The 106,841-nt window shown below is 49.9% G+C and overlaps 1 protein-coding gene and 1 pseudogene across 2 annotated transcripts; one reads left to right on the top strand and one right to left on the bottom strand.

Moving 5' to 3' along the window:
• Positions 1–32,331: 32,331 nt before the first annotated feature.
• On the bottom strand, positions 32,332–88,413 carry SLCO2B1 (solute carrier organic anion transporter family member 2B1). 2 transcript variants are annotated; one of them, XM_012469656.2, is made up of 14 exons: positions 88,111–88,413; positions 76,042–76,172; positions 74,754–74,891; positions 72,954–73,116; positions 69,882–70,115; positions 69,524–69,622; positions 66,383–66,573; positions 50,363–50,465; positions 45,060–45,417; positions 41,979–42,144; positions 38,346–38,509; positions 35,774–35,838; positions 35,301–35,421; positions 32,332–34,294 (listed from the first exon to the last, which is right to left on the bottom strand). In XM_012469656.2, exons 1-14 carry the CDS (start codon positions 88,124–88,126, stop codon positions 34,114–34,116), a joined length of 2,130 nt encoding a protein of 709 aa, XP_012325079.2. In that variant the 5' UTR covers positions 88,127–88,413; the 3' UTR covers positions 32,332–34,113. The 2 variants fall into 2 exon arrangements, with proteins under 2 accessions (XP_012325079.2, XP_012325080.2); XM_012469657.3 differs by lacking the exon at positions 88,111–88,413 and adding an exon at positions 78,887–78,976.
• A 17,127-nt stretch (positions 88,414–105,540) lies between these two features.
• On the top strand, positions 105,541–106,243 carry LOC110568454 (olfactory receptor 2AT4-like; annotated as a pseudogene).
• Positions 106,244–106,841: the final 598 nt, after the last annotated feature.

The raw sequence follows: 106,841 nt of genomic DNA, 5'->3' as shown, positions 1-106,841 counted from the left end.
CTCCACCGAGCTGGACTCCTCTGCCAAGCACTGTCCTAGGCACAGGGACCAGGGATGTAATGATTCTGCTCTTTGCTTTCATTCTCTGCCCCCAAACCTCTTAGACCCTTGGGGTTCCGTTGGGCACCATCAACCAGTCCCTCCAGGCTTCACCTGTGAGTGGGGTTTGGGGCACCGGAGATTAGGAGAGCAGGAGCAGATTTTGCAGCTTGGAGTTGGAGGTCTCAGAAGGGGCAGGGCTGTGGTGGGTGTTGAGCTGTTTACAGATTTGTTTTGTTCTGGGTTTTTTTTTTTTCCAAGAACTGGGAAGCTCCAAAACTGGTTTAAAGAGACAGCTCCTGAGAAGGGAGCATTCCTGGCCTTGGCATGAATTATTCAGGCTAGAGAGGCTGACACTTGATCTGTAGGCCATTTGGGTATCAGCAGAGCTGGTTAGGATAGAGGTTCCCCCCTCCTCCCAAGAATCAGTCTCTTTCTCCTGAATTGGGAACGGTTATTGCGTTGACTCCTTCCCTGAGGTTATATTTAACAGATCGACCAAAGGATCAATACCACTTAAGGAGAAGAGGCAGACCCTGCAGTGGCCCGGGTCTTGGGCAAGGACCAACATTAAGGAGCAGGGCTGGTGATGGTGGGGGTTCCCCAGCTCTCCCCTTCTCCCAGCCCTCTCTCTTCACTACCCTTGTCATAACTCTCCCAGGTATGAGAGCTCAGATGCGCCTCATGCAAGTCCATGCAGACTCATTTATACATGTGCACATAGGATCATAGCTTTGAGTACATCCTGGCATGTGTCCACAGATTCATAAACACATACATGTTTGAATATGCACACTTTTGAGCCCATGCACGTTCCTGGGTACATTCTCAGAGGGCAAGCTTACAGGCCCATGCATAAGCCATGCCAAGCATAGGCACTCAGAGATTGGCTAGCAGAGTCAGACCCTACTCCTCCGGCCCTGCACCATACCCTTGATCTGTGGAGGTAACGGGCTGGTGATGTCTTTTCTCACATGGGCACACATGCTCAAGTAGATGCTATTGGGGCTGGGCCCCCAGCTATAGCACTCCCTTAAACCCTAGCCCACACAGCAGCATGCCCCAGCTCCGACATCTCCCCAGTGGGAGGCACTGGGTCTTCTTCACTTTTGTGTTTCCAGCACAGGGACGAGCACAAGAGAGTAAAGTAGTGAATATTTGTGAACAAATGACAGAGCGAATGAACAGAACAATCTCTTTCCTTGTCTGCTTCCAGCCCCTGAGGAATCGCAGACCACTGCCAAGGCCAGAGCTCCTTTCCTAGGCCCCCATGGTGGCTGGCTTCAGATTGGCTGATGCCCTCCCAGGAAAGGAGCTGCAGGGCCACAGGCAGCCTTGATTGATGAATGCTTGACACTTCATTTGGGGAAATGAGGCCTGGAGAGAATTTAGCATCATTAGGTGCCAGAGAATAAGGCAGATGGCCTCTGAATTGCACAAATGGGGAAATAGGCCAGAGGGGCCCCAAGGCCCCTGTCAAGGTTTCAAGGTTTAGCCTAGAAAACTGGTCCCAGGGTCCTTGCCCAGGACTCTGTTCAAGATGGTGGGCTGCATCTGAAAGAATCCTGCACCGCAGGGAAGTCTCGTCCTGACCCCAGGAAGCTGAGGCTGGGAACGGATGCCAAGGTTGGTCTGGTGTGACTCAGGCCTCTCTCAGTCTTGGTCTGTCACCTTCCTGTCCTATAAGGTAGATAGGCTTTGAATTCCTGTTCTTATGCCTCTCAGGGCTGTTACGATAAAGTGAATTGAAAGTGCTTCCAAACAAGAAAAACCCTTTCACCTGGGTGTCGGGGCCTAGCACCCATCCTGCTGGACCCTGGATAAGGCATTTCCCATCTCTGGGACTGATCAGCTCCCGTGCTGTTTTTCCCTGTTCCATGTTCTTTGCTTCCCCAACACAGCAAATGCATGGTGGATGTTAATTAAATGAGTCTCTGCTTGTCTCTCTGTGGCCTCTACCCAGCCTCCTCTCCTCTCTTTCCACTTTGTATAGGTGTTTCCCTTCTAAATTCTCCTGAAACCAATTTCTCTCTCTCCTTGTTCCCCAAGGAACCAAGTCTGTGAGCCGTTTGGGGCCGAGGGATCTCTGTTCTTGGGAGGAACAGTACTCTCTATCTTGGATTTGCCAGTGTTCAGTATGCATTAAGTGTACAATAAATGTGTGTTCACTTGAGTCTGAGGCTGTGTGTTTATTCTCTGATGCATCTGGTGGAAGTCTGTTTTCTTGGACTGTTTGCTCCAGCTGGGATGCTCTTCTCTTGATTCTGTTTCTCCAGTCCAGGCCACTGTCCCTCAGGACTTGTGAGTTTTGTCCCCTTCAGGAAGCCCTCATGGCTTCCTTCTCCATCCTTTGAACTTAATTTATCAATCAGAGGGCTAAGACTCCCCTGATCCTCTTGACTGTCAGCAACTGGGGCTCAGAACTTGTCTAATTTTTCAAGGCTCAGTACAGAAAAGGCACCAGAAAACATTTGCTGAATGAAATAATGATTTAAAAATCTGTGGCTCAAGCCTCCCAGCCCTGTGAGGCAAGCTCGGTGAGGATCCTCATCTACACCTCAGACCAGGAGATAGGCACCCAGAAGGTTAAGTGCTTTCCCCAAGCTGGCACAGCTGACTGGGACCTGAGCCCAATAGAAGCTCAGGTTTCTTTCTCATCTCCTTTGCTGCAGCCCCCCCACCCACCCCCCACCCATCCTAGGATCCCTCTCTCCTGGGAGTGTGGCTGGGTCAGATCCCAGGGGAGCCTGTGGACAAAGCTCACACCCTCAGGGGTTCCTTAGGTCTCAGAAGAAGCGAGGCACCCCTCCACACCCCAGCAGAGTGATCATCTGCCCTGTGCCCAGATGAGGATCACCCAGCAGGTAGCCCCTTCTCCAGCTCCGTTTTGTCATCAGAGGTGTCTCAATATTATTAAAGTCCTTGAACACACCTCAGTTTCCTTGTCTGCAAAAAAGTGTGTAGATGGGATGGTCTTGGGAGGACTAGTAATCTTGTCCCCCTTGGCTTTTTAGGGATGGGGATCAAGGAGGGGAAAGTCATACTGGGATCGGACCAAGTTGGTGCCCCCACCTTCTCAGTATACGACCTTCAATTGGCACCACCCCAATTAAGGCCTTGGTTACCTGACTAGAAAGTGGTAGGGGTGGCCTGGGGTCCTTCTGGGGTGGGTGCTGTAGCATCCTGAGATCCAGGCTCCCTTTGTCCTCTGTCCTGGCACCCCTCCTGCTGCCTCCCCAACCCTCTCTACCCCCCTCCTCTGAGACAAATGGAGGAGCAGCAGGCAGCCTGACATGATGAACTCAGCCACGAGATAGTCGGGGAGGCCCCAGCTTCTCTCCTCTTGCTTGGCTTCCTTGCCAGCAGGGACAGGAAACTTCACTGTGGGCCTTGCCATTTCCATTTCTCACTCCCCTTCCCCTCCCCCCACTGCCGTGAGACACAGGAAAATCCATAGGCCCAAGATTCATTTACTCTGTTGAGTCAGCAGAGGCCAGTGCTGCTTCTGAGGGGCAGGCAACTGGCTTTTAAATAACTCTTTGAAATTTAATACCCTCCTTCTCTGCTCTGTGGCCTGGGCCTCTGGGGAAAGGCTAGAATAAATGAACTGGCTGCGTCCTCCGAAAGTCCTCAGTGTTCTTGCCCCCACCTCGGTCTTCCCCCAACCCCCAACTCTCAAACCATTGGAAACGATGACTCCATTCTACATCTATACCTTACTTTACAGTTTCTAAGTGGTGTCCAGGCTGGGTTTGTTATCCCAGTTTAGAATGGGAAATGGAAGTTTAGAAAAGGAGAGAGACCCCACTTCTTGACTTTTGGTCTTTGTCTGCTGTTGGCTGGCTGTGTGGCTGTGGGCAGGTGGGTCCCTGTCCCTCCCTGGGGTTCTGTTTCCTCACCTGTGCCACAAGGTGCTTCGACCAGTGGGTTGTTGTTGGTCCCCTTAGTGTGTAATGTTATGATTTTGCTCTGCTGGTCTAGGTCTCCTTCTCTAATGAAGCCTCTGTTTCTGCACTCCTCTTCAAGAAGAGGCTAAAGGGCAGAGCAGACTGAGGCTAAAGGCCAGCTAGGGTGTGGTCCCTAGGATTCCACACTGTTGTCAGGGACAGGAGTGGGTGGGGGAGAAGGGGAAGGGAAAGGAGCAGAGTTGGGTGCCTTCCCTCCCCTCCTCTACCCTCCCCTCCCCTTTAGTTATTTTTGCTTTTGCAAGTGGAGGTTGGGACAGACCAAGAGCAATAATAACCTGTCTTGGTTCTCTTAAAACCCAAGGTCTCTACAGCTGCGGATGCAGTTTAATGAGGTAGGAACAAACCCTCTTCCTCAACTGTGCCCAGGCCCAGGCTCTTGATAATGGAAGTTAGGGGGCCTAGTTCTCCTGGCTTTGCCACTGTTCTGCATTATTCAGAAGACAGGGATTGATATCTCTGTTGGCTATATGAGAACGTTGGGAGGTTAAGAGCTGTGCTTGGGGTCATCCAGATTAATGAAGGAACACGGCCTATAATCTAGATTTTCTGATTCCCAGCTCGATGTTCATGCCACTTCCCTGATCCAGGGAGGAAGTTGGGGGTTGAGGGATGAGCATAGGAGAGGCAGCTGGTTCTTTGGGGGTGACCTTAGTTTGCCCAGCTTCTTTAGCCTCCTCGTGGGTCCTCATGCTCTTCTTCTATTGTACTGAGCCTTCTGCTTATAGAATCACAGGATCTTGGAATCAAAACATTGACTGCTAAGAACCACAGACTCAGAGAGCCATAGAACTGTGGTCTCTTTGACTCAGAACGAAGACTCTTAACGGTGTTGGTAGTATGAGTGGTGGTGAATGAGACACTTAGAGCTTGTGGTAGGTGGTTGTTGTATTGATGGTCCCAAATGAATCATGCCTATCTGAGCCCATACTTTTATGTTGTCCCTTCCCACACTGACTTTGGCTTGGCCATGTGACTTCCTCTGGTTAATGAGACATCAACAAATGTGATGCAAGCAGAGTCTTAAAATGTGCCTGTGCATTGGGACTGGCCTCTTCTTGCTCCCCTGAAACTGCCATGTGTAGAAACACAGCATGCCTCTTAGGGGAAGAGACCAGAAATAAACCATCCCAGCTGAAGACTAACCAGCTCCCTGATGGTCTTCCACATGCCTCCAGCTCCCTGAGTGACCCCAGATGAGACCAAAAGAACTACTCAGCTTACCTGAGCCCAAATTTCTGACTCACAGAATTGTGAACAAATAAAGTGGTAGTTGTTTTAAGCCACTAAGTTTTGGGGTTTACACATCAGTAGATAACAGATGCAGGACCTCATCATTGTAGAATCTTGGTCATAGATTCAGTATGCCCTGACAATCACAGCATCATGGAACCCTAGGACCAGAAACTGGAACCACTGGTGTAGAATCTGAGGGATAGAAGAGTCCTGAAAACACCTGAACTCCCACCCAATGCTACACTCTCCTTTCCCTGTCAGACCAGGTGACCACCCACCATCTTTCAACATTGAGCCCTCTCCCCACCCACAGGTGTCCCTTATTCTTTTGTGTTCTGCCCATTTTGTCACAGTCTTCTTGTTCCACCCCTCAGCTGGCGTCCCAATCCCTTTCTACCCTAAGAAGCCTTCCCATATCGATCTGCTTGCTCTGGTCCCAGGAGCCAAATGTGGACTTTGTGAAAATTTATCCTCATTCCTAGCACAGTGTCTGGCCCAGAACGTATCTTGAGGACAATAGCCAGCACCACCAACCAAACTTCTCACCTCTTCCTGCCCTGTGGCTTCACAACTGGCAGTCCTGGATCTGTCTGTGGTGCTGAACGTCTTTTTCCTTCTTGCCACTGTCTGCATCAGACTGGCCACTTCCCAAGGTTAGAATTCTTCCCACATTCCAGTGTTTCGCCCTCCTTGGTACACAGATCATTAGCGTGGTGGGCTATTTAATGCAAAATAATATGTGGTGATGATGATGTGCATTAATTAGGATTAGTTTCAACTATATGTATCAGAATGCCCAAATGAATTTCTCAAATGGTAGAGAAATAGAAGTTTGGTTTTTTTTTCTCTCATAAAAGAAAGTGCAGATGTAATAGTCCAGAGTCTGAATGGCCTGGACTATTCAGACCATGGTGATGAGGACCCCACATACCTGTAGCCCACCACTCTGCCTTCCTTATAGTCCTCATTGCCATGGTCCAGATGGCTGCTAGAGCACCAGCCATCACATCAGACAGCAGATGGAAGAAAGCTATAATTAAGGGTACCCCCCTGCCTTCATTGGTACTCTCTATACTTTCATTCAACACTTTCACTTACATAAGCCCACCTAACTAGCCTCAAAAGAACAAGTAAGATAATGTGTCCAGCAAAAAGTTATAGCCCTTATTACTGAGGAGGAAGAAGAAATAGCTATTGGAAAGCAACTACAAATCTCTGATATTAGAATGGAACAGAGATGTTGATGGTGACAGAGATTGTGGTTTAATAGTTGTAGTGTTAGTAATGGTGATGGTGATAGTGGTGGTGTTGGGGGTGGAAAGGTGGGGGTGATAATGGTGATGATAGCAGGGATGGTGATGATTGAAGCTGGTGGTTGGTAAAATTCAGATCCAGGAGCACACACTCCGTTACACATTAGCCTGGACCAGGAGAATACTGGGAGATGGACCCAGTGACTACAAAGTGTCTGAGCCTTGGGGCCTGCTCCAAGCCATGAGGGAGTGATTTCTGGCACCCCTGCTGCTTTGCAGTTCATCAGTTACAAGCCTTCCGCCTTCTTGGGTACAAGTCATCCCCAGCAGAACATGAATCAGATGCCCCCTATCTAGGCTGGAAATAACTCTGGAATGAAAATTTTAGGCCTTAGGGATGTGAAGCAGGAAGGGCAATATTGGACTTCCATTTATTAGACAATAAGCACTGATGGAATTTGTGGTTATAGTCAAGGAAAGCTTTGCTGTGAAATACACAGAGAAACACATGGACATATAGCTTCAGAAACAGAATCAAGTTATTACAAAAACAAAGCAGAGAGAGAGTTACAGAGATGCAGAAGGAAACAGGTCCACAATCAGAAACCAATGGGCACAGACACACTAGTCTCACAAGGATGGCCAACCTGTCTCCCCAAAGAGATATGGGCACCTCACCATCTTTTTTGTTTGTTTGTTGCTTGTTTGAGACAGGGTCTTGCTCTGTCATCAAGGCTTGAGTGCCGTGGTGCAATCATAGTTCACTGCAGGCTTGAACTCCTGGGCTCAAGCAACCCTCCTGCTTCAGCCTCCCAAGTAGCTGGGACTACAGGCACAAGTCACTATACCAACTAATATTAAGAAATTCTTTGCAGAGACAGAGTCTCACCATGTTGCCCAGGCTGGTCCTGAACTCCCGGTTTCAAGCAGTCTTTCCACTTGGGCCTCCCAAAGTGCTGGGATGACAGGTGTGAACCACTGCCCCTGGCCCACTCAGCCATTGTACTCTGATGGACAACTTTCATGTTACCAGCTGGGTCCTATGCACTGAAGATACCTAAGAGGCAGAAATAACAGTGATGAGGGGCTCAGAGGTCAGTAGCCAATCACAGAAGCAGGCAGTCTGACCTTCCACACCCCTGTCATCTAGACTGTGATATTGCACTAGTGCACCATGGCCTGCACCAGGCTCTGTGACTCAAGGTGACCAGAGGGGTGAGGCTTGGGTAGGAGGGGGTGTGTCCTCCAGGAAGTTTCCCTCCAGGGGTCCAAGGACACATCTGGAAGCCATTAACAGAGGGACCATCAGGCAGCAGGCTCTGGCTCCAGGTGAGAAGGCGTGATGAGAACATGTGGCAGCCTCCTGCTTGCTGGAGCTGGCACATGGAGGACACCTTGGCACTAATTCCAGAATCACCCCCTGCCCAGCACCCGCCTAGAATGTAGAGCTATCCACAGTGTGGGCCCTGGAGCTCACCTCCAGAACCTTTGGTGAGCTTGCCTCCAGTTCACCTCCCGAATCTTTGACACCAAAGTTTTTCTGACCTTCGTAGTGACACTCTTTTTCCAGGAAGCCGTCCTGATGCCTCCTTTACCCCCTCCCCCTTAGTCTTTCCTTTTCTGCTTCTGCTCAGAGCTCCTATGAGACATTGCCCTGACAGGCCTCTCATTTCCATTGATCTGTACTTCTTTGGAAGTGACAGCCCTGCCTAGCTTCAGCTGCCGCAGTTCTCCTCTCTGTCCTGCTGGAGCATCTCCATTTCATGACACTTGCAGTCCTTTCCTAGTGATTGAAGATGTCTGAGTCCCATCTTGGGTCTCAATCCCCTTGCTGCTAACCCTTGGTCCTGGGACTCATATGAATAACTGTCAATTAATTTCCCACCACTGCAGCACTGGAGCCCTGGGTTCATGATTGAGCCCCCAGAGATTCCGCTGTTTGCAGACAGATCATCTGTTGTCACCAGCCGATACCTCAAGAACTGGAGGCTTCTGCAACCCCAGAACTTCTCCCTTCCCAGCCTCATGTTGGCTATTTATCAGAATGATCTATTCCTGGCTTCCCCCAGTGGGTCTGGTTCTAGGTTGCTGGATTTCCCTGACTGTGTTTCAGAATGATAGAAAAAGCATTTAGCCCCAGGTGGGTTTGGGATAGCTTCCCCCAACCCCATACAGGTATAATACCCCTAGGGATCTCTATGAGCTCATCACTCAAAGGCTGTGAGTGGGCAGGAAGACCTTGAAGGCTGGCCAGTACATTGATTATTGGCTGTCCCACATATTCCTGGACATAGGACAGGAGGAACCTCAGAACAGTTGGATGAAAAGCAGATTGTGTAGGCAAGAAGTTCCCTGTTGGGGCAACCCAAAACTCTGGGTCTCAGCAGCCCCCACAGCTCAGCCAGGATAAGCAGCTCTTACTCTGTCCTTAGCACAGATACCGGCTGTGGTCGGGGCCTTAGCTTTGCCCTGCCAGTGTGTCCCCATCCCTGCCCTGGGGAAGGGAAAAAGAAGCCAGTTGGAAGTTCAGAAAAGGAAAGGCTAAAAAGGAGCCCACAATCGGCACTAATTAGCCACTGGGAGAGAGAAAAGGAGGTCACAGGACTGAGTCTCCTTCTGAAAGAAAGCATCTGGCAGGCAGAGCCCTGGCTGGTCATCACCCCCGACTGCCCAGCATGGGCTTGGCCCCCACACAGACCCACCTGACACTGTCCTAGCCCTGCTAGGGGCAGGGTTCCACCTCTGCCCATATACCCTGTCCAGACCTTCTCCTCTGGAAGAGGCAGCTGGCTAAAAGGAAAGAGGGAGGGAGGGAGGGAAGGCAGGCAGATGCGATTGAGCACCCACTGTATGCAGCGCACTGAGCTGAGAGCTTTGCATACAGGATTATGTGTAATTCTCAAAATGGCCCTGAAATGTAGGTACCTTGGACCTCAGCCTCCCAGGTAGCTGGGACTGCAAGTTTTAAATACAGTGGTGGACACTCAGGTGAAGTAGTTGATCCAGGATTACTGAGGAGAGTCTGGCTCAGGCTGTGAATGCTGCAGTCTATATTCTCAGTGCTGTGTACAATGAGCAGTTGGAAGGCAGAGCCCTTGCCCACATCATCTCTGTGCTCCCAGTGCTCCACCCAGGGAGTGTCAGGCACGTGGCAAGTGCTGAGAAGAGCTGTTGAACTTGACAGGCAGGAGAGGCTGAGCCAGGAAAGGACACAAAAAGAGGGAGACAAATAGAGGAATGGTCGAAGTGCAGTAGATGACTCCCATCCCATGGGACATCATGGAGGGGACCCCTTGAGGGGAGCTTTCCTGGGGCCCAAGACAATGGCTGACTGAACACAGCCTTGTACCCAGCCATGGGGGGAGGCAGGGAAGGCAGAAATGAGGGAACACTGTATTTCTTCTTCCCATTCTTCCAGTTCCCAGATGGTTACACTGAAGCAGAAAACACAATGAAGAATGTTTAGCTCTTTCTGGAGCCAAGCCACCTGTGCTGGAGCCTAAGCAGATCACCAGCAGGCCAGCTGGCTCAGAACCAGCTTATGGTCCAGGGTTGGGGTACCAAGGCATCTTGAGGAGAAGAGGGCCTCAGAGCATGGCCACTGTGGGCATGGTGCCCTTCTACGTGGGCTGGACCTTCTGGCAGGGCCAAGTGTCCCTAACACGGAGGACAGGCAGTGGCATGGGGGCAGGGAAGTGGATGGTCCTGTGTCCCTGAGCACCTCAGTGGCAACTGGGGAGTGGGAGAGACACACCATGGGTCTGGCCGACTTCACACACTGGCTGAATCAGTTCCACAACCAGCACCCTGAAAAGTGATGATTCTCAGCCTTGATTTTTTTTTTTCTTTGAGACGGAGTCTCACTCTGTCACCCAGGCTAGAGTGAAGTGGTGTGATCTCGGCTCACGGCAACCTCCGCCTCCCAAGATTCAAGTGATTCTCCTGCCTCAGCCTCCTGAGTAGCTGGGATCACAGGTTTGGGCCACCGCGCCTGGCTAATTTTTGTATTTTTAGTAGAGACAGGGTTTCGCCATGTTGGTCAGGCTAATCTTGAACTCCTGATCTCAGATGATCCTCCTGCCTCAGTCTCCCAAGTGCTGGGATTACAGGCATGAGCCACCGCACCCAGTCATTCCTGATTTTAAAGATGAGGCATGGTGGCTCACCCCTATAATCCTAACACTTTGGGAGGCCAAGGCAGGAGGATCACTTGAGGCTAGGGGTTTCAGACCAGCCTGGGAAACTTTGAGAGACCTCATCTCCACAAAAAAAAATAAAAATTAAAAATAGGTAACTGGGCGTGTTGGCACACATCTGCAGTCCCAGCTACTCAAGAGGCTGAGGTGGGAGGATCGCTTGAGCCTGGGGGTTGAGGCTTCAATAAGCTGTGATTGCACCACCGCACTCCAGCCTGGATGACAGAGCAAGACCCTGTCTCCGAAAAAAAAAAAAAAAAAGAATGAGGAAACTGAGGCACAGAGGGGGTAAGTAACTTGCCTAAAGTCACAGTTGAGTTGGAGGAGGGCTGGGATGCCTTCCCTGGCTGTTTGGCTCCAGGCCTGCTCTTAATCATTATGATCTCCTGAGAGGAACAGCGAGAAGCTTGCCTGCCTGCACCAACCAGCAATTAAGGACCCCTTAGTATTGTGAAAAATGTCAGTGGAGTGTGTCTGATTAGGCTCATCACTGCCCAGCATGGGACACATGTGTTTTTAAGATGGATCACCATTATCCCTGGCTGAAGAATTGCATGGGGTTTTCTAATTACAAATTATTCCTGCTGGATTTCATTATGCTTCCTCTTGTGCTGGCTTTTTGTATTTTCAGTAATCTTATAAAACTTTGAAAATCATGATCAGCTAAGCTTACTTTCTAGGTCTTAAAAATATACAGCTAAACTTTTATTAAGACACAGTGTTGTTATGTTTTTTAAAGTGAATGTTTGACTCAATATTACAAAACAATTACTTGAATTTTACCATTCTACAATTACAGTGAGTCAGAAGAGAAGTTCAAACATATCTTCCTATAGAAAACCTTCATTCACTCAGAAAGCAAATTTCCTGTGGTAGAGAAGTTTTCACTCAAGTGTTTTAAACTGTTTTCAGCCAACAGCCAAGTAGGCAAGAAGCCTGTGTTAATTTGATAATTTCCAAGCTAGACTCTTCATTGACTGCTGAAAATTCTTCCAATTTAACAGCATTAACAAAGACAGCAGAAAATGAATGATATATATTATTTTAAAAAGAAGAATATAGTTCAAATCCTAGCTAGGAAAAAAAAATTAAAGTAGAATAAAACGTACTGATCACCAGGACCCAGCCTAAGTTTACTTAAGTCAGGCTAATCTCTCATCTCTCTTGCTTTGAGAGAATCCAAATTGCAATAGATGTGGATCTGTTGGAGTCTTGAGAATCTGGATTTCAAAAAGGCAATTGGGCCATCTCCCAAGGTACTTTCATGACAAGCTATGGTCAGGATCAAATCGTGATACAGTAGGGGAATCCCTAGCTGCCTGGACAGCGGGTGGTGAACAGATAAGTGGATCAATGGCAGCTTAGAGGGAAGACTAGTGCCCTGCTCTGGGCTTGGTCCTCCCTGCTGTCTTGCTCAGTCTGATGTATTTTTTCAAAGACTTAGGCCAAATAAAGCATGCTTATCAAATCTGGGTGGGAGAGTGATTATGTCAGACAGCAGAACTGGGTTTCAAAATGATCTGAATTAACTTGGCCCATAGGTGATGATCATAGATAGGTTCAAGTTCATGGAGGTAAATGTCAAGTCTTCACTGGGGCTCAAAGTCCGGGGAAAGGGAGAGGAAAAGGAATTACTGAGCATATACTTTGTGTCATACCCTAAAATAAGGTATCTCACTTAATAGTGAAACTCTGAAGAGGAGGATCTTGTTCTCATTTTATTTTTTTAAATTATAGATTCAGGAAGTACACGTGCATATTTATTAAACAGGTAATTTGTGTAATGGTGAGGTTTGGGCTTCTAGTGTATCCATTACCCAAATAGCATTGTACCCAATAGGTAATTTTTCTTTTTTTTCTTTTCTTTGAGACAGAGGTTCACTCTTGTTGCCAAGGCTGGAGTGCAATGGCACAATCTCGCCTCACTGCAACCTCCACTTCCCAGGTTCAAGCGATTCTCCTGCCTCAGCTTCCCAAGTAGCTGGGATTACAGGAGCCTGCAACGACACCTGGATAATTTTGTATTTTTAGTGGAGACGGGGTTTCTCCACGTTGGTCAGGCTGGTCTCGAACTCTTGACCTCAGGTGATCCACCCACCTCAGCCTCCCAAAGTGCTGCAATTACAGGCATGAGCCACCACACCCGGCCCCCAATAGGTAATTTTTCAATCCTCATTTACGTTCTACCCTGTTCTCATTTTATACTGGAAGAAACTAAAGCCAGAGAAGCTAAGCATTTTCTCAGGTCACATAGTAAGAGATGGAGCTTAGATCAAAGTCAAGGCCCATCACACTCCTGGGTTCCATTCTTCATAAAAAGTTGAGGATAAAGGAATCAGAGCTTAATAGCAGTTTATGTGGAAAGAAAGCAAAACCACACATTTATGTGCTATGAGTCCTAAATTCATATGCTGAGCCTTTTCTGATCCTTCTTCTGGGACTGTCCTTGAGCTAGGCTCGGGGTGTGGAGATGAGAACTCACAGCCCCTGAGCAAGCTGGGCTCCTGGTCTGGGGGAAGAGCAACCAATACTAGAACAGATAGATTTGGCAGTGCTGGGTGTACAGGATACTGTGGGAGCCCAGAGAAAACCTGAGCCCTCCAGCAAACTGTAGAAGAGGCAGTGCCTGGCCTGAGGCCGGAGGCTGGATGGCTTGTCTTGGAGCCCAGGGAGGACATGGATTATAGATCCCTGCAGGGTGAACCAGGCTCTGCCCCTCAGTGGTGAGGGGCACTGAAGCCCCAGAAGGGGTAGGGCTGAGGGAAGAAGGTTTGCCAACTTTCCACCAGAAATGGAAAAAGAGAGCAGGAGGGGGCAGGGCGACCAGCCTGGCCAACATGGCGAAACCCCATTTCTATTAAAAATACAAAAATTAGCCAGGCGTGGTGGCGGGTGCCTGTAATTCAGCTACTTGGGAGGCTGAGGCACAAGAATCGCTTGAACCTGGAAGCAGAGGTTGCAGTGAGCTGAGATTGTGCCACTGCACTCCAGTCTGAGCAACAGAACGAGACTCTGTCTCAAACAAACAAACACCAGAGAGAGAGAGAGAGAGAGAGAGAGGAGGAGGGGAGTGGGAGCTCTGGAAGGCATCTGACAGCCAGGCAGGGAAACGCCTCTGGGGATGCTGGGAGGTTCTGGGACCTTGGCTCCAGACAGGCCCATTACTTTGTAACCCCCCTACTGTGTCCTGCAGCTGACCCTTCAAGTGAGAAGGGCTAGAGACTGGTGTTCAGGGGCAGTGAGCACATAAACAGATGTCCTGGAAGTCATTTGAAGAGAAAAAGAGGGCAACCTAAGTCTTTGTGCCCACGAGAAAGACAATGTGAATAACACGTACAGAAGTTTCTAAGGTGGGGAATGAGGCCAGGCGGGCTGGAGACGGGAGGTCAGGAGACAGGGAAGGGAGTTGTTGAGATACACCTGGCACTGTCAGCAAAGGCCAGCCCATGCTGGGCCTTGCAGGCCTTGAAGATTTTAACCTTTGTCTCAAAGGCAAGGAGAAGCCGTTGAAGACTTTTAAGCAGAAAGGTGACATAATTTTATTTGCATTTTTTAAAGATCACTCTCACCACATGATTGAAGGAGCCAAGTGTGAGAAGACAGATGAGATGCTTGGAGAAGTGCAGGTGAAAGATGATGGTGTTGGGCTGGGTGGTGGTGAGGAGGTGGGGAGTGGTGCGTGGGTTTCAGATACTCAGGGCCTGGTGACAGACTGGATACGGGGTGAAGGGAGGAATGGGCCCTGGGTTTCTGGCCTGTGGACGGTAGAACGTTCACTGACAGAGGGAAGATCAGCGGGCAGAGAGGGTGAACTCAGCCTTGGTCCTGATGAGTTAGGGTTGCCAAGACATCCAAGTGGAGACATTGACTGGGCAATGGGATATTGAAGCCTAGAGTTCAGGAGCCGTGTCAAGGCTGGGGATGCATAGCTGGAATTTGCTGGCACTTAGAGGATAATTGGAGCTACAGACTCACCATCCTTGTATATTCAAGGCCCTCCTCGGTCTCCTACCTGCTCTGGGAAGCCATTCCTGACTCCTGCTCCACCTCAAGGCTGGCTCAGGGTCCCCTCCAACTCCCTCTGCTTTCCAGTGGTAGTGTGTGGTCAGTTTCTGCCACCTGCCCCCTGTCTGCCCCAGATGGAGAGCTCCTGAGGGCAGGGACCACATTCACCTCTGCTTCCCCAGAGCCCAGCACAGGCCCTGGCTCAGAGAGGTATTTCAGCAGCTTGAGTGGAGTGAGCTGCCAGAGGGGAATGAGCTTCTTGTCCCAGAAGGCATGAGAGCTGGGACTCTACAGCCAGGGGGTCAGAGACAGCCCTCCATTCAGCAGGTGCCCTCTAGAGTCTAGTTTTCTAGGATCTGAGTCAATTCCCCAAGGGAGGAGGAAGTGTTTTCACCTCTCCCCAAGTCCAGGGTCACTCTGTGGCCTCTTCCTTCTCCAGAGTTTTTGGAGGCTGTGCTGAGCTCAGCAGAATGCCCTTCTGCCACCAGCCTCTCCGGCCCTGGGGCTGCCACCCAAGCGTAGATGCCTTGCTAGAGTTTAGCAGAAGCTGCTGAGGTGGCTCTAGCCTGGGCTGCTAGGGTTGGCTGCATGCCCTGCCCAGCCTCCTAGACCTCAGCATTGGCCGGGCCCTCCTCCAGCCCAGTCGCCTCTACTTTACCCACTGCATCTCTTACTGCAGCGGTTTAGCTACGGGAGCCTAAGTGGACCTCAGCCTGGAGATTCTAGGGGCTCAGCAGGGAGTGTACTGGGAAGGAGAGGGAGGAGCTTGGTGAAGAAGCTGGGAGGGCAGAGGGAAGGGAAGAGGTTTGAAGACGGGGAGAAAGAGACACAGAATATCAGCACTGGACTGGGTGGACACCAGGTTATCCAGCTCCTCCCTAGCTTTGCCTAGAAAAAAAATGAGACGAGAGGGGCCCTGACGTGCTAGAGGATGCACAAGGCACCAAGAAACCTTCTTGCACTTGGAAGGGCGAGAAAGGCCGAGCAAGGCAGAGGACCCTGGATGCCATGGGAGGTCATGACACTGGAGGGAGGAAAAGGGGTTGGGAGCTTGCCACCCAGACAAGACAGATATAGAAGGCACCTGGGAGGGGCCCACAACTCACACAGCTGAGCAGCCCTGCCCCATTTGCAGAGGAAGGTGAACCTTGGAGCCTGGAAAATGAGAGATGAAACCAGCAGAGGGGAGGATTCCAGCCACCGGAGCTGAAGTCCTTAGTGTAGAAGGGCTTGATAATATACACATTGTTACAAGATGTGGGCACACTGGGCCATTCCCACCCTGGCTCCGAGTGGTTGGCCAGAGATAACCGTGGTCACTGTGCCTTCATGCCGGCCACACAAACTCTGATAGCAAATGCTGCAGGAACTGCCAGGCGGTCCCAGAAAACGCAGAACTACCTGTGCTTCCAGCCACTATGGGATATGACTATGAGAACTTGAAAGGACCAGGCACATCAATGCCATCACTAGGCTAATATCTTATTTATGCTTGTCTTTTTTTTTTCTTCTTTTTTTTTTTGAGGCAGAATCTGGCTCTGTCGCCCAGGCTGGAGTGCATCTCGGCTCACTGCAACTTCTGCCTCCCTGGCTCGAGCCATCCTCCCACTTCAGCCTCCCTAGTAGCTGGGATTACAGGCTCTCTTTGCCATATCTGGCTGATTTTTGTATTTTTTGTAGCGATGAAGTTTCACCATGTTGGTCAGGCTGGTCTTGAACTCCTGGGCTCAGGCAGTCCATCCACCTCGGCCTCCGAAAGTGCTGGGATACAGGTGCCAATCACCATGCCCAACCTATGCTTGTTTTTAAAATAAAATTTATTTTACTTTACTTTTTTTTTGGTGTGTTTTTACTATAGACATATTGAGAAACAGAAGTTGAAAGAAATACAATTATGCTCATAGTCCCACCATCTAGAGACTTTTTTCGACAGACATCTTTCCAGTCTTTTTTCTATGCATATTTTCTTCGTAATTATGATAACACTGCTGTAATTAAAACGGTTTTATGGCTGAGTACAGTGGCTCACGCCTGAATATCAGCACTTTGGGAAGCCACAGCTGGAGGATTGCTTGAGCCCAGAAGTTCAAGATCAGCCTGGGCAACATAGTGAGACCTTATTTCCACAAGAAATAAATAAAAATTAGCCGGATGTAGTGGCATGTTCCTGTAGTCCCCCCTACTTGGGAGGCTATGGTGGGAGGGTCACTTGAGCCTGGGAGGTTAAGGCTGCAGTGAGTCATGATCGCACCATTGCACTCCAGCCTGGGTGACAGAGTAAGACTCTGTCTCAAAAGAACCCAACCAACTAAACAAAAAATTGTTGTTTTAGCTGGGATGTGGTGGTATGCACCTGCACTCCTAGGGGAGGCTGAGATATGAGGATCACTTGAGCACAGGGGTTTAAGGCTACAGGGAGCCATGATTGCACCACTGAACTCCAGCTTGGGTGACAGAGTGAGATCCTGTCTCAAAAAAAAAAAAATGTTTTACTTTATTTTGATTTATGAAAGTGTGCTCTCACTCTTTTTTTTTTTAAACAGGAAAGTACAAAAAAAATTAGAAAGCTGCAGAAAGCATTACTCATGATCCCATCATTCCATCAATCATTGTGTGAAGACATTGGAATATTTATTTCCAGTCTTTTTGTGTGCCCCACACTTTTAAAAATATGTACAAATGCTTTGTGTTTACAATTTGGGAAGCAGCATACTGTATTTATGAATAACAACAACAAAACCCACCAGTTTTTGCATCCTGGTCCCATCACCTACTAGCTGAGTAACTTCGGGAAACTTATTTCGCCTTTATTAACCTCAGTTTCCTCAGCTGTAAAATGGGACCAACCATTATCTAACTTATAGAGTAGCCTTGAAAATTTATGTATATACTGTGCAGCCATAAAAAAGAACAAGATCGTGTCCTTTGCAGGAACATGGATGGAGCTGAAGGCCATTATTCTTAACAAACTAACACAAGAACAGAAAACCAAATACCACATGTTCTCGCTTATAAGTGGGAGCGAAATGAGGAGAACACATGGGCACATAGAGGGGAACAACACGCACTGCAGCCCATTGGAGGGTGAAGGGTGGGAGGAGGGGGAGGATCAGGAAAAATACCTAATGTATACTAGGCTCAATGCCTGGGTGATTAAATCATCTGTACAACAAACTCCCATGACAGGAGTTGACCTGTGTAACAAACCTACACATGTACCCCTGAACTTAAAAGTGGAAAAAAAATTGTGGATATAAAACTCCTGGCAAGGCAGAGGCCTTGGAGCCCTACACAGCACTGGGCCTTTGCTGTAAAAAACAAAACAAGAAACCTCCTGGCAATGCATTCAGCGCTTAGTAGGTCCTCAATAAAGGTGCATTTGTCACTTTTTTTTTTTTTTTTTTTTTTTTTCTGTGTAGGACTAAACCATTGCTTTGTATTTTCAGTAAATCTCCCACTAGGCGAGTCTTTATGGAAACTAAGATCCCATCTCCCCTTTCAAAGACAAAGGTGGACAGATACTCTTTTTATTTCCACTCCTCGGCAATTTGGCCAACAGGGTGCCTGGTTCAGTATTTGATGTGAGAATTGGTGAGGCTGAGAGGAAGCTTTATTAGAACTCATTGTGATTCTGTCATGCCACGGTCTGGGTTTGCAGTGGGGTGATGTTCAGAGGCCAAGATCATGCTGGTGGAGACATTGGAATCAGCTGTTCCCACATTATGAACTTGACTCTGAAGTCAGCTGTTCATTCATCTCCAGCTTCCTCATCCATTCTGAGCTGCCTGGTGGAACTTTCAATAGGTTTTTTTCTGTTTTGTTTAACCTGAGTCAGTTTCTATTGCTTACACCACAAGGGTTAGTTCTTATCTCTATACTTATTTTGTAGAGACAGGGTCTCACTGTGTTGCACAGATTGGTCTCAAATTCCTGGGCTCAAGCAACTCTCCTGCCTTGGCCTCCCAAACTGTTGGGGTTACAGGCATGAATCTCCATGCCCAGCCAAGGTTAGTTCTTAAATCTTTCCAATAATAAAGTAAATTTGAAGCAGTAGCTTCAATTTACAGCCCAAGTTTTTATGCAGAAAGGTCCTAGGGGATATGCTAGAAGTGCTATGCTCCTTGCTGGCCTTCTGGACAAAGAACAGGGTAACCCTCAGATCTTTGCCTCCCTGCTTGACCCAGAGCCAACCTGGAAAGGGGAGGTTCTCAGAGAGGGCTGCTGATGGAAAGAGTAAAGGAGGGAAGGGAGAAAATACAAGGAAGATTTCCATGTGATGAAGAAAGCTCCCGAAGGCATCTTATGTGTGGTCCATTTGAATTCCTAAGGCTCTTGGGCCTCTACCCAACGAATCCTGATTCCAGCAGCCTGAAAGAGTTCCAACTCATTTTCCCTTTCTGACCTCACATCCTCCCATGTTTCCCAAGGATAGCACTGCCCGAGATAGAAATCCTGAGTGCCACCCAGGATACTTCCCATGCTCTCTCTTTCCCGGTATCTAGCAGTCCTGGCGAGTCCACCCCCTACAAACACCTCTTAATCCATGTCTTGCCACCATCCCCAGGGTTCCAGTTTATCCTCTCATCTGTCTGCATTTGTTCACAAGGCTCTGGCTCACCATAAGATGCATCCTTAGGAGGCCAGGTAGATGTCAGGGGCAGGGTACCAGAGGTCAGCTCCTCTCTGAGCAGCAAGACTGCTTGTCTGGTTGTCTGGATATCTCAGTTCTTAGGCAAGGGGCTATAGACAGGTCTAGCCAACAAGTGAAGCCCCAGAAATACCAAGTCTGGCCTGAATCCCAGTTGGGACTAACCAGCTTAAAAAGGAATATTTGTGTGCCCTTCTAGAGCCCCTGGGGGTGCAGGGCCTGAGTCAGGTTCATCCCTGCTCCCCCCCGGCCCCCACCCCAATTCCAGCATGGGGCATGACCTGCAATCAGTGCTCAGAAAGTGTGGATTGAGAGTCTGGGATCATTGCCTCAGTCCTTTCTTGGCATGCCATCAAAAGTGAGACCTAAGCCCACCTACCTCTCCTACCTTGCACCCTGCCCCATCCCCGCCTCACTCTCTAGGCTCCATCTACAAGACTCGTTCGTAGTTCTCTGAATGTGTGCCACCCCATCTCACCCACCATGCCGTTGTACATACTGCTTCCTCTGCCAAAAGCCCTCCCTCAACCAGGTCAGCCTGATGAACTCCCACGAATCCATCCTTCCTTTGAGACTCAGGGAGTGCAAGTGCTGCCTACTCTGGGAAGTCTTCTGGAACTGGCCTTGGGGGGGTCTCCCTCCCTTATGCTGTCTCCGTGCCTGCCCATGCAGAGCTCTGTTTGCCACTTGGCATGGAGTGCTGTGAGTATGTGTCCCCCCACGAAGCAGCACTCCTGAAGGAACCGGCTTTCTTTCTCTCTGTACCTCTGGGGCCTAGCTGGTACCTGACCCAGAGGGAATGCCAGGACATGGTAGTTCCTTTTCACTCACACTCACTTTTTGGAGGCAGGTGTTGCAGCTAGAGAGGTTGTAGGGCCTTGAATGCCAGGCTAAGGAGAGAGGCTTGGCTAGATTTGCGTTGTTCAATGATATTGGCGGCTGGGACACCCTCATTTGGGGACTGGACAGTGATTTTTCAATTTTGGACCTCTTCCAGCCAAGGACAGAGCTTAGTTCCTTAGCAGGAAGATAAAAGATGAGCCTGGGCTCATGACTCCCTCCTCTCCTGGACTCCCTTTCCCCTTCTGCATTCACTCTCAAGTCCTAGAGTCCCTCTCTAAAGGCCTGGGGTCTGGAATCCACCCCCACTACTCAAGGGCCAAGTCCAAACCTCAATCCCCTGTTATGTAAGTGAATTATCTGCTGTCCCCAACCAGCGCCAGCCAGATCTCCTCCTCCTCCTAATTGATTTAATCTTCTCATACCAGAGAGTGGGGCTGGGTTTGGGGAAATGGTGTTGATCAGAAGCCAACACATCAGTGACGTAGACTCATTAATTACAGAGAATCTGGGTCATGGATTGGCTCCGAGTGGCTCTGATCCTCCTCCTCCCTAGTCATTTGGGTCTATGGAAGGACATTTTCAGCAATTCCTCATTCCTCAAGCCCCGGCCCTACATGTAGAGAAAGACAAGGGTCCTTAAGACCCTGTCTGTCTCTTAGATCCCCCTAACCCTTAGCTATGAACAGAAATTCCCTGCATTCCAGTTCTGAGCACAGGACATAGATAAACCTGATTTGTTGAAAAATGAAGAGATGAATAAATTATTTGACTTTAGGCTGGGAAGAGACCTTAATTCACTTTTCACTCCAAGCACGCCTCTACTCTGCAGCTTCCTTGATAGAGGATGCCCAGACCCTATTTGTACACCCTCAGGAATAGGGAGCTCACTGTTCTGGGATAGTCTTTCCCTTGTGTGATGACTCCACCTAGGAGGAAGTTCCCTTTCACATGGACACCAGCCTGGTGACTTCCCCTGGGACCCACCTCTGCTGCTGAGGACATAGGGCATGCTCCAGAACAGTCAGCCAGATCCTGAGACATAGTAGTTGCCACTACTGAGTTTGCTCTTCTCCAGGCTGAACACTTAGGGTTCTTCCACTGGCCCTCATTTGGTGGACTTTGTAGATTACTCCCTACTGTATCTCCTATGTGCACATCTTAGTTCATTTTTGTGCTACTATAACAGAATAGTCAAGACTGGGCAATTTATAAGGAATAGAGATTAATTTCTTACACTTCTGGAAGTCTAAGATGAGGGGCCCACATCTGGTGAGAGCCTTCGTGCAGCGTGATTCCACGGCAGAGAGTAGGAGGACAAGAGAGGGCATGTGTGAGAGAGGGAAAGAAAGAGAGAGTGTCAGCAACAGAGGGCTTGCTTTTATAACAAACCCACTCTTACAATAATAAGCCCATTTCTGTGATAGCCATATTCAATCATTCATGAGGGCAGAGCCCTTATGAACTAATGTCCTCTTAAAGGCCCCACCTCTCAACACTATTGCATTGGAAATTCAGTTTCTAACACATGAACTTTGGGGGACACTATAGCAGTGGACAAGCCATGGATGGCATGATCTCTTCAGAGGAGAGCACAGACTCCACGGAAGTGTGAACAGCTCAGGGTAGGGCAGAACCATCACTTTTTTTGGTCTTGTTATTAGATTTCCATTGATACAGCCTGAAATTGCCTGATATCTTTGTGGGTGTTAACACACTGACTCAGCTTAAGCACAGAGTCAACTAACGCCTGTAGAATTTTTCTGGCACCAACAATGGAAAGTTTCTGTGAAAGATATTAGGATATCTTTGTGGCATTGGGAACATCTCCATGTCCCCCCACAAATAAGTCTTCTCTTTCCCTACTCTGACATTTGTCTTTCCATACAATGATGCAATTATTATACCATCTACTTGTTTGCCCACACAGCTACCCAACCATATATATATGCGGGTTTGTTACATAGATAAACATGTGCCAGGGTGGTTTGTTGCAATATATCAACCCATCACCTAAGTATTGTGTGCCATATGCATTAGTTATTTATCTTGATGCTCTCCATCCCCCACCCTCCAACAGGTCCCAGTGTGTGTTGCTCGCCTCCCAGTGTCCATGTGTTCTCATTGTCCAGCTCCCACTTATGAGTGAGAACATGCATTAACCAACTATATATTAACTCATACATTTACCAGCCCAACTAGCCACCCACATTCCCTTCCATTCATCTGTCCATAGAGCACTCATTCACCTGTCCAACTACCCACTTATCCACAAATCCACTTACATTTAATCCATTTTCTACCCTCTTATCCAATGTTGTACTTCCCTATCTGTTCATCCATCCATTCACCTATCCACTCACTCATCCACATATTCATTCCTTCATCTATCATCTCTCCCAGTCACTCATACATCTGTATTCATCATCCATCCATCCATCCACCCATTCTTTTACTGAGATTCTATGGCATGTCAAATATTGTGTTGAGTATTTTGTGTTCTCTCTCTCTCTGTCTCTCTCTCTCCCTCTCCCTCCTTCCTTTTCTTGGGGAAGGAATAGGAGCAGATAAGGCAAATGGTATGAAATACTATAAAATAGGAACAAAGAAAATGCGTTGGAGATTTGGAGGAGGACGTGACTTCTGGATGAGGTTATGGATGCCTTCCTGTCAGGGGAGACATTTGGTTTGGGCCTTGATAGAACATCAGTATTTGGATAGACACAGGTATATTGGAAACCATTCCGAGTAGAAGCAGCAGCACATCAAAGGCATGGTGCCTAGAGAGCAGCATTCATATTTTATTCTTTATATCCCAGTAAAGTGCCTGATAGAGAGTTGGGCACACTTCAGCAACCTAATACATACTTGATGATTTATATTGTTTCTCTCTCCTTCTCTGACAGGGGCACCCCCAACACTTAATTAGGATAAAAGTCCACTCTTTCTGTTTAAAAGATTCAAGAATTGCCTTACTAGATGGCCTTGGGCAGGTCACAAAACCTTTCTTGGATTCTCTGAGTTTGGGGTTGATTTTCTGTCTCTATCAGGTGATCCTTTCCACATAATCATAATTATTTATGCCATGCTTTTTGTTCCCTTCAGAGAGATAAGGATTTACACATGTTAAATGTTATTTTCTTTTGCTAACATCAATTAATGCAGTCCCATCGGTTTTTAACTTAGCCTCTATCCTCAGGCAACAAAGTCTGTGATATGAATGAAGGGGTAAGTTTGTGGAAATAGCACTGGGGTAGAAGCCAGGAGCTATGAATTCAAGCCAGCTTTTTTGCCATAAGCTTGCTGTGTGACCTTGGGCAAGTCCCTTTTCCTCTCTGTTTTAAAGGTTTCCACCATAGCGTATTAGCACTGAACTCGGCATCTGATATTGTCTAGTCCAATATACATCTTGCAGATGGAAAAACGGGCTCAGAAAGAAAGGGCACATGACCTGCTCTAGATCGTATCTAGATTAGTGGCAAAACTAGGACTAAACTGAATTTCCTGACTTCAGTTTAGGGGTTTCTCTACCCAGTCACCACATTTAAGCCTTCATTCACAGCCGCTGTATATCTTAAGAGAGAGCTTCCTCTCCCACCTTCATTTCCTAGGAAGAAAAGTGTGAATCTTCCAAGTGTTCTGTCTGTTTTACTGATTCATGCCTGGGTGGGGGCTGGGCAGGCAGTATTTAAGAGCAAGCATTCCCAGCCTGACGGAGTTAATTATGTTCATCAGGAAGGGAGAGGAGAAAGGAACAAAGCGCTCTGGTTATCTATTGGGCTTTAATCAAATTGAGAAGAGAGGAAATCCATCACCCAGAGGCTGAGGGAGGTGGAGAGCTTGGCTTCCGCTCGCTCCGCGTCCTGTAATGGGTTGGGCGCTGTCCAAGGTGCTGACATCTTCACTTACTGCTCAGAGATGCTGGGAGGAGGTGGGAGAGACCCCCTCCTGGCCAAGGGACAGTTGCTTTTAGAAGAGGGTCCAGGAGAGACCAAGAGAAGGTCTGGGCATCTTGAGAGAGGCTCGAATTCTTACTCTGCCTCCTGAACCTTTCCTTTTCCATTTATTTGTCTGTCTGCTTTAAGAGAAATATTTCTTCTTACCGCCAGAGTCCTAAGCTGGGCTGCAGGGAGGGAATACACAGAGAAGGGAGAGCCCTAGACTCCTTGCTGTGAGGGAGAGGGCCCCCAGCCTGAGGGTGGAGGCACACTCCTTGACCTTGAGGACTTCCATATCTTTTTACTTTTTCTTCTTTTTTTGAGACAGAGTCTTGCTCTGTTGCCAGGCTGGAATGCAGTGGTGTGATCTCAGCCCACTGCAACCTCTGCCTCACCGGTTCAAGCGATTCTCCTGCCTCAGCCTCCCGAGTAGCTGGAATTACAGGCATGCGCCACCACACCCGGTTAATTTTTTTTTATTTTAGTAGAGACGGGATTTCACCATGTTGGCTAGGAGGTTCTCAATCTCCTGACCTCGTGATCCGCCCACTTCGGTCTCCCAAAATGCTGGGATTACTGGCATGAGCCACCGAGCCAGGCTGAGGACTTCCATATCTTACAGGGGAGGTGTGGCTTCTGCTTTTGTGAAATCGTTAGTCCAATGGCAGGAACATATACTCAACTTGGGAATTTGTTGATCTGATAGGGGAACATCACTGTACCTGTAATTCTATTCAAATATGATTCAAGGGCACATTGGCCCATGTCTGCATGGAGCCTCCAGTCTGATGGAGAAGACACAGTCTTTCTTTGTAAAATTCCCAGGCTGGTTGAGGAGACAAACTCTTGATTCAGGGGGAAATCTCACAAATAATCAGGGAGACAGGATAGACAGATAAGTTACAGGTCTGTACAGTAACCAACCAAGGAATTCAGATCATCACGTTTCACACTCAAATGGAAGTTATTGGTGTTAGATATTTAGTGTCAACCATGGAAGACTTCCTGGAAGAGGCACATTTGAGTTGGGTTAACAGGAAAGCAAGGCTCATGTATCTCTAGACCTCAGGCCACATGAGAGCCATAGCTATGTCTTCCCATTTTTTTATATCCCCTTTGAAATAAGTATAAGCCTGGACACAATGGAAACTCTTGTTTAATAAGCAATAAACAGCAGGTAGAGAGTATTGTATCTGTTTGGTAGACTGGGAGACAGCAGAATGTGGATGGGACTGGATTTAGGAAGGAGGGTTGGTTGGAATGGAGAGCCTGAGGCTGGGGTGGGAGGATGATGGTGGAATGACAGGGTGGGCAGCAGGAACAACCCAGTGTGTATCCAGGTCACTGAACAACAGCATTTGGAACAACTCCCCTGTATTTCTGGAGCTGGTGAGAGACACTTCATTGAATCTTGAGTTGTTAAAGCTAGAGACTATTAAATTATAAAATCATAGGCTTCTCAGCTTCTAGAGCCATACAATTATGGGAAGTTCTAGTATTAAAATCATAGCATCTTAGCAGGGAAGAATTACAGAAATTAAGAACTGTAAAATATTAGAGACAAAGAGCCAAAACTTCATATTAGACAGTTTTAAAATCCAAGAGTGTCAGTGTTAAAAAGAAAAAAAAAAACGATTGATCCTCTCTATTTGCTCTAGTCATCATGTTAGGAGAACTCTCATATGGTATCCCATTTAATTCCTACCACTAGTCTTAAGCCATTCAGTCCCATTCCTGCTCAAACCTTTGTCAGTAGTACTGCATTATCAAACACAAGCTTGTGTAACCTTCATGACACGGGAGTCATCACATCTGGGCATAGCTCTGCCCCTGCCAAATAGTGCTAGAAAGTTCTCCCTTATATAAGTCGCACTCTGTCTTCTTGTCATGTCCCCAAACTGGTCCAGTTCATGTCCTCTGAGCTACACTGAGTAAGTCTAATCTCCTGCTCACATGACAGCTTTTCAGATGGCTAAAGGCAGCCCTTATTTCTTTCTTCTCTAGGCTAAGCTGGTTTGTTGATCATGCAGCTAGAAATGGGACAGCAAATGAAAAATATTTGAGCTTAAGAGGCCCTTAGAGGTCACCTTGTCTAGATACTTCCTTTTACTGCTAGGCAATATGGCTTTATAGTCAGGATCCCGGACCTCATGTCTCTGGTCCTCAGTCTCCTTATCCCTAAAATAAAGATAATAGTAATACTGGCATAACAGAGGTGTTCTGAAGATTGAATGAGAATATGCAAAGGAAGCTCTTAGAAGAGCACTTGGCACACAGTAAACAGCCAATAAATATTAACTGTAATCATTGGAGGCCCAGAGGGGGAAGGGACTTGCTCAAGATCACACAGCAACTCAGAGGCAAAGCTGAAGTTAGACCAAGGACGCCTGCCTCCCAGCCTGGGCCCTTTCCCATTCCACTCTTCTCTCTATCTACCTCAGAAAAAGGAAATAGCCCCAGAGGGAACCAGGTTACTTTACTCACTGAATCATTTAGGATGCAAGGAATAGGTCACCTGCTTTAGAGTGGCTTAAACTTTTTGTTTCTTAGTGAAGCCAGAAGAAGGTGGTATCAGGACTGGTCTGCTGATTCAACAATGTCTTTGATGACCCAGGCATTTCCCATTCTGAGCCTCAAAGGTGACTACCTCAATTTTATAATTTAATACTCTCTAGCTTTAACAATTCAAGATTCAATACAGTGTCTCTCACCAAGCAGGGAGAAATGGCATGGTAGCAAAAGGATATTCTCCTTTTACATCATTCTCTTATCCAGGAGAGAAGCTTTCTCAGCAGACTATCTCCAAACATGTCATTGACGAAAACGAGGTCACATGTCTACTCTTGGACCACTCTCTGGCAAAGGGGAAGGCATTTCCATTGCTGGCTTGGATCATCCCTGTGGCTGAGCACCTTGCTACTGGAATGAAGAAGAGAGCATTTGCCATGGGAAGGCAACCAATACCGCCTGCCATACTCACCTTCTGTTTTCTCCCTGGATTTTCCTCCTACCTCCTCTCCATCTCTGCCAGGAAGTCTTCCCTGGTTGCCAGGCCCTTGTCCAGCACACCCTCTTCTAATATAATTGAGCATTGTTTAATTCAACTTACATTTCACTTTGCCAAAGATCTCTCACCTTACCATGTCCAGATCTTGTCTTCTCAACCAGACCGTGATAGGTCATTGCAAGAGTTATAGCAGTGACTAATGAATAAGTACCTACTGTGTATCAGGCACTGGTCTTGGTGCCATTGTAGCCAGCTTCCAAATGGCTCCCCATGATCCATACGCCCTGGTATTCATGCCCATTTATATTCCCCTCCCACATTATAACAGGGCTTGTCTATGTGGTCAAAAGAATATGGCAAAAATTATGGTATGTTACTTCCAAGATTAGATCATAAAAGACACCATGGAACCAAAGCTTTTGGTCAACTGCCAACAAAGTACAGAGGCCCAACCACAACCTTCGAATGAACTTGGAAGTGGATCCTTTCACCCCAGTTGAGCCTTCTGATGACTGCAGCCCTGCCTGACACTTGACTACAGAAATTCTAAAGAAGATCCAGGACCTTCCAGTTAGCTCATCTGTGGGTTCTTGACCGTCAGAAATTCTATGAGATAATAAATACTTGTGTTTTAAGTTACTAAACTTTGGGGAAATTTGTTTCTTGGTGTGTTTTATTTGTTTGTTTGTTTGTTTGTTTTTGGCAGGGCTTGCTCTGTTACCCAGACTGCAGTGCAGTGGTACAATCACCGCTCACTGCAGTGGGCTCAAGCAATCATCCCACCTAAACCTCCCAAGTAGCTGAGACTACAGGTGTGGGTGCTACCACACCTGGCTAAGTTTCTTTTATTTTTTTATTTTTTGGAGAGATGGGGTCTCACTACGTTGCCTCAGGGGCTCAAGTGATCCTCTTGCCTCAGCCTCCCAAATGGCTGGGATCAAAGGTGTGAGCCACTGTGCCAGCCAGGAAATTTGTTACTCAGCAGTAGATTACTATATCGCTACTTTATCACATTAAATCCTCTCAATGATCCTGATGGGTGAAGCTTATTTCTCCCTTTTACAGATGAGAAAACCAAGGCTCAGATGAGTGCATAGACTTCCCATGCCTGGTAAGTGGCAGAGCTGGGATTGTCCCTCCTGTCTATTGAATTCCAAAGCAGAGGGACCCGGGTTCTGTTTTCCCAGCTGGAATGTCCACAGTTGCAGGATGAAGGTTGAGGAAATGGGGACATAAAAAGGAAGCCTCTTTCTCTGATGCACTTTCTCTCCCCGCTTTTTTCATCCCAACCACAGTAGTCAGTCCCTACTACGTCTATTGTGTATATGTGACTCAGTGACAAAGAGGCTTATTAGCAACAACATGGGAGTCTTAGGAGGGGGATACCTGGGCTCTTGGGTGACCTTGGGCAAGTTTCTGCGCTTTCATGGGCCTCAGTTTTTTTACCTACAATGTGGCAATAATAATCCCTTTCCTGCCTTCTTCCCCAGGAAACCACGAGGACTGGCTGTAAAGGGACTGTGTAAAATGTGAAATGTAATGAACAGGAAAAGGTTTGTTTGGACTAAGGAGCACCCCTGTCCTAGGGCTCAGACCTGTACAGCCACCTCTGTACAGAGGTGAGGCCTCCCTCTCCTCTCACCTGGGGCTAGGTTTAGGAGATGGACAGCACTGAGTGGTATTGAGGGCGTCACCCACTTTTTTAGCCTCACCCTCCCCATGTCTTCTCTCTCAGGCCATGCTGCAGCCCTGCTAAACTAGTGGAATATCCCATGCCTGCCAGGAGCTTTCTGTTGACTGAGTCTTTGTGCAGCTTCTTCTGCCTTGACACCCTTCCCAACTTCTCCCCTTGGTGCATTCCCACTCGTCTTTCCAGACTCACCTTAGATGTCTCACTTCTAGGATGCCTCTCCTGACCTGGCTCCAGCTCTCCTACTTCTCTTGATTGTGGCACCCACCCCCTGCCTGAGCTCTTGGCCTTCAGCTCCTCTTTTCCACTCAAAGCCCCCATGGTGCAACCAGTGGCCTTTCCAAAATACAAATCTTGTCGTGTCACTCCCTGCTTAAAATAACTAGCCAATGGAATAATCCATCAGTCAATGCTTCAGGGGTTCCTCCTTGTCCTCGGGAAGGCATCCAAACCTTCAGCTGGAACTCCACAGTTGGTCCCTGCTGGTCTTCCCAGCCTCCATTCTCTTCTCTTTCCTGATTGCCCTGCACATGCAGTGCCCTCTAGCCACATTGCTCTTGTCACCATCTCTCTCTCTCTCTATCTTTGCTCATCCTGTTGTTTCTCCTGCCCATTCCCACCTTCTCCACTTGAGGAAGTCCATCTAATTCCTAAGGCCAGCTCTGATATAGCATCTTGGAAGCCTTCCCTATTGGCCCCAGGAAGAGTCCTTGGCTTCCTCTTCTTCCCTCTCCTGTATGACTAATCATGCTTTTGTTACTGTTTTTCAGCTTGTCTGTTTACACTGAGAGTTTCCTGAGTAGAGATTGTACCTGACACATGGCTGTGTCCCCAGCAGTGCCAGGAGAGAGGCACAGAGCAGACATGCAGTACATGTTGCTTGCATGAGTGGTTGAATGAATGAATGAAGGAAGGAATGGTGAATGAATCAAACCTTAAACCATCACTTCTTGGCCAGCCCCAGAACTGCTATTTCCCAGGGTAAGCCCATTTGATAGCCAAAGGGGAAGCAGAAGGGAGGGACTGCTCTGGGAGGGAGAAAGAAAATCAATAAAAATGTAAATCTGGTTGAGAAAAGCCGTCCCAAGCTGGCTGTGGGGAAAGATAAGGCTGGGCTGGCTGAGCCCTGGCTGACAGTGGAGGAGAGATTAGGGGACAATGGAGCTGTGGCCAGGGTAGGGAAAGGAGGTGTGCTCCCCCGTCTGTCATCACTGCCCCCTCCCAGCCTGATGCTTTATGTGTGCATTAAGTTTTTCAGGGACAGAAGGGAAAGGGAGCTTACAATCTTGACTGTCAGGTGTGGTGCCTGTGAGCAGGTACATTTTCTTACCCAGTCATCACAGCTTCTAGGAGACAGGAGCTAGGCATCCTCAACCTCAGGAAACTGAGGGGCAGAGATGTTAAATTGTTTGTTCATAGTCACACTGTAATAATAAGTGGCAGAGTCAAGATTCGATCCCAAGTCTGACTCTCTCCACAGCTCTAATATTTTCGCTCCATTAAGGGCTTTTGATTGGGGATCTGGGATTCTTAGGAGGTCTACACCCAGGCATCAGATGGTCTTCAACCTCTGAAATAAAACGGTGCACAATTGTGTAAATGTCTGTGTGTTTTATGTTTAATCGACAGTCTTTGTCTTTGATCAGATCCTCAGAGGTGGTTGTCACCTGCCCCCTCCATTGCCTGTACCATGTTACCTTCCTGGAGCTGGTGGCCTTTGAGCCGGGCCTGGGAGATTGGGTAGGACTTTATGAAGTAGGGATGGAGAGACAAGCAGTGGGGTGGGGATGAAGAAGGTAATCCAGGTCAGAGGGAACAGCATAAGCAAAGGTATGTGAAGGGGAAAGAATTCAACACCTCCAGGCAATGGTGAGGATGCCATGAGTTCCCTCTCACTTATCTGCATGCCAGTCATGACATCACTCCTGGATGCCAGGTCCTGATGGGTCATCTGCCTGCCCTGGAACTTCCCAGCATTTAGCATCCCAAACATTACCAGGGTCTACAAGAAAAGAAACCTCAGGCCTAGGCATCAGGATGTCGGTTCTGGTCTGAGTCCTGTCCTCTGCTGACTTTACACCAGGAGAATCTTATCAGGGAGACTTAATATCTTCTCCCAGCTTCATGGTACAGGGTAAGAAAGTAAGCTCACCGATGCAAATGCTTGTGGCTCTTCGTTGACAAGAGGCTATGTTAGGGGAGAGGACTTCCCCAGGTTCCCCACAGGGCCTGGAAACCCCTCTGGCCCTGATCTGCTCCACCCCTTGGCTCCCAACCCATTTCTCTCTTGGGTAACTACTGAGTCTCCTTACCATGGCCAGTTTGGAAGGCCTTAGGCACAAGGACCTCATCTCTTCCTTCAGATCTTGACTCAACCAAGAGACGGACTCACCGTGATGTGAATGCTGCTTAAGCACCCAGAACTCTCCTCAGATCCAGGGAGGGCCTCAGCGATGTGTTCATGTTGTCATAGTTTTATAAAATTGGCAAAGGTAAGATACTTTAAACACAATCAAGATTATTATTTCCTTTCCATTCCAACTTCCCTTGTGTTTCAATTTTCTTTTATATGAGGTCCTTGGAGTGGCCATGGGCACTTCTGGGATCTGACCAAGGGGAAGCCGAGTGGGGGCTGATTTGATTTGGGTTCATTGGGATATATTTATGGGGTTCTCTGAAACAGAGGATATATTAATATCTATGTGGTTCTCTATGTATAGATAAATCATTTCTAGTCATCTCTGTGTAGAGAATAGCTTCTAGGAATTCTACCCACTGCCCAACTCACTTGGCATTGTGATATTAAGGTGCCATATGCAGAGGTCATATCGTGATACAAATGTGTTTCATGGCACCCAGCCCAGGAAGTATATGGGCAGTAGAGGAGAAACAGGAGAAACCAGGTTTGAAATGTACAGAGCCAGAAGCTAGTCTGTGGAAAAGTCTTCTAATCATCAGGGAAGAAAATGTGTTTTATAGGTTATGTAGGCCAGTCAATGAAAGTATTATGCATTTTTTTGGGATTGTGTGATGTATCTGTTTTGATTTCTTTTCTCATTATATTATAGGTAAATATAGGTACTTTTGAACCTAATTTTACATTCACAGTTTTGTATGTTTTTCTTAAAGAGGGCTCCACAAATTATAAAACCTTCAGTTCCCACAAGGTCTCCATCCAACCTTGGCTCCATCATTTATTTTCTGTGTGATCTTGGGGAAGCCACTTGTGCATTCTGAGCCCGTTTCCTCTTCTGTAAAATGTGAATGACAATTTGAACAGGTGAGGATTCAGAAATCCTCGTGATCTTATTCCAGTTTTGAAACCATTAGTAGAAGTCACTCAGTCAAACAAAAATTAGACCAGAATATAAAGACAGGAAAAGATGTAATATACAAGCAATAATGGTGAGCAATGAATCCGGTAAAACTTAAATCTAAGTAAATGGAGATGATGTGGTCGTTGCAAACCTCTAATGCAGTTTATAAAGAAAGAATTTTTGTAATAGAAGAGACATTATGCAAGAACAAATTTAATAATAAGCCATATCTGTAATTCCAGATGTTTTTTCCCTTGTAAAACCTGGGAAAATGCTCTATGTGTTCATAGAGGAAGAAGGAATATAAACATCCTAAAAGCCTCATATTGTTGGAGGAGACTGAAATTCTTGGCATTGATACATACAGAATCAGATTTTTTTAAACAGTTTCAGATGCCAACCAGCAAAATAAAAAGGGAATTGGAACTTCTGTACCTTTCCTTTTTATTATTTTTTTTTTTAACTCATTATGGAACCTTAATTGTTCATGTGATTTCTGTGCAGAAGGAGTATGAGAGTAACCCTTTTACAAATGGAACTAATTCAGCCTTTTAATTTTATCACACGGGAAAGTCTCAAAGTCCAAGCACTGAGAGCTTCTCAGAAGGCAAGAGCCGCATGTGACCCCAGCTTCCCCCCAGCCTCCAGCACAGGGCCAGGAAGCCACACTGCTGGTGGCTCCCTGTCTGCTGCTCCCAAGCAGCAGGTCCCAGCCAGGTGGGGTGTATAGTGACAATAGGTTGGGCTGGGAGCAGATCAGCAAACTCTCTCCTCCCCGCAGGGAAATAACCAGGCCAGATACGACTAGCCATAAAACAAAACAAGGCCTGATGTAGAAAAGGATTGGATGATCAGATCCAAGCAAGCCATAGCATCACTTATTACACAGAGCCGAGCTTTACTGCTCCCAGCACTACAGTCCTGGGCACGACGCCAGCCCAGGCATCTGGAGAACCAGGTGCCACCCCCGAAAAAACAGTGTCACAGAACTAGACATTATTCATGCAGCCCCAGGTGACACAGACCCAGGCATGCAGGAGGAAACAGAGAAATTAGGATCCTATTCACAAAGGTCGCAGAGACTTTGGTGGCCCCTGGTCACATATATGAAGTCTTGGCAATGTGTAGGGATCAGTGAGTGCACACTGAGTGTGTGTTTTTCTGAAATTAGAAAATACCCAAGTGTGAGCCTGAGTCTCCCTCCCTACCCCAGGGCCCAGACTTGCCCACCCAGGGCCCCTAAGACGGTGCTGGGCCTCACACCTCAACCGTGGCTTCTCGAAGGCAAGGGCTAGAACTTCCTTAGATGGAGAGTGAGTCTTCCCGCTTCAGCTAAGGCTTCCTGGGGCCCCACCACAAGCCTCCTGAAGGCCCTGCCAAGTCTGGGTGTTTGGACCTAAGGCCAGCTCCTTCCTCCCTGTGGGGGTCTATCCAGAGTCCAGCTCAGTGCTCTGCCTCCAGGGGGCGCCAAAGGGACACTTCTTAAAGGCTGCTGGAGTTGGGAAGGAGAATGTACCCTGCCGCACAGATGGTCACAGCTGAATGAGCCTGAAGGCTGGCAAGTCCATTCCCACTGAGGCTGAGGCTCAGAGAGGGTGATCCAGGCGAGTGTAGACCTGGGCTAGGGCCCAGCATGTAGGACAGCCTGGCCTACTACGGCCCACTTTGCTATCCTAGGCCCCAGGGAAAGGTATGCAGTCCTTCCACCCAGGAAAGCCTGGACCTGGCTGGCTAGGGGAAGAAAGAGGAAGACCCTCTTGCTTCAAAGATGGCCAACACAGCAAACCCCAAACAACTCTTTGGTTCAGACTAGCAAGCAAAGGCTCAGAGAGGATCAATGCCTTGCCCATAATCACACAGCAATTTAGTGGAGGAGCCAGAATGGAACACAGGGCTCTTGACACCCAATCTTTGGCAAAGGGCCCAGAGGAGGTACTGCTGTGGCTGCCACTCTTGACCAGGTGGGGCTCCAGGACAGCTCACACTCGGGAGTCCTCCGACTTCTTCCCTGGCTCTGATACTAGCAGTTGCTGCTCCGGGCAAGGGCTGGATCTACTCTCCTTGGTCCTTGCCTCCTTGGTCTGCTGCCTCAGGACAGCCAAAACTAAGGCAAAGCAGATCATGGAACCTATTTTGTAGAAGAACTGGAGGCCGATGAACCTGGGGAAAGAATGGGGACCCTTGAACTCAAGAGCTGTCAGGCCACGGTATGGACGTCAGCAGCCATCCCTCATTGTGAAATCAGAGACATTGAGGCCTCAGGGAGACAGTGACCTTTGCTGGGGCTCTTCCCTGGAGGAGTGGGAGAGGCTCTGCCGAGGATCCCTGGATGGGAGCAGAGGCCTGGGCATCTTCATCGCCCTGTCCTGGACTCTGCTATGTGGCCTGGGCTGGCCCTGCCTCTCTCCGAGCCTGTCTAAGGGTTCAGAGGGGCTGACAAGTACAATTTTGTATGCCCCACCTGTCACAAGAACAAAAGGATTCCCTCTCCCCTGTTTAACTATCAAGGCCCTTGTTTGACTTTTCCTCTTCTAGGAAGCATCCCCTCCCAGCCCCCGCTGTGGACAGTCCCAGCCCACAGGAACTATGCTCTCCTCACCCCCTCAGAGCTGAAAGTGATCAGCTCCCTGCACCTAGCCCTAGCAAGACCTCTCCACATCCATCCCAGGCCAGCCGCCTCTGTACAGAGTTCCCCATTGTACAGATGGGAAGTTCCTTTGAGTTCCCCATTGCACAGGTGGGAAAGACTGAGCCCCAGAGAAGATAAGTCCCATGATGAGGGAGACAGAGCTGGGCCTGAAACACAGGCCTCCTGTGTCCTAGACAGGCCTTTCTCCCCAGCCTTTCACCCCGAGTCCCTCTTACATCATGGCTGCTCCTCTGTTTCTCCCCACGTTCCTGCATAGACTCTGTGGTCAAGGCCCAGCTCTGCCAGTTATTAGCTGTGTGACCTTGAGCTACTTGCTTTCACTCTCACTTTCCTCACCTACAAAAGGGGGAGGCAGTGTCTAGCCTGAAGGGCTGGTGAGCTCAGCACTGAATGTATAATAGTGCATGTCAGCTAGCAGGTAGACTTAAATGAAACCTCCCCTCCCTGCTGGTATCCTGCCTGGGACTCTGAGAGTATTTCCAGCACCATTCCCACAGCCGTCACCCCAGGTCTCACCGGTTTCGGAGCAGGTCATTATTGTAGTAGCGACAGACAGCTCGATGCCCACAGCTCAGGGCCCAGTGCACACAGGTGGTGTCGATGGCACTGCCATGGATCACAGGACTGGGCATCCAGGCTGAGGGAGGCAGTGCTCAGGGGCAACGAAGGCCAATCATCCTGCCCTACCCCCTCCCTGGCATGTACAACCCCTCAGGGGCTCTGGGATCTCTTGGCTCTTACTGGGATCTCTTGGCTCTCTGGCCCTCAAGCCCACCCCACCCCTGCATCTGAGGTGGCTTCCTGATGGGCTGGCTAGCTTCTGCCTGCACACCCTGCTCTAAGAGAGCTGGGCCAGGTCTGTCACCCCATGGGTTTATGAGCCCTTAGATCAGGGATTGAGTTCCGCTTATGCCTGTGCCCCAGGCCTGGCACACAGTGGGCCTCTGGACCCCATCACCACCACCAATGGTCCCAAGCAAGACCTTTACCCAAAATTCTCAGGAACATGAACTGGATGCCCACGGCCAAAGTCTTGTCTTCTTTCTTCACTCCCCTAACGAGCAGAGACATGGGCAACATGAGGTTAGAAGGGTTCCACCCCCAAGGGCCATGCATCAACGTTGAAGGGATATCATCATGCCCTTCTCTCTCACCACCCAGTGCCAGCCTCCTTCCCATCTGAAGATCTAGCCTGGGGGGCTCAGGGCCGTATTCCGTCCCTTTTCAACATGTGGAGCCTGGTCCCGTGTGCAACACAACACACCCACTAACCATCAGGGTCCTGTGCTGACCTCCATATGTTTCTGGTCACAGGCATCACTCCTCTTCCTCCACTCACTGGTCCCATCAAATTCTCCCCTTCCTCCTACAGTTGGCAAGACCTGGAGCTTGGACAGCCAGACACTTCCCCAGCATCCCTAACCACTCTAATGCCACAGCCTGCAATCCTCTGGCTCCTATCAGATAACACCCGTGGCCGGCATTTATGGAGTGCTTACTACAGGCTCAGTAATTCTGCCCTGCAACCCCACATCACTCCTATGAGCTAGGTATACATTAGCCCCATTTTACAGATAAGGAGACTGACACTTAGACAGATTAATAACTTGGCCAAGATCCCATGGCTGAAGGGGGTCAGGGCCAGTATCCATGCAGCCCAGAGCCTGTGTTCTCAACTCCTTTTAGCCAGACTGCCTGTTGGGCATATGATTCCTCTACTTCCCTCCCAGGCCAGCTCGTGTTATAGATCTACACGTCTTCTGGTATTTGCGAGGAGCTCCATTTCCCTTCTAATTTCCTAGAAAGTAGATAGTGAATAAAATAATCCCAGGAGAAGGAAAATGGAAATTATCTTGCTCTGAGGTCCCTGTGATATTGTGAGATATGTATTTGGTCTCTGGCGTACACTCCTAAAATTCCTGGACTCTTCAAAGCAGGAAGTGTCTTTTTGTCTGCTAATGTGTCGACTGATGGTGGGCAGCCCCTAGGTAGCTTCAGGTTGGGGCTTGGTCACCAGAGGGACCAAGGCAGGATTAGAGGGTTGGGACTTTCAGCCCCAACCTCCAGGAAAGGGGGAGGGGCTGAAGGTTAAGGTGATGCCAAAGTCCAGTGATTTCATCAATCATGCCTATATAATGAAGCTTTGGAGAGCTTCCAGATAGCTGAACACATGGAGGTTCCTGCAGGGTGCAGCCAGGGAGGGCATGAAAGCTCCTCCCCCATACCTCGCCCTGTGCATCACTTCATCTGTATCATTTGTATTATCTTTTATATAAACTGATAAACATTAAGTAGATGTTTTCCCGAGCTCTGTGAGCCACTCTAGCAAATAAAGCAAACTCAAAGATGGGGCTGTGGAAATCCCAGTGTCGGCTGGTGGGTCAGAAGCACTGGAAAACAACCTGGGGCTTGTGGTTGGCATGGGGAGAGGAAGGACAGTCTTGTGGGACTGAGCGCTCAGCCTGTGGGATCTAACGCTGTCTCCAGGTAGGTCGTGTCAGAGTAGAATTGGAGGACACTGGCTGGGGTCCCCTGCACAATTGATCACATGCTTGGTGTGTGGGAAAATACCCTCACACTTCTGGTCACAGAAGTCTTCTGTGTTGATTATTGAGTGTCAGAAATAGAAAAACTGTTTTACCTAGCCAGGCATGGTGGCTCACGCCTGTAATCCCAGTACTTTGGGAGACTGAGGTGGGTGGATTACTGAGGTCAGGAGTTCGAGACCAGCCTGGCCAACATGGTGAAACCCCATCTCTATTAAAAATACAATTAACTGGGCATGATAGTGGGTACCTGTGATCCCAGCTATTAGAGAGGCTGAGGCAGGAGAAACGCTTGAACCCAGAAGGAGGAGGTTGCAGTAGGCCAAGATTATGCCATTGCGCTCCAGCCTGGGTGACAGAACAAAACTCCATTTCAAAAAATGAAAGAAAAACTGTTTTTTCTTACTCAATCCTCTTATCCCAGCCCCCACCTTAGGAGACCCTGACTTTGAACTCAGGTGACAATTTTTCAGGGCCAGCGGGCACCCTTAGGACGAGGGCCACAAAGATCTTGGCCCAAAAGGCAGTGCTCAGCATGGGCTGTGTCCACAGCAGGCACTTAATAAGCACTTGTAGCCTTGAAGCAGCATTCAGAGTCATGCACCAGACTGGCATAGTTTGGTTTCCGAGACACACCTCCTGCAGCTCATCCATTGCAGGTATGATGCCCCCACCTCCAGAGGCCAGGACAGGGCCCTAGGTGTGTTCTCCTCTCCCCTGGGCAAGTAGGAGCCTGGGCTCTGGGCCAGGGAACCAGTACTATTCCACCCAACACTTGCTATGTGACAGAGGCTGGCTCCTGAACGTCTCTGAGCCTCAGTTTGCTTAGCTGCAAGATGGGGAGAAAACCTCGCCTCAGTGGGTTGCCGTGGGATGAACACAGTTAAGGCCATGTTGTCGGGGCCGGGACACCTAAGTGGCCTCCTTCCTTGAACTACCGCTTGGAATTCCTTGTCCTGCCTGTGGTTAAGGACCTCTTGATATCCACCTGCCCCTGCCCTGCCCCCGGCCTCACCTTAGGATGAGCAGGAAAGAGGGTGTGTGGGTCAAACAGGCCAGGGCCGAGCCCAGGCTGACCAGGAGCAGGAAGGGCACCACCAGGTGGCTGCAGGTTGAGTCGCAGGATCCCGCCAGCACAGGGTTGTCCCCCGCCACGCAGCTGCAGTTGGTGTAGAAAACCTGGAATGGGAAGACGGGGAAGAGACTTCAAGAGCCTCCAAGGGCAGGCAGCTGGCCAAGGGCTTGCAGCGGGGAAGGCTTGTGAGAGGCCCAAGCCCCACAGCCAGCTGGGGTAGAGCTGGCTGGAGCCCGAGATCCTGACTCGTTGGCTGAGCAGAGCCAGCTTGAGGAGCAGGCACCTCAAGGGCTATCTATGCACAAGTCGAGCTGAGCCTGGGCTGAGGCGATGGGCAGGGAGAGGAAAGCAGAAAATAGAGAAGAGGGAGGGACCCAGAAGAGCATCATTCTCCCACACTCTACACACCAACTGCAAGAAAACATCCCCAGGCTGGCCATGCCCCTGGGCTGGCCCCCTGGAGTGTTTGATCCCAGCCTGCACTATCTCCCTAGGTAGCCAGGAAAACCTCCAGCCAAGGACTCTGAGAAGTGATCTGGACTGCCAGGGCCCACAAGCACCCGATAGAAGCCAGGCCAAGCCATGAAGCCTGAGCTTTTCTTTACTTTCCCATAGATCAGAGCTTCTAGAGTCATGCCTCAGCCATGCAGGGCTTCAGATGGGAGACAGGTGTGCAGGGATTGGTCGCATCAGCTCTGGAGGTGGCTGGCTGGCCTGGGCAGCTGGAGCCCTCTGGGCCTCTCACCTCCAGCCCTGGCAGCTGCAGACACTTCCTAGTGTGAAAAGGGTTGGGAAGCCCTGAGGTCGATGCTGGGGGCCTGGGGAGAGTTTTAAGCAAGAGAGAGATGAGACTGGATGGTACAAAGTCTGTCCTGGGGGCTGCACGGAGGAGGGACCAGATGGGTGAGGAAGGCCAAGGGGCCCATCACAGACAGTGGGCTTGTGGGTGGTTGGGTAAAAGGGTTTGGATTTGAAGTTACTTAGCAGGTGGAATCAGAGAAAGGCAGGAGAAAGACAGCACGTGAGCACTTAGGTTTGAGTGACCAGATGGTCTCCAATGGCCGGCAGAGCCAGTGTGCAGGATGAGGCTGTGCTGACCCTTGTGCATGACCCCTAAGTGCATATCATCTTACACCACAGGAAAAGTGGCCCTTGAACCTCCACCTACAGACTGGAGATACAGTGGAGGGACAAGAAATGGTAAATGCTAAGGCAAGCTTCCTGGAAGGGAGACATCCTGCCCCTGCTCCTTTTCCCAGAAGCAGAGGGTTGCTGGGATGAACACAAAGCCTGGAGTCTTCACTTGGGTTTTTCCTGACCCTTCAGTCACGTTCATCTAATTCTATGGCAGGAAGTTTTTCTTATGAATGACTTCAATCCCTTTGCTGCCTCAGAGCCTCATTCCGGAACCCAGAGCGTTCAGCCACACGCCTGTGCAGTCGTCCACCTGCCCCATCTTACCTCATTTGCTCCCGCACTCATAAGCTGTTACCAAGAAGCTGTGCTGGGCGCTGAGCCACCCATCCCTGAGCCAAGCTGCTCACAATCCGAGGAGGCACACATGTCAAGACACAATTCCAGGCCAGTGTGATGACAGATCCTGAGTGCTGGCCTGGTCTCAGCTACACCCTCCTCCAAATACTGCACTTAAATCCAAGCCTCCATGAAGCTCCAAAAAGGGGGCTGGCTGGGAGGCCAGGGCCTTGCTGTCTAGTCCCAGCCCTGGTATTGAGACTCTGGGCAATGCCTGGTCCTTTCCTGGACCTCCATTTCTCATCTGTACAATGGCATAATAGGAATGCGTATTACTGAGTGTTTAAAATTTCCTAGGCACTGTGCTGTGTGCTTTCATGAATAACGTCATGTGGCTCTTCTCTTACTATTTAATGAATTCATCCATGCAAAGCATTTATTCAGCACATTGCCTGCTCTGTAGTAGGCAATCAATAATATCACCCCTATTTTACAGACCAAGAAACTGAGGCACTGGTTAAATAATTTGCCTAAGGTAACAGTCAGTTAGAGGCAGAACAGAGGTTTGAACTGGGACCCATATCCACAGGAGTTCACTGCTCCACCTGCTAAGGTCTGAGGGCCTCTGGAAGGGCTCTCAGGCCCAGGTGGTGTCTGGCTGGCATCAACAGGTTCTTCTGCACCAGCTGGTGCAGCCCAGGTCTCTCCCTGGAGGAGCCTCGGGCTTAAATGCTGATGCCCAGCAGGAGAGTGAGAGGTGGGAAGACTCTGGAGAGAGGGAGATGTTGTCATAACAACCAGCCTGATGCTGCTGTCTCTCTCCCTGTCTCCCAGGTTGACTACAGCCTTGGAGGGCTGAGAAGGCAGACATTGTTCCCCTTTGTCATTTTGGGGGACTGAGGAAAAAGGGGAGGAGGAACCAGCTGGTCTTCGCCTTCCTAAGATTCAGAATGCACTGCTACTGATTACACTGCCCTCATTTCCCCACTGGGCCTCCTGGCTCTGAGTCATCAGCTCCCAGCACAGGGCCTGGCACATAGGAAGAGACGGGTGAAAGTTTGTTGACTGACTGACTGAATGCTCACTGGCCTTCTGTGTCCTATCCTGTACTCTGCTCACCTGCCCCACATTATGGCCTCAAGTGTGATTAAACACGGATCTGACCTTGTTACTCCCTTGCTGAAAACCCATTCATGGCTCCCCACTGCTCTCCAGAAAGTCCCCACTCTTGGCCTGGCATTCAAGGCCCCTCTTTGGGCCCTACCTTCCCTTCATGAATCCTTATGCTTCTGCTCTAACAGAAACACTGTGTGTGCATGCTTGCACTTGCACGTGTGTTCCTCCAGACCTCCGCTTATGCCATTCCCCCTGTCTGAAAGCTCTTCCCTCCCAAGCTCTAGTTTCCCCATTCATTCTTGAAGGTCTGGCAAAAACACTACTTCCATGAAGGCTTCTGGGACCCACCCTCACCCAGGTGGGGTGTGTCTTTCCATCTTTGTATGTAGTTGTAGGGACCAGTTGTTTGGCCTATCAGCACGTCTGGAATTCCTGGAGTTCTTCCTTTTGCATCTCCCCTGCACAGAGATCTGGAAGTCAGAATGGATCACCTCTGTGCCCTGGGCCCAGGCTGGCAATGAAAGCTTTATTTTTATTTTTTGAGATGGAGTTTCACTTTGTTGCCCAGGTTGGAGTGCTGTGGCACGATCTCGGCTCACTGCAACCTCCGTCTCCCAGATTCAAGTGATTCTCCTGCTTCAACCTCCTGATTAGCTGGGATTGCAGGCATGGACCACCATGCCTGGCTAATTTTTTTTATTTTTAATAGAGATGGGGTCTCACCATATTGGTCAGGCTGGTCTGGAACTCCTGACCTCAAGTCATTCACCTGCCTCGGCCTCCCAAAGTGCTGGGATTACAGATGTGGACCACCGCACCCAGCCAATGAAAGCTTATTGAGAGAATAATGTTCTACATCTGCCAACAGAGAGAGACAGAGAGAAGAGAGTGACAGCATGCCGAGGTGGAGCGTATGGCAGGCCCACAGAGACAGGGCAGACAGAGCCCTGAGGGGCAGAGGTTGCCACCAGAGGCCTGACTCACCTGGCTTTTGTCCAGAGCATCCTGGACCACCCGGCTTGAGCAGCCTGCGTGGCAGGGTGTGATGTATTCCACACGAGCGCTGGGGTCGCAGACAGGGTTAAAGCCGTCCGATTGGCAGGAGCAGGCCTCCATGCAGCCTGGAAACAGCTCCAGCCCAGGCTGGGCACTGGTGGGAGAGAAGGCCTGTAGGGTTGGCCTGGCTTCCCCTGCTTAGCCCACTAGCTGGGGCCTCCTCAGCCCTGTAGCCAAGAGCAATGGCCAGAGATTTTAGCTCCACACAGAGGCTTTCACCATCAGGGCTGCCCCATGATGGTACAATAGTGAGCTCCTTGCAATGAAGGTGTGTAAGCACAGAGACAGGCCCCCTAGATCCTACAAGTCTTTAAGCTTCTTCAAACATCTCTGCACCTCAGTGACCTTTCTTCAGGGTATACAAGATAAATTCCTCCCAGGATTTAGTGTCAGATGAAAAGTATCTTTCCCTCAATGAGCTTCCTTTCCCTGAAAATCAACGTTGCTTCCTTTCTCAGAAAATCAGAGCTGTAAGTGTGGGACCTGATCAGGAGACCTGACCACCTGTGCCCTGCCTCTCTGGGCCTCAGTTTCTCTGCCTATCATGGCCATCCTGCAGTCTCACTCCCACCACCCTTTTCACTGTGTTAGGGCACACTTTAGTCCCACCTGCCTCACTCCTGAGAGTCTGCTCCCAAATCCCCAGGGTGTCCCAGTTCCAGGTGGCCAGGGCAAGGTGAAGGTGGGCAGGGGCAGGAGGTCGGAGGGAGGCTGAGTCTGAAAGGGAGATCACCCTGGGAGGAGGGCAGGGAGGTGTCCCCTGGGACTGAGAGTGTCACCTGGCTTCACGCTAGAGGGGAGCACAGCAAACCTGCCAGGAAGACAGAGGCCCAGAGAGGCTGTGCCTCATTTAGGGTCACACAGGAGTCTGGTGGCCAGGTTACGGAGGAGACCAGAGGCAGAAGCTGGAGGTTTCTGTCTTGGGCGTGGGGCAGGTGTCGGGCAGAGGCTCAGACTGGATCTTAGTGAAATCTCAGTTCCATGGAAAAGAAGGTGAGCAAGAGCTAGAGATGGTCTCTAGCCAGGGTGTGGGGCGGGGAAGTGGGGCACGGGGCAAAGTGAGCTTCTCTCCCTCCCTGGGGTGAGGGGGTGCTCCATCTGAGTGGGAAGGAGAATCATCAGCCACAGAACCTTTCCTCTTCCTCCTCTGCCAGACAGTGCTCGTGTGTGTCTGACAACATCTTGGCACATCTCCCTTGGGGTGGGGGTGGGAGTGGGAAGGCTGGCACTGTCTGAGCTGAGGGCCCATCGGGAGGCAGCACCGGGGATTCTGCCAAGGGAGAGGCACTTCCCAGAACCTTCTGCCAGCAGCTAGAAGGCTGAGCAGGTGAGAGCTAGGGGACCCTTCCTCCACCCCTCGCTCTCGTTGACCACCTGGAGCTGATTGCTTCTGTGGAAAGAGTCCTGGACCCAGGCTCTACTCTGTTCCAGCTGTGGGGGTGACTTCACCCCTCTAAGCCTCACTGTACTCATCTGTGAAATGGGGCTAATAACAGGGCCCATTACAGAGATCCCGTGGAGCTTTGAGACGCCATATGGGAAGACGCTCAGCGTGTGGGAGACCTTCGCTTCTTGCAGCTGTTGGTACCTGTGGTTGTGCAGGGATATGGAGAGTTCTTCCTGCCTAGCTCAGCTGGTCCCAAATGGCCTCCTCAGTGAATCAGAACCCAGAGCTTAGTGAATAAACTGCGAGAGTTTCAATGAGAACACAGGTGACATGAGATGTCAAAGCTAAGGTGTAAAAGGGAGAAGAAAAGAGAGATGGGCCTATGGGATGAGTTGACTTTTTCTCCCACATACTGTTTAAAAAATTGTGGTAAAATATCCATTTACGTTTTACTCTCAAAATCATTTGATTGAGGACCTGGCTCCCTCCTCACATCAGGGGCTTCCTGAGGACGTGGCTAAAGCCCCCACTGCCATGCCTAGAACAGGGCTCTGCACACAGGAGGCCCCAGTCTAGAAAGTGGAGTTGCCTCCCTATTTGGGAAAAGAGAGGCAGAGAATGAAACGGGGAGGAGGAGGGAGGGGAGACAGGGGAGAGGCCAGCGAAGGTGGGACCTGGGACAGACAGGGAGGGGCTGGGTGCTCCCTGGCCCTGAGCTGAACCCCTGACAGCCATGCAGGAGGAACCAACCCCTCCCACCCCGTGAGGAAAGCCAGCGCCTGGGTGGAGGCAGAAGATGCCAAGAAGGAGAGGTGGAGACAGAGAAAGTTGGGAAATTCTAGCGGAGTTTTGGGCCAACCTAAGCCTGGAGCAGTTTCCAGGAAAAATGAAATCATTCTGGAGAAGAGGCAGGAATGTAACTTCCAATCTCCTCTCCAAGAAGGCTCCCAAGGGTAAAGGGGTGAGGAAGAATGAGAGGTAGGCGTCAAGAGCCCTCCCCCGGAAGGCGGAGGCAGGTGCTGCCTCGCAGATGTGGAAAAAGAACTCTGCAATTTTAGAGCCATGGAGAAACAGAATTTCAGCTCCCAAGCTCTAAAACACAGAATGTCAGAGGTCTGCAGCCCAATCTTTTCCCTGCCTGAGTCCCTAATGCAGCCTCCCGGATAGGAGTCATCCAGCCCCTTGCTCACCCTCTCACCCCTTCTCGTCCTGGGATGGAGAGCATGCTTCCTCCTGGGCAGGCCATTCCTCCGGCTGAGCTGGTCCTGCCTCCTGTAATGAGGCCTCTGCCCCACCTCTGCTGCACCCACAGGGCTTGGTCACTCTGGAGATGCCTTCCCATGGGGACTCTGCCCTGTCTCAGCCTCCACGCCTCCCCAGGCTTGAAAGTTTCTGCCCCTAAAGTCCCATGAATGCCCCTTCCAGTGGTGCCTGACACCTTCCCTAGAGCCTTCTGGAGCACCCCACTGTTTGACTGGAATCTCTAAAAGGCTGTTAAGTAGAGGTGGGGGGGCGAGATTGGAGGCGGGGAGCACCCCTCTGGCCTGGCCTCTGCCCAGGGCCCCCCTCCTCCCTGTCCCACCCTCCCAGGCTCGCCTTCACGTGTCCACACACACACTCACCTGGGCTGGTGGGTGATGCCTGCAATCTGGTGGCTGGGGCAGCCAATGAAGAAGAGCGGCAGGCTGAAGAAGAGACACAGCAGCATCCCCAGCAGGCAAAGGACACTGCAGCCCACGGGGCCCAGGTGGAGGCGCTTGACCAGGACACCACCCACCACAATGCCCACGATGATCGAAGGGAAGGAGAGGCAGCCAATGAGCAGGTTGGCGTAGGAGGCTGTGATAAAAAACTGGCGCTCCAGGAACTTAGGCAGGAAGGTGCCCATGCCCGCAGCCATAGATGACAAGCACACTTGGGACAGGACCACCAGCAGGAAAGTGGGGTGGCGTAGGGTCTGCAGCAGCACCTTGGGAAAGACTGGGGGGGTGAGTGCAGAGGAGGTCAGAGCAGGCAGGGCAGCCAGGCCGTCCAGCGGAGACTGCCCTCCTGCCCTGCTTGGTTCAAGCGGTTCCATTCCTTCCAACCCATCCCATTCCTCTTAATTCTATTGCAATCAATTTTATCCCACTTGACTCCATTCCATTTATTCTAGTCCTTTTTTTTCTTTTTTTTGAAACAGAATGTCACTCTGTTGTCCAGGCTGGAGTGCAGGTGCAATCTCAGTTCACTACAACCGCCGCCTCCTGGATTCAAGCAATTCTTGTGCCTCAACCTCCTGAGTAGCTGGGACTACAGGCATGCACCACCACGCCTGGCTAATTTTTGTTTTTTCAGTAGAGTTGGGTTTTAGTAGAGATGGGTGTTGCCATGTTGGCCAAGCTGATCTTGAATCCTAGGCCTCAAGTGATCTTCCCACCTCGGCCCCCCAAAGTGCTGGGATTACAGATGTGAGCCACGATGCCTGGCCCTTATTCTAGTTTATTTTTGAAATTCTGTTTCAATCTATTCCATTGAGTTAGACTGTATCTTATTCTATGTGTGTGTTTTTTTCCATTCAGTTCTATTTCATTCCGTATAGTTTGGGTCCATGCCATCCTATTTGATTCTATTTCATCCATTCCATCCCATGTCATTTCATTTTTGCTATTCTACATATTCATTCCTCTCCCCCGTCCAGCCCAGTTCCTTCCATCCTGTCCTGCTACAGCTTTTTCCAAGCCACCCAGGCCTTCATCCTCTCTTGCATCCCCAACGCAGGCCCCAATCCCCTGCCCTGATCTCCCCATCCCTAGCTTGTGTTTCTCCATAGCCCTCTACCCAATGTACTATACCTTTCACTCATCTAGCTGTTTTATTGTCACCCTACCAGAATGTAAGCCGCCTTTAAAAGATCAGGGGGTTGTGTTTGTTGTGTTCATTGCTGAATCTCCAGAGCCTGGGACATAGGAGGCACTTGAATTCGTGAATTCGTGGAATGAAGGAAGTAATGAAGGGACATATGGACTAATATGTGATTAAATTGCCAGTATGTCTGGGGCAGAATCAAAGACCTCCAGAGATTTGATACAAATCAAAGACCTCCCTCAAGCTTGGTGCTGGGAGGCTTCCTGGAGGTGGGACAGAGCTAGGGCCTAAAGAATGGGGAGATCTGGTGAGGTGAAGCGAGGAGGAAAAGGAATTGAGTAGGGGCACAGGAGGGGCAAATCCTTGGAGATAGGGAAAAAAGTGACTGTTCTGGCAATAATGACATCCCCAGTCTCCTGCTAGCTCCTAAAATGGTGCCTCATTCACGGGTTGCAAGCCTGCTAAATTGAAGGGCACGAAAGGGTGGGTAAGTCCTTTCCTCTCTGGGCTCTAGCAGCCAGGTGATGCCCATTGGTAGGGGCGGCCCAGGTGAAAGTGTCAAGGGCACTTTCTGTTCTGACACGTGAAATCCTCTTTCCACTAACACGTGTCTCTGCTGGTAGGCAAGACTGAAGTCAAATATAAGGTATGGAAGAAGAGGAGCAAACCACCTCCCAGACCAGGCTGGTGGGGCCAGGTCGGGGGTTCCTTCTGTTCCTGCAGCAGCAGGACCAGGGCGTCTGTCAGGGGAAGATTTCTGTCTGTCCTCAGAGCATGGCCAAACCAGCTGCTTCCCTAGCCCACTGGGCCAGGCTAAGATCTGTTTCCTTGGAAGCCAGAAAATAAAGACAAACAGTTCAGGCAGGGTGGGTGGGGGCTGTGGAATTCCCCCTCTTTTATATGCCAGGCCTGCCTCCTGGTCCCTGGTTCCTTGCTGCATACTATGCATTCAACCAACCTGAGTGAGGAGGTGCAAGGCTCACCCTGACCCCAGGTAGCTCCTTAGCCTTCTTGCCGTGAGCTGCTCTGGGCAGGGCATCTGAGGCCCAGTATTGAGCCATGAATTTCAATCTGGCATGGCCCAGGTTGTACAGGTGCCCTTACTGCATGGTAGAGTCCAGAGACGGGCAGGGACTCACCCAAGTTCATCCAGAGAGGCCAATGTAAGGCCAGGAGTTTCCTGGGGTCTCCAGACTCCTAGAACAAGGTCCATCCTCCCCCATTCCTGTGCCTCTTTGGCTGCCTGACTCCAGAGGGCCCCATCTCACGGATTGCTTCCAGCCCATTCTCCTGCACTGACCACTGCAGTGTGTTTTATACCCATCCCCCATCTCTCCCCAGCATCCGCAGCCTGGCTCCGGAATAGATGGAAAATTCCTGGAGGGCAGAGACTATGCCTTTCACTTAGATAGGGTTAGCTGCAGGGGAATTCCAGGGCCCATCTCCAGCTCTGAGGCAGATGTTTCCCAGGAGACAGGGATTCCCTTAGCACAGCACAGTGTCTCCCCCAGCAGACAAGCCAGGGCCCCCCTCAGGTCAGTGACTCTGTCTTCCTCATCAGCCAGGAGCCTCGCCCAGCTAGAGGTCAGGCATCCTCTCTCAAATAGGACAGGTTCTCCCTCAGTCTAGGGACTATGCTTCTTCCAGTTAGTTAGGGGCTTCCCTTAACTCAAGGGCAATGTCTCCCCCATTAGACAGGAACCTCCTCTAGTTCAAGGACTACGTCTCCATCATCAGACAGGGGCCTTCTCCATCAGGTCTCTTCCATCAGACAAGGCAGGGTCTCGCTCCATTCAGGGACTATGTATCCTCCATCAGAGAGACTATATCTCTCCCATTTGATAGGGGCCTCCCCCAGCTCAGAGACTATGTCTCCCCCATCTGACAGGGGCCTTTCCTAGCTCAGGGATTATCTTTCCCCAAGAGTGTAGGGCTCCTCCATCTGAAGGACCATGCCTCCTCCTCCCTTGGCCTTCCCCATGTCCCAGGTGGTCAAGACCAGGCCCTAGAGTCAGACTGGCCCCTGGAGCTCAGCAGAAGCCAGCTTGGCTCACTGGCCACAGGGTCTCCCAGATCATGTAGAAGCTGAAACCACCAGAGACAATCTGGCCTAGAACACTCACTCTAGGTTCCAATTTCAGCAACTGGCCCCAGCTTCCCTCCTGGCAGAAGCCAAAACAATGATTAATAAGCAATTCAGCAGCTCAGTGCACTGGGGCCTAATAGCATCTGGGAGTGGCCTGAAGCTAAGGAGTCCCAGCCCTTGCCTCTGGGCCCAGCCCCGTGCAAAGAAAACTGGGGGCTAGATTACTGATATCCCAATACCAAGTCTTTTTTTTTTTAATTTCAGAAAGGGTTTCTCTCAGTCACCCAGACTGGAGCACAGTGGTGAGATCAGACCTCATTGTAGCCTCAAACTCCCAGGCTCAAGCAATCCTCCCACCTCAGCCTCCCTAGTAGCTGGGACCACAGGCGTGCACCACCAACCCTGCTAATTCTTTAATTTTTTTTTTTTTTTGAAGAGGCAGGGTCTCCCTATGTTGTCCAGGTTGGTCTCAAACTCCTGGGCTCAAGAGGTCCTCCTGCCTTGGTCTCCCACAGTGTTGGGATTACAGGTGTGAGCCACCATGTCCTGCCCCAACATCAAATCTTAGGAAGCTCTTCCCAAGAACAGCTTAATTCCTTCCTGTTGCAGAAATCCTCAGTAAGGAATGAAGCAACCCCTATGGGTATTACTCTCCTAAACCACAGGCACCTCAATTTACTATCCTAAATCGTGGTCAGAATAACAGTAGACCAAGAGCAATAACTGAAATAATTGTACCTTATATATGAGTACAGTTTTTTTTTAATAGCATAAAGAGGCTTTCCATTCTTCATCTCATTTGATTCTCATAATAGCCCTTGAGAGAGGCAGAGCAAGGATTATTGACCCAATCTTCCAGATGAGGAAACTCAATTTAGAAAAGGAAACTAACTTCTTTAAGATTGTACACTGGTCACTGTTAGGGGCAGGACTCAAATCCAAGTCCTCTGACATGCCCTCCAGGGCTCTGTAAGAGCTGAGCACACGGCTGGCACTCAATCAATACTTATGGGATCATAATCTTGAGAAAGAATGGCCTGGTCATGTGTACTCTGGTTACTGAAAGACTGAGTTCATAGTCTCAGGATCATAGCCTCACAGACCTTAGATCACTGAGTCTACTCCTCACTGTGCAGATGGGGAAACTGAGGCTCAGAAAAGAGTAGGATCAAGGACAAAAGCCCAAGTTCTGGATTTTAGCCCAGAGCTCTCTCCGCCCATGCCACACTGCCTGGGGATTTGACAGTTTCCTGTTGGTCTCCCATTTGCAGGCTCAGTGGCAGGTGGGAGGAGAGAAAGGGTCATAGATGAGCCAGCACGGGCCTGACCTTCAGGAGCACAGGCTCAGATCTGAACTGATCTAGAACCCGTGAGGGTTCTGAGAGCCAAAGAGGGAGAGAAACAGCCTTGCTGGGTGGGAGACCTGGACATGTGGAGAAAGTAGTGGCTTTTGAGCTGGTCCTAGAGGGATAGGGGAGGTTTTTGTTGTTGTTGTTTGTTTTGTTTTGTTTTGTTTGAGACAGTCTCACTCTGCTGCCAGGCTGGAGTGCAGTGGCGCCACCTCGGCTCACTGCAACCTCTGTCTCCCGGGTTCACGTGATTCTTCTGCCTCAGCCTCCCAAGTAGCTGGGCCTACAGGCGCCCACCACCAAGCCTGGCTAATTTTTGTATTTTTAGTAGAGATGGGATTTAATTATGTTGGCCAGTCTGGTCTCAAACTCCTGACCTCAAATGATCTGGCCTCCCAAAGTGCTGGGATTACAGGCATGAGTCGCCACACCTGGCCCATAGGGAAGGTTTTGACAGCAATAAAAAATGATGGTCCAGGCAGAGAGAATCACATGTGCAAAGACTCACATGGAGTAGATGGTGCTCATGAGGGGTCTGCAGTTGGAGAAGATGAATCAAAAAAGACAGGAAGGACTGGATCCTGTATAGCCTCGAAGGCCGCTCTGGCCCTGGCTCCCTGTATCCTGGTCTGAGCTGACTTACCTTTGATGAACTGGATCACAGTCAGGTTTCGTGCAATCTGAACTGGGCCATCCTGCTTCTTCGTGGACTCCCCAGGCCTCTGCTCAGTGGGAGAGTCCTTGCCCTAAAGGAGACACAAAACCAAGGACAGTCCATTGGAGGCCAGTGACTCCACTCAGAGATGGCTGTGGGCTGGGGAGGAGAGGTCTTGGAAAGGAGAGGATGACAGCCCTGTCATCTCATCAGAAGCAACTGAGGCCTACAGTGTTCCACTTGTTCTTGGCCCTATAGGTACCCCACAAATGGTTTTGAAAGAATGAATAAAATTCTTGTGGTTAAACTTTGTCATCACTATTACCAGCGTCCACATGGATTAGCTGTCATGACCATAATTAACATCATAATAATCACCAATATTTTCATGAAAATCACCACCATAATCGTCATCATTTCTACCCCATCACCTTAAATATCACCCTCACTCACATGACCCATATCACTGAGATTAAATGACAAATTTAGTCATGACATTACCATCACGATATGAGGATTGTTATTATTGCCTCTGTCATGATCACGACCAGCAGTAAAATCATCATTATCACTGTCACTCGAACCTTCAGAATCACCACCACCATGATGACAATCAGAATCACCAATATCATTATCACTGCCTCTAACATCATCACCACTACCGCTGTCTTCACCAGGATCAATATCACCAACCTCATCTTCATTATCATCACCACCAACGTTACTCAAAACACCAACACACCAGTCCAATCAGTCTTCACTCCCACTGTCACTGCTCCTCTTGGATGAATCAGGCCACACCCAGAGGACAGGATCAGCTTTGGGTCCAAGCTGTGAAGATGCCCATGGACGCTGTAAGGCCGGTGCCTCCTTGGGAGCCGAATGGACATGCCCTTCTCTCTCTGTGCCTAAAAACTACATCATCATACTGAGCACATTGCTCAGCATTTGCCCTCTCCACGCAGGCTCCCCTTGCCCATGTCCGCATTCCAATCTCAGCCCTGCACCTGCCATAAATTTTGAAAAGGCCTGCCAAGAGCCTGCCCTATGGTAGCTCCCCTGTACATCCTCGGCCAGCCCCTCGTCCGTGCTCACTCCCTTCATACCCAATGGAAATGCCCCCGCTTTGTTCACCTCGCCCGTCCCCAGTCTTTTAACACCCAATAGAACTACCTTGTCTTTGTTTCCCCCATAGTCAATCAGCCACTTCTACTCCCTATAAAACCCCACGCCCCAAGAAGAGAAGCGCGACTTCTCTGGCCCCTCCCGGACCATAGAACCTCGCCCGGGAGCCGAATAAATTGGCTTTTAATTTCCTCACTCCGGTCTCTGTTTCCTCATTAAACTCGGAGAAAAGTCTAACAGACGCCCTGGAGTGTATCCCTCCACCTGGGTGGGGACAGCCTATGTACAACTCTTGAAAAAGGGAGGAAGAGAATATCGTGCGTGTTGGGGGAGGGGGCACAATCACTGTCTTCTGATTGTCAGAAAGAAGAAAGGAAGCAGTGATAAATAACGGTAATGCCTACTAAGGACTTACTATATGCTGGGCACTCTTCTAATGACTAATGTATAACTTGCTGAAACCTCACAACCTCCTGAAGTAGATATGTCTATACCAACAACTTGGAGAAGGAAATGAATCAAAAATAATTTTTAAAAAATGAAGTACACACCATAATAATCCCTTTCTGTCAGATGATAAAATGGAGACACAGGGAGAAAATAACTTGTTTCAAGCCACACAGTGGTGCAGCTGGGATTTGAACCCAGACAGCTTGGCTCCAGAGACTGAGCACTTCACTGGTACACCCTGAAGGAAGCGGGCAACCAAGGCCAAGTGTCCAGAGTGTTCTACCTACATTTCTCTAACGTGAAACTCTGTGAGGCAGGTACTATTACTGCGCACATTTTTCAGATGAGGAAACTAAATCTTGGAGAAGTTGCTATGGGCACGGGGTCATTTGAATACAAGTGAGCAAGTGGAGTCTAATTTAGTTACATTTTTCTATGTAGGCTGAGGCTAGAATTAGAAGGAAAAAATTCCCTGAAAGAAGACTTATGCCCAGGCTGGGTGCGATGGTTCATGGCTATAGTCCCAGCACTTTGGGAGCCTGAGGTGGGTGGATCATTTGAGCCCAGGACTTCAAGACCAACCTGGGCAACATGGAGAAACCTCATCTCTACTAAAAATTGAAAAAGAAAAAAGCTGGGCATGGTGGCTCACGCCTGTAATCCCAGGACTTTGGGAGGCTGAGGTGGGTGGATCATCTGAGGTCGGGAGTTTGAGACCAGCCTGACCGACATGGAGAAACTCTGTCTGTACTAAAAATAAAAAAAATTGCTGGGCGTGGTGGTGCATGCCTGTAATCCCAGCTAGTCAGGAGGCTGAGGCAGAGAATTGCTTGAACCCAGGAGGCGGAGGTTGCGGTGAGCCGAGATCGTGCCATTGCACTCCAGCCTGGGCAAAAAAGAGCAAAACTCCGTCTCAAAAAAAAAAAAAAAAATCGACCAGGCACCGTGGCTCATGCCTGTAATCCCAGCGCTTTGGGAGACTGAAGCGGGCAAATCACCTGAGGTCAGGAGTTTTAGACCAGCCTGGCCAACATGATGAAACCCTGTATCTTACTAAAAATACAAAAATTAGCCAGACATGGTGGCAGGCACCTGTAATCCCAGCTACTCGGGAGGCTGAGGCAAGAGAATTGCTTGAACTCAAGAGGCAGAGGAGTGAGCCGAGATTTTTGTCACTGCACTCCAGCCTGGGCAACAGAGCAAGACTCCCTCTAAAAAAAAAATTATCCTGGCATGGTGGCACATGCCTGTAATCCTAGCTCCTAGCGGGGCTGAGGCAGGAGGATGGCTTGAACCTGGGTGGCAGAGGTTGCAGTGAGCCAAGATCATGCCGCTGCACTCCAGCCTAGGCAACAGAGTGAGATTCTGTCTTTAAAAAAAAAAAAATCAGCCAGGCATGGGGGCACACGCCTGTAGTCCCAGCTACTCAGGAGGCTGAGGAAGGAGGATCACTTGAGCCAGGGAGATGGAGATTGTGTCAGAGGCATTAGAATCAGAGCGACTCCATCTTGATCGAGGGCTAAGAAAATGAGGCTGGGACTTGCTGGGCTGCATTCCCAGAAAGTGAGGCATTCCTAGTCTCTGGATGTTTATGTTAAAGGAACAGATTGATAATGTTTACTAACCAGACCCAGGCTTAGCAGTGTCCTGATATCCCAATGTCTTGAGAAGAGAAGCATTCCTAAATTTGCTTTAAAGGTAATAATATTGTTAGATATAGTGAACTCCAAGTTTCTCTTCAAAGAATCAGTATGTCAGTATGTTCAGCTCTCTTACTCTTTAATTCTCTGTTTTAAGGTTTAATATCCTTGTAGTTTCAGTAAACAACCTTTTCCACCATTTCTAATCAGTTCACATCTGTTTTCCCCAGTCCCCTACTCTGTCCTGACTCATCCCGTCTCCCGCTCCGGTCACCTGTCCTGGTCACCTGCTTTGACCTGAGTCACCTCTGGTCATTTGCTCTGACCTGTCCTGTAACTGTCCTTCCCGCCAAACTACCCACCCTGAATTTCCGGCTTGTATCCCTGCTCTCTTTAAAATAGCCAATCGGAATTAGCTTAGACTGTGTGGTCTAACCCTAGCCAACAGGGGAACAACACAGCCGTAAGGGCTAGCCCTCCCTTGTCCAGGTGTACGCTCACCGTTGTTCCATCTGTGAGCCGCACCCTTCTATAGAAGTAAATTGCCTTGCTGAGGTAATTTATATTCAAGTGCTACTTCTTTTGCGGCACTGAAAATTTACATATAACAATATCGGTTCTCACACAGTATAGTAATTAAGAAAATCTTTTATCACAAACCCTCGTGGCAGAGCACATCTCCCCATTGTTGGGTCTCCATATGCAAGCCTGGATCCTGAAAGTCTGAAGTCCTGCTTGCCTCGGCTGATGTCTCTTACCCTCTGCCTGCAGTCGCCATTGTCCCCGATCGCTTCCCCGGACAAGCCCCTCACCCAACCCTGCCATCTTAACTGTACTTATGATAATGTAAACACCTCTCGCCCAACCCTCCCATGGTAACTGAACTTGTGGTCATGTATACTCCTTGCCCCCTACCCCCCACCACTGTAACTGATCTTACTCTGCAACACCCCCGCCCCCCCAAAAAACTACCCAAAACTGCACCCAGGTGAATAAATAGCCATGTTGCTCATACAAAGCCTATTTGGAAGGTCTTCTCATTCAAAGCGTGCATTTTTCAACACCCATGATCTTTTTTTTATCCTATATATAAACGTGTATTGTACCTAGGGTGGAGGCATTCCTCCTCTTACTTTCGGAAACACCCGGCTCTGCCTATGGAATAGCCATTCTTTATTCCTTTACTTTCTTAATAAACTTGCTCTCACTTCACTATACAGACTCGCCCTGAATTCTTTTTCAGTGAAGGTCAAGAACCCTCTCTTGGGGTCCAAATCTGGACCCCTTTCTGGTAATAGTTGCAGTGAGCTGAGATCGTGCCACTGCACTCCAGCCTGAGTGATAGAGTGAGACCCTGTAACAGAAGACTTACACCCAGTGTGGACAACAGTTTGGAAGAGGCTGTCCTGGGAGGCAGCAAGCTCCCTGTAGCTAGGAGTGTGCAGGCCAAGTCCAGGGCCAGGATGCCATGGGCCATAGGGAAGGCCTATGGGGTTGAGTGCTCCTCTGGGCTCCCTGGTTCTGCCTCCCCTTCCCATGTTGACTGTGAGGTTCCTGCAGGACTTACCCTCTGGTTGGGGTCTGACACTTTCTCTTTCTTCTCCCATCTTGTTTGTCCCACGAGATCATCATGAGGCAAATACTGGATTTCCCCACATTTCAGAACTTTCATGTCAACCACCACTTTGGGGGGATCCTGTTCCATGCCTCCCCCACCTGGCTTCCTGAGGCTGGCTGGCTCAAGGCTGGCCTGTCCCAGCAGGACAATTCATTCAACTATTAATTCATGTGTTTGTTCCCTAGGGCTTTTGTCCCTTTCTTCGCTCTTCTTTCATTCCAGCAGGGAGCAGGCTCTGGGTTTCCTGTCCTCAGGGGAAAGCAGTAATGGGTTGCCAGATCTCCCTTCCTGTCGTTTGTTTCCAGAGCTTGAGTCTTGAGAAGACTCTGCTGAGTGTGGTGGTGGGTGCGAGGAGAGAGGGAGGCTCTGAGGACGAGGGGAAAAGAATACCATCTTCCCTAAAATAAAGCCTAGAAAAGAGGATGGGGCAGAGACAGCGCAGTCTGTGGGTTCCATGAGCAGGGAGGAGCCGTGTACCCTCTGAGATAGGGCTCACAGAAACAATTCACCCCCAAGGGGCCAAATGCAGGCTGACCTAGGGAGGCTGGGCTCCCACGTTCCCAGCCTCACCAAGACTCTGCTCCAAACTGCATGGGCCATGATGGCAAGTGGGCATCACCATGACCACAGTGGGCTGGTGCTGATGTCTGCTGGGGTGGGGGTGGGGGGCTCCCTGGTGCTTGGGCACTGTGTAAGACCACAGGACCTTTGCTTCACCTTGGTCAGAGAACTCTAAGAAAGGCTGCGACTGAATTTCCTGATGATCTGGCAGGATGGGCATTCAGAGTAGAAATGAAGTTGATTTTTAAAGAAAATAAAGAATGTCTATTTTATACATGCTTAGGTCTGAGGCCATCCTCATTCGACGCCTTTCTCCCCTGGTGGACCCGGAGCTCTGCAAGAGCAGGATTCGTGTTTATCTTGTTTTCTGTTGAAACCCTCATGCCTAGCAAGGGCCTGGAGCGAAATAGTGGTTATCTAGTAAATAGCTATTGAAAGAGGAGTGCAAGAGATGGTTCTAACCAGCAGTGGGTATAGCCAATGCCAGGTTTTTGGGGGAAAAAATGAAAGCAAGGGGAGATGCCATCAAGCCTTAAGGAAGCTCTTGAATGGCTAATGGTTCCAAGACAGGCAAAGCGTTCACAGAGCACACCAGGGCTAGCGGATCTGCGATTCCAGGACCTGCCAGGCCACTGGTATACAAGCCGGTAGCTACGCATACATGAGCCTGCTCCATCTTCACTGAGACCTGCCAGGAAGCCCTACACTCCTTCACACGTGAGCAAGCAAGTTCTGAAGGTAGGCAACTCGTTCAGCGTCACACAACTAGAGAGTGGCAGAACTCAGATCCAAGTTCAAGCTTGCCTGGGTAGAAAACTCATGCTTTGACTGGGCTCCTACCTGTAATCCCAGTGCTTTGGGAGGCCAAGGCAGGAGGATTGCTTGAGGCCAGGAGCTTGAGGCTGGCCCAGGCAACACAGTAAGACTCCATTTCTACAAAAATTTAAAAATTAGCTGGGCATGGTGGCATGTACCTGTGGTCTCAGCTATTCAAGAGGCTGAGGTGGAAGCATCGCTTGAGCCCAGGAGTCCAAGGCTACAATAAGCTATGATGGCACCACTGCACTCTCGCCTAGGTGACAGAGCAACAGCTTGCTCAAAACAACAACAGCTCATACTTTATCCACTAAGCCCCCTGAGTCAGACAGCCCTGATGCAGGACTAGAAGAATTTGGAGGCATCTTTGTGGTGTGATTTGAAGGAACCTGAAATCCTACCATGTCTTATTTTTTTGGGTAAGGCAGCCTGAATGGATTATTCATTTATACCTTAGAGCTGCACTGTCTAATACAGCAGCTACCTGTCACATATGCCTCTAAGCAATTGAAATATGGCCAGTTCAAACTGCGATGTGCTGTAGGCATAAAATGCACATTGCATTTTGAAGACTTAGTATGACCGAAAGGAAACTATTTCATCATTAATGTTTAATATTTATTATATGTTAAAATGAGAATATTTTAGATAAGATGGATTAGATAAAATATATTATTAAAATTAATTTCTTGTACTTTGGCATGTGGACAAAAAAAATAGAATTACATATGTGGTTCATATAACATTTCTTTTGAACATGCTGCCTTAAAGAGAATTAGTGCATCTCCTTGTTCCTGAGTCCTGTCTGAGCTCTGGAAGAGTGGTCTGAGAGGGGCGCCACAGTGGTGGGAGGGTCCTGGACGGCTGAGAGAGAGCGCTGGAGTGAGCACTGCCCCAGAGAGCAGGAGGAGAGCCCAGAAGCAGACTGATCACTTTCCAACATTTCTTATCACAAAGGGGCAGGGTAAGCAGAATCTTCTGAGTTCCTTGCCTGGGCTCCTTGTTCTCATAAAGAGTAAAAGCAATCACAGTGTCATCTGCTCCCATGTGTACATTCCTATTTAGCCTACACTGCACTTTTTTTTTTGAGACAGAGCCTTGCTATGTCCCCCAGGCTGGAGTGCAGTGGCGCAATCTCAGCTCACTGCAACCTCCACCTCCCAGGTTCAGGCAATTCTCCTGCCTCAGCCTCCTGAGTAGCTGAGACTACAATCACACGCCACCATGCCCAGCTAACCCAGGTTCTCTAGTCTCCCCGTCTCAGTCCTGTTTCCTGCTGTGAAAGAGCATGGAGTTTGGTACAGGAGGGGAGGGACAGACCTTCAGGGGCAGGGTGGTCAGGGGCGGCATCCAGGGAGAAGTGAAGTTTGGGTTTGGGTAGATAGAAAGGGAGAGCAGATTTGAAGCGGAGGCACGGTGGTAGAAGGAGACCGTCATAAGCAGTACATAGTGGGGACACCAACCTGACTACAGCAGTGCTTGTCTGGAACAGGGGCTGGGGCCAAAAGAGGGGCTGGAGCCAGACTTTGGTGGTTTGGAAGGCCGGGCTAAGAGATTTCAGCTATATTCTGTGGCTACTGGGAGCCCTAACTGTCCTTAGCTCCCGACCCTGTTTTCACCACAGATTTCTGCTGTTGCCCCTCATCTGTTTTGAGGACAGCTGAGTAATAGCGGGCTCAGAAACAGGAAACATTGTGCCTCTGCTCAGCACAGAGACGAGTGTGATCCATCTGGGCTGTGTTTGCCTGGGTCAGCAGCCCTGGGTGGAGAGGGCTCCTGGAACTTCCCCTCTGGAGGCTCTTTGCTGATTGCTGCAAGCCTGCGGGACACCGTGTGCTGTGTGTGGCTCAGCCCGTGGAAGGCCCTCCTGTCTGCTGGGCCTCCAGTGATCCAGGCACTATCCTTGGTGAGAGCTGATTTCCTATTAAGAGAGGGCTTTGTCCAGGTGCTAGGTTCCCTGACCCACAGAGCTCATGTGGACTCTGGGGTAATATGGAACCCTCGGCCAGCCTCGGGTCCCTTCACGTATCACCAAGGGAAGCAGCCACGGGGATGGGAGATCTGCTGAACTTCCTCCCACCCCATGAAAGTGAGTGTTTTTCAGCAAGAGCTGGGTTTGCATGAAGAATGAGACACACTCCTAGCTTTCTTTTTTCTTTTTTTGAGGCAGAGTCTTGCTCTGTTACCCAGGCTGGAGTGGGGCAATGACGTGATCTAGACCTCCTGCAACCTCCACCTCCCAGGTTCAAGCGAGTCTCCTGCCTCAGCCTCCCAAGTAGCTGGTATTACAGGTTTGCGCCACCATGCCTGGCTTTTTTTTTTTTTCTTGTATTTTTAGTAGAGACAGGGTTTCACCATGTTGGCCAGGCTGGTCTTGAACTCCTAGTCTTAGGTGATCCACCTGCCTCAGCCTCCCAAAGTGCTGGGATTACAGGCGTGAACCACCACGCCCAGGCCATGGCTTTCCTTTAATGAGATCCATGCCATTAGCCGTGCTTCTTTTCCCTTTGGCTACCAGAAACCTCAGAACCAAATAAATGGCTCAACTGTATCAACGGAATTAATCTTTATGGGTCCATCCATTTATGTTTTTCTCTCTCATTCTGAAAACGTTTTTCTCTTATTTATATTGTTCCTGCTCTTTAGCCTGGATTGATTGGTTTCACCATTTACTAGCCATGTGACCAGGTTACTTAATCGCTGTTACCCAAGTCCCTCCCATACAAAATGGGGATAATAACTATATCTACTTCACAGGTGGGTGATGGGGACTAAATGAGATAATCCATACAAAGGTCTTAGAACATTGCATGGTGCAAAGCAAGTAATAACTGTTAGCCTAATTCCTACTGTTTTGGTAGCACTGTACCTGTGTGTGGTGTGAGCTGTCTCAAACCTTTTATAAGCTATAGTGCAAGTAGGATATAGAAAAGCATATGGAAACACAGTGGGATATCATCTCACACCTGAATGTGTATAGAGATGATATATTATAATAGAATGGCTATTATAAAAAAGATGACCGATAACAAGTGCTGGTGAGGCTGTGGAGAAGAGGGCACGCTTGCACACTGTTGGTAGGGGTGTGTAAATTAGCACAGCCGTCGTGGAAAACAGTGTGGAGGCTCCTCAGAAAGTTAAAAATAGAAACTTGTGATCTAACCATCCACTACTGGGTGTATATCCAAAGGAAATGAAATCAATATATTAAAGAGAGAGACAGCGGAATTTATTATACATTTAAAAATAACTAAGACACTTTGGGAGGCTGAGGTGGGTGGATCCTCTGAGGTCAGGAGTTTGAGGCCAGCCTGGCCGACATGGCAAAACCCCATCTCTACTAAAAATACAAAAATTAGCCAGGCGTGGTAGTGAATCCCATAATCACAGCTACTCAGGCAGCTGAGACAGGAGAATTGCTTGAGTCCAAGAGACGGAGGTTGCAGTGAGCCGAAATCGCGCCACTGCACTCCAGCCTGGGTGACAGAGTGAGACTCCGTCTCAAAGAATAAATAAATAAATAAAAATAACTAAGAGAGGAACCAGAGCCAGGCATGGTGGCTCATGCCTATAATCCCAGCACTTTGGGGGCTGAGGCAGGAGAACTGAAACCAGGAGGTGGAAGTTGCAGTGGCAGAGACTGCGCCACTGCACTCCAGCCTGGGTGGCAGAGTGAGACTCTGTCTTAAAAGAAAAAAAAACCCAAAACAAAAAACTAAGAGGGTATGATTGGAACATTTGTAACACAAAGAAATGATACATTCTATTGATTGGTTGGTTATACACAGAAAAATAAATTTAAAAAATAAGAAATGATAAATTCTTTGTTATTTCTTGAGGTGTTGGATACCCTATTTACCCTGATATAATTATTACCCATTGCATGCCAGTTCAAAGTATCTCACGTAGGCTGGGCACAGTGGCTCATAGCTGTAATCCCAGCACTTTGGGAGGCCGAGGCAGGTGGATGACTTGAAGTCAGGAGTTCAATGGCTTGGCCAACATGGTGAAACCCCATCTCTACTAAAAATCCAAAAGTTAGCCGGGCATTGTGGTGTGTGCCTGTAATCCCAGCTACTCGGGAGGCTAAGGCAGGAGAACTGCTTGAACCCAGAAGGCAGAGGTTGCAGTGAGCCGAGATTGTGCCACTGCACTCCAGCCTGGGCAACAGAGCAAGATTCCATCTCAAAAAAAATAACAATTTTAAAAAGAAAATGAAAAAACACAAATTTTCAAATAAAAGAATATATTTAAATCAAAGAAAGGAGAGAGATCTGCGCTCCCACGCTTATTGCCGCACTATTCACATTAGCCAAGATATGGATTCAACCTGAGAGTCCATCGATGGATGAATAAATAAAGAAAATGTAGCATGCTGGGTGCAGTGGCTCACACCTGTAATTCCAGCACTTTGGGAGGCTGAGGTGGGCGGATCACCTAAGGTCAGAAGTTCGAGACCAGCCTGACTAATATGGTGAAACCCCATCTTTAAAAAATTAAAATTATAAAAATAAAAAGAAAAAGAAAATGTAGTATGTATAAACAATGGAATACTATTTGGCCTTAAAAAAGAAGGAAATCTTGTCATTGTGAAAACATGGATGATCCTGAGGACACCATGTTAAGTGAAATAAGCCAGGCACAGAAAAACAAAGACTGCATGACCTCACTTAGGCGTGGAATCTAAAAAAGCCAAACTCATAGAAGCAAAAAGTAGAAGGGCAGTTACCAGAGGCTGGACAAGTTGTTAGTCACCGGATACCAAATTTCAGTTAGACAGGAGAAATAAGTTCAGGCAATCTATTGTACATCATAAAGAGTATAGTTAATAACAATACGTTACATACTTGAAAATTGCCGAGGAAGTAGGTTTTAAGTGTTCTCACCACACACACACAAAGATAAGTAAGTGAGGTAAGGCACGTGTTAAACAGCTTGATTTATCCACTCCCCAATGCATACACAGATCAAAACATCATGTTCCACCATAAATACATACAATTTTTACTTGTCAATTGAAAAATGAAATTTAAAAAATGAAAAAGTTAAAAAACATGTAAAAAGGGAACACATGTAAGAAGGTTAGAAAAAAGGCACTTTTTCTATTACTTTTCCCCTGAAGAGTGGGTCTGCTTGGAGAGAGATGTCAAGAACCAGCACTTCTGTTTACTGCACCTGCGCTCTGGCACTGAACAGCCCACCTCACCACTTTGCCTCACTTCATTCCTACAAAGGCCCTGAGATGTAGATGTCATGGTTATACCCATCTTACAGATTTCAGCATTTGTAAGTATCAGAGCCAGGCTGGTATGGTGCGGCCACCACATTGCGTGGCAGACGTACCTGACAGTACTAGCTTCTTAAGCATACCCTGAGAATGACCCTATGATCTAAACAGAACCTGCATTTGGAGTTCTTTTTTTTTGAGACAGAGTCTTGCTTTGTCATTCAGGCTGTAGTGCAGTGGCGCCACCTTGGCTCACTGCAACCTCTGCCTCCCAGGTTCAAGCGATTCTCCTGTCTCAGCCTCCCTGTAGCTGGGATTACAGGTGCCCACCACCACGCTCAGCTAATTTTTATATTTTTAGTAGAGACAGGGTTTCAGCATTTGGCCAGGCTAGTCTCGAACTCCTGACCTCAAGTTATCTGCCTGCCTCGGCCTCCCAAACTGCTGAGATTACTGGTGTGAGCCACCGTTCCCAGCCTTGTTTGTAGTTTTGAGCTAAGAAATCTGGGAGTGGCCAATCCAGAGATTCATTCCTTGTTTATGAAGAACATCTGAACCCCTAGCTCATCCCGTGGAACACACGCTGTATAGAGGATCCAGGCCCTTTGTTTCGGGTTAAGTGAAAGTTGCCAGGTGGAGAGTGCCAAGTAAACATGCCATATAACTTGTATGCTTTTTCAAATGGTAGTGATTCCCTGTCCAGCCCACCACCACTGGACCACCTTGTATGTAAGTTCCCTCAATGAATTCCATGTCTTGTTTGCTGACTCCGGGTCTTTTCTTCAGCCCCTCGAGCATGGTGCCATCCCTACTGAAGTCAGCGGGGGTCCAGTATGGCGTGTGTCTAACCCCTGCCATGTCTAGCCCTGTCCGCAGGATGCCTCAGACACCAGGGAAGCTGCATGGTGCCTCTTGAGCCTGATCAGCACCTTTCATCTCCTCTTTAGCTTCAGTCTCCTCTCTGACAATGGCAGTACTGGACTAGCTCAGCTGGTGTTTAGGAACAGAACGCTTTTCCTAATTGAATCTTATTCTTTAGATTTAGTCTTTAGACAGGTATAAAAACAAAATAGTAGAACTATTCTGACTGAAGAGTGTGTGTGTGTGTGTGTGTGTGTGTGTGTGTGTGTGTGTGTGTGTGTAGGGGTGGAAGGCCCTTAGCCCTGCTCGGTGACACCCCTCCTCCTCCTTTCTATGGTGGTACCCTTGGTGTTCTGTGAGATTAAATTTGAAAAACCACTCAAGCAAATTGCCCCAGTGGGGCGGGGCCTCACGTCCTGATTTTTTTTTTTTTTTTTTTTTTGAGATGGAGTCTTGTTCTGTTGCCCAGGCTGGAGTACAATGGCATGATCTCGCCTCATTGCAACTTCCAATTCCTGGGTTCAAGCCTCAGCCTCCTGGGTAGCTTGGATTACAGGCACCTGCCACCATGCCTGGCTAATTTTTGTATTTTTAGTAGAGATAGGGTTTCTCCATGTTGGTCAAGTTGGTCTCGAACTCCCAACCTCAGGTGATCCGCGTGCCTCGGCCTCCCAAAGTGCTGGGATTACAGGTGTAAGCCACCATGCCCAGCCGAAGCCCTGATTTAAAGGAAGTTCTATGTGCACCAGGTCTGGGGCAGCCTTTCCTTGGCCCTCTGGGGCCAGGACCTGGCCATATACAAACAGGTACAAGGGCCTGTGGTGCTGCCCAACCTCTGGACATGTCTTTGACCCTCTATGGGCCAATCCCTCCATCTGTGAGATGCAGCGGGGTCTAGAGGCAGTGCCTGCAAGGAGGAGGCGCAGGGGGCCAGGAGGTCTGCAGCACCTCAGAACTCACAGAGGCTGCCATGGAGACACAAGTCCCAGGGGAATGGGGCCCTCCTGACTAGGCAATCCTGGTAGACCAGCCCGAAGTCCTGGGTTTTAATGACCATCACCACCTCACACTCCTGTCCCCCATCCCTGACCATTCTCCCAAAGAAGTACATGGAAGTTAATGACGGAGACAGTGGACATCACAGGCTTACAGACTCTTAGCCAAAATTGCAGCCATTTAGAAATGTGGATTTGGGGAGTCATGGAGCATTCGAGGCATAGACTTTTAGAATAATATAAGTAAGTATTTGAGAAGCTCTATTAGGAACACAGAATTTTAAAACCATGTAATTTTAAAATCCCAAACTCTCAGACACCCCATCAGTGGCCCTCGTGGGCCAGGCCAGCCAGCGTTAGTGCAAGCAGACCCGGCCAAGGCAGCCTCAGGGAGGCGGAGGAACAATTCATCCCACATCAATATTTATTGCCTGAGAGCTGCTGGAAGCAGATCATCATGTTCTCAGCCCTTGTTTCTTTTTAAAGAACCTCTCACCCCCTTCCTTCCCCACTCCCCATCCCCAATGTGCTGACAGAATGAATCCAGACAGCCAGACAGGTTCACAGCTGGGGAGCCAGGGTTTCAAAGCATCATAGAGACACAGCTCTTAAAATTCGAGTCTCTGAATCATAGCAGCTCTGACTCAAGGAATAGTGCATTCTCAGAATCTGAGGTACACAGGATATTGCTCCGGTAACCTGACCTCGGCATCTTAGACAGCAGCACAGAATGGGGAAGTGGCTTGCTGCTCAAGGTCACATGGCTGACATGTGACGGAGCGTGGCACAGTCTCCCACCCCTAAACTTTGCTTTTGTCACCTATTCCACCCATGGCTCAACTGGCATTCTTCTCTGTTCAAATTTAGGACCCAATTTGGAGATTACCTGTAACCAGCAATATAGCCTCTCTCTCTTTCCTCTAAGTTCATCACCCCCACTTCTAAGTTCTAGGAATTTCATCTTAACCAAACTTTGGCCTGAGCTAGGCAGAATCAGAAAGGCCCATCTGTGGTTCCAAACTGTCTTCTTCCCTTGAAACTGCTCATTCCCCGGCAGCTGCCTCCCCTTGCCTCTGAGCCAGCTGTACCCAATCCCAGCATCAGCCCAAATTATCACTGTCTTGGGGACATCTTATAGCAGGGCAGCTATGTGCAGTCCCCCGCCTGGGTAGCTCCCAGATGCACCCCTGTCCCCTCACTGCCAATGCACGGCGTCCACCTGGCCTGGAGCACCGTCACAGCTGTCTGATTTCTCTCCCCTTCCCACCCTCTCCAAACATATTCAAATGCATCAACCTGCCACAGAAATGCTCTTGCGGCAAAAATATGCAACAGGATTTTTATAAACTGTCCCTTTGAAATTAGAATTACTTAGCAACAAGTTACTTAATTTACGATTGTCTGTGATTTCTCAACAGCCACCTCCCATACTTGAGAAAAAGGAAATCTAATGCACATATTTTCAGAATGTAATGAAATGTGTTTGAGTATTAAAGAAAACTTAGTGAACCTGACATTACTTGCATGTAGTTAAACTTTTAGGCCTGGCGCAGTGGCTCACACCTATAATCCCAGCACTTTGGGAAGCCGAGGAAGGCAGGTCACCTGAGGTCAGGGGTTCAAGACCAGCTTGGCCAACATGGTAAAATGCTGTCTCTACTAAAAATACAAAATTAGCCAGGCCTGGTGGCTCATGCCCGTGATCCCAGCTTCTTGGGAGGCTGAGGCAGGAGAATCACCTGCACCTGGGAGTTGGAGATTGCGGTGAGCCGAGACGGTGCCGCTGTACTCAAGCCTGGGCAACGGAATGAGACTCCAGCTCAAAAAACAAACGTAAAAATAAATAAATAAATAAATTTAAAAAATTGTTTCTATGTTGTCATTTTCTTTTTGATTTAAAGCCAGTTTGTTGTTTTTCAGGCCTCGTGTTTTTGTGGATACCTGGAAAACTTGGAGGTCCAGGGCCTGGAATGGCCTGTGCTGCCCAGTGGCTCACATGATCCTGTCCTCTCCTACCAGCTTTGTGACCCTGGGCAAATCGCTCCCCTGGAGCATCAGACCAGTCGTGACTTGTCCGTGAGTCTGTGTCCTCCCCAGATTGTGCCTGCTGGAAGGGTGTAGGCCATGGACTGATCTTCAGGTCCAGGCTGGGGCCTGCACTCCGTGCATGTGTGTCCCCTTCACTGTCCCCGAAAGGGCCAGGTTTATTTCTACAGCTAAATCCTTCACCCAGGGTGTTTCTGTGCCTAGAATCTCTGTTCCTCTCTTCTTTCTGTGCTTCCACACATCCTTCAAAGTCCAGCTGAAATCCTTCCTCTTCAGGGAAGTCTTCCCAGATTGTCCCACCCCACCCACCCTTCTAATTCTTAACATTCCTATGGAAGATTCAGAATACAAAAACTTTAAGTGGTAAGCACAGAGGCCATATTGTAACGGTTAGCGTGACGGGCATGGGCTGAGAAAGGTGCGGGTTCTTATCCCAGCACTGCCCTTGCTGGCTCTGTGATCTTGGGTAAGTCACTTTCCAACACTGGCTCTGGGTCTCCTCAGCTGTGGAGAGGGCAGGTGATATCACTGTGCAAGGCTGTTGGTAAGATGCGATGGAGCCCAGGCAGGAAATACGATGCGCAGTGGGGATGAAGTGTAATGTTACAAAGGAGAATAAGTGGGTGAGACTGGAGCCTGCACCAGACAGGTGACGTGGAGGGGACTTACCTTTCCGGCAGGTGAGTCTGTGACTGCTAAGACCTTTCGCCGGAACTGAAGCTCATGCTTTTCCTTCGGCATTTCCTTGGGGAAGAAGAAGTAGGGGATGGCAGCCAGGGCCACTGTGCCGGCAGCGATGAGGAAGCCCAGCCACCAGGCACCCACCCATCGGGGGTCCTTTATGGTCAGGCTGATACCACCTGGAAGAGAAGAGCATAGTGATGTTAGGGTCAGGATGATGGGCTGTCACTTCTAAGCCACCATCCTGGGACTGGCCTCTGAGACATTAGGTGGCCCAGGCTGGGAGTCAGGAGACCTGAGTTCCAATCTCTGCTCTGCCAGGTGTGTCCTGTGTGACCCTGGGCAAGTCACTGGCCCTTTCAGAGCCTTGGTTTCTTCAACTACTAAGGCAGTGTAGTGCAGTGGTCAAGGCCATGGACACTGGTGGTGGACTGCTGGGTCTGAATTCCATTACTAACTCATAACCTTGGGCAAGCTACTTAACCTCTTGGTGCCTCAGTTTTTGTCCTTGATGAAATACAGATATTAGTAGCTTCCAAATCATAGGGCTGTTGTGAACATTATAGAAATTCACAGATGTGGCCGGGCGCACTGGCCCATGCCTGTAGTCCCAGCTACTCAAGAGGCTGAGGCTGGAGGATCGCTTGAGTCCAGGAGTTCTGGGCTGTAGTGTGCTATGCCGATCGGGTGTCCGCACTAAGTTCGGCATCAATATGGTGACCTCCCAGGAGCAAGGGACCATTAGGTTGCCTAAGGAGGGGTGAACTGGCCCAGGTCAAAAACGGAGCAGGTCAAAACTCCCGTGCTGATCAGTAGTGGGATCTCGCCTGTGAATAGCCACTGCACTCCAGCCTGGGCAACATAGCGAGGCACCGACTCTTAAAAAAAAAGAAATTTAAAAAGTAAATAAATAAAAATTAAAAAAAAATAAATTCATAGATGTGAAGCACTTAAAAGAGTATGTGCCACATGGGTACCTGCTCCTCCTCCTCCTCCTCTTCCTCTTTCTTATTACTATTGTGATTATTATTCTTAAATGATTGGTTAGGATTACAATTGTGTTTCTCAGACCTGCATGATGATTAATGTCCCCAGGGATGTTTGTCAAAAATACCTGGCCTTACCAAAGACCCACTTAGAATGACCACATAGTGGGGTGGGAAGGTGACCAAGGAATCTGTACCTTTAACAAGTTCCTCGGATGCTTTTGAGCCCCAACTAGGTTTAATTAGGACTAGATTATCCCTGATGTACCTCCTGGCTAGAACATGCAAAGCTCCCGTCATACTTCTTAACCCCAAGGCTGAGTTGCGTACATTCTCCTTCAATCTCCACAGCATCCGAAAATGCTTCATAAAAATACAAATGAGCTGGGTGCAGTGGCTCAAGCCTGTAATCCCAGTACTTTGGGAGGCTGAGGTGGAAGGATCATTTGAGGCCAGGAGTTCGAGACCACTCTGAGCAATATAGTGAGGCCCTGTCTCTACAAATAAATTAAAAAGTTAGCCAGGCGTGATGGTGTACACCTGTAGTCTCAGCTACTCGGGGGGCTGAGGCGGGAAGATTGCTTGAGCCCAGGCATCCAAGGCTGCACTGAGCTAGGACTGTGCCACTGCGTGAGGGGCAGAGTGAGACCCTGTCTCAAAACAAAAACAAGAAAAACCAAGTGCTCCTTGATACGCCAATCCCACATGCAGAGCTGGTTCCTCCCAGGCGGGGACGAGAGGACACAGTTGGCACTTAGCAAATGTACCTGTGAAGCCAGGGTTGGGTTTGGCTTTTGCACTGATTAGACTTGATTGTCTCCTTACTTGTTATCTTCCCTGCCTCCATGTCAGGCTGGTGAGAGCTCACACCTGCCCCTCTCCAACTCCTCCGCTTCTCTCATATCAGTCTGTGCCTGCAGCTGGCATGATCTGCCCACCCTGTGAAATCCCCCATGGAGAAGGGAGTTTCGAGGTGGCAGGCTGGTCCACAGAAATGTCACATCTGCCTGTGGAGACGCCCTGTTTGCCAGGACAATGTCAACAGAGTCAGAAAACACACCCCCTTGCAGGGAGCTGAGGTGTGTCTGGGAAATCTAGGGAACTCCTGATTCCCAGGGCTTTTCTTTCAGGGGAGGACGGGGTTGCAGCCACAACCCACACTCTGGACCCAGCCTTCCAAAAAAAAAAAAAAAAGGGCAGGGCTATCCCTAGTGGCTGCTGTCCAGAGCCACCCAGACCTGTTCTGGCTGGAGGCGCTCATGGGCATAAGCGGGGTAACAAGAAGCAGCATCTGCCTGTTCATTCAGCCACACACATGTCACCTGAGGCTCCCAGGATTGGCAGAAAGTCTGCAGGTGAGAATGACAGGAGGCAGGAGGTACATCTGGAGCTGCTTGGTGTGACAAGCTGGGAGCTCAGATGCCTCAGTGACACGCTCTAACAGGCATACCCTCTGGCTCTCCAACGGCTCCAGAGCCCCGGAAACCCCAACACCCCTCCCTCCTGGCCATCTTCAGACCTAGCGTGAGTTCCACTCCTTGGCCCACTCTGACCACTGCCTGAACCAGAGACCACTGTTTCCCAAATGGTGCCCCTGGCAGTTTCCTAGATTCTGAGCTGGTCAGAACTAGAAGGGTTCTTAGAGGTCACAGTAAATGTCCCACCTGAGAGAGGCCCAGGGTAAGACACTGAGTCCCCAAGGCCTGCTCCAAAGTTCTCTCCAGGGTGCACTGTCCTCTCTGCTTAACTCAAGTCTTATTTCCCACTAAAGATGGGGGCTCCCTACAGGTCAAGAGAGTACGCTCTTCCACCTGCCACAGAGGGCTCAGGGCCTGGGGGAGGTGGGGTATGGAACAGGGCGAAGACTCCTACTAATAGTAGTGACGGCAACCACGGCTCCTTATCTGATGGCGCTTTATAGTTTCTCTCCGCAGTCTCACTGGACTCTGATTGCAGCTTTGGGGGACAGACAGGACAGAGATTATCTCACAGATGAGAAAGCTGAGATTCAGAAAGGCTAAGAGGCTTGCCCAAGGTCAGTGGTGCTGGTAGGATTTGAACCAAGGTCCCCAGACTCGGTGTCTCCCATGAGAGCGGCTGTCAGTTAGCTAGTGTCTAGCAAACATGTGCTCTCGAGACTCACCTTCCGGCATCCGGTTAATGTCCACATAAAGGCGCAGCATGAGGCTGCCCAGCCCAAAGGCCAGGCCTGGCCCCATCATGGTCACTGCAAACAGGATCCCTACAACACAAAGCTGGGGTTAGGACCCTCTGGCCCTGGCTTCCCTCCACAAACTAGTGCCTGCCCAGTCTCTGATGGGCAAGAACACTCTGTCTCCCCTGGTCAGGCATGGGGAACTCTCTGGGGCTTCCCTGGACCTTTACTGGCCAGATGGGGAAGGGGGCAGGGACTCCATCTCCAGCCCCAACCCTGGGTCTCTCTTCCTCCTAGCTGGGCCTGGCCTGACCCTCAGAGGCCAAGGGATGGGACCAGTCCTCACCGAGGTAGAGGGGCGAGTTGCTGTGGTGGGCAAAGTCATCGATGTAGGAGATGCCAAAGGGCTGAATGGGCACCCCGCCCACGCCCAGCAGGGTCTGTGCCACGAACATGATCCCCACCAAACCCAGATGCTGGGCTTCCGTGGAGCTCGAGCAGTTGCCGTTGGAGGGAGCCGGGGCTGGAGCTGAGGCTGTGGGCAGGCACAGGGAAGCCTCAAAGTCCTGTGGCGTATTTTCTGAGAGATGACGATGACAAGTATTACGATAGCTAAGACTTCAATAGCACTTACCCAGGGAAGGCACTGTTCTAAGCGCTGCGTGTAGAAATCATTTGAGTCCCACAACAAACCTGAGGGGTGAGTGCTGTTGTTATGCCTGCTTCACAGGGGAGGAAACTGATACTCAGACAGCAACTAGTAAGGGGCCAGGGCCAGGACTGGAATCCAGGAGGTCTGGCTTCAGAGTCTATGCTCTTAAACTGCCCTCCGCCACCTTTCCGAGCAGAGGCATTTGCAAGTGCCAAGGCAATGACCGCCTCTGGGTGGGGCGGGGTGGTCAAAGGGGGAGAAGTTTGAACTGAGTCTGGAAGAATAAACACAATTTTCCAGAAAGAGAGGGAGGGGAGGGGTGTTCCAGGGAGAGGTCACAGTACAGGGCAAAACCCAGGGACTTGAAAGGGCACCGTGCTGGGAGAATCAGAAGCTCAGAATGGCTAGACCATAAAATGTGAGGGCAAGGCCAGGGCTGAAGGCAGGGTGGGGCAGGATGGGGCAGCTGGGGCTGGATGGTGGAGGGCTCTGGGGCCCTTGGCATTCACTTTGGGGAGGGTTCCGTGTCAGCTTGGGACACAGATGCAGAGTACAGAAAAGAATTTCTTAATTTAGCACCCTACATTTGTTCCTGGAGCTCACCAATATTTGGTGAGCAAACTTGAGGAGACCCTCACACTATTATTATCCCAAATGTGGCTGTAGAATCAGCCTTCTCTCTGCAGCCCTCCATTTATAGAGCTGGGACTCTGAGCTGTGTCAACCCAGTCCGGAGAGCCACTCCCTTGGGCTGCAAAGAGCCATGTGAACCAAGGTCAAGAACCTGAAAGAAGCCTTCCATGGAGGCTGCCTGGGACTTGCTGTGTGACTTTGACAGAGGCCCTTACACACTCTGGATCTTGGTTCTTTCATCTTTCAAATGAAAGAAAGAACAAAGTTCTCCAGATAGGGAATTCAGAAGCAGAATCAATAATTCAGCAGTTCAGAGCAGCAGCTAAGGCAGGGCTACCTGGGCGTGTCCTTGGGGAAGTTCCTCCCCCTCTGAGTCTTGGTTTCCTCACTTGTGAGGGAGTGATGATAACCCCTGCCTCCTGAGACTGTGAACATTAAGAGTGGTGGGTGGTGAGTGTGCCCGGGCATGGGGCCTACTAGACGTTAGATGCAACAATTATTACAGAGGTCGTGTCTGCCTTCACTATCCCTGTGTCCCCAGTGCCTGCAGAGGGCCTGGCACAGAACACAGCTTCATCAATATTGGATAAAGAATGAGAGAATGGAATAGGCTTGAGCATCAGATCAGGAGGGGGACTTGGAGATCCCCGAGTCTCTCCCACTCTTTGGGCTGATGTAAAGGTGGAGGCTCAGACAGGAGAAGGGCTTTGCTTGAAGATTCAGGGGCACCTATTGCGGAGGAGGGTTGTATGGTAGTGAGGATGAAGAACGTTTGTGACCCTGCACAGGAAAAGCTCTGTAAAGTGAAAATTCTGTACAAAGAAATGTCAGGAAGTATTAGTTTTCGGTATTCCAAGGAGTTCTCTTGACAAATTTCCACACAGGCCTAGAGAACCGCTCTGCATTCTTCAGGCACGCGCTGGGCTTTCCCACTTCCCTGCCTCTGCACCATGCCCTCCCCTCCACCTGCAGCTCCCACCTCTCTCTAAGCTGTAGCTCAAGTGCCACATCCTCCAGCCCCTCCAGCTCCCTCCAGCTGCCAGGGTCCTTCCCCTATTCAGGACTCTAATGGGCCCCTCTGGCCACCTCCCAAGGTGCTGGGCGCTCTACCTTGTAGTAGAGTTGCCTGTGCTCACTGCACCCCACTGGGTCATGTCTGCCTCATCTTCCCTCCCCTCTCCCAGGCCTCTGGTCTGATACAGAGTGAGACTTCAGGGGTGTGAGCTGGTGGGAGGGTGAGGGAGGAAGGCTGCTCTCTGACAGTCCTCCTACCCTGGGAAGCCTTCTTCCACACCAGGCTGGGGTGTGGGCTCCTCCCACCCCTGTGCTTCCCTCCTCACACAACTGAAACACTGTCTCCTCTCCCAGACTGGAAGCTCCCTAGCGTACAAGGGACTGATTCCCCCGAGAGGCTCAGGCACGAAGCAGGCAGCATTAAGAGTTTGTTGGGTATCCCACTGAATGGATGAATGGATAAACAGATGAGTGGGTGGATGGATCGATGGGTGGATAGATGATGGATGAATGGATGGATGGGTGGGTGAGTGGGTAGGAGAGGGAAGGAATAGAGAGTGATCAGGTTGTTAGGGTCATTCTCTGAGACAGGCATCCATTTGTCACGTAGGCTCTCAACAAAATCCCACTGGGCTGAACACGGCTTCATCATTCCTGTCCAGAATTCTTTCATTTTTTTAATTTGTTCATTCACTCATTGATTCTTTCTTTTGCCAATGTCTTTTGTAAGGATTAAATGCCTGACTACACATTGAGTGCTTAGAGCAGTGTCTGGTGCATAGTAAGTGGTGTATGACACTATTATTATTACACAGGCAATTCCTGAGGGTCGACTGAATGCCAGGCCCTCAAAGTAGGCTGCGTTGTAAATTCACCCCCACCTAAAACCCACAGTGACATACAAGCAGGCCCTCACCGCTCTGTTCTGGGCCTACTTCCTACCTCACTCCCCAGGCCTGCCAGAGACCCACTGGGGCTGGGGCCTGGGGAGCCAGCTAGGGTTGGGGACCCGGGAGGCTGGGGTGCATGCTGCCCGATGAAGGTGCCTGTGGGTGGGCCCCAGCACAGAGCAATGCAGAGGCTCATGTCCCACTCCTGCCCAGCCCCTTCTGCTCTTACCGGGGCTGGTGTCGTCGTAGCGGTACGGCTCCGAGATGAAGTGCGGGAGAGTCATGAGCAGGCCCGCCAGGGACACAAGGATGGCCCCACAGCCAATCAACCGGGGCCGGTGCACCCGGCTGCCAAAATAGCTCACAAACACAATCAAGGCTGTGTTCCCCACCTGCAAAGGGACAAGGTGACCCATTAAAGTGGAGCAGTGCCCAGGGCTGGGGGCCTGCACCATCCTTGTCTCTATCTCCAACTTCAGTATGCCCATCTGAATAATGGACTGAATAAAACTCATCTGGGTCCCTCCCCTAGGTCCTCCTTGGAAGGGCCACACCGCCCCCTTACGGGAGAGAAATGAGGGCAGAGTGGAGAAAGCCAGGAGTTCAATTCTATTTCTGAACACAGATTGGACCCCATGTTAGAATATGGAGGAGGATGGGCCATTGAATGAAGAGATTTCGAGTTTCAGGAATGTCATAAACGAGAAAAGCAAAATCTAAAGCCAGGTCAAGGCTTGGATTTTTTTATTTTTCAGACGGAGTTTCGCTCTTGTTTCCCAGGTGGGAGTGCAATGGCGTGATCTCGGCTCACGGCAACCTCCGCCTCCCGGGTTCGAGCAATTCTCCTGCCTCAGCCTCCCAAGTAGCTGAGATTACAGACATGCACCACCATACTTGGCTAATTTTTGCATTTTTAGTAGAGACGGGATTTCATCATGTTGGCCAGGCTGGTCTGGAACTCCTGACCTCATGTGATCCACCCATCTCAGCCTCCCAAAGTGCTGGGATTAAAGGTGTGAGACACCACACCCGGCCTAAGGCTTGAAATTTTGGCCTTAGGATCACAATCCTGTGATGTGAGTTCTGGAGGGGATTTCAGAGCTGGCAGGGCAGGGGCAGTCTCTGCCACCATGAGCAGGGGGTGCATTGGCTCTGCCGCTTATTCGTTGGTGACCATGGGTGAGCCCCAGACCCTGCTCACTGGGGGAATGGGGCAGTATCAGCAGGGGAGCCCAGGGATGGCTGACCCTGGAAAGGACAGCCATACTCCACAGTGGCTGTATCCATAGATAGGGCCCTGAGGCCCAGAGACAGGGAGTGACTTGCCCAAGGTCCCAGAGCAAGGTCAGACTTTCCCTCCCACCTCGGAGTGGGGTGCTGAGGATGGCCTTGGGTTGTGAGGAATATAACACATTACCCAGCAGGGAGGATTTCATGAGAATCTGCCCAGGAAAGAAAAATGACTTTCTTCAGGGGAAGAACATCTGGTGGGGGAAGGACTGAAGGACTGGGGCACAGCTGGACTCTGATCTCCAAATCCACCCAGAGCAGTTCATTTGCTCCTCCCTGCTTAGCTGCGGGCCCCACAGGCCTGTGAAGGACAGACGCTGTGCCGTGGTATCCCTCCCCGCACCACCCCAAGGCCCAGAGGTTCTGCTCTTGATGCTATTTAAGCCTCTCTCCCTACTGTTGAAGTGGCTGTCTTTGATTCCTTCCTGGGACAGGCAATAGCTGGGTGCCTGAAAAGGCAAAGGATGCAAAGGGAGAGCAGGTAGATATGGGGACCCTGGCTAGCTCTGAAATATCCCAGGACCCAATCCAGTAGAGATTCCCAAGGGGAGACGGCCAGGTCCAGGTCCTAGAAGACAACTGCAAGTGCTCGTGGGTTTCAGGCAAGCGCTGGGACAGGGGTTGCCTGAGGACACTGGGAGGGGAAGGCCTTAAGGTGGGTAGTGGGAGGGGAGGCTGGTGGAAGGTGGGGGGCAAGTCTCCCTCACTGTCTACCCCTGTGACTGGGCGAGGCCTGTACCTCGTTGAAGGAAGCCAGCAGCCCAGACGTCCGGCTGGAGAGGCCGAAGCGCTTCTCCACTGTGGAAATGGAGCTCTTGAGGTATCCAGAGATCATAAGCTGCGCCAGCTGCAGCACGCTGTGGCACAGGACGAACAGCTGTGGGGGGACCCAGAGGCAGGCAGAGGAGGGCGGTGCAGGGGGAGGCAAAGAAGGGGAGGGAGGCAGAGAGCAGCAAGGAATAGAGATGGGGAAACAGAGTCACGGAAAGAGACAGAGGGCGGGAGAGTGACCAACAGGAGAAGAGAAACAGAGAGACCAAAGGAGACAGAGAGAGCAGGAGGGAGGGGATAGAGAGAGAGAAAGGGAAGAAAGGCCAGAGGAGGTGGGGGCAGAGAGAGGTGGTTACTGGTGTAGCTCACAGCTTGTCACACAGGACTGAAAACTAGAAAAGCTGCCCTGGGTACCCTCTGGGGGCCTGGGGAATACCGGAGACACCAGATCAAGAGTAGGGTCTTCCTGTGGCCAGGAATGGTGGGAGCCCCTCTGACTCTCAGCCCTCCGGCTGGGCTCGACTTTCCTCCCTGTTGCGCCATCCTGCCCCTTTCTCAGGGAAGCTATCCCACATTCACCCAGATCTTTCTCCAGCCCACCCCACTAGTCCTCTCCCAGAGTGGCACTGTGAGGCCACCTGCACACACCGAACCCCACCCCAAACATCCCAGCCCGCCTGGAGTCTTCTCCTTTAAACTCTGAGAGAATTCCTAAGGGAAGAAAAACCTTCAAAGGATTAAAAAAATAGAGTATTTATGCCAGAGCTTAATATGCTCACTCTGTTCTGAATCTCAGTTTCCTCATCTGTACAATGAGGACAATAGCCCCCGAGTTCCCAGGGATGTTGTGAGAACTAAATAAGGTCAGGTGTGAGTGGAACCTGACCCAGGGCCTGGTACCCAGTGAGTTCTAGTGGATGTTGGATGTTCACAGCTGCCCTTGGTGGAGCCGGGACTCCCAGTATTCACATAGGATCAGGATCACCAGCGCACTTCTCTCTCTGGAAAAGTGGGAAACGAGGGATCTCATCCTGCACTCCAACAAGAGCACCCCTTTCCTCTCTGGGAGGAGAGAACATGAACTGGCCACGTTCCATGTGCCCGAAACCCAGCCGAGGGCTTGATCCTCACAACCACCCATTCTATAGATGAGGAAACTGAGGCTCAGAGAAAAGCTTGCTTGGCATTACACAGCCAGTACTTGGCAGAATCTGTTTTTCTGGACTCGGAGGCCCCCGCCAGGCCCTGAGAGGTACCTTGATGCTGTGGAACATGCTTGGCTGCACGTCCTGAGGGTCTGGGCTGGCTTTGCCTCCAGGTGCGTTTTCTGTGCCCATGGTGGCCTTGGTTTCCTTGTCTGGTACCTGGGGTCCCTCACTCGCTGGCCCTGAGGGACAGACAACCAGGAAAGGAGAATAGATAGAATCTCAGAGAATGGCCCTAACCTGATCAGATAGCCCTAGACTTCAGAACCAAGGTCTTTCAGAGGAATGGGCCTTAGTGGTTAATGAGAATCGGAGGATCAAATCACCTTCAGCCTTCCTCATTCTGAGGTCACAATGCTGGAAGGGACTTTCCTAAAAGGGTGTGTGTCCTTGTGCTTTTACTGGCCCGATACCTACTGGGACCACCTATTTCACACTTCACTCTGCTCCCAGCAAAACTTCCCTTTTAGGGAGAAGCTGCTGACCTCTTCACACAACAAACCTGCAGGCAATGGCCCCCCGCAGTAGGTTGAGCCAGGCAGACTCTCAGTCTGCCTTGGGTTATGAGACAGCCCGTGCTCTTGGAGGCTGAGTCTGTCTGGCTCAGTCTAGGATCAGAAGTCTGGGGCCAGGTGCAGGGTCAACCTAGGTCCATAGTCAGGGAATAAAGGATTTTCCGGGGTATATTGGAGTAGATTCCAACCCTTTCACAGGGAATCCCTGTGCATGTCATCACAGACCAGCCCAATCCCCAAATCACACCATTAGACATGTTGCTGGTCAGGGCAGAAAGGGAACTCCAAGCTCATCCCTTTTAACACTGGGTGATAACTGAAGAGCAGAGTGTCTCGGACCCTTGGCCTCCTTTACGCATGTTGTCTTTCCTCACGTGGTAACTATGGTAACTGTCAGTATCCCACTCACTGCAATGAGAGGAAAGCTGAGCCCCTTCAGAGGCGTCTCCCAGGGTCTGCTGAGCTCAGTCTCAGTGGGGAGCCTGGAAGTCCAACCGTGAGACTCTACCCCTCCATTTAGTCTGAAACCACCTGCTCCTCCTGGCAGCCCAGGCCTCCTTGGCCCGCCTCCCCTCCTGTGGCTCCACTTCCGGCCGGAAGCCTCATTGTTTCACGTCCCTCTCACCACCTGCAGGAGTTTCCTCTCACTCCACATGCTCTTTCTGGAGCCTGAACATTGATTTCAGGTTCCCTCTGACCTAGGGGACTCTCACGATATCTCCAGGCCTGAAAGACAAACTCAGGGATGGGCTACAGACGCCCTGAACCACCACAGGTGAAATTTTTGTGCTCCTCTTACAAGGTACCTGGGAGCCTGAGGATTTTTTAAATTGAGATGTAATTCATAGCCATAAAATCCACCCTTTTAAAAGTGCACAATCCAGTGGGTTTTCCTACATTTACAAAGCTGTACAACTATCTCCACTATCTAATTCCAGAATATTTTCATCCCCCCAATACAAAGTCCCTTACCCATCTGCTGTCACCCCCATTCCGCCTTCTCCCCTGGCAAACACTCATCTACTTTTTGTCTCTATGGATTTGCCTGTTCTGAACATTTCATATACATGAAGTCACACAATATGTGGCCTTTTGTGACTGGCTTCTTTCACTTAGCATAATGTTTGCAAGTTTCAGGTATTAGAAACATTCATGTACGAATTTTTACGTAGACATACATTTTCAGTTCTCTTGGGTGTACGCCTAGGAGCAGAATTGCTGGGTCATACGTTCATATAAAATAATTCTATGTTTAACTATGCGAGGAACTGCCAAACCATTTTCCACAGTGGCAGCACCATTTTACACTCCCTCCAGCAATGTTCCAATTTCCCTCCATCTTTGCTCATACTTTTATTGTCTGTCTTTTCGATTATAGCCGTCTTCATAGGGTAGAGGTGGTATCTCAGTGTGGTTTTGGTCTGCATTTCCCTAATGACTGATGATGTTGAGCATCTTTCCATGTGCTTATTGGCCATGTGTATATCTTGCTTTGGAGAAATGTCCATAAAACAGGTGGAGGAATTTGGCTGAGGAAATGGAAGTGCGTGTGGCCGGGGAGGAGTCCCTCTGAGAGGTATAAACACTCAGAGGAAGCAAGGAGCTATTGAAACAAAGCTGGCATCTGACAGGAGGAGATGGGAAATTGGCCTAGGGAAGGGGAGTGTCATGGGACACTCTGTGGGAGTCACTTTAAAGGCAAAGAGGAAGTAAGGCGGTTCAAAGCAAAGGCTCCCAGAGGAGGCAGAGGGGACCATTTCTGAGCCTCAGCTCCCCTCATCAGCAGCAGTGGGTTACCTGCTGTCATCTGGGCTCCGTGCCACAGGCTTTCTGTGCACTGGCCCATGAACCCTCTCCACAGCTCTGTCCCTTTGCTGTCTTATTATCTCTGTGCTTCTGATAAGGACACCCAGGCTCAGAGGAGCTAGCTTTGCTGGTTAGCATTGGTCCCACGACTCAAGACCAGGTAGGTGTTAAACTCAACGTCACTCAATGCTTCTCGTACGAGTTTGACGAGGGGAAGAAGCACAGTGCTTTTCTCTGTCTTGGTCCAGCCAAACCTAGCCCTGTCACCTCGTAGGTAGCAGTGCCAAGTCACCAAGGGGCCAAGCTAATCAGATGAGAGAGCGGGAGCTGAGGCTGGGAGCAGAAGTCCCTGACCTGGAGCCCCAGCTCTGAAGGAAACCCAAGGAACGGATCGGGGAGAGGGGTGGAAGACCTGTGGGCCAGCTCAGCACGTGAGGCCCCCAGCTCCAGGCCAGACTCTGGACCCTCCACTTCACTTTCTGGGTATACTGGAGGCATCGTCCTGTGCCCCAACCTGTCTAGCCCCAGTTCCAGCCCCCCACCCTCTCACCTGCCCACTCCTGGAGCCTACTCACCTGCCTCAGGTGAGCTCCCACTCCAGCCTCACCTCTGGCTCTCCCTGAAGCTTCAATCTCAGCCTCTTCTGCTAAGGCTCAAAGCCTTTCTGGGATTACTTTATCTTTTAGAGATATGGCTGTTTATAGAGGGCAAAGTCCACAGCCTGAGCCTCTGGGCAAGGGAGGGAAGCACTGGCCACGTCCCTCCGGGCTCTGAGAGGAGCATGCATCATGTACTGGGTGGTCAGTCGGTCACTGAATGGGGCTTGTCAGAAAGGCTGTCCATCCCCTCCAAACCCTTCCTATGTGCTGGTGCCTCTGCTGATGTGTGACAGCAAACCCTCGCCTCCTTGACTTAGGGCAGAACTCCCCTTGGAAGAAGGGTCACGTCCAAGGCCGTGTGTCCCCCTCATGTGGAAGGGCACTGAGGCCCTGCCCTGTTCCATGGGGCCTTTGTCAGGGGCCAGCCCTGACAGGAGGGAAAAACCATGGGGCTGAACCTGGGCTGGGCTGGAGGGGGCCTGTGGGAATGAGGGGACCGGGGGCAGGGAGCCAGGCCCTAGTTTTAAAAACCCAGTCCCTCTCTCCAAGGTGGACAGCTAGGCTTTGGGGTCCCAGGTAGGCCAGGTGGCTCCACGGCCTAGGGACCCACAGCCCAAGCTGGCCGGCAGTGGGTCTGTGTGCCCGCCTGTCGGTCGGTCACTTGGTTGGTCACTCATACAGGTATACCATGTCCACCTGCTGGTAAGCCAGCCAGCCAGCCAGCCACTATCTTTCAGGAGAACTGTCTGTTCAGGCTGTCAGTCAGCCACCTGCCTGCAGCTGCCTCATAAGACAGACAGACAAGTTCCTGAAAGTCTGTCAGCCAGAGACTCCCGCTTCAAGGCTGCCCTTCATGGGCAGAGTAAGCATTCTTCACACCACCTGAGTCTGGGTGATGAGGAACAAAATTTCAGAGACCAGCCTGACTGCAAGGACCACCTTCCTTTACCTGTTCTCTTTGGGAAAGGCCTAGGATTCTGCCTCCTTTGGCCACCTCCCGGCTGCAAAGGGCAGGTCTCAGGGAAATGGAAGGCTAAGAACAGGCTTTCAGGCCTCAGACATGGGTTGGACTCCCAGCTGTGTTACAAGCCCACTGTGTGAGCCTGGGCATATCCCTTGATCTTTCTGAGCCTCAGTTTCCCCATTTGTAAGGCGAAGACAACAGCATCTACTGATGGAATTCTGGACACACTACTCCTCAAATATGGCACCTTGGCCACATTTGAGAAAACAGTAGAAGCAGGTCCTAAAACCTAGGATAGTCATTCCACTCTGACCTCCCGCCTTTCACACTGATGCAGGTCATAAGACACTCATTTAAGAGTTACTCTCTTTCTGCCTGGAGATAAGAAACAGCCCTAACTTTGAAGACTCAAGGACACAGAGAAGAATTTGAACAAACAGGCCTTGCAAACTTCCCCCAAGTTTATCACATTAGATCAAACCCCCTGTGCAATACATCTTGACAACTATATACTTCTTCATCAAACTTGGCGTAAAAAGTCACAAGTTTTGACATTTTAGGCTAGATGATTAAAAAATAATAAACCAGCCTGGGCAACATGGTGAAACCCCATCTCTACTACAAATGCAAAAAATCAGCCAGGTGTGGTGGTGCATGCCTGTAATCCCAGCTACTCGGGAGGTTGAGGTGAGAGGATCACCTGAGCCCAGGAGGCAGAGGTTGCAGTGAACCAAGATCCTGCCACTGCATTCCAACTGGGGTGACAGAGTGAGACTCTGTCTCAAAAATTAATTAATTAATTAATTAAATTTAATTTAAAATAATAAAAACTAAAAAATGTAAGAATACATAAGTTTTCCTGTTTCTTTGGGCCTTCCTTTCTGAAGGCTCCTGTGTCATGTAAAACTTACATTAAATAAATTTGGGCCAGGCGTGGTGGCTCATGCCTGTAATTCCAACACTTTGGGAGGCCAAGGCAGGAGAATTACCAAGCCCAAGAATTCCAGACCAGCCTGGGTGACATGGCAAGATCCCATCTCTATGTAAGAATAATAATAAAGTAAATTAAATTTTAAAAAGCCAAATAAATTTGTATGCTTTTCACCCATTAGGCTGTCTTTTGTTATAGGGACCTCAGGCACCAGCCTAGCAAAGAGCGAAGACAAGAAATCTCTTTTCCTCTGTAAGACCTCAAAGAGGTAAGGCCTCTAGGGCAGCTGGCCCAGTGCCTGGCATATAGGTGGCCCTGCCAAGGACCATTGCTCTCCCCTTTCCTGATAAATATTCAAGCACATCCATGGCAATTGGGCCCAGCTGGACCCATCCCCTCCAACACACACCTGGTCTTCCTCCAAGTAAACCCCTTCATCCTGACATTGCCATTTATCCATCCCTGGATCATCTCTCTCCCTGTCTTATTCAAACCCTAACCAACCACAGGGCCCAAGGAACTGGACCCCTTCTCTCCAGGCACACTCACTGGCTAGGAGGTGGGAATACAGACTTGAAGCCTCCAGCTGCAATGCAGGGGCAGTAATATCTCCTTCCCAATGCAGAAAGCATCTACTGAGGATGAAAACCATCTACCCCCACATTCAGCCTGAGCGCTAAAAACCCCAAACTGCACCTTACTGTCTACATTCACATGATGGTGTTTGCTATTTCACTGTCTTCATTAGCAATTTTTTTCCTCTTCCTAGACTGTCCGTCCAAAGCAAATGGTTTGATTGTGCTTTAGAGGAACTTCCTGAAAGATGGATCAGCCCTTCAAGGGAAGAGGCTGTGGCTCTCAGATTCTTTGACTCTCTCCCCACAAAATCCTCACCTTACTGTTTCCACCAATCCAAAACCATTGAACTGAGATTCTTACCCATCTTCATCTCCATCTTTGTCTTGAATAGGGGCTGGGTAAAATAAGGCTGAGACCTGCTGGGTTGCATTCCCAAACACTTAGGCGTTCTAGGTCACAGAATGAGATAGGAGGTCCGCACAAAGTACAAGTCATAATGATCCTGCTGATAAAATTTCTTGCAGTAGAGAGGCCAGCTAAATCCCACCAATACCAAGATGGCGATGAGAGTGACCTCTGGTCATCCTCACCGCTACACTCCCACCAGCACCATGACAGTTTACAAATGCAGTGGTAATGTCAGGAAGTTACCCGATTTGGCCTAAAAAGGGGAGGCATGAATAATCCACCCCTTGTTTAGCATATCAAGAAATAACCATAAAAATGGGCAACCAGCAGCCCTCGGGAATGCTCTGCCTATGGAGTAGCCATTTTTTATTCCTTTACTTTCCTAATAAACTTGCTTTTACTTTACAGATCACTCTGAATTCTTTCTTGCACGAGATCCAAGAGCTCTCTCTTGAGGGTCAAGATCCAGACCCCTTTCTGGTAACACCAGCGGCAGATGCTAGGCAATCCATTCCTCAAGATAATGGCAGACACCCACTCCCAGAGGTGTTGGGGTGGAATGCTGCCAGTCTCAAGGCCATGAACCCCTGCCTTGGGCCCTTCCTACCTCCTAAGTTGTCTGGGGTTCCCTGGGCCTATAGATCCCCCTGCCAAGCTCCTGCAGCCCAGCTCCGGTCTCATCTGTCCTCCATAAAACTCCCCTCCCAGGCCAGTTTCTCCTGGCCACTCTCTTGCATTGCTTGTGTCTCCCTCTTTTCTGCCTGACCAGGCAATAAACTCCCCCAGGGCAGAGGTCATCCTGTTCTCCCCCAGTCCTGGTGGATCATGTTAGCTCCCTGCTGAAACCCTCTGGGTGAGAAGACTTTGGATTCAAATATTTGTTTTGTCATATTGTAGCTGTGGGACCTAGGACCGCTGATTTAGCCTCTCTAAGTCTGTTTTCCTCTCTGCAAGTGAGTGAGCAGAGTTTATCCGCTGGGTGTCTATCTCCCAGTGTTTTTGTTAGGATTAAAGGCAAATGTCCTATGCCTGGTATACTGTGGTGCTCAACAATGGTTAGCCCCCGCCAACTCCCAGCTCCATCTGCAAACCGTGAGTACAGGCTCAGCCCCAAGGAGATCAAGGCTACTGGAAGCCACTGCCATCCCCTGTACCCACTCCTAGTGAGCAGTATTCCCTGGCTCCAATAGATTCTTGCCATACCCTAAATGTTCTTTTCCACCTTGAAGGCTTTGTACAAGCTGTACTCTGAGCCTGGAGTGTCCTTCCTCCCCAGCAAACCACTTATCTTTCAAGGCCTAGCCCTGCTGAAGAACAAGACTGTTGGCTGGGAGCAGTGGCTCACATCTGTAATCTCAGCACTTTGGGAGGCTGAGGCGGGTAGATCACCTGAGGTCAGGAGCTCAAAACCAGCCTGGCCAACATGGCGAAACACCGTCTCTACTAAAAATATCAAAATATGCCGGGCATGGTGGCAGGTGCCTGTAATCCCAGCTATTCAGGAGGCTGAGGTATGAGAATCACTGGAATCTGGGAGGCTGAGGGTGTTTTGTGTTTCTTTTTGAGATGGAGTTTCGCTCTTGTTGCCCAGGCTGGAGTGGACAACCAGAGCAAAACTCCATCTCAAAAACAAAACACTAAAAACAAACAAACAAACAAGATTGTTGAACTGAACTAAACTAGATGAAGGGGAAGAGAAAGCTGGAACACGGGGGCTGCGGGTGGGGGCTGAGGTGGTGCACATGGGTTGGGATGGGGGCAGCATGGGGACCCTGAATGCTCCAGTTCCTTGTTTGGCCTGGCCCAGCATCCTGGAGGGGAGAGTCAAAGGCAGGAAGGGGGCGTGTCTCCAGGCGTTGGGAAACCTCCCAGCAGGATTTTGGGTGGTCTGTTGGAAAGACAATAATAGTATGCTTGAGGTACAGCTTTGTGAGATTCCAGCCAGTTGTTTCTTGAAGGAGATCCGGCAGGGTCGTGGAGGGGCCAGACAAACATTCTGGTGGTTTCCCAGCTCGGCCAGCGACCCTGAGCTGGGACTTTCTGTTCCCAGTTGTAACCTTGGCTACCCCATCTAGACCCAGGATGACCTAAAAAATAGTAATCAGGTCTTGGAGGTAGGGTGAGCCCTGAGCCCACGGGGACCCAGGCCATCTCCCTAGGCCTAAAACAAGGAGTCAGAGGCTCAGAGATACGCAGCTATGGCTCAAGGCCAGGCCCCATCCCCTCCATGTGGTTCCAGCTCATCTCTCTGTGTGCTTAAATTAACCCCTTACGGGGTTGATGTTATCTCATCTCAGTCTGTATCATCTCTAGTCCTCCAAACACAAGGTGATCCAAATGGCCATCTTCAGGCTGTTTTGGCACGAGACCCTGGAGTCTAGAGAGGGCATCAGGAAGGCTTCCTGAAGAACCAGCCCCCTCAGGCCTGTGTTCACCAGGCACAGGCTGGGAACATCGGAGCCTTCAGTACAGACTTGTCCAGAAAGAGGGGAGGAGGAGGCCAGCAAGGGCTCTGTCTCCCTTGGGGCGCTTGAGTCTGAGCCCTGGCTCTGTTGCTGAGTAGCTGCACGGACGTGGCCACGTAACAGATCTCCTCCTAGCTTTTGTTTCCTCATTTGTAAAATGGGCCCAGAGTGCTTTGTCATCATAAAAGTGCTGCACAGGCCAGGTGCAGTGGCTCATACCTGTAATCCCAGCACTTCGGGAGGCTGAGGAGGGCGGATCACGAGGTCAGGAGTTTGAGACTAGCCTGGCCAATATGGTGAAACCTCGTCTCTACTAAAAATACAAAAGTTAGCCAGGCATGGTGGCCCGCTACTTGGGAGGCTGAGGCAGGAGAATCGTTTGAACCCAGGAGACGGAGGTTGCAGTCAGCCAAGACTGTGCTATTACATTCCAGCCTGGGCAACAGAGCAAGACTGTCTCAAAACAAAACAAAACAAGAAAAGTGCTGCATACATGAGTGGGGTTATTATGAATGTTCCCAGGACTCAGATTCTCTTGTGACTGGACCCCATCAGCTTCTTTGCCTTAACTTCCCAAGATGTTGCCCAGTGACCCCCACTCCTCTGACGGTACTGGGCAGCTCACTAGCTTCGCAAACATGCCAGGTAGTCACTTGTCAAACATTTGCAATGCTATCTCCTTCCCTGGCATGCACACCTGTGTGGGATCAGTGGAAGGGAAGAGAAAGCCCAAAGGCAATGTCACAGAGAGGAAGGGCTCTGATACCAGGCCGACCTGGGGGGGCTGGCCTCCACCCTGCTGCTTACTTTGGGGTGAGCTTGGACCTTGCTTGTCTCCTCTGAGCATCTGTTTCTCACCTATTAAAAAGAGGAACAGCCAGGTGTGGCGGCTCACACCTGTAATCCCAGCACTTTGGGAGGCAGAGATGGGTGGATTACCTGAGGTCAGGAGTTCGAGACTAGCCTGGCCAACATGGTGAAATCCTGTCTCTATTAAAAATACAAAAATTCACACTGAGATATCATCTCACGCCAGTTAGAATGGCAATTATTAAAAAATCGGGAGACAACAGATGCTGGAAGGATGTGGAGATATAGGAACACTCTTACACAGTTGGTGGGAGTGTAAATTAGTTCAACCATTGTGGAAGACAGTGTGGTGATTTCTCAAAGATCTAGAAATAGAAATTCCATTTGATCCAGCAATCCCATTACTGGGTATATACCCAAAGAACTATAAATTGTTCTACTATAAAGACACATGCACACGTATGTTCATTACAACCCTGTGTACAATAGCAAAGACCTGGAACACACCCAAATGCCCATCGATGATAGATTGGATAAAGAAAATGTGGCACATATACACCATGGAATACTATGCAGCCATCAAGACCGATGAGTTCGTGTCCTTTGTAGGGACTTGGATGAATCTGGAAGCCATCATTCTCAGCAAATTGACACAAGAACAGAAAGCCAAACACCGTATGTTCTCACTCATAGGTGGGTGTTGAACAACGAGAACACATGGACTCAGGGAGAGGAACATCACACACTGGGGGCAGTTGGCAGGGTAGCGGGGAGATAGTGGTGGGTGGGGACGGTGGGGAGGGATAACATGGGGAGAAATGCCAGATATAGTATGCACCTAAAGTAAAATAAATAAATTTTTTAAAAAAGCAATAAAGTTGTGATACATGTGATAATAAAGTTGTAATATAAAAAAAATACAAAAATTAGCCGGGCATGGTGGCTGGCACCTGTAATCCCAGCTACTCGGGAGGCTGAGGCAGGAGAATCACTAGAAACCGGGAGGGGGAGATTGCAGTGAGCCGAGATGGTGCCATTACACTCCAGCTTGGTCAACAGAGAGAGACTTCATCTCAAAAAAAAAAAGGTTGGGAGAGGACATTTCACTGAGTTCTCTTAAAGCCAGTGATACAGTGCTGGAATTTGAACCTGGGACTGCTGGTTCTTTCCCTTGCCTCACTTGTCTGCCCTAGAATCGCTTACATTTGAGCACAGATGGGCTGGGGAGAGGAACAGGAACACCAGAAACAAGGGGATGAGGTTACCAGCATATGGGAGAGGTTACCTCCATCTGGGATGGCTTCCTGGAGGAGTTGGCATTTGGAAGAGTTGGAAAGCAGGACAAATGTCACCAGATGGGATGTGGGCAGGGGCTTCCTGAGCAAAGGTGAACAGGTGGGGAACTGAAATATCTGAGTCACATGGTGTGAATGGCTGTCCCACATAGGCAGGGAAACTGCTGCCTAAGGGGTGTGTGCTGAGTTGCTGGAGGGGCTCTGCTGGAGCCAGATCTGATCTTCATTCCTCTCCAGTGTCTGCCCCAACCGAGACAGCTGCCCCATCTCCCTTGGGGACCCTTCCCAGGCTCCGGGCTCTGTATCCTACCCCACCTGCATTCCCACATCCCTCACAGTGGCGTGGTGAGCCTGGCCACAGCCCAGAATGAGTCTCAGGAAACGAGGCTAGAGGTGGCATCCTGTGGCCCGCTAAGCAGATGCTGGGATCAGCTTCCCGCTGTCTGTGTGTGAGGTCGGGGGCACCTGGAGAATATTCCAGAGCTGGGGCCAGAAAAATAGTCCTGGGGGTCTTTAGGGGAGGTGCAGCACAGCCAAAGTCTTTATTAGTCCCCGTACCCCCGGCTCTCCATTCCTCCCACCCATACCAAACCAAGGCTGATGGGGAATTTGGTTTATCAATGGCCCATTCACACTCCCCCAACCACCCCTTCCAAATCTGATCTCATTCGCATCTGTCCTGTGAGGTGCCCTGAGAGGAAGCATCCATCCCGCCCTTCCTGCCATATTGCAGTCCCCAGGCTGTGGCTGCGTTCTCCTGGAGTCCCTGTGGCTGCACCTCAGCCGGTCTGTCTGCGTGACCTATGAAGCTCTCCCTGTGGGATTCCTGGGAGCAAGTTGGGCCTTGCCCAAATGGGTGTGAGGCTCATACAGCCCAGGGGAGGATCGACAGCTGGGAAAGAGGTCAAAGGTGGCTGCTGCAGGCGTCTAACCTGGAGTTCTCCCGGGCTAAAGACTTTCTTCTAAAGCACTGCCTTTCCAGGAAATGCTGGAGCAGGTGCTGTTCCCAGAAACACTGCCCTCGCTGCAGGGGGATTCCTTGTCACCCTGCAGGCAGAGCTTCAAGACCTCTTTCCTCCAGCCTCCTCCCCACTCCACGGTAAACTCATGCAGGTCTCTGCAGGTCACTCTGAATTCCTGGTCTTCTGGGTGGATTTTCTGACTCTGCCTGCAGGTATGCCTGTAGCTGTCTGGCACCTGTCCCTGTCTGATTTTCTTTCCTGCTCTGTCTCCTGCCTCTCTGCCTCTCCCAGTCTCTGCTGCAACCCCCTCTCCAGGTCTGACCTCCCTCCCTTTCCCTGCGTTCTGCTGCTGACACCTGTTGATACTGCGTTCTCCGACCTCCCGTGCACCTGTTTGAGTCTGCCTGTCTCTGCACTCTGTCTGACTACACTTTTCTCTTTTTCTCTGTCTATCTCTATCTTTGTTTCCTTCAAGAGGAGAAACAGGACTCCATCAGGGGGTCAGGGGCCTCTTTCTGTTGTCTTCTAGGTCTCTGTTTCATCAACGAGGTTTGCTGGGTTCTCTGGCTGCAGCGGAGTAAATAGTGTCCCTTCATGCTCCTCTAGCCACTCACCTACTCATTTAACACACCTCCACTGAGCTCCGGCCACGTGCCTGGCTCTGTGCCAACAGCTGTGAGCACCCATCCTACCCACCCCACTCAATCTACAGCCTCACCCTTCCCTCTGGGAACATGTCCCCCAGGCTCACCCTCCATGCCCCTTCCTTACTTTGTCCAGACTTACCTATCCTGGGTCCCATGACTGCTAGGGTGCAGTGAGCTCCAGCCCTAATTCAATCTCAGGACCTGGAGCTTAGCAGGGGAGAAGAAGCGAATTTTCTCAGGGGCTCCTGGAGACAGCAGCTGGTGAACCACAGCAGGGCTGCAGTAATGGTGGGAACTCCACACACTGGGTCAGTTCTTCTTGGGCCACACAGGACATCGGACTCGTCCAGGCACAGCTTAGGGAGTCCTGCTCAAACTCAACCCCAAGTGTCTCCAAGTGTCTGTCTCCCCGGGTCCCTTTCTCCTTCTGTCTCTCCCTTGCTTTGTTTCCACAGCTGTGTAGGAGGCTGGGTCTGTTCAGGTCCAGCCTCTTCGCGAGGAGGAAGCTGCGCCCCGCCTCCCTGAGGCTCAGCCTTAGCCTGTGCTTTTCCAGCCTCTTACCTCAGCATTGCCCTTAGGTACTTTCTCCCACTCTGTTAGCAGCAGAGAGGTGGGGGGCAGAGGGGCTGTTGATGGGTCTCCCCAAGCTCCCCAGCCTTCCACCCTCATCCCCGAAAGTCCTCACTGCCCTTCCCTTTTCCACCTGAGCCCTTCTCCTACAAGCTCTTGTTCCCTTCACAGAACTTCTGTCACCCTCCCTTAATAGGAGGGCCCCATAGAGAGCCCTTGTTCCCCCACTGAGCAGTTGTCCTCTTTTACTGAACCCCTGTCCCCCTCAAGCCTGCATCCCCTCTCACTAAATCCCTCATCTCCACTCTGAGCACCAAGAATCCAGAGCAAGGAGGGACTCTGTCCACTAAGTATCCAGTGGCAGCCTGCCTGGGTGGAGCTCATGGTAGGAGGTCCATCAGTTTCAGCCATCTAGGCAAGGAGAGGAGGGAAACAGAATGGAAAATATGAAATTCCCAGAGTTTTCTGGACTGAGGACTGAGGATGGAGGTCCAGGAGCCAGACAGACCTGGGTCCCATCTCACTTGTCATTTGCTGCTCAAGTGATCTCAGGCAAGTCCCAGCATCTCCCTGAGCATCAATCCTCTCATCTACAAAGAAGGGACACTAATCCTCCCTTGCAGAGCCACTGTGAAGGTTCAGTGAAGGAGAAAGAAGCCAAGCCTGGAGGCTGGAGTGCAGAGAAGGGAGTGGCAGAGGTGGGGCTTAGAACAGGGCAGCAAGGGAAAGCAAATCCACTTTGCCTCTCCCAGCTTGCACAGCACTTTCACACGCAAGGCCCCGTTGGGTCCTCCCATTGACGCTGTAAGGTCAGGTTATTTATTCCGCGATTTTACGAATGAGCCATTCAGTCTCAGTAACTTGCCAGAGATCACCCAGCTAGTAGATGGTGGGTGCCTTGAACCTCTGATGCTAGAATCAGGCTTTTCCCTCCACCCAGGCTGTCTTCTCTGAGGAATATCTCTGGGTTTCCCCAAATCTAAGATGCAGAAGTGAACCTTAAGGTCAGGTTATTTATTCCCTGATTTTACAAATGAGACATTCAGTCTGAGTAACTTGCCAGAGATCATCCAGCTAGTAGGTGGTGGGTGCCTTGAACCTCTCATGCTAGAATCAGGCTTTTCCCTCCACCCAGGCTGTCTTCTCTGAGGAAGAACTCTGGGTTTCCCCAAATCCAAGATGCAGAAGTGAACCTGACCCTGTCCCTGGAATAAGGTCTTTGCCTGGAATGAGGATGTGGGTTTGGAGTCTAACTTTCAGGGTGCAATCACAGAGAAACATACATCCGCCCCACTTGGCTCCTACTTGCTGTATGAGGGTGCTAGTAGGAAGTAGGGGATGTGTGAAATAATCACAGATCTCCCTGGCACTCAGGAGGCACTCAACAGATGCTTGTTACACGAATGAATGAGTCTTTGAGAAACCAGAAATGTGAGTGAGGAAGGTCAAGAGTTGGCTTGATTGATCCTGATGGGTTTGACCCAGGGTCTGACCTGATTAGACCCTGCTTAAGAAAAGCAAATTGGATCTCTCTCTCCAAATCCTTCTGACCAAAGTCAGCACCGTGAATCCTCACAGGGATCGGCAGAGGTGCAACCTTCCAGATTCCAAATTACAAGTATGAAGACCCTTTTAAACTTTCTGGAAGCCCAGTTACTCTCACCTTGGCCCCAGAGACTGAAGAGGTTCTATATACGGAACAGTCTCAGCAGGGGGATCAGCTCATCTGGCTAATTTATGTCATTGATCTTTTTGTTTTTGTTCGTTTGTTTTTGAGACAGAGCCTCTCTCTGTCTCCCAGGCTGGAATGTAGTGGCCATCTTGGCTCACTGCAACCCCGGCCTCCCAGGTTCAAGTGATTCTCATACCTCGGCCTCCCAAGTAGCTGGGATTACAGGAAAATGCCACCACACGTATTTTTAGTAGAGACGGGGTTTTACCATGGTGGCCAGGCTATTCTCGAATTCCTGGCCTCAAGTGATCTGCCCACCTCAGCCTTCCAAAGTGCTGGGATTACAGATGTGAGCCACCACACCTGGACTATCTCATTGATCTTTGAGTCAAGCAATGCACAATACCTCCCAGGCCATGGTATATACAGTACCCTCTGGTAGGAGCAGCTTTAATTTATTACCTCAACTTCCCCAGGCTGGCAAAGCCTGGTCCAAGAATATTCCTGAACTTGAGCTGTGAAACCGGAGCAAGGGTCAGGTACCCAGGAGCCTCTGAGACTTAGGCTAACGTGCCTTCAGACCAGCTCCCTGGCTAACCCATAGTCAGCTCCTGCTCTAAGTGGCCCAGGTCTGAGGTCTGACCACACTAGTTTGCACCCAGGCTTTGCCACTTGCCAGTGTGTGGTGTTTGCTGCACCTCGTGCAAGTATTACAGGAAGGTGCATTTACAGAGCACCATGTGTGTGGATCACAACACCATCTGTGGATTCCCACAGTTTACAAAACTTGATGCCTTTTTTAGAGTCCTGTGCTGTTGGCAAAGCCTGGCACAATCTGTAAAACTCTGCAGCCTCCAGGGCCTCATAATAGTCACAGAGCCCTGTGTCTTAGGATACTAAGACTGATGCTGTTCATAAAACCCTGGGCTGTTTGCAGAGCGTAGCCCTGCCCTTCTTTAAGTCAATCCACTTAGGAAAATGCCTTTTGGTAAACCAGAAAAAATAGGAGACTCTTCATTTTATAGAACTATCTGCTTTGGGGTACAAAGGAAGAGTGCTGGGCTCCAGATTAAAGACCTCAATGCTGGTTTCCGCTCCGTCGTAATCCTGCTGTAGGACCTTGGGCAGATCCTTTGTCCTCTCTGGATCTCTGTCTTCCCATCTGTAAAACGGAGATGATGACATCCAACCACCCACCTCAGGCCTGTCCTGAGGATCACAGTGAGATTGCCCGGAAGACAGAGTGTGGGCGCGATGAGAAGGGGAAGAGTGGCCAGAGGCTTCTTCCTGAAAAAGTCTCCAAACTGCCGCCTCAGCATCTTTGTTCCCACTTCCCTTCTGGCCTGGCAGCCAGGAAGGGGGTATCTATAAACGAGCCATGGGCCAGGCAGACAAGTGAGGACCTCAGCCAGAGCCTTGGCCTTCCTTGCCCGCCGGATGCTGCCTTGGAGTCAGACCCTCGCTGTGCAGACACACTCCCATGGATGGCCCATTAACTCTGCCCAAGGAAGACACTGTCTTCTTTATTTCACCAATGAGAACACTGCTGCTCAGAGAGGCCTCCTGTCTTGCCTGAGGCTACATGTCAAGTATGTGGCAGGGGCTGGGATCTGAGCCAAGGACAACAAGGATGGATGCCTGGTATCAGAGGTCAGAGTGGGAAGGAAGGTGGAGCTCATTTAATTCAACCTTTTCTTTTTTCAGATTGGGAGACTGAGGTCAGGAGAGTGTGGAGACCACGGGGCAGTCACTGTTTATCTCTCCCTAGATAAACAGGCTTCAGTTTCTCTAGTCTGCTGAAGAAACTGAGGTTGATAAGAAACAGGCCCCATCCTGGCAAGCATTCAGGGCTTCCCCTGTCTTTATTGGCCCAGCTTCTCCATCAAGACACAGCTCATCTCCTAACTGCTAGGAGAGGAACAGATGTGCAGGCGGGGTGCACAGCCCCTGGCTCTTCCAGCGCCCTAGACTTGTATAGCCCCTGCTGTGCTCCCTGTAGCAGCTTAAACCTCACCCGGAGGTTTCTCCCTACCTCCAACCACTCCCTTGGGAAGTTGTCTCCCGAGCCCCCACGTCCAGGCTCTTTTGCCCTGCAGCAGCCTTCCCCTGGTTTCAACTGCCTCCATCTCCTAGCAGTTTCTCCCTCCAGCCTATGAGAATACACACTGCTGGAAACTTCATCCCTCCCTGAAAGTGACAGCTCTGTGTCCCAGAAAGAGCATGAGCTTGGGTGTCAGTTTAATTCTAACCCAGTACAAAGCTCTCTGAGACTGTTTCTTCATCTGTAGAATAGAGATGAAAAGTGATAACTGAAAAATCATGAGATCTATAAGACTCTCCTTCTTCTTGCCCAGGCTGGAGTGCAAATGGCATGATCTCGGCTCACCACAACCTCCACCTCCCAATTCAAGCAATTCTTCTGCCTCAGCCTCCCGAGTAGCTCCAGCTGGGATTACAGGCATGCACCACCACGCCTGGTTAATTTTGTAATTTTAGTAGAGACGAGTTTCTTCATGTTGGTCAGGCTGGTCTCGAACTCCCAATCTCAGGTGATCCACCCACCGCAGCCTCCCAAAGTGCTGGGATTATAGGTTTAAGACTTTATTTCTTTTAAAGGGTTACAGCCTACAAGGTGGCCATTCTGATGGGCTGGAGAGCTCAGTCTTTGGCAGAGTCTGGAGACAGACACTTCAGGGGAGGAGGGATTGGAAGGAAATTTAAGCTGAACAGGTTGACCAAATATACATATGCAACAGTTTATAAGAGGAGCTATGAATATTCATGAGGTGGTCCTAATGCATGCATATTGAACAAACATGCAAGTTACATACGACCCATGTTCACCTTGGGTTGGAGACTTCACATTTAAATACAGGACAACTAGGCCCTGTACATCAAAAGGTGAAGCAAGGACTTGAAGGCCTCAATGCACAGTGTCTATAAATAGGCCAGAACTCATCCATGGTCAGTGGTCTCTTACCAGAAAAAATTCCTGAAATCAGTCTCTAGTCCAATCAGAGCTGTAGTTGTGGCCAGTGGAACGGGGATCAGTTAGTGTCTGGCAGTGGAGGAGTGGCAAATTGTTTCAACATTGCTTATCTCAAGGCCAGGGCTTATTTAGCTGCTAGAGAAAAAGAGAATCATTGGGGCAGTGAGAACGTAGTTTATTCTTTTAAGTGTATGGGTGAGGGACTTAACACTTGCCTGGCATGACCCTAGGTCTTGTTTCTTTTTTGAGACAGTCTTGCTTTGTCACCCAGGCTGGAGTGCAGTGGTGCGATCTTGGCTCACTGCAACCTCTGCCTCCCAGGTTCAAGTGATTCTCCTGCCTTAGCCTCCTGAGTAGCCGGTACTTCAGGCGTGCGCCCAGCTAATTTTTTGTATTTTTAGTAGAGATGGGGTTTCACCATGTTAGCCAGGATGGTCTTGATCTCCTGACTTCATGATCCGACCCCCTCGGCCTCCCAAAGTGCTGGGATTACAGGCGTGAACCACCAGGCCTGGCCAGGTTTTGTTTACAGTTTGGCATCTTATTGCCACAAACAGTCCATACTGCGGGTCTTACGATCTCTGTTTTAACATTAATGCTGCTCATGTATCGTGTCTAAGCCACAAAAGGGAGGGGGACAAACGGGGTGTGTCTGACCTTTTGTCCCTTCATGGCCAAAAACTCAGTTTTTAAAGGGCTATCTGGGGTCCCCTTGGCCAAGAGGGGGGTTGTCCACTCAGTGAATTGGGGGGCTTAAGATTTTAGTTTTAGTCGACGCAAGAAAACTCCTGGCAGGACTGTCCTAAACCCCATCATTTTGCCCGATCGCCTTAGTATGTGGTACAGCCTCTCCCTCCTGAGATTGCCCCCAGCCTCACCCAGTGACCTGGGGCTGCTCACCTGCCCTCTCTGATCCTCCGTACCCTTGTCTGCAAAACGCCTTCCCAGAGCTGTCGTACGGCTTGGATGAGCTGATGGATGGATTAATGCTTCCAACATTCTGAGAGCTGAGCAGACATGAGCCATTATTAATATGGCAGCGATGGTGATGGTGATGACTCTTGTAATTCTGGAAGCAGAGGTTGAGGAGGATGTAAATCACTACAAGTACGTGCTAGGTCAGCCTGACCTCACTGACAACCCAGGGGAATAAATCACTGGGAAGGCCCCCTGAGGTAGGAAGAATCTCAGGCGCAAAATGGGGGTTCCGCAGGTGGACGGGGGAACTACTGTTCACAGCTGCTGTTCTGCGGGTGCTGCAGGGCTCCAGATTGGGCACTGGCTGGCCTTCAGCCCCCAGCCCCTGCTCTGCCATCAACATGCTGGTCAGGTTGCATTCCCTGCCTGGTCCTCAGTCTCCCTACAATAAATGGCGGAGGGTGGGAGGCAGGTACAGTGGCTCATGCCTATAATCCCAGTGCATTGGGAGGCCGACGCAGGAAGATTGCTTGAGGCCAGGAGTTCGAGACAAGCCTGGGAAACATAGCAAGACCCCATCTCTACCAAATTTAAGAATTAGCCAGGTGTGGTGGCACATGCCTGTGGTCCCAGCTACTGGGGAAGCTGAAGTGGGAGGATCCCCTGAGCCCAGGAGTTGGAGGCTGCAGTGAGCTATGATCGCACCACTGCACTCCAGCCTGGGCAGCAGAGTGAGACCCTATCTCTAAAAAATAAAAATTTAATGGTGGTTGGGGGTGGGGATGGTGGGGTTGGGGGAAGAGCCTCATTCTGCTCTGCCCCTGTCTTTTGAAGTCTCATTCTGCTCATGGCCCACACGAGCTAATGGCTATCCCACTGGTTTCCTAAAGTGTCAAGTGTGGGATTACAGTTAATAGTGTGTCTCCTTGGAGAGAGGACCCGGGAGAGGGGTGGTGCAGCAAAGACAGGGGATGCCGAGAGCAGGGGTTGGGGATGGTGGGGGGTGCTGGCAACTGCAGGGTGGGAGCAAGCCCCTGCCGGGCACGGATAATTTGGAGAAAGGGCCCTGCTCCCCAAAGACTTTGCAACACTGCCCCCTGGGCGCTGGAGAGGAAGCCGGTGCCCTGACTTCCTCTGAGACTTCAGTCAGGGAGGGGACCTTGAAGGACCACTGTCCAGAGGCTGAACTGGGCAGGTCAGAAGAAACCCAGCTAGGGCCATCATTGCCTGCCCGCCTTCCCCACCGTCCATTCCACTTCACGAGCCTCTCAAACCTGCAGCTCTGCCCTGGTCTAGCCCACCACCACTCTTGTCTGGGTCGTGCCCCGGCCTCTTTCCCACCTCCAGTCTCACCCCAAGCCATCTTCCTGCAAGCCAGAGGGAGATTTCCAACCCTTAACTCCTACCATCCCCCTTCCTGTGTAAAACCCTGACCCAGCTCCCAGTGCCCCCAGGGGACACCATCCTTCTCAGCCTGATACTGAGGCCCTGTCCCTCTGTCCACTCACATCTTCTGCAGGCCACTATCCTCACTCACAGATGAGACATTACAGGGTGTTTAGAGCGAGGAAGGCTCTGGGGCAGGACTTTTCGGGTGTGACTGCCTCTTTCCCCGCTTGGTAGCCCCGTTACTTAATTCTTAGCTTGCAGAATTCTTTTTTTCTTTTTTGAGACTGAGTTTCGTTCTGTCACCCAGGCTGGAGTGCAGTGGCACGGTCTCGGCTCACTGCAACCTCCGCCTCCCAGGTTCAAGTGATCTCCTGCCTCAGTCTCCTGAGTAGTTGGGTCTACAGTTGCACACCACCACGCCAGGCTAATTTTTGTATTTTTAGTAGAGACAGGGTTTCACCATGTTGGCCAGGCTGGTCTCAAACTCCTGACCTCAGGTGATCTGCCCACCTCAGCCTCCCAAAGTGCTGGGATTACAGGCGTGAGCCACTGCACTCCACCTGCAGTATTTCTTTTTAATTGTAAAGTATATATAACATAAGATTTTAACATAAAATTCAGTGGCATTAAGTACATCTCCCTTGTTGTGCAACCATCCTCACCATCCATCTGCAGACCTCCCGAATCTTTCCAAAGGGAGGTTCAGACCCCTGTGCTCTTCATTCCACCTCTGTTTTCTCAGCTGAAGGATGGAGCTAATCATGGGGTGTGCTTTGCAGTGCTTATAGGTGGGTAATAGGTACTCAGGCAATGTTAGGATTGTTTTCTTTCTTTTTTTTTTTGAGACGGAGTTTCGCTCTTGTTACCCAGGCTGGAGTGCAGGTGCGTGATCTCGCCTCACTGCAACCTCTGCTTCCCGGATTCAAGTAATTCTCCTGACTCAATCTCCCGAGTAGCTGGGATTACAGGCACCCACCACAATGCCTGGATAATTTTATGTATTTTTAGTAGAGATGGGGTTTCGACATGTCAGCCAGGATGGTCTCGATCCCCTGACCTTGTGATCCACCCGCCTCAGCCTTCCAAAGTGCTGGGATTATGGGGTGAGCCACCACACCCAACTGTCTTCTTCTCTTGAGGAAGATGCTCTGGAAAGTCAGTGCAGCAGCACTGCATGGAGTGATCTCCAGAAACCCACAGCCTCCCTGCTGCCTGGCTTCATTTCTGTGGCTCAGGCAGAGTTTCTGAGAGCTGCTGGGGAAGCATGCCACCTGTGTCATCTGGGAAGATGAGTCACTTCCTCTGCTGATGGGTTATGAGCCTAGGGATGGGAAGGCAGGAAGCAGAAGGCAGGCAGCTGCTTCTTGGCTGGGCGGGGCCTCCGCAGCGGCTCCCATAAGAACCGTGTGGCCAGGCGGATTCTCTCTGGCCTCTGGGCCAGGGTAGGACACCCTAACTTGCCTGTGTGCCAGCTCTCTCAGGAGGGGCTGGAGCAGGCTAACTTGCTTTCATCAGTGCTGCTTATCCAGAGCACATCAGTTTGTGTTTTGCTTGACTCTCTCCTTTTCACATCAGGCTCCCAGCACACCACCCTCCATCCTGCGCACAAGCTTCCCAGATTCACGCACTCCAACTGTTCCAGGCATGCACATCTAAAATCGTCTCACCTTCTAAGTGGCACTGTTCTCATTTAAATGCCTGTCCTTTTTTTTGTCCCCTAGGTGGAACTAGGGGAGAGACCAGGCCTCAGGTCTCTCTGATGGATCTTGGTTTCTGGCCTGCTCTCTGGCTACGGAGGGGCAAGTGGATCTCTCCAGCAAATAGGTTCAATGGTGGTGTCAGAATCAGAGCTGGGTCCAGACAGGGAGCCTAGAGGTGCACAGAATCTCCTCCTAAGAGTCCTTCAGCTGGGGACTCCAGTCTCTAAAGACATCAACCATCTTCCAGAAAGAGCCAGCAGTGGCAAGAAGTTCAGCTTAAGCAAAAAGTCTTTGGAGTAGCTTAGGCTGGAGCTCGGCCAACATTAGTTGTGTGGCATAAGGCAGTTTCTTCTTCAAAATGGATGCAGCAATTACGACTAACACTCATCACTTGCTGAGCACTGTTCTAAGCACTTGTATCAGCTCAGTTAATGCTCCCAACGGCCTACTATAATCCCCAATTTACAGATGAGAAAACTGAGGCACAGAGAGACCTGCCCAAGGTCACACAGTTGGTAAGAGGCAGACAAGAATTTTTTTTTTTTGAGATGGAGTTTCACTCTTGTTGTACAGGCTGGAGTGCAATGGTGTGATCCTGGCTGATGGCAACCACTTCCTGGGTTCAAGTGATTCTTCTGCCTCAGCCTCCCGAGTAGCTGGGATTACAGTCATGCGTCACCACGCCTGGCTAATTTTGTATTCTTAGAAGAGACAGGGTTTCTCCACGTTGGCCAGGCTGGTCTCAAACTCCTGACCTCAGGTGATCTGCCCGCTTCAGCCTCTCAAAATGTTAGGATTACAGGCATGAGCCGCCGTGCCCGGCCTAGGCATACCAGGATCTTAACCTAGATAGTCTGGCCACAGAGGCCAAGCCCCTAATGATGGCAATTAACCGTCTCAAAGGGCAGATTTGAGGACTCAGGCATAGTTCACTGGTCCCTAAGCCATGAGATGGAATAAAGAATAAGCCCAGTACTAAGCTACAGCCTTTGACTGACCCTGGGCATTTTACTTTCCTTGTCAAATCTCAGGTTTCCCTCCTACAAAACGAGGGACTTGAACCTCAGCTCAGGCTCAGCAAAGAGCTCACCATGTGCCTGGAAACCTGCCCCTCCCAGGTCCCTGCTCTGAGCCTCCATCTCCTCAGAGTCAGCCCCCATCCCCGAAGCCTGTGTGGCAAGTCTGCCTTCGTATTCCTTTGTCTCTTACTCCCTCTTCTCCATAAACTCAAGGCCCACTCCTCACTCCTGTGGAACCCTTGCACAGCCTCCTTAATCTTCTATGACTCCAGTCTCCCGAGTTCTAATCCATCCTCCACATCCTACTGGAGCCATCTTTCCAAACTGTAATCTTTTTTTACGGTGGAGACAGGATCTTGCTCTGTCACTCAGGCTGGAATGCAGTGGTGCCATCCTAGCTGACTGTAGCCTCCAACACCAGCAATCCTCCCACCTCAAGCTTCCCGAGTAGCTGAGACCACAGGCATGCACCACCATGCCCAGCTAATGTTTTCTTGTTTTTATTTTTGTAGAGACAGAGTCTTGTTATGTTGCCCAGGCTGGTCTCAAACTCCTGGGCTCAAGTAATCCTCCTGCCTTGGCTTCCCAAAGTGCTGGGATTACAGGTGTGAGCCCCTGTGCCCAACTCCAAACCCTAATCTTTCCAAACCCAGCCTTTCTCCTCAGAGCAAAGCTTATTTCTTAGTCTAACACTGGCTGGTCATCACCACACACCTATAACCTACCCAATGGGCCCCACCCAACCACCCTTGTCCCTGCCCAGAGCATACCATGCACTTTCATCCCCGGCACCTGCTTATGCACAGTTGCCTCAGCTCAAATGCCTTTCCTGCCTTTCACCACTGGATAAGCACACATCCATCCTTCACCTGATAAGGACGACCTCCAATCCCTCCCAGCACCACCCAAGTGTTCCCTGCTTCCTCTTGAAAGAATATGCATGTGGTCACAGTCATATCCTAGTTCTCCACGTGTCCTTGGCTAATGAGCGTCAAGCAGGCTGGTCATTCCCTCGGGGAGCTTCCCATCAGCCAGTTCTTCTGCCTGCAGCCTTTCATTCATCTGACTTGCTCCAATGCTCCAATGCAAATGGAGTTTTTCTTCCTCTTCTGAGACATTGGACTAAGAATGGGGGCAACCCAGGGTCACCCATCACAGGACTGGCAAAATCCCAAAGAGAAGCTGAGTGTGAGAGTCTCAGGCTTTGCAGGGTGAGAAGCCTCAGAGGGGAAGGCATCCAGGGGGTGGGGTCTCTGGCTGTGGTGGCAATAGCACTGTGGCACTTGATTTGCAAAGCATTCTCACGTAGAGTCTCACTAAACCACACTTGAGCCAACATTGACATTATTATTATCCCCATTTACAAAGAGGAAAGAGAGACAGAGAGAGGTGAAGTCATGCGCCCAAAGACACACAGGTGGCACGTGGAGCTGGGATTTGAGACCAGGTGCCTTTGGCCTCCATAGCTGTTGCCCTCGTGCTGGTCCCACACTGCCCCCTGGTGGCAGCAAGGATGGTGGTGGTGATGAGTTTGCTGGAGGCCCAGCATTGGGGATGCATTCTGGACTCTCCTCCCCTGAGTTCTATGGCTTCCTCTGCATGGTCGGGAAGGTGGCCCAGGTTCTCCCTGGACGTATTTATAACCTCCTTTTGACACTTTCTTTTTCCAGCCTCTCATGTCTGTCGGAGCCTCGCACACCTGGGGGAGTGAGGGCAGTAGGGGTGAGACAGAGAGAGACAGAGCTCCACCGTTCCCAGTGTTTCCAGGGCAGAGCAGTGCCAGGACAGGGTGCAGGCAGCCAGCCTCTGGTTCAGGGGGAACTTCAAGGGTTGGGCTATTTTCTATTCTGAGCTTAAAAGTATTCCTGAAATACAGGATTACTGAACTGTAATAGCCAAGTCATAGCCAAGGAGGGGCTAGGCCCTGAGAGGACAGCGTTTGGGGAGGTGGGCAGTTAGGGACCCTCATCCAGCTAAGAGGGGGCTCTAAGAGAAGGGATCTGAGCCAAACTCTTTCTGCTCTGATTTAAAGCATTCCAGGTATGCAGGCTATGCTGCTGGTTTGTCATCTGTGTGGCAGTGGCTGGATCAGATCCCTCTCTGGGCCTCCCCCTGCCTTTTAGCAGCAATACAGGAGCTGGACTAGGAACTCTGTAGAGCCCAGTGTTGTCTGATTCTGCTGCAGCACTAGAGGGAAAGCCCTGAGGTTGTCAAGACAGGCATGGTCCAGTCTGCCTGTGGAAAACTGGGAAGCCAGGTGCCCAGACCCTACTGACATGTTGGTTTTGTAGAAGGGTCAGAACACATCCAGGCCCCAAGGAACCCCCAGTCTGGTGAGGGAAGCAGATGTGAACATGGACAGCTCCCGGTATTATCTGGGCTGCCAGACAAAGGCAAATATAACCTCCCACGGAGGACACTTGGGAGCCCTGGACAGGGAGCAGGCGTCTGACTTCTGGTGTGGCTCTGCCACTAGCTCTGTGTGGCCTTGACCAAGGTCAGCTCCCCTCTCAGCTTTTTAAAACATTTATTTTAAAATTATTTGTTATTTTTTATAGAGACGGGGTCTCACTCTGTTGCCCAGGCTGATCTCTAACTCCTGGGCTCAAGTCAGCCTTCTGCCTCAACCTCCCAAAGTGCTAGAATTACAGGCATGGGCTTCTGTGCCCAGCCCTCTTTTACTTGGAAAAAAAGAAAAAAAGGAGGCGGGTATTGGACTGCCTTGCTTGCTTTTAAGGACTCTTCTGGCTCCCCTGTTCTGTGACTGCCCAGCAAACTTTGCACCTCTTGCCTTCCCTGGTCCCAGTCAGTGCTGGGAACAGCCTCTCAGAATTGCAGTCACCTTCAGGGAAACGTTGTTTGTAACCATGTAAATGCTGAAATAAAAGAAAAGAAAGGCCAGAGCGGTGGCTCATGCCTGTAATCCCAGCACTTTGGGAGACTGAGACAGGCGGATCACCTGAGTTCGAGACCAGTCTGACCAACTGGTGAAACCCTGTCTCTACTACAAATACAAAAATTAGCTGAGGATGGTGGCACATGCCTGTAATTCCAGCTACTTGGGAGGCTGAGGCAAGAGAATCGGTTGAACCAGAGAGGTGGAGGGTGCAGTGAGCTGGGATTACACCATGGCACTCCAGCCTGGGCAACAAGAGAGAGACCCTGTCTCAAAAACAAAAAAACCTTCTGACTGATCTATTATAAGAAAAAGTTCAGTTTAAATCACATTAACCCATTTATTCATTAATTCATTTGTTCAAAAATATTTATTTAGGATTTACTATGAGCCAGATTCTGCCAGGTACTCAACATTTATGCTCAGGTCATGGATCCTGGCTGCCAGGACCTTCCTCACGCAGATGTGCACAGTCCACTGCTTCCTTAAGTCAGGGACGGCATTTTCCCACCATTTAGAGCTTCTATTTTGTAATCAGTTCATGTTTTAAATGCCCTCAGAACAAAACAAAAATTTATGGTTGTCTCTGAAATCAGTCTAAGAAACAGAAAAAGGAAAATAAAACCTTTGGCCTAATTTTTCCCCAGGTGGAAACCAGAGCTTCCAAATTCTCTAGGTAGCCCAGCTCCATGGAAAGGGCCAAGGCCAGAGCCAGGAAGCCTGGTTTCCAGGACAAACTCGGACCCTGACCTGCTGTTGACCTGGGGCCGATCCCCCAAGCCCCATCCCCACTCCCACCACAGTTTGATCTCTTCATTGATGAGGAAAGGACAGGGATGAAAGTGTCTGCAGGGCCATTTCCACCCTTATGTATTCTGTGACCCTAGAAAGATTTTCTCAGAAGAGGGAAAAGCTGGAGTTGGCTTTAGGAAAACCAAGTGGAACTGGTGGCGATATGGCTGGGGTGGAAGAGGCAGTGACCCAGATGTCAACATACCTTAGCCCTGCATAGCTTAGTTAGAGGGGCAAGCCCAAGGCAAAGGGCGAGTCAGTGCCTTCCTGTGGTTCAGTTCCATTGGCTGAAAAGTCTCACTTCAGAGGTCCTGGGGCTGCTTGAACATCCACTAGTCTTCTTCAGCAGGTTGGTCTCTGCAGTGCATGGTCTCTCATGACACTGACTCTGAGACTCTTCAGTTCTCTGTAGAACCCTCTGAACTGAGGCCAAGGAAGCAAGGTTGGGTAGCAGGCGTGACATGGCTGAGAGAAAGGCGGGAGGAGGGACTCACAGGGGGACTTGGGAAGTACCCTAGGGTCTGCTTTTCCTTTTCTTTTTTTCTTTCTTTCTCTTTCTTTTCTTTCGTTCTCTCTCTTTCTCTGTCTCTCTTTCTTTTTTTCTTTTCTTTCTTCCTTCCTTCCTCTTTGAGACAGAGTTTTGCTCTGTCACGCAGGCTGGAGTGCACTGGCATGATCTTGGCTCACTGCAACCTCCAACTCCCAGGTTCAAGCAATTCTCTTACCTCAGCCCCCGCTTATAATCAGCTGGGATTATAGGCATGTGCCACCATGCCTGGCTAACTTTTATATTTTTAGTAGAGACGGGGTTTCACCATGTTGATCAGGCTGGTCTCGAACTCTTGACCTTGTGATCCACCTTCCTTGGCCTCCCAAAGTGCTGGGATTCCAGGCGTGAGCCACCCATCCCCCCACCCCCGGCCCAGATCTGTTTTTTAATAGGGATAGAATTCATTTTCAACTTGGGTTCTATTCAGGAAATAACTCCTTCTATCAAAAGCATGTACAGTGTCTCTGCCCTCTTAGAGTGACCAACAGAGGGGTTTCCCAGGACATGGGACTTTCAGTGCTAAAACCAGTTCTGGGCAAATCAATATGGTTGGTCACTGTCTGATATGACAAAAAGAAAGGATACAAAGACAGGTCCCAGGGCACCCACCCAGGCTAGATGGAGACAGACAGAGCAAGCCCCTGCACAGGCACACAGAAAGGAAGAGATTTCTGGGGTAAGCAGACAGCATTTTGTAGTGCTTCTTGGAGGAAGCAACTAAAGAGAAAGATATCACAGGAAAGGAATTCTCACGTGAATGGAGAAACTAAATGGAAGAGACTAAAACAAAAGGCACTGATTCAGGCATAACATTCCACCCAGATGGAGTGAGATGAGAATGGGGCAGGGCGTAGAAGAGGAATGGAATCCAGAGCACCACAGAAGTCACTCTTCCAGCTGTCCCCAAAGAAGTTTTCCCAGCAGTTCCCTAGAGCTCATGAGCTAGGAGTCTTTATCAGTGGCCCTTGACAATCCTCCAGGCTCAGAGGAACACACTTAGCATCAAGAGAACCTTTCTAACTACATAGATTTCACTCCAGCGTTTAGCTTCACTCACTCTCAATGAATGATTCTGCGGTCTTCACAAGGTCCCAAAAGAAAGAACCCCTCAGGAATCGTGCCGGCATATCTGTACTGGACGGGCTTATGTCAAATGACTACAGTCAAGATCCTGGTGCTTAGAGTGGGCAAAGCCTGGTAAGTGGCTCATCAACATTACCATACCTAGAAGATTCCTTCACCTGTGCTAGTGGGAACTGGCCTAAAAACCAGACATCCTTAAAAGAGCTACTTGAACTAATAAAAGAGCTACTCAATTTTTTAATTGGCATTTGAACACAAGTAGAGTAAATTTACCCACCAACATTGCAACCTTATTTTTTAATTTTTGTAAGATAAGGTCTTGCTCTGCTGCCAGCTTGGAGTGCAGTGGCATGATCATGGCTCACTGCAGCCTCAAACTCCTACGCTCACCTTAGCATCCGGAGTAGTTAGGATTACAGGTGCACGTCACAATGCCTGACTGACTTTTTTGACTTTTTGTAGAAATGGGGTCTTACTATATTGCCCAGGCTGGTCTCAAACTCCTGGCCTCAAGCAATCCTCTGGCCTTAGCCTCCAAAAGTGTTGGGATTACAGGTGTGAGCCACTGTGCCTGGCTGCAATCTTATGTGGTTCATTTATGTTGTTATTATTATTATTATAACCAATGAATCTAGGGTTAGAAGGTTACTTAAAGGTTTTGATCTAGCTGCTATCCAAGTATTAAATCTCTGTAGCATTTCAGACAAAGACCTCAGCCTTGCAACCTCTAGTTACATGAAATTCACTAATTATCAAGCCTGTTTTTGCATTATGGAGTCAGTTTTTTGTTTTTTGTTTTGTTTATATGTTTGTTTGTTTTTTGAGACAGAGTTTTGCTCTGTTGCCCAGGCTAGAGTGCAGTGGCCTGATTTCAGCTCACTGAAAACTCCACCTCTGGAGTTTGAGAGATTCTCCTGCCTCAGCCTTGGTAGCTGGGACTACTGGCATGTGCCACCATGCCCAGCTAATTTTTATATTTTTAGTAGAGACAGAGTTTAACCATGTTGGTCAGGCTGGTCTCAAACTCCTGACCTCAGGTGATCTGCCTGCCTTGGTTTCCCAAAATCCTGGGATTACAGGCGTGAGCCACCACGCCCAGCCCTCATTATGGGGTCATTCTGATGTTAAGAAATTTATTTCCTATGTGGGACTGATCTCTGGGCCCCTGAAGCTGCTAACAGTGGCCCCAGTTCTTTTAGGTGTTGTTCCTTCTCTTTGACAGTCCTTAGGTATTTGTGTCCACTTCTCCTGCCCCCAAAACAGGACCAGCTCTCTCTGCCACTGCTGTTAGATGCCTCACCATTCTGGGAATCTTAATTGTGCAATACAATTCCTGGAACAAAGAAAATGTTGGGACTGAGATCCATGGTTGGAAAGAAAAAAGATACTACATGTTCTAGTGAATGTTTCCCTGATTGCTCTGGTTTCCAGATGTTCCCAGTGTGTGTCTACAGACATCCAGCTCTGACCCACTGTGGAGGCCACAGCCTGTAATAGACCAGAGGAATCCTTGCCTGTCTTCTACCTGGTCAGCATCCCCTCTCTGCCAGAGTCCCTCTTTCCCTAACCCGCATCAACTTCGTGATTTTCTTTCTTCTTTTCTGTTTCTTTTTCTTTTTTTAGATAGGGTATCACTCTGTTGCCCAGGCTGAACTGCAGTGGTGCGATGTTGGCTCACTGCAAGCTCCGCCTCCTGGGTTCAAGCAATCCTCCCACCCCAGCCTCCCAAGTAGCTGGGATTACAGGTGCCCACCACCACCCCTGCTAATTTTTGTATTTTTAGTAGAGATGGGGATTTGCCATGTTGGCCAGGCTGGTTTTGAACTCCTGGGCTCAAATTATCTGCCTGCCTTGGCCTCCCAAGGTGCTGGGGTTATAAGCATGAGCCACTGTGCCTCACCTTGATATTCTTCTTAATCTACCTGCTCATCCTGGTGGGTAATGCCCTGATCCTGGTGATTGTGATGGCAGAACCCAGCCTCCACGAGCCCATGTACATCTTCCTGATAAACCTCTCAGCCCTGGACATCCTCTCCACTACAGTCACCATCCCCCAAGATGCTGTCCCTATTCTTGCTTGGGGACCACTTCCTCGGTTTCCCTGCCTGCTTCCTGCAGATGTACCTGTTCCACAGCTTCTCCTGCTCGGAAGCCTTCATCCTGGTGGTCATGGCCTATGACCGCTATGTGGCTATCTGCCTCCCACTGCACTACCCTGTCCTCATGACCCCACAGACCAGTGCTGTCTTGGCAGCCAGTGCCTGGCTCACTGCGCTCTTCCTGCCCATTCCAGCAGTGGTACAGACCTCACAGATGGCATTTGACAGCACTGTCCACATCTACAACTGCTTCTGTGACCACCTGGCTGTGGTCCAGGCCTCCTGCTCTGACACCACCCCCCAGACCTTCATGGGCTTCTGCATCGCCATGGTGGTGTCCTTCCTCCCGCTTCTCCTGGTGCTTTTCTCCTACGCCCACATCCTGACATCTGTGCTTCGCATCAACTCCCAAGAAGGACGCTCCAAAGCCTTCTCCACCTGCGGCTCCCACCTCCTGGTGGTGGGCACCTACTACTCATCCATTGCCATAGCCTATGTGGCCTACAGGGCTGACCTGCCCCTCGACTTCCACATCATGGGCAATGTGGTATATGCCATTCTCTTCTTCTTCTTTTATTTTTTTTTCTTTTTTTGAGATGGAGTTTCGCTCTTATTACCCAGGCTGGAGTGCAGTGGTGCGATCTCAGCTCACCACAACCTCCGCCTCCTGGGTTCAAGCAATTCTCCTGCCTCAGCCTCCCTAGTAGCTGGGACTACAGGCATGTGCCACCATGCCTAGCTATTTTTTAAAAAAATATCTCCTTCCCTCCCCATATATGCCATGCCATTCTCACACCTGTTCTCAACCATCTCATCTGCATGTTGAGAAACAGGGATGTCAAAGCAGCCATCACCAAGACTGCATGTCCCCAGGAGCCAGGGTGTTCTGGGGGCCCTATATCCCTAGATCCAACTAATTCAGCTCCCAAGATAACAATGACAGTACCTAGCTCAGAAGAACAACTCAATAAATATTTTTAAATGAATTACAGCAATCTAATTTGGTTTCATTTAGTTGAGCAGACAGCAACAATCTGGTTCTCAAATACCGGATCAGAAAGTTTCCCAATAGTTCTATATAATTACAGGCTTCACAATTTTCATCCATCATTAATGTAATGAGTAAACCTGTATCATTCAATCATTCATAAAAATATTTATTGAGTGCCAGAGACAGAAATGAACCAGATACA

This window comes from Aotus nancymaae, unplaced genomic scaffold (genome assembly GCF_030222135.1).
Source record: "Aotus nancymaae isolate 86718 unplaced genomic scaffold, 86718_ANA_hifiasm-v0.15.2.pri h1tg000059l, whole genome shotgun sequence".
NCBI classification, from domain to species: Eukaryota; Metazoa; Chordata; class Mammalia; order Primates; family Aotidae; genus Aotus; species Aotus nancymaae.
Note: the sequence above shows the minus strand (reverse complement) of the source record. Positions and strands in the feature narration are given on the sequence as shown.

What these genes read in the sequence shown, in the direction of transcription:
- SLCO2B1 (XM_012469656.2), bottom strand. An exon ending in TGTGATCCAGTTCATCAAAG is followed by an intron (nt 45,418 to 50,362) that starts GTAAGTCAGCTC and finishes TCACCCCCCCAG; the next exon opens with TCTTTCCCAAGGTGCTGCTG. An exon ending in CATGTTCCTGAGAATTTTGG is followed by an intron (nt 35,422 to 35,773) that starts GTAAAGGTCTTG and finishes TGCCTCCCTCAG; the next exon opens with CCTGGATGCCCAGTCCTGTG.